Source organism: Panicum virgatum, chromosome 7K (genome assembly GCF_016808335.1).
Source record: "Panicum virgatum strain AP13 chromosome 7K, P.virgatum_v5, whole genome shotgun sequence".
Lineage (NCBI taxonomy): Eukaryota > Viridiplantae > Streptophyta > Magnoliopsida > Poales > Poaceae > Panicum > Panicum virgatum.
The window spans coordinates 39,134,980-39,270,431 of NC_053142.1; the positions used below are offsets into that span (position 1 = coordinate 39,134,980).

The 135,452-nt window shown below is 46.2% G+C and overlaps 17 protein-coding genes, 2 long non-coding RNA genes, 2 other non-coding genes and 2 pseudogenes across 36 annotated transcripts; 6 read left to right on the forward strand and 17 right to left on the reverse strand.

The window, feature by feature from the left end:
• Positions 1-20,024: 20,024 nt before the first annotated feature.
• LOC120642377 (DEAD-box ATP-dependent RNA helicase 13-like) lies at positions 20,025-26,184 on the reverse strand. Of its 2 annotated transcripts, XM_039918872.1 has the most exons (15): positions 25,903-26,184; positions 25,448-25,804; positions 25,105-25,295; positions 24,628-24,819; positions 24,216-24,392; positions 23,403-23,788; positions 23,095-23,275; positions 22,579-22,701; positions 22,359-22,475; positions 21,862-21,966; positions 21,587-21,727; positions 21,388-21,453; positions 21,150-21,308; positions 20,806-20,887; positions 20,025-20,447 (listed from the first exon to the last, which is right to left on the reverse strand). In XM_039918872.1, the coding sequence occupies exons 1-15, from the start codon at positions 26,090-26,092 to the stop codon at positions 20,395-20,397; spliced, it is 2,520 nt and encodes an 839-aa protein (XP_039774806.1). In that variant the 5' UTR covers positions 26,093-26,184; the 3' UTR covers positions 20,025-20,394. The 2 variants fall into 2 exon arrangements, with proteins under 2 accessions (XP_039774806.1, XP_039774807.1); XM_039918873.1 differs by lacking the exon at positions 21,388-21,453.
• A 463-nt stretch (positions 26,185-26,647) lies between these two features.
• LOC120642451 (nuclear transport factor 2-like) lies at positions 26,648-31,377 on the forward strand. Its single transcript, XM_039918975.1, has 9 exons — positions 26,648-26,965; positions 27,080-27,220; positions 27,865-28,171; positions 28,621-28,868; positions 28,940-29,081; positions 29,837-29,958; positions 30,038-30,103; positions 30,606-30,684; positions 30,946-31,377. Exons 1-9 carry the CDS (start codon positions 26,909-26,911, stop codon positions 31,059-31,061), a joined length of 1,278 nt encoding a protein of 425 aa, XP_039774909.1. The 5' UTR covers positions 26,648-26,908; the 3' UTR covers positions 31,062-31,377.
• Positions 31,378-32,149: 772 nt separating this feature from the next.
• LOC120642510 lies at positions 32,150-34,187 on the reverse strand. Its single transcript, XM_039919071.1, has 4 exons — positions 33,520-34,187; positions 33,269-33,441; positions 32,965-33,147; positions 32,150-32,383 (listed from the first exon to the last, which is right to left on the reverse strand). Exons 1-3 carry the CDS (start codon positions 34,111-34,113, stop codon positions 32,982-32,984), a joined length of 933 nt encoding a protein of 310 aa, XP_039775005.1. The 5' UTR covers positions 34,114-34,187; the 3' UTR covers positions 32,150-32,383; positions 32,965-32,981.
• Positions 34,188-34,985: 798 nt separating this feature from the next.
• On the reverse strand, positions 34,986-37,904 carry LOC120642448. The gene is made up of 4 exons (XM_039918972.1): positions 37,645-37,904; positions 36,435-36,663; positions 36,092-36,244; positions 34,986-35,736 (listed from the first exon to the last, which is right to left on the reverse strand). Exons 1-4 carry the CDS (start codon positions 37,894-37,896, stop codon positions 35,066-35,068), a joined length of 1,305 nt encoding a protein of 434 aa, XP_039774906.1. The 5' UTR covers positions 37,897-37,904; the 3' UTR covers positions 34,986-35,065.
• Positions 37,905-40,125: 2,221 nt separating this feature from the next.
• TRNAI-AAU lies at positions 40,126-40,199 on the reverse strand. Its single transcript has one exon. It is a non-coding gene; the product is annotated as a tRNA-Ile (tRNA).
• A 394-nt stretch (positions 40,200-40,593) lies between these two features.
• Positions 40,594-42,292, reverse strand: LOC120642513 (peroxygenase-like). The gene is made up of 4 exons (XM_039919075.1): positions 41,957-42,292; positions 41,458-41,696; positions 41,237-41,331; positions 40,594-41,097 (listed from the first exon to the last, which is right to left on the reverse strand). Exons 1-4 carry the CDS (start codon positions 42,249-42,251, stop codon positions 40,821-40,823), a joined length of 906 nt encoding a protein of 301 aa, XP_039775009.1. The 5' UTR covers positions 42,252-42,292; the 3' UTR covers positions 40,594-40,820.
• A 466-nt stretch (positions 42,293-42,758) lies between these two features.
• LOC120642472 (protein PHOSPHATE STARVATION RESPONSE 3-like) lies at positions 42,759-46,756 on the forward strand. Of its 9 annotated transcripts, XM_039919019.1 has the most exons (10): positions 42,759-42,892; positions 43,120-43,277; positions 43,436-43,504; positions 43,951-44,445; positions 44,626-44,854; positions 44,943-45,019; positions 45,112-45,151; positions 45,327-45,328; positions 45,778-45,867; positions 46,233-46,756. In XM_039919019.1, the coding sequence occupies exons 4-10, from the start codon at positions 43,984-43,986 to the stop codon at positions 46,467-46,469; spliced, it is 1,137 nt and encodes a 378-aa protein (XP_039774953.1). In that variant the 5' UTR covers positions 42,759-42,892; positions 43,120-43,277; positions 43,436-43,504; positions 43,951-43,983; the 3' UTR covers positions 46,470-46,756. The 9 variants fall into 9 exon arrangements, 6 of the variants coding, with proteins under 6 accessions (XP_039774953.1, XP_039774954.1, XP_039774957.1 ...); XR_005662604.1 differs by having other exon boundaries at positions 42,772-43,277; positions 43,951-44,539; positions 45,108-45,151; positions 45,268-45,328; positions 46,233-46,283; XM_039919020.1 differs by having other exon boundaries at positions 42,772-43,277; positions 43,436-43,556.
• Positions 46,757-47,050: 294 nt separating this feature from the next.
• Positions 47,051-50,838, reverse strand: LOC120642407 (probable inositol transporter 2). Its single transcript, XM_039918914.1, has 6 exons — positions 50,540-50,838; positions 49,632-49,822; positions 49,129-49,199; positions 48,663-48,998; positions 48,454-48,561; positions 47,051-48,287 (listed from the first exon to the last, which is right to left on the reverse strand). The coding sequence occupies exons 2-6, from the start codon at positions 49,762-49,764 to the stop codon at positions 47,175-47,177; spliced, it is 1,761 nt and encodes a 586-aa protein (XP_039774848.1). The 5' UTR covers positions 49,765-49,822; positions 50,540-50,838; the 3' UTR covers positions 47,051-47,174.
• Positions 50,839-51,637: 799 nt separating this feature from the next.
• TRNAG-GCC lies at positions 51,638-51,708 on the reverse strand. Its single transcript has one exon. It is a non-coding gene; the product is annotated as a tRNA-Gly (tRNA).
• Positions 51,709-52,400: 692 nt separating this feature from the next.
• Positions 52,401-57,739, reverse strand: LOC120642386 (E3 ubiquitin-protein ligase RLIM-like). Of its 3 annotated transcripts, none has more exons than XM_039918893.1 (9): positions 57,478-57,739; positions 55,503-56,654; positions 54,476-55,025; positions 54,312-54,398; positions 53,958-54,071; positions 53,450-53,526; positions 52,994-53,093; positions 52,812-52,910; positions 52,401-52,727 (listed from the first exon to the last, which is right to left on the reverse strand). In XM_039918893.1, exons 2-9 carry the CDS (start codon positions 56,600-56,602, stop codon positions 52,665-52,667), a joined length of 2,190 nt encoding a protein of 729 aa, XP_039774827.1. In that variant the 5' UTR covers positions 56,603-56,654; positions 57,478-57,739; the 3' UTR covers positions 52,401-52,664. The 3 variants fall into 3 exon arrangements, with proteins under 3 accessions (XP_039774827.1, XP_039774824.1, XP_039774825.1); XM_039918890.1 differs by having other exon boundaries at positions 55,503-56,648; positions 57,478-57,719; XM_039918891.1 differs by having other exon boundaries at positions 55,503-56,399; positions 57,478-57,715.
• A 1,178-nt stretch (positions 57,740-58,917) lies between these two features.
• On the reverse strand, positions 58,918-61,614 carry LOC120642418 (annotated as a pseudogene).
• A 5,176-nt stretch (positions 61,615-66,790) lies between these two features.
• On the reverse strand, positions 66,791-69,869 carry LOC120642454 (actin-related protein 2/3 complex subunit 2B-like). 2 transcript variants are annotated; one of them, XM_039918984.1, is made up of 7 exons: positions 69,642-69,868; positions 69,272-69,338; positions 68,970-69,180; positions 68,735-68,880; positions 68,425-68,629; positions 68,120-68,329; positions 66,791-67,231 (listed from the first exon to the last, which is right to left on the reverse strand). In XM_039918984.1, the coding sequence occupies exons 1-7, from the start codon at positions 69,698-69,700 to the stop codon at positions 66,984-66,986; spliced, it is 1,146 nt and encodes a 381-aa protein (XP_039774918.1). In that variant the 5' UTR covers positions 69,701-69,868; the 3' UTR covers positions 66,791-66,983. The 2 variants fall into 2 exon arrangements, with proteins under 2 accessions (XP_039774918.1, XP_039774917.1); XM_039918983.1 differs by having other exon boundaries at positions 68,425-68,880; positions 69,642-69,869.
• Positions 69,870-70,558: 689 nt separating this feature from the next.
• On the reverse strand, positions 70,559-74,567 carry LOC120642400 (BRCA1-associated RING domain protein 1-like). The gene is given in 15 exon segments (XM_039918907.1): positions 70,559-71,066; positions 71,166-71,284; positions 71,536-71,701; positions 71,792-71,918; positions 72,004-72,034; positions 72,037-72,091; positions 72,206-72,392; positions 72,492-72,592; positions 72,700-72,761; positions 72,843-72,948; positions 73,051-73,346; positions 73,457-73,564; positions 73,649-73,719; positions 73,835-73,888; positions 74,180-74,567. Coding segments are annotated over 15 exon segments (1,869 nt in total). The 5' UTR covers positions 74,260-74,567; the 3' UTR covers positions 70,559-70,760.
• Positions 74,568-81,270: 6,703 nt separating this feature from the next.
• LOC120642583 lies at positions 81,271-82,364 on the reverse strand. Its single transcript, XM_039919173.1, has one exon. The coding sequence runs from the start codon at positions 82,009-82,011 to the stop codon at positions 81,610-81,612; it is 402 nt and encodes a 133-aa protein (XP_039775107.1). The 5' UTR covers positions 82,012-82,364; the 3' UTR covers positions 81,271-81,609.
• A 2,661-nt stretch (positions 82,365-85,025) lies between these two features.
• LOC120640236 (septin and tuftelin-interacting protein 1 homolog 2-like) lies at positions 85,026-86,816 on the forward strand. The gene has a single exon (XM_039916093.1). It carries the CDS (start codon positions 85,026-85,028, stop codon positions 86,814-86,816), a length of 1,791 nt encoding a protein of 596 aa, XP_039772027.1.
• A 303-nt stretch (positions 86,817-87,119) lies between these two features.
• On the reverse strand, positions 87,120-92,746 carry LOC120642367 (putative disease resistance RPP13-like protein 1). The gene is made up of 4 exons (XM_039918851.1): positions 91,073-92,746; positions 87,995-89,528; positions 87,798-87,906; positions 87,120-87,620 (listed from the first exon to the last, which is right to left on the reverse strand). Exons 1-4 carry the CDS (start codon positions 92,581-92,583, stop codon positions 87,496-87,498), a joined length of 3,279 nt encoding a protein of 1,092 aa, XP_039774785.1. The 5' UTR covers positions 92,584-92,746; the 3' UTR covers positions 87,120-87,495.
• Positions 92,747-94,793: 2,047 nt separating this feature from the next.
• Positions 94,794-98,093, reverse strand: LOC120642593. Of its 2 annotated transcripts, XR_005662626.1 has the most exons (5): positions 97,778-98,093; positions 96,971-97,142; positions 96,762-96,852; positions 96,431-96,520; positions 94,794-96,082 (listed from the first exon to the last, which is right to left on the reverse strand). XR_005662626.1 is itself a non-coding variant. In XM_039919187.1 (4 exons), exons 1-4 carry the CDS (start codon positions 97,799-97,801, stop codon positions 96,499-96,501), a joined length of 309 nt encoding a protein of 102 aa, XP_039775121.1. In that variant the 5' UTR covers positions 97,802-98,093; the 3' UTR covers positions 96,089-96,498. The 2 variants fall into 2 exon arrangements, 1 of the variants encoding a protein (XP_039775121.1); XM_039919187.1 differs by lacking the exon at positions 94,794-96,082 and having other exon boundaries at positions 96,089-96,520.
• Positions 98,094-102,720: 4,627 nt separating this feature from the next.
• On the forward strand, positions 102,721-103,060 carry LOC120642635. The gene is made up of 2 exons (XR_005662671.1): positions 102,721-102,909; positions 102,984-103,060. It is a non-coding gene; the product is annotated as an uncharacterized LOC120642635 (long non-coding RNA).
• Positions 103,061-106,379: 3,319 nt separating this feature from the next.
• On the forward strand, positions 106,380-108,393 carry LOC120642567 (uncharacterized protein At4g13200, chloroplastic-like). 2 transcript variants are annotated; one of them, XR_005662614.1, is made up of 4 exons: positions 106,380-106,736; positions 106,840-106,994; positions 107,476-107,704; positions 108,258-108,393. XR_005662614.1 is itself a non-coding variant. In XM_039919146.1 (3 exons), exons 1-3 carry the CDS (start codon positions 106,574-106,576, stop codon positions 107,629-107,631), a joined length of 474 nt encoding a protein of 157 aa, XP_039775080.1. In that variant the 5' UTR covers positions 106,380-106,573; the 3' UTR covers positions 107,632-108,033. The 2 variants fall into 2 exon arrangements, 1 of the variants encoding a protein (XP_039775080.1); XM_039919146.1 differs by lacking the exon at positions 108,258-108,393 and having other exon boundaries at positions 107,476-108,033.
• Positions 108,394-108,479: 86 nt separating this feature from the next.
• On the reverse strand, positions 108,480-113,231 carry LOC120642430 (annotated as a pseudogene).
• On the forward strand, positions 110,236-111,352 carry LOC120642611. Its single transcript, XR_005662644.1, has 3 exons — positions 110,236-110,396; positions 110,502-110,878; positions 111,004-111,352. It is a non-coding gene; the product is annotated as an uncharacterized LOC120642611 (long non-coding RNA).
• A 1,329-nt stretch (positions 113,232-114,560) lies between the features above and the next one.
• On the reverse strand, positions 114,561-120,658 carry LOC120642542 (probable inactive beta-glucosidase 14). 2 transcript variants are annotated; one of them, XM_039919116.1, is made up of 7 exons: positions 120,226-120,658; positions 116,836-116,879; positions 116,668-116,726; positions 116,418-116,493; positions 116,240-116,314; positions 116,078-116,165; positions 114,561-115,978 (listed from the first exon to the last, which is right to left on the reverse strand). In XM_039919116.1, the coding sequence occupies exons 1-7, from the start codon at positions 120,456-120,458 to the stop codon at positions 115,855-115,857; spliced, it is 699 nt and encodes a 232-aa protein (XP_039775050.1). In that variant the 5' UTR covers positions 120,459-120,658; the 3' UTR covers positions 114,561-115,854. The 2 variants fall into 2 exon arrangements, with proteins under 2 accessions (XP_039775050.1, XP_039775051.1); XM_039919117.1 differs by having other exon boundaries at positions 114,561-116,001.
• Positions 120,659-120,749: 91 nt separating this feature from the next.
• LOC120642426 (beta-glucosidase 16-like) lies at positions 120,750-125,499 on the reverse strand. The gene is made up of 12 exons (XM_039918937.1): positions 125,193-125,499; positions 124,963-125,029; positions 123,556-123,617; positions 123,367-123,442; positions 123,211-123,285; positions 123,010-123,097; positions 122,638-122,890; positions 122,342-122,457; positions 121,831-122,080; positions 121,620-121,722; positions 121,411-121,513; positions 120,750-121,260 (listed from the first exon to the last, which is right to left on the reverse strand). Exons 1-12 carry the CDS (start codon positions 125,325-125,327, stop codon positions 121,029-121,031), a joined length of 1,560 nt encoding a protein of 519 aa, XP_039774871.1. The 5' UTR covers positions 125,328-125,499; the 3' UTR covers positions 120,750-121,028.
• Positions 125,500-135,452: the final 9,953 nt, after the last annotated feature.

Here is a 135,452-nt window from a genome sequence, read left to right on the forward strand (position 1 = left end):
AAGTAGGTACCGGAGATCAGTTTGACGGTTACTGCTGGTTCCGTCACGGCTCGTAGCTCTCTCCGTCCGACGACTCTCCCATCCCTGACTGCGAATCAGTCCTGCTGCGAATTGTATCGTATCTCTTGTGTTCTGAAAAGAAAAAAAAGGTTCGGACCTCTGGTTAGTCTCAGCAGGCACGTCAAGTCTTGATTAGATAAAAAAAATTTAGATGTAAAATATTGTGGCACTTTTTGATAATTATTATTTTATTATGAATTAATTAGGTTCAAAAGATTTTTCTCGCAAATTACAAATAAATTATGTAATTAGTTATTTTATTTAGTTACATTTAATACTTCAGGCATGTATTGAAAAATTCGATGCGGCGAAGAATCTCGTAAAATTTTGAAAATTGCAAGAAGACCCAAATGTAAAAGGGCACGAACGAGCACGCGGGCATCCACGAAACCTGGTACCCATCATTGGCTACAGCTCGATCTCCTGTGTAAGACACTGCTTGCTCCTACTCGGAAGTTTCCGATAACAATAAGTTAATGACAGTATTTTATTTTTCTAATACATATCCGCAGGGAAACAGAAATTTCTGTCCTTTTCCGGCTGTGCACTGTAAGTACGTAAAATTGAGGTATGGTTTGGTTTTTTCAGTTTAAGTTATAAGTTAGGTCACATCACATATTTACATATCAATTATGAGTATTAAATATAGATTTATTATAAAACTAATTTTATAAATCTTGATTTAATTACAGGACAATCTATTAAACATAATTAGTCTATAATTTGACTACTAATTGCTACAATAATTATGCGTTAATTATATATTAATTATATTTAATAGATATATTTAGAGTCTTACGCTCTATTCGCTGTGCTGTGGCTTGTGGCTGGTGCTGATTTGTTGTGAGAGAAAAATACTACTGGCTGGCTAGTGGCTGTTGGCTGGTGTTGGTTTGGTGCGAGAGAAAAATAATGAATACAACGAATATAGTGTTGATTGTAATATATATAATTAATTTTGTATATATTTGAATATTCGAATTGACATTTAAATATTTAACTTGGCAGCAACTTAAAAAAAGCAAACTAGGGCTGAACACCGCTACTGACCTACTACTCTGGACCGTGACAACCTGAGCGTGAGCAGTGAGCTAAGAGCTAGCTACAGAGCTAGTATCGATGAGAGTTGAGACGATGGCAGTTCCTATGTAGTCCTAGGCTACGACTCGAGCTAGTATCGATGAGAGTTGAGACGATGGCAGTTCCTATGTAGTCCTAGGCTACGACTCGGGACCAGAGTCTCGTTTAGATGTATAAAGTTTGAGTGTAATATATTATAGTAATTTTATTTGTTTTTTATGATTATTATTCCGCCATAAGTTAATTAGGCTCAAAAAATTTATCTCGCAAATTATAGACAAATTATATAATTAGTTATTTTATTTAGCTATATTTAATATTTCATGTTTATGTTAAAAAATTCGATGTGATGAGAAATCTTGTAAAGGCACTGTTTAAATCTTTATCCGTAAACTCCGTAAACGCAAAAAAAACATCACATCGAATGTTGGGATCAATGCATGGAGTATTAAATGAAGTCCATTTACAAATTTTTTTGCATGGATGTGCTGTAAATCGCGAGACGAATCTAATGAGCCTACTTAATCTATGATTTGTAACAATTATACTATAGTAATCTTCCGCTAATTATGGATTAATCATAGATTAATTAGCATCATTAGATTCGTCTCGCGATTTACAACCCATTTATGTAAAAAATTTGTAAATAGACTTCATTTAGTACTTCAAATTAGTAAAATTCCAACACAAAATTTTTACATGTAAAAAACTAAACACGGCCAAAGTTTTGGAATTTTGAAGAGAAGCCCATAGAGTACGGCGTGTGACTGTCGCCTACCCGATGTACTCCCTCCGTCCTAAAATATAAGTATTTATCAAATTCTGTGATTCACGTTTGACCATTTGTCTTATTCGAATTTTTTTAAATATTATTTATTTTATTATGACATGTTTTATCATTATATATATTTTAAGTATATCATAATTGTTTTTATATTTTTATAAATTTTTTAAATAAAATGAATGGTCAAACGTGATCAATAAAAGTCAACAAATATTTATATTTAGGGATGGAGGGAGTAGGATGGCAGCTCCGTCTCAGCTCGCCGCGACCAAAAGTCTACGCCCTGCACGGAACGTACTCCTCGGTACTACCGGCCGCTCTCGCCAACGCTCGGTGGTGGTCCTGCCATGTGCGGGCGCAGCAATGTTTGAACATCCCAACCCCCCCAGCTGATGAGCTGAACGGGTAAGCAGGTTGTTGGCCGTCCGCGACGACTTGGGGTCTTCGCCGCAGGGGCGCGGAGACCTTCGAGACTTGCTGTCCGCTCGTGCGCCCTGCAGGTCCATTGCTCGCGAAAAAGCTCGACGCTGACAGCTCGCTCGTGGACGGGCACGAACTAGCAGCGATGGCTAAGGCTCGTGCACGTCGACAAAAACCCGACGCCGACTACTGCTGGTTTGAATTCTTCGGCCGGGCGAGTCGAGTCGAGTCGACACGGCTACACGCGTTCCACAGACCCCGCTCCTTGTGCATGCACAGGCTCCAGCCGACGCCGCAGCGGAGGGACCGGCATGTGGACCACGCGAAGGGCAAGCGCCTGTCAGCAGCTGGTGGAGCGGCTTGCTAGAACTGGAAGGTGCTGTGCAAGTGCGTTTGCAATCGCAACCCCTGGGGTTCTGGTTCTCGCGCAGCGTCGCCGTCCGTCCGGCCGGCGGCGACCACACGACCACATGTACACGCCGGACGCCGCGTCAATGCCTCACGTGCGGTTTGGAATCCCCGCCGAGGTCCTATACATTTTGTGGAAGGTAGATAAGTCTTTCATCTTTAAAGCCCATTTAGCCCAATTAGTTACTGCAAATAAGTTCAACATTTCAACAAAATCACCTCAACATTTTTCATAAACATGTTCAACATTTAACTTCAAATTGTTGAAACTATAGATACGGAATGTTGAAACTGGAGTCACGGAATGTTGAAAAATACTAAAATTGAAAGTTGAACAGGCACCTCTTCTCCGGCGATCAGAGCGCCATCTTCTCCGGCGCCGGCGCGGGCGGTGCGCGGAGCAGGGCAGCGCGCAGCGTGCGGCGGCGGGACAGCTCCCGGGGGCGCGGGCGACGGCGGCGGGATAGCTCCCGGGGGCGCGGGCGACGGCGGCGGGGCAGCTCCCGGGGGCGCGGGCGACGGCGGCGCGTGGCGGCGAGGCAGCGCGCTGGGGCGCGAGCGGCGGTGGCGCACGGGGTGCGGGCGGCGGCCGTGCGGCGTGAGGAGAGGGCGCGACGCGAGGCACGGGCGGGCGCAGTGCAGCACGAGCAGATGGCGGCGGGTGGGGGAGAGAGAAGGTTAGGAGAGAGAGGAGTTAGGGTTTGAGATTGATCCAAGGGTTTGAGATTGATCCAAGGGTTATGATTGTTTGCACGAATCTTAAATAGTAGAAGATGAGGAAGAAAAAATCTTCCGAAAGATACATAGGATTCACGCTCTCTTCCTCTCATTTCTGAGTTTTTTTCCCTCGACGGGAAAAGAGCCGGCCGCACAAGGTAGGGGCGTGCGGACAAGGGCCGTGGCCCTGGCGGCCCGGCCCGGCCCGGCCCGGCCCCGCGGTCGGCCGGGGAACAGACGATGGAGAACCGGCGAGCGGACTCCCGGGAAGGCGGGAACCACGCCGGTCGCCTCTCGCCTCTCGCCTCCGATAGCCTATCTGCTTTGCTGTCCGCGCTGGAGTTATCACTCAGTCGGATCCCTGGTTGGACGGATGCCATCCAAAGTCAAGAAGCTACCTAACCTAACCTCCCAGATACCATCATCGCTTTACTTTTACTTGTGTGGTGTGGCGCGAGATCGTTACCGGCTTTTTAATAGGCCTAGCGCGCCACGGTCTTATCTCTCCAAAATGTCAGTCGGGATATCTGGTTAAATACTCTCACTAGTCAGATCCCATTATCCCGGAGAAAAGGCACGGATGCAGAGGCTATTGTTTGCTCTTCTTTTTCTACGTTCTGCTAATGCTGTTCTTTCAATCAACAGTTGAGAGAGACACTATCTGAACCCCGAAGGAACTCCATGTATATGCTGTCATTTTAGTTTTTATTACTACCCGCATGCGTGCAGTATACAAGCTCCATCTTTCTTTCTTTCTTTTATGCTTTTTTTGAAATTAATTTTTTTAATGATTTCGAGATGTTGAAGCCATTGGTTGACTTCTTCTTCTTTTTTTCCGGGTAAGCCATTGGTTGACTACACTTGCAATTTTTGGACAGGGGAATGACACTTGTAGAACAGTTAGGTCTTGTTTGGTTACCGGGACTTTTTTTTAAGTCCCTGTCACATAAAAAAGAATCTTATCATTTTATAGTATCAAATAAAATATGTTTATAAATGTTTTTTGACAGCTGAGTGCTAATTCGCGAGACGAATCTAATGAACCTAATTAATCCATAATTTGCTACAGTGATGCAGGCATCATGGATTTGAACAAGCCTCCCCCAGAATTTGATTATGATTTTCTAGATGGAGTTGATGAGGATCCTTCCTATTGCACCCAGGCAACCCCAGCTGTTGCAAGTTTATAGGTCCAAGACCATCAAATAAACCATGATGTTATGGGCGCTCTGATTGCTGGTGGTGAACACCAAAATGCTCACAGTTTTGCTGTCGATACCGAAGAAGCTATTGGTGGTGCTGTTCTGGAGGAAATTGTAAAATAAATTTTGGAAGGTGCAGTAGAAGAGGTTGTGGAAGACGTTTGGCTAACGCCTCCAGTGCCATACACAGGTCAGACATTTAGCTCTAAGCAGGAGGTAAGAGAGTTCTACAACTCATATGCTAAAAGGATTGACTTTTCTATCCAAACAAGCACTACACGCCTTTCGTGCTCGACAAGGGAGCAAAACAAGGTTCAATTTGTGTGTAACAAAGAAGGAAGGGGCAGGAAGGCAAAAGAAGATCAAGGAGCTGTTGATTCTGAGGAGAGCAATTATGATGAAGAAGATTCAGCACCCAATGATGATAATGATGGTTCAGTTAAGAGAAAAAAGATCGACGGTGGCAGAAAGAGAAAAAGGGAGAAGATGCAGCATACAGATTGCAAGGCAAGGATGGTTGTCAAGTTAATTGCTGATAGGTGGCATGTAATATATTTTGCACCAGACCACAACCATGATCTTGTTGTGAAGCCGTCATTGAAAAAATTCCTAAGGTCTCACAAAGGGATACCTAAAGAAGAAAGGGAATTCATTGCATTGCTGCATGGGTGCAACTTGAGCACTGGTAGGATAATGCAATTGATGAACGAGTTTTATGGTTCTGCGCAGCTAGTTCCATATGAGGGAAAAGATGTTGGCAACTTCCGGTCCACTATTAGAAGAACTGAAAAGTACAAGGATGTGCAGGAAACCTTGGACTACTTTAGAGAGCTGGAACAAGAAGATCCAGAATTCTTCTACAAAATTAAGCTTGATGCTGACCACAGGGTAGAGTGCCTATTTTGGGTTGATAGTGCTGCAAGGCATGTCTATATTAAATCTTACATTGATTTGGTGTCTATTGATGCTACCTACATGACAAACATGTATGATATGCCATTTACTCCATTTATTGGTATCAATAAGCATGGCCAGTCATTCATGTTGGGGTGTGCCTTCATACGGAATGAGAAAACACCTAGCTACATCTGGTTGTTTGAGACATTCCTAGAGGCAATGAAAGGTAAATCGCCTGTGAACATTATCACTGATCAAGATGCGGCTATAAGGGCTGCAATCGCGCAAGTTTTTCCAAACACAAACCATAGAAATTGCCGATGGCACATAATGGATAAGTTTTCTGGAACGATAGGGCCTGTCCTAGATAAGGATGAAGAACTAAGAGATGACTTCAAAGAATGCATGAAATACACCATTACTCCGGCTGAGTTTGAAACAAAATGGGTGGAAATGATAAACAAGTATCATTTGCAGGATGATGTGCATTTTCAGCACCTCTATGCATTCCGAAGCAGTTTTGTCCTAGCATACTATATGCACTGTTTTTACCCCTTCTTGCAATCAACACAGAGGAGCGAAGGGTTCAATGCAGTTCTGAAAAAGTATGTGAATCCCAATATGTCTGTTCTGCACTTTGTTAAACAATATCAAAAGATTCTGGATAAGTGCCTTGTTACTCAGGATGGTCAGGACTTTAGGACAGATGACAGGGCAAGAAGGAGGTGGTCGAAATATCCTATAGAGGCGTGCAGCAAGTGTGTATACTAAAAATCTTTTCTACAGGTTCTCAAAGGAGTTTGAGAAAACTGCAGAGTATGATGTGAAACCTGAATGTCAATTTCAATATTGGCTAGTGCTGAACAATAATTTTGTCTATGGCTATGGCAAAAGTAACTACCTTGTGACAGCACTTGAGGAAGAGGAAAGTTACTACTGTGAGTGCAGCAAAGTTAATAGAGATGGAATGCTTTGTTGCCATATATTGAAAGTGATGACAAGATTGGGTGTGAAGGCTATTCCTCAGCGGTACATATTAAAAAGATGGACACAAGAAGCAGTCCTTGATAATGAGGGTGATGCGCCTAATGCCCATGTGCAAGCAGATTTCATAGCACGTGGTATGCCATTGAACAACAAAAAGACTATGTGGTTTACCAATCTCTCTACATCATTTGCAAATTTGGCGAAAATCTTTGCTGCATCAGCGAGCGGTGCGAAAAAAAAGAAACCAAAAAAATGCATGTAAGACTGAGGCGAAAATTCTCCTGTGTGAAGGAAAGGAATGGGAAACAGTGCCACTGACTTACTTGTTTGTCTGCTTCGGGACTGCAATATCAACAATTTCATAATTGTCAATTTGGTGCTTCGAAGTGTTGTAGTGGTCCTTCCACAAACTTTTTACTGCAGCAAGAAATTGATTGCAACAAGTAGCCAATTTTGCATCTCCCAAAGATCTCATAGAGTCGAGAAGCTCAAACCTTTTGTTGCGCAAGTTTAGCACAATCAAAAAGTAGTGTCCCGAGTGTTTGTCACCTTCCACTAGCTTCTGTAGGACTGGGAAGAATATCTGAAATTTTTTTGTTCAACAACAGTTTAGGCGGACATATTTGCTGATATGTGTTAAAAAAAGGATTGGTGAGGAAAAATTAAGGATGCTGCTAATGCAAAAAAAAAGCATGTGTGCCTCGGAGAGAGAAAGGTGAATACCATATGCCGGTGGTCTAGGTAGTTTTCAGTTCTTCTGAACGCTCGTTGGACCGCTGCCATTCCCGTTTGGTGATGTAGAATAAGCGTCTGCAGTTGGGGGGGGGGTAAAAAAACATAAGTGCCTAGACGGATGCACTAAAATGCATGTTAAAGTGTATTCAATGTGTGGTTATAATAGCACAAAATTTTTTATAAAAAGTTACCTAGTCTAATACATGAATTTGCCTAAAATTTTATAAAAGGTTGCTTGGTCTAATAAACAATTTTGCCTAGCAGCATGCACAGAAAATTCCTTAAGTTCTGTACTAATTCGTTCTTATAATGAAAAGTAATATGAGAGATGAAACTTACTGAAACATGGAGTGCCATTACGCATTTGATAGCTCCCCTTGTCTTCTTGCCATTGATAACATAAATGCCTATCTCGGCAATGGTATTCTTCATCTTCCCTCCTGGTTTTACTGGATCCACTAGATCTCCTAAAGTTGCATGATTGAACTCATAATTGATTATGATTTCGCTGCAGGAAAAAAAGATACAAATTTCTGAGATGTAACAGAAAGGCAATGTGAATGGAGAAAAAGATGAAAAAAAGAAAGCAATGAGATTAGACACACGTACTCCCTATTATTGGATCTGGTGCGCCTTTCTGGACACGAGCAAACAGCTTCGTACACCCTTGCCACATCCCTACTACATTTGAATGATACCTTCCGAACAACTTCCACATATGGGGACTGCAGCGCTGCAGGCATTTTGTGCATCCGCCTTGGAGCTGGTGAGTAATTGGGTGTGATAGATGCTGCTACTGATGACTCACCCTCTGTTTTCATTGCTGATTCCTTTGTCAACACTTGAGAGGGCAATGGTGCTGCATTTGATGTGGTGGATGCCGCTGCTGCATTTACTGTGCTAGAGGGTGTTGTTGCTGCATTTGGTGTGATAGAGGCGGCTGCTGCTGCCTTTGGTGTGCTAGAGGCTGCTGCTGCAACATTTGGTGTGCTAAATGCTGCTGCTGCTGCTGCATTTGGTGTATCTGAAGCAGTCCTATTAAGTTTTGCCTGGGCTAGTTTATGCATGTGAATAGCCTGTTCTTCGAACATTTCAAGCTCCTCATGTGATGCACCATCCAATGTCCATTGGGATACATCTGTTGGGGCGGGGGGGGGGCAAAAAAAATGTAGAAGTTAACCTTGACTGATTGAAAAGGCAATTTTGGTTGGTAAAAATGCCAGCTGGGATTAACTATTTTGCTTAACTGATGTAAACATAAATGCATAGCATGGAAAAAGAACACAAAAAAACAGATGATGAAAAAAAGAAGATAATGAGGGGGGATATGTACCAAGTTCGATGTTGTTTTTGTTGAGCATTGCAGGGGGTGTGTGACGACCTTGGTTTTGGTGTGAACTGCTTGTTCCTTCCCCTAGTGGCGTCGGCTCTTCAAGTGACCCCATGATATCAAATGGTGGGGGGGGGGGGGAATCCCAAGAATTGCTCTTGCCAACACTTGCTGAGGGAGCTGCTCTTTTCCCACTGGAATTTGAGCGTTCATCCATGCTTGCTTTCATGGTTGGTTTGGGAGGCAGCATGAGCCTTGCCCTTCTCATGTGCAGGCTCCCTAAATTCTTCCCCTCTTGGTCATTTTGTGCTGCTGGCAGTGGCGGATCTAGAATCTCAATCTAGGGGGGCTAATTTTCTATTCTTCTTCTTCCCTCCTCACTTTTTCTTCTTCCTCCTCCTTTTCTTCTTCCTCCTCTTCATTCATGGTTGAAAATTCTTGGGGGGGGCTTGGGGGGGCTCCATTGGATCCATGGGGATAGGGGGGCTTTAGCCCCCCCTGTCCCCACATTGGATCCACCCTTGGCTGCTGGTGCAGGTGCATCACATCTTGGTTGGGCTTGAAATGTGCAATCACCTTCGCTGTTTGTCCCGCTGGCTATTCCATGGATGCTGGCGGCTTCCCTTGGGACTGATTTTATCTTATTTAGTCTCGTACTTAATGGCACAAGATTTTCATCTTCTTCCATGCCTGGTACATTCTCAGGATCGCCTGGATGGCCAGCTTCATCTTCAGACTCCAGTCCCAAACTTCCATCGTCGCTGCTGCTAAACTCTTCTTCCTCAGCTTCGTAATCTGGATCATCATCATCTATCCCTTCTTCCTACACTCCTCCTTGGTGTTCAGCTGTCCTCCGCCTCTGTGATCTTCTGACACTTGATTCGGCTGCATCCCCATCTCCTACAACTGCTAGATCTTGAATAAATGTGCCTAACACTTCTGTGACGCCACAAAGAGCTTTCTTTACAGCTTCACCTATTTTTCTCTTCTTCTAAAAAAATAAATAGAAAAAAGGCGAGTTGAGCATCAGAAAAAAGCGAAACAGTTTTGAAAAAAAATGTCTGCTGAAATAAACTAAGTTGCTGGTACAAGAAGTTAGAAAATGCCTGTTGAAAATGAAGTAAGTTGCTGTTACAAAATAGTAAAAATGCCTACTGAAATATAGAAAGTTGCTGGATCACATTTATTGGAGGATAATAAATAAAAAAACTTGGTTGTGAGGTTGAAAAAAAAGGAAAGGGACAAAGATTTGTACATACATCTGGTGCCAAATCTCTAGGTGCTTTTGATGATACAAAGCTGTATATATCGTCCATTTGGAAAGGAGAGTCTTCCACCATTGAATTTGCCGATGATTTGAGCTGGGAAAAAAGATTGGTTATGGTTTGAGTAATGATAAAAAAATGGTGGTTTGACTAGTGTTTTCAGGCTTGAAAAAAAGGGGTTTGACTAATACCTTGAGCATGCCAAATGAACCATCACGATTCGTGTCCAGCTTGATAACCTCATCCAATAAATTTCTTGTCCATGCAGCGATCCTTGGCATGGTGGTGGGAATTTCGACATTTGGAACAGCTAAAGAATCAGCATAGATAATCTGGAAAAAAAAGCACAGAAGCATTAGATTTGAAGAAACTGAAAAAAAGAAACTGGATGAACATTGGATGGGCTAAAGACTTAAGACAAACAGTAGAACGCAACCCTTGAAGGAATTATTCTTGTTAAGCTTTTTGGCAGCAACCTTGAGTTGGTTGACAACAAACTCGCACCAGTTCAACTTCTTCACTCTTGAGAGGTCCACTAATGGGGGGTAGCATCTGGGGCTTATCCCCAAGCTAGTGGGAGGGCATAGAAAAGTCGACACTGCGATCATTAGCCAAGACCTCAGGAAATCTTCATTTGCTTCTTTGTCACTCTTAATCTTGTTCAATATTTCTTCGATCTTTGGTGCAGACTCTCGAACAATGTCATACTTGCTCTGTATAAAATTGATGGCATCCACGTCAAGCTCATATTTGACTTCGTCGCCCTTGTTTGGTAGCCGAAATATATCGAAAACTGACTGTGCCGTGACTGAAATCCTTCCCCTGCCGGGTAGAACAAGCTCAGATGTCTCTGCATCGAAGCACTCAACCGTGAGCCAATTCGCAAACGCTGCTGGAATGGTGGGGCACTCAATCTTAAGAAGCCCTCCAAAATCCACATCTCGAATCATATTCTTTTGGGGTTCAGTCATTTCTGCATAAAGTTTGGTAAGCCTGAAAGGAGAGGCCCTGTTCCTTTTACACTGCAAAGTAGAATCAAAAGAGGGCCGGAAAAAAAGAAAAATCAGAAACCTGAGTTTACATTGTCTAACCAGGTACACTGAAATGCCTTATGCTAAGTGTAATAGTGCATAGTTAAAAATAGCGCTTAAAATTCGGGCATGGCAAAATATTAAAATGTAGAGTTGCCTAGTCAGATACATGAATTTGCATAGACGGGAGCACTGAAATTTCTTAGGTCATATATTAATTTTGATGCATCAAATATTAGATATAATTTGCCTAGTCTGATACATAAATTTGCCTAGCCGGGTGCGTTGAAATGCATTGGGTTATATATTATTTTGCCTAGACTGATACATGAATTTGGATATTTTAAAAGAAAAGTATTATAGCCTAAAATAAATTTGCATGACCATGTCGGTGCAGGATAAAAATACAAAAGATACCTCATCAGATGATTTCGCCCGGCCTTGTCGCTCCTTCTGAATTTTAGACATTGTAAAACTTGCATATTACCAGAAGATAAAAAAAGGATAGTGATGATGAGGCTGAGAGGCTGAAATCGAAGACAACTAATAAGCCATGGAAAAAATTAGAGGAACTATTGCTGCACTGATTGTGCATTTCCGGGAACCTGAAAAACCACATGAATGTAACCCACCACCGCCACTAAAAAAAGGTGCTGAGTAGAAGCATATCGGTACAAAAATTCCCCTCCCCCTCCCCTCCCTCCATCATCAGTACAAACCTGAACTAAAAAACTGAATCTATCAACTACGTGTGATGTAGCATGAACTGATCTGACAGGAAAATTGGAACTAGCAAAATATTCTACGTTCTCAAGCAACTAGACTAAGCACTGGTGTGTTCCACGCAACAGAAAATCCCCCCCCCCCCAAATGGAAAAACTACATCGATGAGCATCCTCTCCTCCAGATGCAGGAGGAAACGTTCTCCCCTCAAAGCGATTCAGAGTGTTTTATTGTCGCAAAAATCTGAAAAAAGCCCTCTCCCCTTTGAACCCCGAAAATCTCAGGCCCCCTCATGTAACGCATAGCAAATACCACAACCGCCTCCCCGTCCCGTCCCCGCCCCATCCCCCATCAACCGGAATCGCCACATCCCCATTCCGATATGGAGCATTTTGGGGTGCGTGGCATGAACTAACCTGTCTGGATCTGCGATTCCTGCTCCCTCTCGAACCACTGCGAGGTGTCCCCGTCGGATTGCTTGCCATTGACCTCCACCAAAGCGAGAAACAACAGTCAAATGCAGGAGCATGGGGAGGGGGGCGCGCGCGGGGGTTAATCCGCGGCACATGAATGACGCGCGTGACTCACCTGTTGCTGGCCTGCGCCTCACACCCCTCTCGCACCGCGGCGCAGGAGGGCGCCGGGGCCAGCGATGCTCGTCGCTGGGCCGGCGGTGCTCGTCGCGGATGCGGGGGATGCGGCCCGTCGCCTCTGTATCTGAGATGAGAGAGAGGAACCCTAGAGAGACAAGAAGGGGAAGAAATGAACGGCGCGAGAACCGATGTTTTGAATAATATTTGGGTGCTACATCTGGAAAGTGGGCCCGCTTACTCAGCGATACGGCGCGGGGCGCGCACGTTGTTCATTGGATCTGGACCGGACGGTGGATGTGGGCGGCCGTAAAACCGTGCAAGAATACGGCCCGCTGGAATAGAGTCATTACGAAATAAAATTGAACTCGGCCCTCCTCAATTCACAAAACAGAACAGAAGGTGAGGTAGAAAAGCCCAAGGCTCACGGCCCACTGGTAACTCGGTTGTAGGCTGAACAAGGGACAAGGGGAGCATTGTAGCCTTGTAGTAGGTTTGAACGTTCTAGGTATTTTTTTTTCATCATTCAAATTCAGACGTAAAAAGTCAGTTAAAAGGTTGTAGATTTCATAAGACTCGAAAGTTTCAGTTACAAATTGTCTCCGTCATCTGGGATGCCTAATTTTGTCCTTTTAAAATTAATATATATTTTTTAAAAATGCTCAGCTGCAGAGCCTGGAAGACACCGAAGGCAGCCCAATAAGCTATGATCTAACACGTTTGTGGTTGTGGCCTGGCCGGTGTCGTGCGCTGCCGGTTCTCTGAATCTCTGATCGCGAACACTGCCTAGCACAGATACACATTGACCGTATGGCAAACTCTTTCGCTGGTCATCGTTTGATTGTCATGCGAGCCAACGATTGCTCATCAAACCTGACTCAAAAAAAAAAAAACGAGCACGTAACTAATCAAGAAAACAGCTGATCACGAAGGCAGGGTCGCTGCCGTCGATCGGGAACCCGCCGCCACCGTCTGCCACCTGCTGCTACTTCTTCCGGACGTCCGCTTCTTCGTCGTCAGCACGCAAAGTGCCGCTCGTTTGTACGGAACGCGACGTTCCATTCGGCACCAGCGGCGGCCTCCTCCTCCAAGAACCGGTGGTCCGTGTCCCGGACGAGGCCGTCGCTCTGTCTAGCCGCGACGGCGTCCTCGCCCAAGTGCAAATCGTCCAGGAGCTCCTCGGCCGAGCGGAGGTGGTCGCCGTTCGGTCTAGCCGTACGGGCGGCGACCTCGACGTCGGCCTCCTCCAAGAGCTCCTCGATCGAGCGGACGCGGTCGTCCCACCCGGCCTCGAGCGCCGCCTCCGCGCCGGCCTCCTGCCGCCGCTCGCGCTCGACCTCGTCGGCCGTGCCGACCAGGACGTACTCGACCTCATCCGACTCCTCCTCCACCGTGAAGTACCCTGCTGCTGCTGGCTGCTGGTCCTGGACCGACCCCGCAATGGAACTGGAACCGGAACGACCTCCGCTGTCGCCGACGCTCTCAAGGCCGAACAAGCGCGCGACGGCCCTGCTGTCCATGTCGCGGCGGAGCTCGCGGTGGACGAGGCCGGGGCAGCGGGCGTGCTCGCGGGCGAGCGCGAGGAGATCACCCGGCGGGAAGCGTTTCCTGGGGTCGTAGAGGAGGGCCGAGTCACCGAACGCCCAGTCGACGCCGTCCACCGTCACCTCCGGGGCGGCGGTCATCGTGTCTCGGCTCGTGGCGCACCTGTCGCTCGACGACGATTTGCCAGTTAGCCGCGCATGCGAGATTATTGGAAGGTAGTTACGTAGGTAACGGGCGTGCTAACAATATAGAACGGTGGTGATCTACTATTATTCAAAATACAATTAGCAACGGATCCGGATTTGAACTCGAACTACGATACAGTACCGCCGCGTTCGCAATTTGATTTGTGGGGATTTCCAAACTCGATTGAAAGTTGAAAATTGCACCGAAACTCAACTACGAGTTCTAGGCTATGCATCAATTCAAATCCCAGATAATAATAGCACAGTTTCAGAGCTTTGGGAATTTGTTCCATAATTCCTCTGCCAACTCTATGACGGGACTTGATGCTTAATAGTCAATACGCCTCTTCTGACAAGACATCGCGGAACGTTCCGTCCGCCATCGCAGACCACCCCACACCCAAACAACAAAAAGGATCGGAGACGAGGGTGATGGCAGCCAATGGAGACCATTTTTTGGTAAATTTCCTATATGACATTGAATTCGCAAACGCGAAACAAAACTAGGGCACATCACACATGGCAGACAAGAGATGCCCACAGCGATGAGCCAAAAACCATTGTCTGATCCCAAGAATAAGCGAGCTACTTATTTGGAGACAAGTTACCCAACGAAGCATAAGAAAAGGAAAGCACAAGTCATAAATCTATGTATTGTCAAACAATGATTCAAAAACTTACCCATTACGCACAAAATAGTCAGGGACTCTAGACTAGATTAAACTTTAAACGCAGGCACAGTTTATTATAAGGATCATAGGAGAAGAAAGGAACATGAATAGATCATTTTTAGTGAAACAACACTAATGTTCTACTACTCAATTGAAACTAAACACTAAAAAACAAACAATATTGGATAGAGCACAGGAGATAAACAGAGCAGTAGATTAATGCAGTTAAATTACTATCTTTATATGCCACAAAGTGTTTGGAAGAGAAATTGCGAGAGGGATGCATGATGATTTAGACAACCAGAATTTTCCACACGAAACACAATTTTAATTCTCATAGCACCAACGTCTTCGTCGATAGTACTATGCCATAAATAGCACAAACATAGAATAGTCAGAAATTAACCGCCCATAGTTAGCATCTAATTCTCAGATCCACCATGTAACCCTACTGATTAAACTATGGAGAGACTAACACCTATGTTACACGGATACTGGTACGGGTATCAGATACGATACGTATCGGATACGCGGATACGCACTTTCCCAAAAAACACTGATACGGGGATACTGCTAGGATAATTAATAATTATATATAAATATCACATAGATATTCAGCAAGTGAGATTTTACTCTTGAGTAACTTCCTCTATACTCAAATGTGCAATATTTGCATATCCATATAACATTACCTCTATAACTATCATTCTTTAAAAGCACAACTGATTCTACAAGGGGTTCTTCAGTTGCTGCTCATCTAATTCTACAGTTCTATTGCAGCAAGTTCATCATTTTGTATCATCTCTTACTACCAAAACAGCATTTGGGTGGGCTGATTACTGCTTTGGGCTGTATCCCATCTGACCCAAAAATATCGGATACGCGTATCCAAGCAAATACGTATCCATTTTTTTCAAAATACGGCTAGAAACATATCCGAGGCGTATCCGTATCTGATACGTATCGGATACGGATACGTCACCTCCTAAGAGTATCCGCGTAACAGAGACTAACACTACATGATAAACAACTCGCAAGGCCACAATTAGATATTGGATCAACTGTCAGATCAGGGACTCAACGGCGGCGCATGTTGCGGCCAGGGGTGGAACTGCGCTCGCCACATTCGGCAATCTTAACTACATTCGAGGTGGTCCCACCGCGGGATCCCACCCTCTTGATGGCTTTAAGGACATGAAAGCCAGGAGCCTCCCTCGAAGCAGATGAAGAACTCCAATCCTCAGGTGTAAGCGTACGGGCAGGGCTGCCCTTTTGTATGCTTCTCTGGAACCTCGGGGATCGCATGGGCCGTTGTGAGGACCCACACGTCGTGTGGTGGACCGCTCAACGTTGGGGACATGTACGCCGTAGATGGAACTGCCGCTAGTCATTGACGCGGTAGATTATGGAACCCTTGAAGGGGCCAATTTTTTTTCAGCATCTCCCTCCCTTCTTCTTCCTCCTCCTTTCTCTTTAAAAATGGAAGAGGGGGGGTGCAAGGCTCCTTAACCTACCGCTAGATCCGCCCCTGTTTGAAGCAGAGAAGCTTCCCCTTCGTCCCTATGCCCTTCTCGCCGGTGCAGAGGGCGCGAAAGTTTTCCAATGCCAAGGGTGCCAGGTTCATGGAACAGCACCATCTCTATGCTACGCACGTTCGCTTGATGACGATTTGAAAGCCAACCACGCGCGCGAGATTATCGGAAAGTAGTTATGTAGATAACGAGATGTGCTAACAATAAAGAACCGTGGTGATCTACGATTGTTCTAAACACGATTCAGAATTGGTCCGGATTTAAACTCGAACTACGAGCCGCTGCTCGGAACGGATAAGTTTGGTACCGACGCATTCATAATTTGATTTATGGGGGTTCCCAAACTCGACTGGAAAGTTGAAATTGCACCAAAACTCAATTACGATTTTTAGGCTATGCATCAACTCAAATCCCAGGCAATAGTAGCACAGTTTCACAGCTTTGAGAATTTGTTCCATGGTTCCTCAGCCAACTCTACATGTTCATGTCGAGACTTGATGCTCAATAGTCAATACGCCTCCTCTGGCCGGACATCACAGAACGCTCCGTTTGCCATCACAGACCAACCGACACCCAAACAACAAAAAGGGATGGAGACGAGGGTGATGGCCGCCGATGGGAGCCATTTTTGGATAAATTATCTATATGCCATTGAATTTACAAACGCGAAACAAAACTGGAACACATAACACATGACAGACAAGAGTTGCCCGCAGCGATGAGCCAAAAACCAGCAAACTTCTGTCTGATTCCAAAAATAAGCTAGCTACTTATTTGTAGACAAGTTACCCGAGAAAGCATAGAAAAAGAATGTACAAGTCATAAATCTATGCACCGTCAAACAACGATTCAAAAACTTATTCATCACAGATAAAACAATCAGGGACTCGAGACTAGAATGAACTTTAGACGCAGGCACGGTTTATTAGAAGGATCAGAGGAGAAGAAAGGAACATGAATAGGCCACTATTAGTGAAACAACATGAAAAAACAAATAATATTATGATATGGATAGAGAAGAGGAGATAAACGGAGCAGTACATTAATACAGTTAAATTCCCATCTTTATATGTCATAAAGGGTTTGTTAGAAAAATTGCTAGAGGGATGCATAATGATTTAGACAACCAAATTTTCCAAACATGAAACACGATTTCAGTTCTCATATCACCAATGTCGTCATCATCGATAGTATCGTGCCATAAATAGCACAAACGCAGAATAGTCAGAAATCAACCGCCTATAGTTACCATTTAATTCTCAGATCCACCATTTAACCCTACTGATTAAACTACAGAAAGAATAACACTACATGATAAACCTCTTACGTAAGGCCACGATTTGATATTGGATCAACTCTCAGATTAGGGACTCAGCGGCCGCGGATGCTGCGCTCAGGGTGTAACTGTGCTCGCCGCAGTCGACGATCTTGACTACCTTCGAGGTGGTTCCACCATGGGATCCCACACTCTCGATGGCTTTAAAGACATGAAAGCCAGGGGTCCCACTCGAGGCAGATGAAGAACTCCGATCCGCAGGTGTATGGGTCGGGGTAGGGCTGCCCTTCTGTATAGTTCTCTGGAAGTTCGGAGATCACATGGGTCTTTGTGAGGACCCACGCGTCATGCGGTAGATTCGAACGCTCCACGTTGGGGAATATGTATGCCATAGATGGAACTGCCGCCGGTGCCATTGACGCGCTAGATTATGGAACCCTTGAAGTTCCTCCTCCTTTCTCCTTAAAAATGGGGGAGGGACGCTAGCCCCCAGACCCACTGCTATCCGTCCTGCTTGAAGCAAAGAAGCTCCCCTTCATCCCTATGCCCTTCTCGCCGGAGCAGAGGGCGCAAAAGTTTTCCCATGGTCCGTAGGTTTGCCATCGATGGTGATGTCGAAAAACACACGACGGCCGGCCACCACCATGTCAAGAGATCGAAACTGAAGGAGTAAGGATTCCTAGAACGGGTCATGTCGACATCTCATGTTGCATAGAATATTCAAATCTCTCATTGAAGATGCAACATTGATAAATTATCTAAATCTATTTTAGCAACATCCACATGTTCTTTTGAAACATCTGAAACACTTGAAACATACGATTTCAACATGCACCGTCAAACTACTCCGCCTCATCTTCTACCTCTGCACTCCATCACCACTCCGTCCAAATTTAGTGCATGTGGTGCGTCCACATTGCATCAGACGGCTGCAATCCGATCTAGGAACAACACGTGAATAGTTCTCTCGCATCACATGCTCTTGGCTGCCTCCATCTTTGTTTTGGAACTGCCCCGCTCTCAAATTCTAATACCAAACACGTCCAGCTCTACGAACTCCGAGTCCAAAAAAATAGGATCCATGGATTAGCTCTATATTTTTTTAGCTCCTCCATAGATGCTTCAAGAATCTTATTTTCGTACCTTCTCATGAAGTTGTAATGAAATTAACTACCAATATACGACTCACTATGAATACCGTTTGACAACGAAAAAAACATCCTAACCCTTTATCCTGTCACTCCCTATCAGTATGGAGGGAACGGGGGTGATATGCGATCCTGCACTAGGATTTGGAATGAGATCCGGGTCGATCTATGAGCCACCTGCTCGGGCGGAACGGAAACGAGACGGTGTCACGGCGTGTTCGCAATTTAATCTTTGGGGGGTGGGGGTTGAAAAAACACTCGAGTGGAAACTCGGAATTCCATTCGAACTCGAACTGCCAAGTAGCTTGGAAACTCGGAATTCCATTCAACTACCAGACACCAATAGCCGCACACTTTCAGAGCTTTGGAAACTTGAAAGCTGATGTGCCTGATTGAAAATTCTCAGTTTTAGTTGAATGGTAGGAGAGAGAGAGAGAGAGAGAGAGAGAGAGAGAGAGAGAGAGGTCGCTGCCGCAACATCACAATCTTCTGCCAGTTCCATGAATCCCGGCAGCACGCAGCAGGCCGGGCAGCGCGAAAGTGGGACGCACACATTGCCTATACCCACCTCCCTACACTACAAGTCCTATAGGCAGCTAGCTGCTGCTGCTAACCTACCCTCATAGCCAGTGGCGGATCCAGGATTCATGGACAGGGGGGGCTGACATCCTTCTTCCTCCTCCAGCCCCCCCTCTCCTTCTTTCTTCTCTTCTTCTTCCCCTCATTCCTCCCCTATTTTCCCTTGATGTGCAAGCATGTAGGGGGGGCTGGCGCACCCCCAGCCCCCACGCTACATCCGCCCCTGCTCATAGCTGAAGTCGGCAAGACGCACACTAACACGACTCATCAGTTCAAATACAGCGCTAGCTATACGGTACAGACTACAGATATCCTATCCGATCTGACCACAGACCACGACGCGGCTACGGTACAGAGAGAGAGAGAGAGAGAGAGAGAGAGAGAGAGAGAGAGAGAGAGAGAGAGAGAGAGAGAGAGAGAGAGAGAGGCAAATAGCTCCTTGGTTTCCATGCCTTACAAATCTAGCATCTGCATTTGTATATAACCTCAGTTGGAAATAGAAATTTCTAACAGCGTAACATTTGCCGGCTAAAACGTTTGTTTCCACCAGTCAGTTTCGAATGGTCCAGAACTACAGATGTTGCCCTGCCAAAACTTCTGTGGCCATCATCTTTGTTATCTTTCTAATTGATCTGCGTTGTTCCTTTTGTTGCACTTGCTCGTTATATTTGCTTCCCTCTACCGAGAGAGTGATAGACGTTACGTTAGGCCGCAGTATTGCGCGTGCTGTGCTCGGCTAGCAATCGGGGGGCTCCTGTCCACTTGGAGATTCTGATTCATCGAGAGGTAAGTCAAGCTCCGCAAATGAGTTCGGTGTTGTTCACGCCAAACTATGCTTGAATCAGTTGCTACCGAACAGTAGAGCAGTGAAACTAGGCTGCTGTTTTTTCTTGATGAACTTACATCCACCAGGCACCAGAATTAATATCACCCGGGGAAAAAAATATGGCAATGGATGAAAAGATGTACACACTTGTAGCAGATTTGAACATGGAGTATGACAAAACGTGCCCATGTTGCACAAATCATGTCGCGGTGCCCGCGCTAACCTAATCATCTTGAGCCACAAAACATCAACCATCCACCTCGCGATCTTGTTGAAGGGCTGGTAGGCACACCCAATGTATCAGTGTGAAGACATGACGAGTGCATTCCTCAAATGAATCCACGCAAGCGTCGAAGGTAATTCCACAATAGGTCCTTTTCCGCAAACAGACCCATCTCACCTGTTACTCCGTCCCTTTTGCTTTTCTCTTCTCCTTTCTCTTCTGCTCTCGTGTGCCTGAAAAAAAGAAGTCAGTGTGTTGCTATTTATACTAGTAGTACATTACAGACAGCTTCTCCAGAACAAGGTAGTATGTCCTATCCACTACCATCCAAAACTAGCATGAGATGCAGCTTACAAGTAACCCAAACAAAATGTGCTACCCGACATAATATGAATAGATGCGGGCCCAAGTCTAAACCCCAATTTTTTGGGATATGTCCGTCCTTGTACAGTGTTAACAGTTGGTTTGTCCCTATAATAGAATTGCAAGGGTAGCTATCCATCTCTTTTAGAAAATTTTGAAAATCAGCAACAAACAATGCCCACACCAGACTGCAAGTGAAGCAAATGAAAGGCAGGATAAGAGGCTGACGTTTCTTTTCTTCATGCTTCTTCCGCTTCCAGTTCTGAGCAAGTCTTTGCTTTTCTTTTTGTTTGTCTAAGTTCACACAGACCTGAAAGTGAGGAATGTCTATCATATAAGAACAGAAGCAGTAAAAGATGCAAAAAGAGCAACTAATAAAAGAATTACATCCACAAAACTCAAACCTTTTTTTGCCACTAATAACATAAAATAATCAATAGACAGAGTCTTCTTTTCAAGCATCCATATGCAAATATGTTGGACAACTTATGCATCTATGTTCCTTTGCTTTTAGGAATAAATCTCTACAAAGAAGGAACATGCATCCCTGGAGAAATCTCTGTTGAGCATACCTCTTGCCCAGAATTCTGAAGTGCTTGTAAGGGTTCGACACGATCCTGACCAATAACAACAAGGCGAGGCCCTTTATTCTCAGACTTGCTGCTTTTGTTGCTTACATTTCTCTTGGTCAACTCTTCTAGTTGCTTCTGAAGTAATGGTGAAATACCAGCCTGAGCAAGTGAATAGAAGATTGTCAGTTCAAGTTACCATTATTGTTTGCATAATTGTGCTTTGTGTCAGAGAACTAACCCCAGCCAAATAGCATCGTGAGAAAGTCTTTGGCTGCAAGGGGCGTTTCAAAAGATCACTCAATTCCTGCAAGTCGAAGCAAAATGTGCTGAAACACAGGCTAGATAGACACAGAAGCATTTTAAAACCGTGAACATTCATAAATAGCTTACTTTCACTAAAATTATAATCCTACTAAAATCTTCTGAAGTACTCAAACCTGTTGAAGCTTTTGGAGATGTGCAGAAGTTGCCTTTCGTTGCATGTGGCCTTTTACACGTTCTTCTTCACTGTCACTTGTCTCCAATAGCAATCCCATGGATTCAGCATTCCTCTGAAGCCAGGATTTGTTAGCATTTTCCTAAAAAGGACAGAGCAAAGTTAGAGCATACAAACAAATACAGTTCAAGATTAATCTGACATCAGCGATAATTTCATACATATTAGAAATGATTAAAGAAAAAATATTGAAAGATTGGAAACAGGAGGGCTTGCCTGTGAACTTTTACGCGCAATCTTGTCAATCTGCCGAGCAAGCGAGAGCCTATTCATTACCTCAGGCATGTAAGCATGATCTACAGGAAATTGCTGGAGGTTCTCCTGTGATGTTCAATATGGTTAGGAAATAGCTGAGTTATTAGCGAAAACAAAAAAGATATACTGACATGACCTAAGGATGAGCCATGCTTGAAAAAGTGTAAAGTGCACTAGTATGCAACCACCAGTAAAAGAGATGTAGCTGGTATCAAACCAAAACAACGGAAACAGCGTCCACAAAAAGCCATCATGATAAGCATTGAACACCAGGTAAACACAGGTAGCCTTCACAGAGCGTGAAATATGAACAGTTGAATACAAAGGAAAATTAATTCGGGCCAAGCAGTAGTTGATCGCTGCTTGATGACAACAGAACCAAAAAATAAACAGCATGATGCATAGTGAGTTAAGGAAAGCTACTGCAATAGAAAGTAGCAGTATGAAAGAAAACTTACCTTTGACAATGACTTGCAAAGAGAGTAAAACTTCGACTTGTCAGCAGAAGAAATTAATGCAATGCTGCAGCCAGCCAATGATCTGCGTGCTGTCCTTCCACTTCTATGGATATAAACCTAGAGGAAGGAAAAGGGGAATTTGAAAACTCTAATAAGTTCTTGGTCCCTCATAACACATATATCACAGAAGTGTAGCTTCAAGAAATAAAACAACACCTACATCAGTTGAATGTGGCAACTGATAGTGGATAACTGTTCGCACATCATCAAAATCCATACCCCTTGCAAAACCATCAGTTGCGACCAAAATGGAATTCTCACTTCCACGGAAACGATCCACAGCCTAATTGAAGACAACAAATTAATCAATGTTTCTCTTTCATGAAAAGCAAAGCAAGAAGAAAATGGCAGGGCAAGTAGTCAAGTGTGCATCAGGAACAAGACACAGATAATGGTCAACATACAGTTCATGTTAGACAAAAACTAGTATGACATCAACAAAATAGTGAGATCCAAAAATGACAGAATGCATCTCCTACAATTAAAGAAGGTATAATTTTCATGAAAGTAAAGATCAGTTACATGAATGTACTCCAATAAGATCAAGTTTGAAAAGACGAATTGTGCAAATAAGCAACCAGACTAATCATGAGACATTCAGATTCTGTGGGAGCTAGATGACAATTTCCACTGCTTAGCAAATATCAAACATGAATATAATAGAAAAGTAAATCACCTTCATGCGAGCCCTTTGTTGCATTTGAGCATGGTTTGTCAAGACATTAATTCCAAGAATTCGCAATATGGAGGAAATGTGGCGTAATGCAGCAATCGATGTACAAAATATTATCGTGCGACCTTGCCCATGAACACTCAGTATATAATACAGATAGGCATCCTTATCCTCTTCACTGCACCTGTAAATCACAAACAAAATAATTTGTCAATACGTAAAACGGTCAACTATAGCTTTTGCATGGAAAGCAAAAGATAAAAGATGCCAATTATAAAGGACTAAAGGAGTTTGTATGACAGAAGGCATACTCGATAAAAGATTCTTCAAGCTTCTCAGGCAAGATTGAAGCCTTTGTCAGATCAACTATTTCTGCATTTGGTTTCATTCCAGCCTGCTTTGACAGTGCTTCAATAGAGCTCACATCATCAGTTGATGCCTTTGAAATAGATAGGCCACGCTTCAGCTTCTTCCGGAAATTAGATGAAAGTGCAAGTGTGGCTGAGAACACAAAGGTTTGCCTCTTTTTTATTTGCAAGATCGGCACAGTCTCACAGTTTGGCATTGTTCTTGCAGCATGTTCATCAGAACCAGTAGTCAGCGGGAGCATCTCAATGATAGATTGTAATTCATGGAAATGGCCTCGTTCGATCATTCTATCAGCCTCATCCAACACAAAGAATGACAACGAATGCAGCTGGGTCCAAAGAAAAGCAACTGTGAGAAAAACATGTCAACATAGATAACCACAGAATGACAATTAAATCAGTACAAGATTAAACAAAATTGAATAATGTGCTCTGCTTTATTCTTTTTCAAAATATGGGACTTCGCTGCTATGTTAAATGCTCGATACAAGCAGCAAGGAAATGTTCATGTTCGATCAGAGACCACAGACCACACGAGGAAGTTGGTTCTATACTGAAAAAACATGTGGGTATTAGTCTGTTGTTTGTGCAAAAAGAAAATAAAAAACTGAAGCAATGCATATCCAAAAGAGGAGATCAATCACCATGAATAAATACATCATATAGAGCAGAAAAGGAGGAAACACCATTCTATGTCATGTTTGAATTGCTAGCATGCATACTGAGAAGTTAATCCATACATTTAGATGTACTAACCTCAACTAGGTGTTGATTGTTCATTGACATGAGCTCCCACAATCTTCCGGGAGTTCCAACAACAATTTCAGGCTTCTTTTTCAAAAGTCGTTCTTGCTTTTCCATTGATAGACCACCAACAATAGGAACAGCATGGATTCCTAAGAACTTGGCTGCATCCTTTAGATGATCGCATACCTGTATATAAAGAATTGTGAGATGTGCATGGCACATGCTAACTTAGTATCTTATCTTAACATGATAATTGGGTGACAGCTTTTCTCAGATGATGATCTAGGACCAATAATAGCAAATATTTCAATTTGGCGACCAACTGAAGAGCTGGGTTTGATTAAAATAAAGAAATTAAGGGCATCAGAATTGGCAGGCCCAATTGATTTGTAGATTGAACTATGTGAGGTAATTCCTTTACCTGTTTTGCAAGCTCCCTGGTGGGTGTCAAAATAAGAGCACGAAGAGGGCTTCCTCCAGAACTTTCTTTCATTTTTTCATCATCCTGGTGTAATCTTGCAGCCTTTTCTCGCTCTTCAAGGAGACGTTGCAAAATGGGGAGGCCAAAAGCAAGTGTCTTTCCAGAACCTGTCTCTGCTGCACCAATAACATCCTGTTGCAAAGCAGATCTCAACAAAGTTAGAAGACTTTAAGGTCTAGAGCTTATGATTATTAAACTTATGGAACAAAAAATTCGCCAGTCAGTTAACAGAATATATCTTTTATGACACATTGAAACCAAAAACATACAAAAATGTTCAAATTTTGAGTCAGCAAAATAGGCTATCAAGCTGAATAGTAGCAATGAACTCACTAGCTAACATTGCTGAAAATTAGTTATTCCATTGTTCAAAAAAGAAAGTTGGCCAATGTTTTGCCAATGAACAATTTGACAAACCTTGCCTTGATGAGCTGCTGCAGGAAAGCAAGACTTTTGTATAGGAGTTGGCTCTTTGAATCCAAGCCTGCACATTGCCTTGACTAGCAGAGGGTGAAGCCTAAGCTCGTGCCATGCAAAAACATCATCCTCGCCCAAAATAAGCTGATCGTCCTTGTCTTGTTCCATATTCTCATTTTCATCTTGCATGCCTGCAGGGTGAAAACAAATTCTAGTGAACTTGCGCTGCTGATCAGATCAATTTTGCAACACTAGATACTATACATATCAAAACCGAATAAATTGCACAGAGACATTTCACATGTGTCAATGCCTGAAAACAACAATCTGGAAGTATAATCACCTTCTGCATTGTCGTCAGCGACTTCTTCATCGCTCTCTGCACTCTTCTCACTATCCTTCACCTTCCTCTTCTTCCTGTTCCTCTTTCTCTTCGTCTTCGTCTTCGTCTTCTTCTTCTCCTTCTCCTTCTCCCCCTCCTGGACATTCTCAACTACCGAATTGCCATCGCCATTCAAGCCCTCGTCATCATCCGAATTCCTCTTCTCGTCGTCATCCCCACGCTTCCGCTTCTTTTTCTTCTTCTTCTTCTTCTTCCCCCGGTCCCCGCCCGCCTTCCCCTCATCCGCTCCCACGTGCCCCACGTCTGCCCCTACAATCCCGAAGTCCGCCTCGTCAATCTCCTCCAACTCCAGGAACCCTGCGCCAAAACCCCCCAATTCGCCACGTCAGTTTACCAAACAGAGAAACCTAGCAAAAAACGACAGCTCCGAGAAGCTCAGCTCTGCTGTTCATTACCTCCTTCCTTGCCGCCGGCGAGGACGAAGAACGGGTCCTCAGCCATGGTGCTGGAGCCCAACGAGGAGGCGCTGGCTCGCTTCGATTTCTTCGTGCCGCGGCTCTTCTTGCTATTTGTCTTAGCGCTTTGGTTGTCTTCCTGCGGCGGAGTGGTGGGGCCCGATGATGGCTGCTGCGGCGGCTCGGCCATCCGAGGCGGCGGTGGCTGGGTGGCGGGAGGAGGCGGCGGCCGCGGGCTAACGGCAGATGGTGAAGAACCGGACAGAGAACTGGTGAAGAAACGGCGAGGGTTTAGGCTAGGCCTAAGTCTTTGGGGCCTTATGGGCCAATCACTGGTTGGGCTTCATGTTCTTGGGCCATCACGCGGCGGAGCCAGCCTGCCTGCCTCCGCCACATCTACCGATCCAACGGCCACGGAACGGAGCACGTCGCGGCCCCGCCGCTCTCCCCGCAAGTCGACCAAAAAGTGCGCGCCCCGCCCACCCGCCGCGGCCCCCGACTGCGCCGCATTCCCGCGGCGACACATGCGGCAGCCACCGTCGAATCCACCCACCCCCACCGACGTGTGGTCCCTCACCGGACGGACCCCACCAGTCATGCGCTGCTCGCCCCGCTCCTCGTCCGCCCGCTCGGTCTCCACGCGATCGCGACAGCCGGAAGGGGGGCGCCTTCGAATCCCGAAAGGAAAGCGCTGTTTCAAAAAAAAAAAAAGGAAAGCGAAAAGCAGGAACAGAAGGCAGTAAAAGGGGGGCAGCCATTTTGAAACCTCGCCCTCCTTCCCCTTCTCGATCCCCAACCCCCCACAGCTGTCTCCGCTCCACCAATCCATCCGTCCATCCCGCCGCGCCCGCATTCTCCGCCCTCCCCGGCGGCGAGCACCCGCCCCGCCCCTCCCTCCTCGGCTCCGTCGCCTCCGGGAGCATCGTCGCGGCGCGCCCCTCGCGGGAGTCGCGGCGGCGCGTTCCCGATCGGAGCTCTCCCCGTCCTAGGGTTTTTGGGGCGGGCCATGGACCCGATGGAGCAGCCGGAGCCCGAAGTCGCGGGCCACTACTACGCCCACCAGGTGAGCGTGCGCGGCCGGATCTCGAGCGGTGGGGGAATGGTGGGGTTCGGGGGTTTTGGGTGGGGTTTTCGACGCCTGACGAGTGATGGTGGTTTTTCCTTTCCGGTGGGGCAGGTGGGCTCCTACTTCCTGACGGGCTACTACAACGTGCTGACGAACCAGCCGCACCTGGCGAGCCAGTTCTACACGGACAGCAGCAGCGTCGTCAGGCTGGACTGCGAGACGGGGCAGTGGTCGCTTGGAGAGACGATGGAGGTACAATCCCGGTCGCTTGTGATTGTTCTGCATTTTTCCTCTCTGGCGATGTTGGATTTTCCTCGCCTGTGAAATACCAGTTCGACTATTGATATTAGTTCTGTATAATAGAATTTTAGCCGCGATCATGTCTTGGAATATCATAATGACTGGCATGACAGTTTTATCGACTATTGGAAGGTTTCTACGATTCTAGATTCAATGTGCGATAAATTTGGACACAAATAGGCGCCTTGTGTACTTTAAATTTGGACACAAACATCACCTAGACGTGTATCAGTTTGTTTGTTGCAAAATGACTAGTCATGTATCAGTTTGTTTGATGCAAAATGAATAGTGTTGAAGGTCAAATAAAGTGATATATAAATTGATTGCCAGTGATCTATTATTGCAAAGTTCTATAATTTTCTGTTAGTAATGTCTTTAGTATGCATATAAAGTTGAACAAATCGCTTACTATTTATTGGAGAAAATATTTGTCTTTAACTTAAAAAGGAGTGGGGACTTGAAACCATGATCTAGACAGCACAATTTTCTGTTCTTCCATCATCCAGCAACATTGTTTTGGTGTGTGCACTCTGATAAACCATACTTTTTATTGTTGGGTTAAGCCATCTTACTTCTATTGTTATCTACTTTTGCAGGTTATCAATGATATGATGATGTCCATGAATGTAACCAAGGTTGAGGTTAAAACAGCAAATTTCTTGGAGTCATGGGGTGCTGCGATCACGCTGCTGGTCACTGGCCTAGTGCAATTGAAGGACTACCCTGTTCGCAAGCGATTCGTTCAGAATATTGTTCTTGCTCCAAAGAAAGATGGGTATTTTATATTCAGTGACATCTTTAAGCTCATTTGTGATGAGTATGATGATCAGTACCACGTTTCTGATTACAATTGTGCTGACAACCTGCCCCAAGTGGATGCTTCTTATACAATGGCTGAAACAGGTATCTCTTCCCAATGGTGTTCAAATTATTCTACATACAAATAGCTGGTATTCTACTGTTTCATGGACTTTCCAACTGTTTTGTGCCATCTTGTGCATTAGATGCTAATAAGTAAATCCATATTGGAGCTGCTTCTCTTTTGCAAAAAGATTTTGTTATATTGTCTTTTGTTTTATAGAATTCACATCATAACTGACAGGGTAACCAGATACCTTTTATGTTTAATGCCTTTTAATCTAGGTCTTCACTGATCCTTTTCTCATTCCTATTTAAATTTGATGAACATGTTTCTGGACAATAAACTTGAACTCATCGATTCTTATTTCCCATTTTTCTTTTGGTGACAGATAGTTATTGCATACATTCATGCTTAGGTTGAGGGAAAGTATGTCTTAAATCATAGGCATGCTATCATTGCACTGAGATTCTTTTGTTGCATAATTCACCAGGGTCTGATTATTTGGATGGAGAGACTCAGGAGGTTGTAGCTCCTGCTGAAAATCATGTGCAGCAGCAAGATCCTTCGGAGTATAAGGTTGTGAATGTGATCTACGAGGAAACTCATTCAGAAGAGCATGTGCCCTCATTCCCCAGTTCAAAAGATGTTAAACAGGATTCGCCTCTTGCTCCCCACCCTCCTTCCCCGCCTACCCCCGAAGAACCTGTTGAAGAAGCACCTAAAACATATGCTTCAGTGGTAAGCAAACACATCTTATATTTTATAAGCTGTATTCATTGTACCTGTTCTTAATGGATTGTAATGATCAGTTGCGAACAAAAGCGAAGGCCACAATGGGGACTGCTGAGTCACAACAGGCTCAACAGTTGCCTCAGCAGGTGCAAACTGTCCTGGTGCATGAAAAATCTAACTTGGACAACAACCGGGCTGTTAGCGCCCCTGATGATGAAGGTTTCTTTCTTTCATGCACTTTTTGACTGTTGCTTTTGTTGAATTCTATTTTTGACCTATGTTTAAACTATTTTGTCGTTACTACAAAATTTATAGCCACTGAACATGGGTAGAATACATTCTGGCCTTTAGCGCTTGAAATGGCCTTTGAACTTGTTTATTGGTTAGCTGAGAATTCTTGTTAGGATACTGGATACACAAACTCATGTTTGCGCTTTGTTTCGCACTGTTATTTTCTTCTCAACATGTGAGAGTTGCTGCATCATCGCAATCTTGAGATTTGATCTAGTTTTATCTTGTTGCTTGTTTGAAGAATTACTGACCCGCACCCCATCTAATTCTCAAGCATGCTACTAGTATGTAGGATGGACTTGCTGAATTTGCTGTTGATTAACCACTCTTGGGGATGGACTGTATTTTTCTTTCTGGAAGCATTCTTACAGTATTGTTGGGCTGGGCATTAGCTTTTCTTTATTAAAAGTTTCCATTCTCCTCAAGACTTGCAACTCTAAACTCCTTATATCTGTCGAGGACCTTCTGCTTCATGCGACAGAATTTTCTGATCTCTGGACAGTCAAAGGTTTTTTATTTTGTATGTGCACCATATATGCCTAGATAGTATACCTAATTTGATGAGGTGCATGTTTAATTCTGTGGTATCTAGTGATCTAGTCCATTACTTTATTTTGCTATGTCATGTTTTTTTTGTGTGTTTTTTTTATGTAGCCTTAACTGCTGATGTTTCTTTTTTTCAGAAGAGTTTATTTCAGTTTATGTTGGGAATCTTTCGCCATCTACTTCAGTCTTTGATCTTGAGAAGGTGTTTCAGGTTTTTGGCAGAATTAAACCTGATGGAGTTGCTATCCGAAGCCGCAAGGTTTCTTGCCTTTATTAAGTGCTTTTATGTTTGCTTTGCTAAGTTGTATCGCCCTCCTAATTTCATTACTGATACACAGGAGGCTGGAGTCTTCTTTGGCTTTGTTGAGTTTGAGGACATGTCTGGTATTCAGAATGCTTTAAATGTAAGTTTCCCTTAGTATGGCAGGCTTATGTAATATGCCATTATATCATCAATACAGCTAGCTCAGTCAGAAAACCTATCCAACTAATCACCTAGAAAAGGAATAAAATGGAAGTGGAATCACTTCATGAACATCATAACAGTTTTTGCACTATCCCATGAGCATGGTAGGGGGCAAAGAATACGAACTATGTTCTGCCAAAGTGGAAAGTAGAAACATACACCTCAGGTCATTAGAATTTTAAACTATAAAGTGAGGTATAGACTGATATCTCAATGAATTTCTACATCTATAATGAGTCCATGTGTAGGCTTAATTTGCCAGGTGAAGTTCTTTGACTGACTAGTGACTACTGCATTACCAATATCTGTTTGATATGCAGATGTATAACAAAATTAGGCTTTAGTTAGATGTTAATGGAAAAAAAGAAATAGCGATGCTATCCATCTCATGCACATTTCACCAAGATGCTGTCTTATCTGATTAATCTTTTGAACATCAGGCGTCGCCGATAGAATTGAATGGCCGTTTAGTACATGTTGAGGAGAGGAGGCCTAACTGTGGATTCCCAAGTGCCAGAAGTAAGTATTTTCACTCAGGATCGTCTCCATTTGATTAAGCAATTTTTCTTCCACCATTTGTGCCAACATTTCGCATAGAACATTCTGTATTGTGATAGTTTTAGGCAGATGGATGGAATACTGAATACTGATAAGCAATGTGATAACCATTTGCCTCTGTTAGTTGCAAAAGACACAAATTAGAGCTTTGTAGTTTTCTCTTGTTCCTGTGTTTATTCTCTCTTTTATTAGGCTTGTTAATTGTAGTTTCTTGCTGTGCAGGACGGGGGCGAGGAAAGGACCAAGCTGGTGGGCGATATGACGGGGAGTATGCTACTCGATCGAAGGGAACCGGGTACCAGAAAAGGGGTGGACGCCAGTATGATAGCTACTACTAGTTTCGTATCTGCTCTGCTGGTGGATGAGTTTCGTATCTGCTCTGCTGGTGGATGGCCATGTGCCGTAGGTGTTCTCTACCTGGTGCGGTTCTGGCCATAGTTTTGCCGAGAGTCACAATGGTGTGGGGGCTAGCATAGCTTTGTTGACATTAAGCAGAGTCGTTTTGGGATGGGCTTCTGTTACTGTTTTGTTGCGTCATAGTAGTTTTTGCGCCTCAGCTACAGTGACCTGTTAAAATATTGATCATGCTGCCGTCTGGATCGGTGTCTTTTGAGAACACATTAGAAGTTTTGGGATCGGTGTCTTTTGAGAACACGTTAGAAGTTTTTACGAATGTTAGGACCTGTTTAGTTCCCACTCCATAAATCTCGTAAACGCAAAAAAAAATGTCACATCGAATGTTTCGATATATGCATGGAGTATTAAATGAAGTCTATTTATAAAACTTTTTGCATGGATGGGCTGTAAATCGCGAGACGAATTTAATGAGCCTATTTAATTCATGATTTGCAATAGTGAAGCTACAGTAATTATCCGTTAATTATTAATTAATTATAGATTAATTAGCATCATTAGATTCGTCTCGCGATTTACAACTCATCTGTGTAAAAAGTTTTATAAATAGGCTTTATTTAGTACTTCAAATTAGTAAGATTCCATCGCAAATTTTTTTTTCAAAACATCTAAACACGGCTTAGTGAACAGTTTCGGTATTTCTCCTGGGTTGTTTGGCGTGTTGATAGTTGGTCAGCTTAAATTGTCAGTCTGCGCTTGTTATGTTGCCATTTTTTTTTGTCATGCTCGCAATTGTTCGCATTTAGCTCCTGCAGGTTGCCGTTCGAGCTGTTCCTGTAACGCCTGATAGTATGATCGAAAGTTTATATTTGCGGGGCTTAGGGCTTGTACAACCCTGCCCCTAGGCGCATGATCGAAGCTTATATTTGTTGTTACGACGGATTGACGACGAAGAATAGAGTTGTGATGTTTCTGACTTTCCTGTAACACTCTTTTGCACAAAGTCTCACCGAGCCAAGAGATCTTCGCCAGCTGCGTCATCCAACATGGTAGGATCGGCACAGCTTCAGTGTAAGGATCACGATCTCGCAAGGTAGCCTTGTTCAGTGTGCCATATTTTTTTTTAGATTACAAGCGCTGCCTAGACAGGGCCATCTAGAGCAAAATTACACATCCTCTGTTCCCTGTTCATCAGACTATCATAAAGTTTACATGCCGTCCAGCTTCTAACGCTCCAACTGCCACCTTATTTATTCGCCAATTAGCACAAACATTTTGCAGGCTAAATTACATCGCTAGCACGCCCCAAGGTTCACCAAACCGGTGGGAACCGGTCCGGTTTGACCGGTTACCGGTCAAACCGGTCCGGCCCGGTTCCGGTTTGGTCCGGTACCCAACCGGCCAAAATTCAAAATTTAAATTTAAATTTAAATTCAAAAAATGAAAAATTCCTTAAAATTTTTTAAAAATACTTCAAGGTGCAATGAATCTAATAGTGTCAAATTTTCTCAAAAATTCGTTCATTTAGTATAGTTTGCGGGGATTTAAAGTTAAATCAAAAAAGAAAAAAGAAAAAAATGGACCGGCCCATTAAAGCCCACCGGTCAAACCGGTCAAACCGGCCGGTAAACCGGTCAAACCGATCAGTAAACCGGTAAAACCGGCCGGTAAACCGGTTGCACGGGAACTATTGAATTTGAATTTGAATTCAAACCGGTCAAATCGGCCGGTAAACCGGTCGGAACCGGTTGCACAGGATTTTTTCAATTTATTTGAATTTGGATTTGAATTCAACCGGTTTCCACCGGTTCAAACCGGTCCGGTAAACCGCTACCGGAGGACGGCGGTTTGACCGGACCGGTCGGTTCGGTTAACCCTGGCACGCCCACGCTGCCCCTGTGGGATCAGACGGCCGCCGAAGCCAGTTCCCTCACCTGCCCTGCCTGCTGTGCAGGCGCAGCTCGCTGATCCGGGGCTCCAGTCCCGCCCGTGCCTTGCTCGCCTTCCCCGAGGCCGTCGTCGTTGGCGTCCTGCTCCCACAGGAAGCTGGCGTACGCGGCGAGGACATGGCTGCGAGAGCGAAAAATCGAAAATACACAGGCACAAACCGTCAGCTCCTCCTCTCGGGCTCAAGGAATTCGAAAATCAAATTGCCCTCGTTGTAGACTCATTTTCCCGGACGGCTACCTACCTGTTCTCCGGGGCGGCCTGCACGGACTTGCGGAAGTAGCCGAGGCACCTCTCCTGGTCGCGGTGCACCTCCCAGACCAGCTTGGCGTACTGCGACATGATCTCGCCGTCGCCGGGGTCCGCCAGCATGGCGCGCGAGTAGTACTCCTCCGCCCTCCTCGCGTCGCCCTTCACCTGACGACGTTGCTCATGTCGTAAGCTGTACTAGGACACAAGGGGGAGACGCAGGCAGCAACGGGCGTGGCGGCGTACCTCGTGCAGGAACTGCGCGTAGTTGCGCAGGAACAGCGCGTTGCCGGGCTGCTCGTCCACCATCCGCTTGTACTGCGCGTCCAGCGCGGCCGCCTCCTCGTCCTGCTCCCGCAGCGCCGCCTGCTCCTCCGCCCCGCCGCCGCCCCCCATCGTCTCGCCCTTGCCTCCCGCGGCCGTGCTCTTGCCGGCGGTGAAGAAGCCGGAGGCGATGCGGTCGATCCCGAGGCCCCTCGCCAGGAACAGCGGCACCTCCGGGTGGTCCGGCTGCGCCGTGCGCTGCCCCTGCTGCTGATCCTGCAGCAACAGCTCCGGGTCCTCGTGCTGCTCGTCGTGGCCGTGGCGGGTCTCCTCCTGGGACGCCAGCGGTGCGCCGCCGATGGTGTTGTACACGGAGAAGGAGAGCTCCGTGCGGAGGCCACCGCCGGAGGTGGGTCTGCTGCTGATGCCGCCGGCGCCTGCGTCGCTCGGGGTTGAGAGGGCGGGGATGTGGCTGTCGGAGAAGGCTCGCCGGAGCTGCAGGGAGGAGGTGGGCGAGGGAAAGGAGGAGAGGAAGAAGGGGCGCAGGAAGGGCGTGGATGAGCTCCGCAGCAACATCCTCCGAGCCTTCTCAGAAAGGAGAGAAGACAGAAGAGGACGCGGAGGTTCCGCTTCGTCGTCCTCGAGATCTGAACCCTCGTGTCTTCATTTATATCGCCGCAGCTCACAGGCTGGAACCTCCGGCCAACTTGGCTGCAGGGTCGGCAGGTTTTTCCTTTGACCGGCCAACGCGTCCTCTCGAGAGCGGGCGCACGTGACTCGCTGTCGATTTCATAAGCCAGGGTCTCGAGATCGATGACCCTGCTCGATGCAGGTGAAGAGGGCCCCGAACCTTCGATGTTCGATCGCAAGCTCGCTGAACGCAGCATTCCTGCGTGCGAGTCATGCAACGGCCGCTGGTTCGAGAGTGGACTAGAGGCTTTGCTTCTCTTTCCAACAAGAAAGCTGCCGCCATTGTGTCAACCCTACTTCCTGGCTTAGCGCGATCTTATCGGCAACGCGCAAGAACCTCGTGGGCGGCGGGCTGGGCTTGCTAGATGCACGTCGGCGTCCGGTTTAATGCACCTCACGTGCGCGCCTCTGACCTCGCGGCGAGCCAGAAAAGGAGCCGCGAGCCACAAAAGGAGCCATGCCGTGGCAAGACCGGAGCTCTCGGACGCCGGGAACGGTCGTGTCTTGTGAAGAACTACCTTTCCTGCCACCGCCGAAGCCGCGAGGCCGACGCCACCGCTCCAACACCGTCCCCGTAGAGGGGGCGGCTTGGTGTGGGCGTGTGGCCGTGTCATTCGCGGGCGGCGCCGAGGCGGCACGGGCCTGCGCCGGGCCCTTGTGGAGTTGTGGTGGAACTAGATGTGTTCTCGAAACAATCAGCGAGAGTAGATCAAAAAAAAAAAAACAATCAGCGAGAGTGCGAGACCGGCCAAGAGGCGAAAGTAAACCACCAAATAATATCCAAATTGATCGAAGTGTACTACCATTCAAATTCCTCAACACAGAGCATCCCACATTCTCACTCAACCAGCGCGAAACCGTTCTTGACGTACTGCAAACACGGGAACGGCAACCCCAGCGCGCGCTCAACCACGTCGCACTTCGACAGGAGCTTGCCGAGGACGAAGTCCCTGCGGCTGAGCCCCAGGCGCGCGCCGACGCCGGCGCCGCTGGCGACCGCCTCGCCGCGGCAGGCGACGAGGGTGATGTTGCAGAGCCACGGGACGGCGGCCGTGAAGGCCATCCCGAAGTGGTGCTTGTACGCCCCGCAGACCTCGGAGACGCGCCGGCCCATGGGAAGCACGCTCTGGAACTCGGCGTGGCCCGGAAGCTCCGAGTCGGAGTGCAGGTTCACCACCACGGTGCCGTGGACCGGGTGGACCCTCCTCTCCAGGTCCTTCATGAACGCCCCGTCGGCGTCCCAGAGCTTGCGGGGGAACACGTCATCCCCGTCGTAGGCGTCGATGAAGACGAGGTCGTATTGGTTGCTGTCGCTGGCGATGAAGTCCTCGGCATCCGCAATGTGGAGGAAGATGCGGTCGTGTATGCCTCCCCATAGCAGATCGTCGGCGTCGGCGGGCAGCATGGATTCAGATGATAAGCCTTTCACAGGTGATATGGGGAAACCCATGGCTTCGACGGAAGCTGAGACAACCACCGGATCAATCTCCACAATGTGGATGGAAGCACCTGAAAGGGGGTGAACTAAGATCAGGCATTTTAATGATGCAGACGCCTAAGACATTTGTAGGTGTAACTCCACCATCGAATACTATGTTAGGCTCAGGGGTCAGGCCAAATCCCTCAATGAGCTGTTTTGCATAGGAGGTCTTTTGTTTTTAAGTTGTTGTCTATTCATGTGAAAGATAAATTCTTCAGCTAAATTAATTTGGTTTAGAGGTGCCACCAAACAACCTAAACTGGGGCACCATTCACTATCTCACTTTACTACAGTATGCCGAAAACAAAGTATCAGCAAGTCGGAAATCGCAGTACAGATAGTGTATTGTTACTAAGAATTGCTGAAGCTTGTGATAGTGCATACCTCTGAACTTGCTTGCCAAAAACAATGGTAAGCTGCCACCACCATGGCCGATGCACAGAATTTTCATATTGTTCTGTCCAGATACTGCTTCGGGGAGATCATAAGAAGCACAAGGAAGTGCCGTTAATCCCGCTGACACCATACTCTTGACATCTGTAAAACTCTAATCTCAGATGAAAGATACAGCACAAACATTAAAAAAAAAGACTAGGTAGCTTTTGCATCGAACACTCTACAGCTAGGGCAAGTTGTAGATTAACAGACATAAATGAACAGATGATGTTAACAGATCGAGCACAATGGACATATCATGGTCAATGCAGGATGATACAAGTGAACTCACAAGGAACAGCTAAAACATGTGGTTGCTGCATCAAGACTAATGATCTCTGACCCGATGTCCTATAGCATGTCATTACTTTTACAGTGCTTTGCCGTGTATGATCATTAAAACGCATTACTCGCCACTGGTAGCCTAGTATCTTAAATTGGTCGACGCCAGCTGACTCTGGGTATAATCTTGCATTTCTTTCATGAAGCCATGTCTCCACTGCTGGCCAATGCTCAATAGCCTGATATTATATAACAAGCTCTGTTTCAACATAAGTCCAGAATATATTTCTACTAAAAAACTGATTCTCAAAACGCTGCTAAAATTAGTGCAGCAATGATTCTCATAGTAATACAAATTCATATGAAAGCACAAATAGAAAACTAGACGCTAACACTTTTTTACAAGCATTTCTTCCTCAATTTAGTTTTGTCTAAGTCAAACTAATCAAATGAATACACTATCCATACATATATTATGCTGGAATTAATGAGACTAATTTGATATTATATGTATTGGTTCGTTTACCTACAGAATTGGTAAAATCTATAGAAGTTTGACTTAGGAAAAACTAAGGGTATGTTTAGTTTATTTTGCAAAATTGTGTAAAGATGTAAAGAGGGCATTTGAAGTACTAAATGAAGTCTATTTGCAAAACTTTTTGCATAGATGGGTTGTAAATCGCGAGACGAATCTAATGATGCTAATTAATCCATGTTTAATCAGTAATTAGCGGATGGTTACTGTAGCATCACTGTTGCAAATCATGGATTAAATAGGCTCATTAGAATCGTCTCGCGATTTACAGCCCATCCATGCAAAAAGTTTTGTAAATAGACTTCATTTAGTACTTCAAATTAGCAAGATTCCGTTTCACTTTAATGCGTTTACGGCTTTTTTGCAAAAACCTGTAAAGATCTAAACAGGGCCTAAATTTCAAAACGGAGGTAAGTGAGGAAGTAAAAAGGTTGGAGTAGAACCTAAGCCTAGATCACAGCACCATTAATTTTTTTCCTGCTACAAGCAATAATCGCAGACAGACAGTGCCAGTCTATTGAGAGAAAAAATGAAGACCAAGTTTTTATTTTAGGGCGAAAGAAGACCAAGTTGCTAAATTTAGTGAGAACCTCTGTTACCAAATTGAGGAAAACCTTGTCTCTCGCTAACCTCAGCACAAGCTATATGGCCAAGCAGGGCTGCAGGAAAGAGAAGCTATAGCTACCGGGCGGGAGGCTGGGTAGGCGAAGACAGAGACGACGCCGTTGCCGCACTCAGAGTGGCGGCGGAAGACGGTCTGCGCCCCCTCGCCGGGACCGTCCTCCTTGCCCCACCACTCCCTGTGATACGACCAGTCCCCCTCGTCGAGGGAAGGCTGATGCCGTGTGCCCGCAGCGGCTGGAGACGCCTCCGCCGCCGCCGACGACAGCCGCCGGGCGGCGCCGCGGGTGCATCTCGACGCCGCCGCTCGCAGCATTTGTGCGCGACCTTGCTGGCCTTCTGGGAGCCGTGGGGCAAGGAGGACAGTCCCGGCCCAGTCCCGGCCCAGAGGAAAAGCCCACAAGGCCACAGGCCCAGCGTAGGCCTGCACTAGTTCTCTGCTCCATCCGTTCTAAATTATAGATTGTTTGATTTTTTTTCACTTCAAATTTGACTACTCGTCTTATTCAAAAAATTATGCAAAATATCAATTTATTTATTATGGCTTGATTCATCAATATAAGTTCTTAAAATATTATTTAAATCTAACTATATTTGCACAAATTTTTTTAATAAAATGAGTTGTCAAATTTGGTATAAAAAAATCAAATGACCTAATTTGAAACAGAGAGAGTACTAGACTACTACTTTATATCCACTAAAAAAAGACTACTACTTTTACAGGGACCCAATGTTAGAATTCAAAAGAAAAGAAGTAATATTTCAGAAAAATAAACAAAGATGGGGAAATACAAAGAAAGTAAATTGGCAAGTTCATCCCTCAACATTTCAATATAGCCCTTCAACTTTCATTTTTTTATCAAATTTGTTCTTGTGGTGATATTATACTCAATTTGCCAATATAGCCCTTCAACTTTCGTTTTTGATCAAGCTCATTCTTATGATGATATTATACTTCACAGTACATAACATTTACGTAAAAAGTTCTCTTTGCCCTTGGCTCCTCCCTCTCCAAATTCTGGAAATGTTTATTATTACGAAAAACAAGTATTTGACCAATGCAAGCGAATCAGTTTAGTGGCATCTATACATTTACGAGCTGAACGTCACAATGATTTAATTTAAAATATACCCATGGATCGTATTGTATTGCGGGCATATGGAGAGTAAAATTAAATATACTTATTGCATAACTACATAGCACCATATAAGATATTGCGGAATATTAAGAGAGCAGTGACATCAACAATGGAAATTGAGGAGGAGAAGACGAAGCCAAGGGTTAAAAAGACTTTTTGTATCTCATATTGTTATGGAGTGTAATATCAGTATAAGCACGAATTTGATCCTAAAATGAAAGTTGAGGGATTAATTGGCCAATTTAAAAGTTAAGGAACAAACTTAACTCTCAGAATAAAATTGAGAGATCAAAATACCTATTTTGTTTTTATAAATAAATGAATTACTTTATTCCAGTCTCTACAACCATTCTATATTACTCCCTCCATTTCAAATTATAGATCTTTGACTTTTTAACATCAAGTTTGACCAGTCGTTTTATTCAAAAAAAAATTATGCAAGCATAGTGAAATAAGTCATTCTCGAAGAACTTGTATTGATAAAGCAACCCACAACAAAAGAAGTGATACTTTGCATAAATTTTTAAATAAAATGAGTGGTCAAACTTGAGGTTAAATAATCAAACAACCTATAGAAACGGAGGGAGTACAACGTTCAGCTAGCGCTTTTACAATCAGATGGGGTAAAAACCGTGGGACAACAGTTTACTCGAAGAAGATTGTAGAGGCCTAAGCACAACCAATCAACCATCATCAGAAAAGATCTCCAATTCTCCATGATTGTTGTCGCCAAGAGGATCAGCATTGCAAAACTAGACTCACTTTCTTTAACGATCCGACAGGAAAGGGGAGCTATCAATTCTATCAGGAGGACGACTTTGGACAAGAGTATATGAAAACAGTCAGGGGTGTTTGTAAAACCGAACAGCAAGCCTACTCTTACATTACAACGCATGCTATGCGTCTCTTCTTCAGATGCTCCACGCTCGCACCTCCTCTTTGATTTTAGGCAGGTGCAGGTTCCGGGCAGAACTTAATTGGTCCAAAAAGGTCCGCGTGCTTCGCTTTGTCACTTTCCTAGCAACAAGAACAATGATGCTGGAGGCCCCGTTTGGGCGTGCTGTCACTGTGGTGTGGAACAACTTGGCCATGGTAGTCCACCATTGGTGAGCTACACATTTGGCCTTTACTAGAAGAATAGCCTGCGATATGGAACAGCTCTGCAGCCTGGATTAGCATCCTGATTCAGGACAGCCGGGGGCAGCGGGCGCCGCAACAATGGGTACCTGAATTGTGCTACCTTGTGCTCACAACTTGACGTCGTTTCATGTTCCATGTGCCATGGAGAGAGTTGAAGTTGGACAGTGGATTGGAGTGACATTGGCGCACTGGAGACAAAAAATGAATGGCCACCGAGGCACAGTTACAGATCAAAATCGAAAGAGAGGAGAAAAAAAATAAAATCATGGCCCATGCAGGTCTCGAACCTGCGACCTTCGCGTTATTAGCACGACGCTCTAACCAACTGAGCTAATAGGCCAAGTTGTCAATTCAGTTGTTATGGGTTACCCCATTCTTTTATAACAACATGCGGCGGACAAACTAACGCGACCCAACGTGCTCGAAATCCGCACGGGCACCGGCGCATCGCTGCCTCGCCGGCGGTTCCTCGCGTCGCGCATTGACCAGCCGCGCACCAGACACGAATCCGCCACACGGCGCCAAGCCGCCAACGCCCCCAGCAACGCCTTGGAGGAGCCGTGCCCCTGCCTGGCTGCCCCGCCCACACATGGACAGTCGTCGCGGCGCGGAAGCCGGAAGGGACCGGCCGGCCGGCCGGGCGAGACGGCAGGACATCACAGTATCGCACAGCAAATCGGAAAGCGTTCGTCGTAGTACGCAATCCACGCGCGCGAGCGCCAAACACAGAGCAGTCGGCCGGCGAACCCGGAAATCCCCGGCGAACTCCTGCATTATTGAGGTCGAACGACGACGACGACGACGAGTACATGCTCCGACGCCGCCCACGGTTATTCACATCCGGATCTCAGAGAAAGCCGGCCACGGGCGGATCCGGGTCCTAGCTTTAGCTACACCTACACGGGTTCAGATCGCTGCGCTTCCACCTCGCGTCTCGAGCTGGGAGACGGCAGCAGGGAGCCTAGGACATCTTGGCGTGCTGCGCGCGCTGCCTCTCCACGTACTCGAAGAGGCTGCCGTCGTAGACGCGCCGCATGGCCTCCCGCGCCAGGAAGCCCTCCTCGTCCCGCGCCAGCACGTACAGGATCGTCCACTCCAGCTTCGCCGCGAACCAGCCGAACAAGTCGAACACCTCCCTGAAGCCCTCGGTCATGGACCACAGCTCCCGGTAGGTGAGCCGGTCCGGGGACGTGCGCGCGTACTTGCTGAACATGTTCTCAAAGTTCACCGGCATGAACCTGAACCAGCCCATGAGAGGATCCAATTCGTCAATTTTATTTGGAAGAAACCTTCGTTCAGTGCCAATGCAAGCTCACACCAGACTCCGATCTGTTGCGGCACCAAATTGAAAGAGGAGATGAGAGAAGCAGACCGCACCTGCCCTCGTTGTCGTAGGTCCCGGAGTCGCTGCCGTGCTTGCTCTTGTGGATGTTGTGGACGTAGATCGGGAACAGAGGAGACGGCAGCCAGCCCTGCGCCGGTTAATAATTTCAGAGACGGAACAAATAAGTTGCCGTGCCGATGGACACAATTATTCCGGGAGAGACGATGGAGCAGATGGATGGATCGATCTTGCATTGGGCGGTGAAGTGACTCACGGGCAGGGTCGCGTAGCTCATGGTCCCGTTGACGACGAGCGCGATGAGGAGAGACATGAGCAGGTTGAACCCGAGCGCGCGGCATCCCTGGTAGGTCTCCCAGGGGTAGATGATGCCGTCGTCGTTGCGGTCGAAGAAGGCGACGTGCTGCTGCAGCACGCTCATGTGGTGGTGCCCGTGCCCGTCCGTCGTGCCGTCCGGGTGGTAGATGTCCGGCGCCGCCAGGGCTCGCGCCAGATCTGCTCATCGATCACCATCAGTCCGTCGCCATCATGGATACATATCCTCACAAAGTTTTAAATAGCCGTCTATAACTTCCGCTATAGACGGCTATAGCTTCTAGGAAGGCCAAACGCTATGACATTTAGTCCGCTAAAGCCGGCTATAGCCCGCTAAATGCCGGCTATAGCCCGCTAAACGCCGTAGCGGCAACTCTACCGCTAACCATCTTAGCCGGCGATTTAAAACCTTGATAACGAATAAGAAGCTTGATTCTCACATGGCTTGGGGACGTGCTCCTCCAGGTCGCCGCGGACGGGGCGCATCACGGTCACCGGCGACTGCAGCGCCACGATGGTCTGCGAGTCCTTCGCCTCCACGGCCGACATGCCGTGGAACGCGCCCTTGTCTCCGCCGCCGGCCGCGTCGCCCTTCGTGTCCCCGGCCCTGTCGCCGCCGTCGCTCCTCACCATGTCCGCCGCCGCGACCTTGGCGCCGTCGCCCTTGCTCCCCTCCGTCCCCGCCGCGCCGCGGTCGGCCTTCCGTGACTGCTTGGTCGCCGCCGCCCCCTGCATCTGCTCTTCTCCGTGGGGTTTCGTGGGACAAAGCTAAGGTAGTTGTAGCTATAGCTAGCTTCCAGTTCCAGAGAGTATATAGGGAGTGCCCGCTGCGGCCGCGCGCCGGCCGCGTATATGAGACGTGGCGCGGCGAGCGGCGCCGCGGCGGGCGACGTGTGTGCGCGCATGGCGCCCGGCCCTGCGCGGCCGTAACGTGGCGCGGGATGCCGCTCTTCGTGTCCGGAGGATTCCGCTCGTGCCGCGAGCCCCCTTGTGATCTCTTGTTTTGTCTGCACAGAAAAGCTGTGCCGGACGATGTTCTGTAGCTGACGTGTACGCACCGTGTTTAGGCCGTTTGAATTTTTTTCATAGGCAATAGTACATTTTTTTTGAGGGGCATAGGCAATAGTACATGCCACTGCATGCACAGTAGGCACTAGGCAGGAGCAAGCCGCACCGCGGGCTGTGGAAGTGTGGAGCTGGGCTCTGAATTCACCTGCCGTGGCCCATTGCGTACATGGGCCCATGGCGCCCGCCGCCATCGCTGCGGAGCTGCGGCGCAGCATGGACGCCGGCGACGCCGCGTTAGGACGACTTTGACGAGAGTGCAGAGCTGGAGATGAAGCTTGCTGATCAAACCCTGTGCGTCAGCTCAGATGGTATCCATCTCCCAGATCCCCAAGGATACCCTCCTCCATTTCCTCTGACCTGCAGCAGGCCTTTTCTTTTCTTTTTTTTTATCGTCTTGAGTTTGTCTCGCCCTCTTGTCTCTCCGCGTCGTCGCCCGCTAATCCAATTCTGTGATTTCTGTCATAGCGTCATCGATCTCGCTTGATAGACATCACGATCCGATGCGATCCATGTTTGTTTCTTCCGTTTATTTTAGGCGAAACCGATGGGACCGGGTGTATATGATATAGCTCTGCTCCTGCTTTGCGTGTTCCTCCCTAGCTCCGTTCGTCATTGAAGCCTCGCCTGAATCGGTGAATCCAAGGGAACCTGCTGGTTCTCCGACAAAGTCGTCTCGTTTCTGGCTGCGATAAGGTGAGATCATTTTCACAGATTTCACTTGTGGATATATCGAGTTCTTGCCACTTCTCTCTTGCACAGGTTTTTTATCGATCATCAGGTTTAGGGCTGCTACTTTTTTATTGTTTCATCTTAAAAGGAAAACTCGTAATCTCGCATTTTCGTCTTCTCAGGTTCTCAACTTAGTGTAATACGAGCAGAGCTGACTTGCTGGTGTTCATTCTTTACAGCAACTCAGCAAGGTAATCATCACAGCCCCTCCTTGTTCTGCACAGCCTACGCAGTTTTAGCAAGGTACTCTGTAGCTGGTTTTCCCCTATTGGTATTCTGAAACTGAAGTCCATAAACTCTCATCTCAGGAAACTTTGCTATAAATATGACAATTTGTGCATAAACACCATGTCCTTGTACATGCCGGAAACTTACACAGTACTATCTGTTGGTGGAAGCTGCATAAAGACTATTTCAGTTATTTATAACATTCATCACATTTATTGTGCTGACTTCAGTCATCTGCGACCATAAATTTTGATTGAAGGCTTGAGAACTCAATCCAGGCACACGAATTGATGAATTGACGATAATCATCGAAAGCCATATTCACAAAATTACCAATATCAAAGAATTATGTCTACAAGTGTTTTCCTCCTAGAACTTGAAGTTCTGAATATGTGTGTTGTTTTTGCAGATGGAGGGGAACTAACTAGCAGTCACTAGTCGAATGTCATTTCATTACGAGTCCTTGTATCCTCATGATATGACTTTTCTACACTCTTCACCTGCTAGCACCGGAGCGCCTTGTTCAGCATCTATAGCATCATCTTCCAGTACTTTCTCCACAGCTATGGCGCATGGACGTTTTCCTAATTTGTTACCATCGATTGTTCATTCTTTGAATGCTGAAATCCTGTACTCCAACCTGATTTCCCATTCTGGAGTATCAGAACAACCTTTAGGGGGTACTTATCCTGGACTACCTGCTGAAACAACACATTCTGCAGACCATCTTGGTGGTTTACTGAATAACAATGGCATCAATAGTGTTGAGAAACAGCCAGATTCTGGCTCTGTTAGAGACCCTAACCCTAATGAATCTGCCGAAAGAGATGAATGGTTCTGCTTGGAGCATGGAGGTTTGGATTATATTATCCCTGATGACTTGACCTTGAACTATCCGCAAATGGTAATTTAACTCAAAAGCAGCAGTGACTAGTGATGTAATGTTTACTTGATCATGGAAACTGAGACTGGCATTGGAGATGATATTATATTGTTAGGTGGCTGGCCACATATTTCTAGAACATTTCCATGTTATGTCTTTGATATGCTCACGTTAGAGCTGATATGTTTCCTGTTTACACAGGCTGAATCTGCACATGTTTCCTCACCTCTGAATTCTGAGACATCGCAGCATGAGCACATAGTTCATCAATTAGTTTCAGTTCCTACAATTCCTGGGCAGTTGTATCCTGTTTCTCCTCCAGCAACTATAAATGTCCATTCACCCCAGAGGACTAAAGTGCGCAGACGATGGACTACAGAAATGCACGATCGCTTCATAGACGCCGTCAATCAACTCGGTGGCTGTGAAAGTAAAATCTCAGCAGTATGATCAACTTCATCATCATACACAGTACTATTGGTTTCCTATTATCTCTCATTATCTTTGAACAAATGCAGATGCTAAACCTAAAGCCATTCTTGACATCATGAATGTTGAAGGTCTGACTCGCGATCAGGTGAAAAGTCACTTACAGGTATGCTTCTTTTTTCTCGCCATGACATTATTTGTGTAAGAATAGTTTGTACCTTTTAAAAGTTTGCTAATTAAAAGCAATGCTCAAGACAGAAATACAAATTGGCCCAAGTTCGACATCGCTCATCTAAAGGTCAGCTGTCGATGGTTGTTCAAACCAGTACTTTTCACTTGTTTCAATATTTATATTACTGTTTCCCATCATTATCAGCACCCTGTAATTAGAACTTTTATGTACTGCACATTCAGTTGGAGGCACATCAGTAGAGACAACAACATCTAATGAAGCAATACCTTCTGATGTACAGATGTGAGTTATAAGTCTGTTTCCATGTGTAAACCTATTTTACTTTTGCTGGTGCAAGAGTAGCTTCTTAAGCATTAATGACGAAAATTAAACTTTTGCAAGCAATCATTTGGCATGCTTATACTCCTACCAATTCAATTTTTTAAACAAAACTCCTACCAATTAAATGATTCAGGTCCACTCTTCGTCCTTATGGCTGATATTTTCAGTAGCCGCATATTCTTATTGTTTCAGAGTTTCAGTATACATACACTTAGCCTTATGTAGTTATGTTACTCACTTCACCCTGGAAAGTACCGCTGCTCCTTATATGCCATACTTTATAATCAAGGATTGTAGTTGCACAGAAGAAATATGTACACGTGCTTTGTCTCCGTTTTATTCTGAACTCAATATCTCCGTTTCGCCCCTGACATTTGGCTCTGAATGACTATTTGAGTTTTGTTTGGCAGGCGCATTCAAAATTTGCATTACAGGTGCAGATAGAGCTTCAGAAGAAACTTCACGAGATGGTAGAGAGGACACGTCATGATTTACTGGAGGTACACTGTCCTTGTGTTTACTTTGAAATTTGAATGTTAATCTTCTATTCCATTTTGGGTACGGTATCTATACAGTACTTCTGTCTCTCCAGGCTCCAATATAAAGTGCGATCTTTTTTACTCCCCGAAGGCAACATCATCTTACTACTAACTGCTAAATTCTGTCAAACGCGTATTCGAGATGGGTCCTAAAAGTGCATTATTTTGTTATGTCATATTCAAAATTCATATTGTAGACAATACCAATATTGGGATAATAATACACGTTTCACAATATTGGGATAATAGAGACACCCTTCATATTGGCATGTACACGAGACAAGAGATCTTATTGCCCACTCCATTCTGTGCTTCCTGTGCAATAGATTCACAGAAGCATACTCCAGAACCACGTGACGAGTCTCCACGAGCTCGAGGAGCAGCAGAATCTCAACACAGACGGCCGCACAGCGCGTCTTCGTCCCAGTCCACCAGCAGCGGCAGCGGCAGCGGCAGCCCCTCCTCCAGTAGTAGCTCTCTCCAGGATGACTGGCCAGGGAAGCAGAGCCGCGGCGTCGGCTCAAGACGGCCTGGTGTCAGAGGCTGGCTCACTTGGGCAATAATGCAGGGGTCATGACTGCTTGACCATCTCTTGATCGAGTCTTCAACGCCTGTTTCTACACGGCGTTTATTTTTTGCGCGTGTAAATAATAGTAGTAGAATGGGCGAAAAAAAGAGAGGCGTAGCTACGTCCACTACGTGTAGTAGCATCATTTGGTAGCATGAGCTTTTGAACCCTACAATAAGGATCTGTGTATAATGCTCTGCATAATCACTTGTTGTGGCACTGGCATTTCACTTCAGATGCACAGCCTGTACCTTCGATGGTAATAACATTGATGTTTCTATACTTCGATGCTAAATAGTGATACCCTTGTAGGAACTTGTGGTTGTACTAGAAAGTACTAAGATGCATCTCCTTTATTAATTTTCATTTGCAGATGGTTTGTGGTTCAGTGTTTCTTTGCTGGCAGATGATTGACACGAAGTTCTTTCATCTTGATTAATGCAACCAATTGTACTTTCATGTGCAAACAAGGCCATATATGATCGGCGTCAAACACTTCAAGGTAAAAAAAGAAGATGCAGAATGTTATGCTAAACAGAGTGAGAAAACCAATATTAAATGTTCTAGAACAAAGAGTAGCAGCAATCAAGCATATATCACATATTCACATTTCCATAAACTGGAGTTTGATTACTCATCTTTTCCTTCTTGAATTCTAAACTACTACGAATTATTGCTACTTGAATCTAGACGAACGAATTCATGGTGCAGTGAGGCCGACTTCGCTGTTTTTCGCCGGGTCGACGTCGCTGACGCCTTGGTACCTCTTCCATGGCTTGTAGTCCTTGCGCTCCAGCATCCTCTCCACCTCCTCGAACTGCAGGCCCTTGGTCTCCGGCACGGTGAAGAAGACGACGACGAGCGCCAGGAAGGAGACGCCGCAGAAGAGGAAGAAGGTGGCCGACGTGCCGAGCGCCTTGGTCAGCGACAGGAACGTCTGCGTGACGATGAGGTTGGAGACCCAGTTGGCGACGGCCGCGACGCCGCCGCAGACGCCCCTGAACCGCAGCGGGTAGATCTCCGAGTTGACGATCCACGGCACCGTGCCCATGCCGGGGGAGTAGGACACGATGTAGGCGCCCAGACCGATCAGCGCTAGCCACCCGAAGTTGTTCGGGCACCCCTCCGTGTACAACTCCCGCTGCTCCGCGCGGCACGCCCGCCGCGACGCATCGTTCAGCGCCAGGCACGCTCCCGGGAGCAGCTTGTCTCCCTGGTGGGCGCAGAAGCCGCAGGTGGAGGCGGCCTTGAGGCAGTTGACGCAGCTCCAGGTGACGCCGGGGTTGAACTCGGGGCAGGTCCGGGTCTGGTTCGCGAGCAGCCGGGTCTCGCGGTCGCTGACGGGCGGGGCGTGGTGCGCGGCGCCGAGGAACGTGCCGCCGAGCACGGCGAGCCACACGACGATGCCGACCAGGCTGACGAGCATCAGGCGCCTCCGGCCGGCCCTGTCCACGAAGAACATGCTCACCACCGAGCCGGCGGCGTTCAGGCCCGAGGTGATGAGGGAGAGCGCCATGGCCGTGTTGTTGGACGCGAAGCCGGCCAGCTGCACGATCGTGGGGCTGTAGTACATGACGGTGTTGATGCCCACGAACTGCTGCGCGACCTGGACGACGACGCCGGCCAGTAGACCCCGGCGGACCACCTTGCTGCCCAGCGCCTTCCTCAGCTTGCCAATCAGGCCATGCTCGCCGATGGAACCCTCAAGGAGCACCTCTTCCTCGACGGACTGGCGCATGGCGTCAATCTCTTGCTCGACCTCATTCGCAGGGTAAATCTTCCGCAAGATTTCTGAAGCTTCCTCTTTCCTACCCTGGTTGTTTCACCAAGAGAGAAAAAAACTTCTAAGTAGTTTTCCTTTTTCTAAAACTTCTAATAAGTAGTTTTAGGCCGGTCTTTGCTATCCTTTTGGCAAAAAAAAAGAGAAAAAAAACATTGCATATGAACTACAATTTGGTACATAACAGTTAGGCACAGACCTTCCTGTAAAGCCACCTTGGTGATTCTGGCAGCATCAGCATCAGTATGAACTGGACCAAGGCAGGAAGCCCTGCAATGCCAAGCATCCATCTCCAGGTTCCCGGCACCTTAACATATTTCATCGAGATAACGTCAATGCTACCTCTTGCCAAAAAAAAATTTCTCCCAAATTTGTAGAATATGACAACAGTATAATGTCAGTGAGTACCTTAGTAAAGGCTAGATTAATGAGGTACGCCAAGAACTGGCCTCCAGTGATGAGAAGACCATTTGTGCTTACAAGAGCACCTCTGATTCTAGCAGGGGAGGCTTCGGATATGTAGAGAGGAGCTGTCATGGAAGCCATTCCAACTCCAAGACCAACAAAGACCCTCCCAACAATAATAACAGTAGGTGTTGGGGAAAAGGCCATTATCAGAGCACCTGCAAAGAACAGGGCATCCGCAATTATGATGGAAGGTCTCCTTCCAAACTTGTCATTCATCCAGCCACCAAATGCAGCTCCAACTATAGCTCCAGCAACAGCCATACTGACAATTGTCTCCTGTTATTTGGAATAAATCCAGACACCACATGTTATCCTCATTAATTTTCATTCTTTCTGAAGGAAAAAGGTGTCGCAAGAACTGCAGTTTAACTTGAACTAGAGTAAATGAACTGGAGACAGGTCGTACCCTTAATACAGTGCTCTTTTCCACAGCAGCAAAATCATCTCGAATGTACAAAAGTGCTCCAGATATGACACCTAACAGAGCATTGTTAACAGGATGACACACCAATCAGCTAGATTGCACTTTTGAAGTATTTAAACGGGATGGACATAGCTGCAAGAAGTTAGAATGCCTAAACATTTCTGAATGCACCACAATATTAACATCATCATGATGATAGTTGTAAATAAAAAGGAGAATTTTCTGTAATCTTGTTTTCACCAGAAATTCAAGGTGCTCAGTAGAAACAGTTGCTCTTCTGTTTCATGCAGAAGAGAAAAGTTAAAATGTCGTTTAGAGGTATTTGAACAAGTAATGATTGAGAAGTTGAAAGAGAACATTTTCCTTCCAGAATATGTACATTATTTGGCACGTTCACTGTATTTCAATTTCAAAAATACTAAAACTGCGTAGTGAGACTGAGAGAGAAGCCAAAACATGCATCGGCCACTACCGTGTTCAGATACCTGTATCATATCCGAAAAGAAGACCACCGATGCCAGCAGACAAGACAAGCTGGAGGATGTAAGGCTGTGTCCATGTCAACCGCAGGCACTCCTTGAATTCTGCCTTATCTGCAACATTGACGCCGCCCTCCATTGCATCCAGGTGCCTTTACACACCTGACGTAGGTTCAGAGACCTAATCACGCACTTCACTGCATCAGTAAAACAGACATCCACTGGAGTTAGCACAAAGAAGAGCCCGGGCTCTAGGAAACTCTGCTTGTAGAGCAGATTACAAAATTCCTCAGAATCTCCCAATCCTCTAGTCTACATGTTGTCAAATCATTTCGGAAATTCCCATCAGGCTTATCCAAATCAAAAGGCGGGGAATCTTATCCCGATGCCTTTGCATGAAAAAGAGAGAATATGATGTAGCCTGTAGGTTTTATATCCTGAAACATGCATACTCCCAATCTTTTGGATAGCACGCGCACCCAGCATCCAGCATTGCAGAGAACTATAGAGCATCTTGCAGCCATAAATAAACCATAATAATGCTCCAGAACCAAGGTTAAAACCCGCGCGGCGTGATCTTACATTCTTACCCAACCGTGGAGAAATGCCGAAATATGATGAAATTTCAACGACACGATCTTCGTTTAAGACCGACGGAACGAATCTTCTTTCCGAATGGGGTAGGGAGGATCTGCAGAGGAAACCCCCATCCCTCACGCACTCCGACCCCCACAGCAACCTCCCCGTACTTCCCGTGAATCCCTTCCACACTATTGACACGGAGAAACGAGGAAACGGAACCCGCAGAATCCACAACCTCTCCACACGGAGGACGGCGACGAGGAGGAGGAGATGAAGGAGAACGAAATGAAGCAGATGCCGGGGGCCAAGCCAAGGCAAGCCAGAAACCTCACCGAGGGACAAAGCGAGCGGGCAGTCCAAAACCCCGCCGTCGACTTGAGAGCGCCGCCCAGCAGCAGCGACGCCCCCCGCCCACCCAACCCGCACAGGGACGAGGAGTCAGTCGATGACGAAGGAGCAAGCAGGTGGCAGCGGCGCCGCGCCTCGATTTATTGCGGTTGCGGGCGCCTCGTCGCACTCGCGCGCACGCACGCGGGGGGGCTTCAATGCGGCGGGGGTGCGCGCGGGCGCGGCACGGCGACGCAATGCGATGCGATCGTCGCCGTCCGAGCCCCAAGCCGACGGACGCGCGCGAGCGCGGACAAAAGAGGCGGGCAGCGCCGCGTTCTGGCCGGTTTGCCTGCGTCCTCGCACTTCTCCTGCCTCGCGGTGGCGGCTAGAACTGGGCGGCGGGCGAACTGCGCGCGCGGGATCCCTTTGACTCGCACCCGCCTGCCTTGACCGAGCGTCCGTTTCACTTTCACAAGGCCGGCGGCGCGGGCCCGGGGCATGGAGGAACCCAACTGAGCCTGAGACCGGGGTTCGGGCGCCGTGGGCCAGCGCCGCCGGGCTCGGATCGGAAGAGCGCACCAACCAAAACCGTGGCGCGGGCGGTGGGGTGGGTGGCGCGGCGGTTCGTTGTTGCACGGAACTTCCCGGATCGGAACCTCTCGTCTCGTGTCTCGTCTCCGGAACAGGAGTGGGGTTCGGGCGCCCACATGCTAAAGATAGCGTGTGCGGTTGCTTGGAGCCCTGTGGAGTGCGAGAACCGTCTACTCCCTCCGCTCTGTATACCATGCAAAAGTTTCATTAAACCACCAGCTACAAAAAGGTTTAATGAAAGTCGACTATGGTGAATAGGGAACAGCAAGAGCCAGCTAGGCACCACTTGATGGAGAGAATAGGGAATGTAACATCGTTAAATGATTTGTGCCTAAAAGGCTGGAGTGATGAGGTGCCGATGTATTTGTGATCAGCATACAAGATCGAGTCGAACAACACTCGGGAATGGACGCTGGGATCGCTGCCATACAGTAGATTTTTGAATTCCAGGGTCCGTGCTACGTCAATCTCTCAACGACGTCGTCCGCGACTAAGAAAAAAAAAACAATTGCACCAGCCGGGAATCGAACCCGGGTCTGTACCGTGGCAGGGTACTATTCTACCACTAGACCACTGGTGCCGTTGTTTAGTATTTAAATTATACCTCTTTATCACTTCTTTCGCTGATGACAGTAGATTTATGAAACGCTACATGTATTTGATACCATCTGTCAGTCAGTGAGTCGCCTCACAGCACATACGGCTGCAAGTTTGTTATGTTATTTGAGGGTAGTAGATGGTACTCCCTCCTATCCAAATTATAAGACATCTCAGGAATCTTAGAGAGTCAAAACAACCTCAAGTTTGATCAAGATTATGGACATAAATATAAAGATTTATAATAATAAATTAATATACTATGAAAATATAAGTAATAAAAAATCTAATGGTACTTATTTTATATAATAAATGTTATTATCTTATTATATAAATTTGGTCAAATATAAAAAACTTTGACTCTCCAAAATTGTTGAAATGTCTTATAATTTAAAAATAAAGGGAGCATTGTTCTGTTTGAAGGTCGTAGATGATATTGTTCTGTTGTTTGAAAGTCGTAGATGGTATTCCCAGGTGTCATGAAATATGAACGTCGATTAACTTGTTCGTCTCACCTGTTTCCGATTCACCACCGGCAGACACAAGCAAATGTCGGCCTAAACAACAATCGCGCCACACGTCTACAACGGAGACGTGAACACGTACATGCATATGTGTTAACTCGCACCAACCCCCACAAGCAGTAGAGGCACAGAAAAAGGAGCAATTGGCTCATAAAGAAAATCATGCAACAATATCATATCGGGAAAGGGGGTGGTTGACTTCATCCATTATGCCAATCAGTGAGTCAATATAGCAGGAAAAATTGCAAGGGGTACGGCGACAAAACGATGCAATTAAGCCCGCAACTTTAACGATACACCAGAGGCTAAGACGCACTGCAGGAATTGGCACAGAAGCAGCCGGTACAAGAAACTGCAGCCTCTCGTCGCTACCACAACCAACATAAAACTGGAGCTGCAGATTTGGTGGCCCGCTTCATCTGATCCCAGACTTGCAGATTGGGCAGAGTTTCTTTCGTCTCAGCCACTCGTCGATACACTGGAACGTGAAAAATCAAGCCAGCATCAGAAACACGGCAGAGTTCAGTGAAGGTTCATGAAACACAACAATCGGACTGCATACCTCTTTATGGAACTTGTGAAAGCATGGAAGATGGCGAATGGTATCTCCCACAGAGGGATTGTCTAGGCAGACAGCACATGGCTCTTCGATGCTATTCGACTGTCAGAAACAGAGAATCATGGAAAACTAGTTAGGATTTTTAAATAGAGGAAAGAATAGAGAGATGCCAGGTTCGAAGTTACCTGAACTACTGACTGCGGCAAATTGTTGATCTGGCTTTCTGAAGCACCAGTGTGCTGGTGGTTATTTTCATCCAGTGCAAGTAGTGCGTCATAGTCATTTCTGCAACAAGAGCTCCTTTAGGACATGCTCTAAGAGTGGGGGGGTTTTTTTTGTTCAAGTGAGAGCTGTTCCGGTGAGCATGTGAAGAAAAGATATTGGGCAGTAAAGGAGTTCAAACAAATGATAAGTGGAAGATAAATTCATTTCTTGACAGTTTATCTTCAGAAAGATAACCCATGTGCACAAAGAACGAAGTAGTTATGTAAAAGTTTTGGTCAGAGCAATAGCTCAATGAATGCGTATCTATGTATTAAGACAAAAATGTTAAGAGTTAGACTGTTTTGAGTTCTCAAATCAATCAGGTAGCACGAAGGCCAGTGGAACTGTAACAGATAAACAGGAACATGATCACTTACAAATCAATGTTAGGTTGAATGCGCACAGCACCAGGATATCTTCCTGCAGCACCAGGATATCTTCCTAAAACAGCTCTCTGAAAGTTGCAAACCAGAAGCTGTTAATTATGATCGTTTCAGTAAAGCAATAAAAAAAAACTTTTAACTCAATGAAGACTATCGTCAAAGCATAGTTCAGATAGCAGCTGAGAATGCCCCAGTGGTAAAGTTAGAAGTCCAAAGCATATATCAGGAAAGTACAAATAGAAGCCACAGTATGATGGCACACATACAAACCATCAAGTATTATCCAATCATAGTCCAATGTCAATTAATAATCTAGTAATACAGCTGGAAACTAAAAAGAAAGCTGTATAATTTTGTCTTATGATATCTGGACATTCTAAGTGACACTTGAGTTAATAGTATGTTAGTTTGTCTAGACGAAACCAGAAAATCTACTTTACATATGCACTAATATATCAACCACAGGTAATACAGAATGAAAAGGGCAAGGGAAATAAATTACCAATCCTGAAGTTATTGAAGCCCTATTCTGCAAACGGGAAATCATATTCGATGTCGCCAATTCAGCCCTAAGAGCATTTCGATAAGAACTTGAACGGGAAGCCCGGGCACCTCTCTAAGCAAAAAAAGGGATAAAATATGTCAATTTCAATAGATACAACACAGAATAGGGGCTTTTTCATGATATACAATTTTTTCTATAAGATCTGTAAGCATATTTCTTATTTTTATATAGAAAAAGACCCTAACTTCATATTCACCTATTAGGACATCATATAATTGCAAGAAAAGCTCATGGAGACACTGATCACATATGAGATAGATAAAACATCAAAAATGAGTTCAGTGCTCTCACATTATTGTTTGGGAACCGCCTTACAGGACTAGATGTCTGATGTGTATCCTCCTCATGTTGAAGTGACATTGCTACGATTGCATCCATCTGTTTCAAGGAAAATTCACTGTTTTATGATCTTCAAGTTCAATGGAGTACTTAAGAGAGAGCTGATGATAAACTACCTCTTCTGTAGATGCGAAACGAGGAGATTCATTGTAAAGTTGCTCCTGAAGCTGGCGAGCCAGTAACTCATCTGACTCTAATTGTGCTTGTATAGTAGGATCAACAGAGGTTCCATTACTATATCCACTCAAACTAGATCTTGCTTCAGGGGTCATATCATCAATGGTTACTACAGGAATATCATGTCGATGACTGGTATGATTTCTTCCGGCTTTTGGTGGTGAAACAAAAGAAGCTCCAGGTCCATCATGAGCACTAGAGCTTTCACCAGGATGGGAAGAAGTTGAGGCATGTTTTCTCCTTCCTCTACCAATCATTATTGTTTTAGTTCCCATCCTATCAGAAGCAACTATGGTTGCTCCAGATCCGTGATCCTGACTAGATGGTGCAGAAGATTCAGATTCTCGTTGAGAACTACAAGTCAGCTTACCCATCAATGAAATGGGTAATTTACTAGTGTGGTTACGTGTTGTTCTCCAACCTTGCTCTGCATCCATATTAGAACTGTTGTTATTTACAACAGAACTTCCAGCAGCAGTTAGAGAAATCCTGCAACAGGAGAGGTAACAAAAGTTCAAGCCATACAAGTATACAACATGTAGACTCTCCAACAATGCAGTGAAAAGAGTCATTAGACAAACAAAGTATTCATTTCATATCAATACAATATATCTTTCTGAACTAAGTTAAATGGGCAAAAGAATGATTTTTGAAGTAATCACTTGGGCATCAGTGAGTCCATGTCCATCAAGCTAAATGTATTATAGTTCTACCAGCTCAATTCAACTAATATTTTTTCACATATGCCCAGTTGACATGTTTTAGATTAGAAGAACTCAAATGTCTTCGGCTCATATCAGTACCCAAACTATACCATGCACTGAATTCCCATCGGGAGAGGGAGAGGGAGGGGGGGAGGGAAGGAGGGAGAATGATGTGAAGACAGGGAGGGGGAGGGAGAGGGAGCGAGGGAGGGAGGGAGAATGATGTGAAGACAGTTTTATGAGAACAGATATGTGGACATACCTCCTCAAATTAGCCTCTCCAATTGGATCGCTGTCGCTAATTTCTTTTCCTTTGTTGCGGCCTGATAAACCGATTCCAGAACAATTGCTGCTGTTGGCATGATGTGCACACTGTGGAATCAAAGTCTTCCCAGCTCTATCTGTTCTCAACTTTTTTGCTGTCCTTGTGTCCAAATTGCATCCAGAGGTCAATTTGTCCTTCATTGCATATCTCTGCCTTGTCATTATTGGTGAATTATCAGTGAGATCGATCACATTGCTTCTGTCAAATGCATCAAGCTGAGGATGTGGATGGTGCAAATGTTTGCTTGGATAGCACATTTCCTGCTTTTCATCAGCTTTTACACTTCTTTTGGCTATGTTAGATGGAGAAATGCATCCATTACGGACCAGTTTTTTTTGACCCACATGCCTTTGAGGAACACCACATGGAGGGCTTGAAGGTCCTGCGATGGCCTTGTTAGTGACCATTTCACCTTTCACCTCCGCAGAACTTGACCCTTGACAAATATCAGCACCTGCTACACCCTTCAGCCTATTGGTGGTAATAGTACAGGTTCTGTTTCGTGGTTTGCCTACTGGGATGGTAGGAAGACCTGATCCTGCACCAAGAAAGCTCACATTCCGATGATTTGCATCTTGGTCACTAACGTCCCCATCTCTAACTCGGCAGCCAGGGCTCCTTCCTCCAGTCACACTACAACTGATGTGGTCGGAAATGCTGCTGCTTTGATCCAAGCCACGTTTTTCAGCCCTCTTTCCGTTCTCAACAGATATTTCACTCCTGTCAGATTTCTGTAAGGAAATATTTGCCTGAAGATCTTCTGGTAGTGCCAGAATCCGTGCCACGTCAGCTTGTTTGAAAATATGGTCTGTATCCGAAGGTGCAGGCAGTACACTGCAAGCATTATCTTGGATTGAGGAACCATGCAAGGAATTATTACTGGTTTTAAATCTAATTCTGCGACATGGTATTGGATTAGCAGCTGCCATTGTAACATCCCTCCTAACAACAGAGCTGGATACAGGGCATGTTGACTGTTGTATTCGGTCAGGAGTGTCAGGAACCTCAAGAATTTGATCAGAATTCATGTAAGCCATATATCAAACTCTAGTTATTTAAGCTGCAGAAAACTTGCCCCTTCACCTGCAACTGTCAACTTAAGATTCAACAATTTGTCCTATGCAATGCTTACTTTACAAAAATGATCGTTCCTACATATAATGAGAACAATATCTATCTAAACAAGAAAAAATAACAATATACGAACACTTGATTTAAAACAAAAACCTCATCTATCAAGTTTTACCAAATCAGCCACTGAGTTGTACTGCAACCATCTTGAAATGTAATAACTAAATGACTCGGAACAGATTTCACACATCCCAGAACCTAAAGTAGATAACTAAATGATGTTACAACCATTAGAATATCTCACTCAACTCTTATACTCCATTACCAGAGGACTACAACACTCTAACGGTCCACCATGACCTGCAACCAGGTTGCCACCAGCCTACCTGTTGCCACCGCCCAGGCGCCCACAAAGGGTCCAGCTTCAGCCTCACCTGCTTATCCCCCCTCTTCACCAGGCCCGGTGGCACATCGGGCGCCGCCGCCTGTCTCCGGCGGCACGAAGGATAAGATTCGTCACTGCCGCGGGGTCGAAGATCGCCGCAACAGGGTGGAGAAGAACCCCCGACCCCGTGGCGGATGGAAAAGGGGCGCAAAGCCACGGCGGAGGGCGGCGCGCCGCCGGCGCGGAGGGAGAGGACTCGCCGCCGCCGCGGCGGCGGGATTGGGAGGAACGCGAAATGCAGCCACGCAGCCCCGAATTCATCACACTCAAATTACCGATAGAACCCTAAGGAAACTAGCGACGCCCGACGGTCTCGCCGCAGGGAACCCATCGGAATGTCTAGAACCAGCGAAGAACCCTAGAACGCGATCATCCGGCAGCAGCGACGAAGATTACCTCGATTTTCCTCCCGATCTGGTGGCGAGGCCCCCAAGTCGTGCGAATCTGGGGGCGACCCGGGGGTGGGGCTCCGGATCGGGGAGGCGGCGGCCGCGATAGCCGCCTGCTCCCAACGGCCCTCTCCGATTTATCGCTCTCCCGCTTATGCCTCTGCCTCCCCCCGACACCCCCACTTCGGTGCTCGGTTTTGAGTTTGAAATCTTTTCGGAATCTACTATTATGTTATCTCGTCGCGTCTCCTCTGGCTTGCGTTTCCGCTGCCGCCGCTGGGGGATCAGGAAAGACGTCAGGTAACTGGTGGGTGGGCTCCGTTTCGGAACTGGTGGGCTCTCGCGGGGAATCCGGCTGTGAGCCTGTGACACGCGCGACGTTTCTCTGTGACGTGTGAGTACGCGAGAGGAGCGACGTGCTGGCGCGGGGAGATGAGGCCAGGCCATGTTTTGTTGCCATCGGTTTCGGTCCGTGGGCCTGCGGCCCAGGTTCACGCAATTGACTATTTTTTTACCGGATTGCAGAGAATGTATTCGAATTTCTCTCTCTATTACCAATTATACTTTTTATTATTTTTTTAGTAAGAAGGATGTGTGTTTTGGAAATGCGGATGAAATTTGTAATCTATTGGAGCACACCCTATTACCAAAAGGATAGTTTTGGTCTTGAGGAGAGGAATAAGTAATCTGCTGAAAATGTTGAAATTAGTTGCTATGGAATTATCAGGGCAGGTTGGTTGGTACACTGATGTAAGCGGTTTTATAGATCGTCTTGTGTAGTTTCACATAGATTTTTTTTGTAATGTGAAGGAAAGAGAACGAGACGATTGATTTGCGGAACAACCATCTCGTAAGCTAAAATCAAGAACTATAAGACCACTTACTAACCATTGTATTAGTAGTTGTTGTTATGCAACTCAATATTTTTTCTCATTCCACAAATTAAGGAATATAGCATTAATACGAGATAAAAAAAAAGACAAACTATTGTGAAGGTCATCTGCTAAGTTGTCTCAAGATTATGAATTAAAGCACGAGACCATCTATTAGACAGCACCAATATACTTGCCGTTAGCCTTGACAGAAAGGTTTTCCAACTAACCACACTATGCTACGCCCGAGTTGACCCCTGGCAAAAGGGTGTCCTTGAAGCGGCTATCACGACTCAAGATCAAAAAGTTGTCCTTGAAGCGGCTATCACGACTCAAGATCAAAAAGGAGGGGACCCAGTTTTGAAGAGTTCAGATTCGCAACGAAGCACAAATACGAGTAGGCTGAGAATGTGTACACCCAAACATTTAGGATCATCATACAACACAGAAAGGATGATCACTTCAGCGAATCAGCGTCAGTCTCAGTCATATGACAAGCCAAGGGCAACATGGTGCATTGGTGCAACAATGAGCAGCAAAACTGCAGCTTCAGCCTTCAGGACGCTTGGCCGAGATTACCATGAACAGTGAAGAGGCACATAATACATCAAAAGATAGCCAGGGCAAAAATATTATTTTGTTACCACAAACTCAACAGCCATTTGCAAATATACAGACGCAAACAAACCCAAGACTCCAGCACGTACATATCCGGCGGCATGAACAAGAGACGCACCTCTCAACTCCAATGTAGTACAATGCAATTGTATTTGCACATGAAAAATACTAGACAAAACATAGAGGAAGTGTCATGTATGGGCAAGACTGCGCTTAGAGCCTTAGAGCAGGGAAATTCTTGTGACCACTCATTGAACGGAGATTCAATCCCTCCCAAGACTTGAAGAAACAGCTACAGTTCATGCAGAAGTTTTCTTCATAGCTCTATCCAGCCTCACATTGAAGGGAGTTGAGTGCCAGTTCACCCTTTTATCCTGAAACAATCCACCAAAGGACAAGTATATCACAAAAGTGTTCCAGCCTTCCAGGGGAATGTATGACTCAGGGCATGTTTAGCGTACCTCTCTGTACTTGCTTGTTGTATTGGGTATTCCATTAGTTCCTGGGTCAGATCTAGAAGAACAATACTCATTGTCCTGCTCTGTGCAACGCCAGTAACTTCCTACCGTACCCAAGATCGGAGCCTCCTCACGGTTACTTCTTGGAGACCTTTGTGGAGTTGATGCAGATGATGATTGCTTGAGGTCATCAACAGTCAGAGCACCCAGGACAGGTCTTTCCTCTCGGCTTACTGAGGAAATGGAACAAGGAGATTTGCTCTGTGCCTTGTCCACAGTTGAGTTTTCAGAAGAATTCAACCAAGTAGAGAGGCTTGCGTCCACAGAAACTTCTTTTTCGCCAGATATGCTACGGTTCATCCTTTTCAGTCTTGCACCGACATCTGGCGCTAGGTTTACATTCTCCTTGTCCAACTTTTTACCTGATACAGCTTGGGTCTTGAGACTCTTAACTGCCTTCCATTGTGACAGATCCTGAACCGGGTTCAGCAAAGGATGAACACACTGGCTTCTATCACGAAGATTGTTTCTCGAAATTAGAGGGCTTTCTGCCTCTACAGAGGTACCACTGGTCTTGGGTGCAGGACTGATAGCTTCTTGGTCATTCTGCTGATCATTAGACATTGACAGTGAGAATAGAGACTCGTGAGACTCAAGCTTGTGATCTTCAGTTATCATTTCCTCATCATCAACCAAATCAATCTTGCAGTCCACAAAATCCTCCTCTTCATCACTATCATCACCATAGACATCATCTTCAGCATACTCATCTTCAACATCATCGTCGCTGTCAGAGCAATTCCGGTAACGGTGATTCTCTGGGAGCACAACAGCCTTCTGCACATGTTTTTCATCTTCCTCTGGTGGCTCCTCTTGATCAGGTAAGACTGCATTTTTCATAAATTGTGACATTCATGTCGAATGTTACTTTTTTCTTGCCACTGCTCCGACTGCCATGTTCACTCACCTCCCTACACATCACGAAAGATGGCGTGGCTTATTAGGAGCCATCAAAGATGCATCATAAATCATATAAAAAGTACAGTAGTCCATTCATCTACCTGTGGTCTGAATCAGGAGTGGAAACAACTGCTGCCACAACAGGCGAACAATCCACTGATTCCTGTGGGGAAACAATTGCTGCCACAATAGGAGAACATTTCACAGGGGAGAGCGGCGGTGTGGCTTGCTTCTCTGTCAGCAAAGAGCACACAGGTGACTCCTTTTGCTCAATCGACTCCCTGCAAACAAATCAGAGTAAGAAGCACTGCACCACAAGCAAATTACTGCAAAATCTGGAAAGCACAAGCATTAAGACAGTTGCATCTGCGGGCAGGCTGAGTTCCAGGAAATGGAACCCATGGGCAGAAGTGAGAGCCAACAGCATGAGCGTTGCACCTGAGTCAAAGCACGGCTCCAGTTCTAGCATTTTATTAATAAAAAAACTGGAAACACGTGCATAAAGGATTGGCATCCATGAGCAGCAGCGACTGCAGACAGCACAACTCCAGTTCCTCTCTACGGAATTTTAACAAGCACTGGAGCCGCAGCGCTCTTCCTCACCTCAGCTCCTTGCCGGAGCTCGCGTCGGTGACCGCCTCATCCGCGACCACCACAGCCGAAGGCGGCGGTGAAGCCGGCAGCGCCGCCTCCTTCGCCGCCACATCAGCCGCGGGCGGCTCGCCAGCCACCTCGTCCGGGACCTCCATGGCCTCCGCCAGCGTCGAAGGCTTCGCCCCGCGCAACGGCGCCGCCTCCTCCTTCACTACCACATCAGCCGCGGCCGCCGCAAGCGTCGAGGGCTTCGCCCCGCGCAACGGCGGCGATACCTCCTTCACCACCACATCCGCCGCCGCCGAGCGGATCACAGGGACCTGCGCGACAGAAAACCCCAAGCCCAGTCAGAAACCCGCCGCCCCCCGCGTACTGCCAGTGCCACGGCGCGGGGCCCCGGGTGCCCCGGGCCAGTCAGAGCCCTCACATGGATCGACCGCGGCGGGGACCTCGCCGGCGACTGCCTCCGCGACTTCCGGCTGCGGCGGCGCCGGTCGCCGTCGAAGCAGGCGAGGAAGCAGCCCATGGATCCGGACTCGGGGGGGTGCGGGCAGGAGGAGGATTTAATTTTGGGTCTCGAGAATTTGAAGGGGATTTGCCGTCGATGCTTGGCTTTGGATTCGTGGGGAATCTGACCGTTGCCGCGGAGACCTGCCAGGGCGCGGGGGTACTGCCGTACTGGGGCCCTAGCCAAGCGAATGGGGAGTGGTGATTGGTGAAACTACTTTTTATTCAATTCAATTTTTATTCTGGAAACCTTTTATCCGAAATTTCAGCTTGAAAGTTTGGTGTTTGGGCCGCGAGTCCGGCCAAAGGCCCAAACTAACCGCACCGCCAAACTCCGGCCCTGGTAACCGGCTCGCGCGCTCCGGTCGGCTTGATGCCTCCGGCTCACGCCGTCACGCGCTCCCGAGGCTGCGACGCCGTCGCCGTCACGCCTGCCAGGCTGCAACCAATCGACGGACCAGCGCCCCCCTGCGCAGCCGCCACTACTCTCCCCTCCGTTGTACTCCCTCCGTTCCAAATTACCAGACATTCCAACAATTTTAGAGAATCAAAATTTTTATATTTAACTAAATTTATATAATAGAATAATAATATTTATTATATAGACTAAGTACTATTAAATTATTTATTAGTTATATTTTCATAATACATCAATTTGATATCATAAAATTTTATATTTCTCTCTATAATTTTGGTCAAATTTGAGATTGCTTTGACTCTTTAAAATTCTTAGGATGTCTTATAATTTGAAACGGAGGGAGTATCATGTTGACTCGTTTTTTTCAATCAGACTCTTTAGATTTTTTTTAAATCAGACTCTTTAGGCGTTTTTTAATCAGACATTTTAGGTGTTGAGCCAGTTGCATGACGAAACAACGCTGTAAAGTCATCGCTATTGCTTGTTCATGAATCTATACTATAAGGAACAAAAACAATTGAAATAGTCTCCCACCATAAAAATTATCCCTACCCTCTCACAAAGGGTCCACAAATCAAAAAAAAATTGGTTGAACCAGGCTCGAGGAAAACTCTCTATTGGCAAAAACAAGGTTTTCGTGATGTTTCTGCCTCCCTCGACGTTTTTTTCTCACCGCGCTTTGTACCCCCGCCCACGCGCCATCGCGCTTCCGTGATCGCGGTGGCTTCCGTGATCGCCGCGCCTGCTTCGGGGGGAAACGGGATCGCGTCGTCCTGTCCGCCTGCTACGGGGGGCTACCGTGATCGCGGCGTCACGCGGTGATCCCGTGCGATCAGATTGACGAGGAAAGGATGACGCCGTCCCGACTAGCTGCTATACTGGGATTGAGGGCCGCGCACGTCGGGGATTGACGGGTGCTGGTCGGCGGCCATGCCGGCGCTCTCTTAGGGTTTAGGTTTGCTGTCTTCCCTGATCGCTCACCTTCCCTGGACGCTGCTTCGCTTGGCCGGCAAGCGAGGGGCCGCTGCGCGAGGAGGGCCTCCAACGTCCGCTCCCGCCAATGGGTGCCTGTCCTCTGGGCTCGGGATGCCGGTGCAGGCGTTCCTCGACGGCGGCCACATGCGGGTGCTGGCCATCGACGACTCCGTTGCGGGCGCCGAGGACGCTCTCCTGGCCGCCGCAGCGCTCGCGAGGCTCGAGCCGGGACTGCAGGAGCAAGCCAGGACCCCGTCGCGCGCGTCGCCGTCTTCATCGACTTGGCTGCGGCCGCCGGCGCGGGGGGCTTGCTGGCCGTGATGCTATTCTTCAGAGGCCCCGCGGTCGGCCGCGGTATTCGGCCCATGAGGCGCTTGCATTCGTGGCCGCGAGCATCAGGAGGAAGGGCTGGGGTGGCCGGCGCGAGCGGCGAGCGGAGGGTGCTGATGACCTTGGCAGTGAGGTCAGTTTGTTCTTGCCTATCTGCGGAAGGTTGGACCCTTGTTTTTCCCCGCGATGGGACCTCGTTCCGGGTAGCTGATGACCTTGGCAACGGCTGATTTCCTTTCTATCTGCTGGCTTTACGGGCTCGTGGCGGCGGATTACTTCTTCCTCTTCCTTCTCGGGTGATGCGATGGCCGATGATCCTTAAACGAAATTCATGTGCCGCGATTGGTTTGGGTGCTGGCCGATGATCCTTCTCGATGGGCGCCGCAACGAGGATTTGGTATCCTATGGCGGACGTACCCACCCTTGGGGATCGCCGTCAACTTGAGTTCTGAGATTCGTGCAAAGGAAACGCTGTGACCTGCCCTGGAACAAGGTTAAGTTAACCTTGATGCTTAGCCACAATGTCGTCCGGATGAGTTCATTGTTGTAATTTATTAAGATGTTCTAACCTGTTCCTCTTGCTCCCTTTTCAGTGCTCTCGGCGGTTTCAAGGCTCAAGCTGCCAATGGTCGATGAACAACACCAATGTAGGTTGACTTGTTGATCAAATTTATTAAGATGCATCTATGATTTTAATCTAAGTTGTAATCCTCTTGTTTTAATCTGAGTAATCTCAAAGGTTTTTATTGAGATGCATCTATGATTTTGGAGATAAATAAAGATCATGAACATACATAAAAAAATCCAGCAAAATGTATGGCTTTTATTTTGCATATTGGAGGTGGTACCTAATTGCTTAAGGCCAATATTGTTGGTTATCTGTCTTGCTAAACTGATGCAAACATGTTGCCTCTGCTCGGGTCCATTGTTTTTTTTAATGTGTGTCATTTAATACATAAAGCATTTCAAAATAATATCATAGTAAAATAGTGAATTGTCATTAGCAGTTTTGAATATCCACATCAGCACCATGTGGTAAGGGAGGACAGGTAAATTTTTTTCTTTGTCACCAAACAGATATGCTCATTTTTATTTCCAAACAGATTAATCCAAACTTGGATGATATTCAATGCATGTATTAATATATTATATGGAAAAAATAATCTATTCAACAATATGTTGTTTATTCTTTTTTAATAGCACCTTAAATTCAGAAACATTATTAATGTTTCAGATTGTTCAACTAACAGTTCTGTTCCATCGAGATGTTTCCAGTTTGCAAAGTTACTTAGACAAATCATGCTGCAATATAAATGTTGCTAAATTTTTTTTTATAAATTTGGTCAAATTTAAAATTGTTTAACTCCTTGGGAAGCGATATTTGCATTTTTTTTCGAACAAAGGGAGTATATGTTTTGGTTTTTACTTATGAGTCATGACATGTTTTCGAGCGGTTTGTACTCGTAACTTTATTTGTGGTCTTATGTGGTTGAATTGCACTTATGCTTAAATTTTCATCTACTAGAATATTTGAAAATGCATTCTTGACCCATGTACATCTTTAGTTTAAATCAATGTTTTAAATAGCGGGCCATAAATCGGAGAATGTGACCAACCGGATCAGCCAGTGCCTCAAGGAGGGCACCGAGGATGTCCTCCTCAAGACCATTCGCCCCTCCGACGTGTTCACCGAAATGTCCACGCGTGTCTTTACTATATGTGCATTGTGTATGGACGTGATTTTTCTTTGTTTGTTCTTCCATGAAACAATGCACGATACATTTGAGGTACAACTTAGATTTTGTTGCCTGGCAGTATTATGTAGAAAAGAGGCGCTTGTCATCCAGTTCAGCAGAGGACGATGCTGGTGATCCGAGCATAGTGGAGATGCTGGCGCGCCATGGCCTCACCAAGAGGACTCCTATGATGACATGCACATGAATCTTGTGTTTTAGGAATTTTTGTTTGATTTACTTATCACCTTTTTTGCTTAAAATATTTCTATGCAGAGTATAGTAGCATGATAACCAGAAGTGCTATGAGGATGAAAGACTGGTAGGAGTATATATAGCCTTCCGAGCTTGCAAGTGCGGACTGGGAACCATGACGACAATAGTAGTGACCTGGTAAGATAGCTGTATACTTGATTGTTCCTTATTTCTATGTCCGTGATTGCTGATTTTTCTCTCAGGAACATACATTACTTGTTAGTTTGTTCAAAGTGGAAGAGCATGTTCATGAAACCATTCTGTTAATGTTTTTCTTATTTTGAACCAGAATGAATGACCTGAAAGAATAAGCAATGCATTATGCTAACAGCCTCTAACTCCAGTCATCTTGGCTTGCAAATAATCTTGTGTTCTGAACAGATGGTAGAAGCTTATTATAAAAGTCATATACTATTTCTTAACAAATTTAAGCAGACCAGCCACTAAATATGGTATATTGCAACTCTAGAATAGCTGCAATATATGAAATTTTGGCACAATTACACAGGTTGGATGCATTTGGCATGGCATTATGGGAAAAACAGAGAACACCCCGTCGTGGTTTTCGGAGTTTGGTTACCTGGATGAGGATGGTATAGTATTTGAGCTTCGGTTAGTTTATAAATACTTACCGATAGAGCCTTGTTGATAATATATTTATAAGTTGACTTTTTTATAGAGTAGAGTTGGGTTCTCTAGAATACAGTTTTATAGTCTTATTCAGAACATTGCTTTGTTTCCTTGCAGGTTAGGGACCCAGTTGGCTCATACTTTCTATGTCCATACTCAGGTTCATCCCCAGTAAAAAAAAATCAATAGTGCATAGAGCACCAAAGTGTTGAAGTAGCGAATTTAAGGAAAGAAAGAAGTAACAGAGTAGCTTTCTTGTTGCTGGTTGATGAAAATGCAGCTTCCAATCCACATGCATAGGTTGCCTACACTGACGCTGAGGAAAACGATCTGCTGGCCACTTGGGTAGTTGTATAGTACAATTTCATATACGAATAAGCATCCGTGAAAATGATCTCATAAAAATGGAAATGCTACATTTCATAAATTAATTGAATCTCAGTATTTATACTGAATAATATTTCTATATATTTTTAGGGATGTATGACTGTTTGAGCTTACTAAAATTCGTCATTAGATTTCTTTGGTTATTGTGGCATGAGTTAACTTTTATTTGGTTATTAAATAATTTTTAAGGCGTGTGAATCTAAATTGTAGTTGTTTATTTGATTTTTTTCGAACCATGTCCTTGTCATATGTACATATTTGCTACAAATATAAAATTACTCTAATATATATTTCCTAATTTACCTGATTTCTGAAATTACATTAAAGTTTTAATTATTATCATATCAACTTGCAGCACGCGCGTGCCGCACAGGCATTGTTACTAGTTAAAGCTAAGAAGATGCTATTAAAATTTGGAACACTATATGCTGATCCAATGTGCACGGTGAAAAAAGGGCAAGAAAATTTTCATGGGACTATGAGGAAAACGTCCAGGCGTGAGTTACCCAAGTGTAATTGTTTCTTCGCAAAAATCTCAGTCCATGGCGTGGGATAAGAGAAGCATTATTAGGAGACAAGCATGTGAAAAAAAAATCATGGAAACATGCGATTTGTTCCGATCAGATTACATTTTGTGGTATTATTATATCAGTATACGCCTTCTGTTCAAAGAAAAAGAATTTCTATAAGCCAGACCAAGGAGATGGTCAAGTCAAAGTGGAGGAACTTACATCCTTCAAAAAAAAAAGTTGATGTATACGAACTTACATCACGCTTTAGCCTTGCTCACTAGATTTCACTGATGCTAGCTTGTGGTACCTGTGGTCCTTCCGGCGTGGCGGCACCGGGAGCTTGGGCACGGCGAAGCATCGGCACTGCCGCCGGAGCCGGTCCAGGCCCTTCACCCTGATCCTGAGCCGCAGCCGCTTGATCTTGTCCAGGATGGCCCTGAGACCCTTCTTCAGCTTCGTGTTGGCCTTCGCGAAGCTGATCAGCCGTCTCTTGCTCCTCTTCTTCACCACCGCTGCAAAAATGGCCAAACAAAATTGTGGTGAAATGCGCCACTCTTCGGTTGTTTTGGTTTGGGGAGTAAGGTGGTATATTGTCATCTCACTTCTCACATTTCTATTATTTGGTTGAGAATGGGAATGGATTAAGACATCACCACATTATTCCTCATATGCATGTAATTTGTAATAAATAAGTAAATCCATCCCTCCAAAACTCATGGAATGGATTCACGACAAACCACTCCCCCTTAATTTTCTCATATGGGCTAATTCCAACTGAAATGGAAAATAACTATCATACATCCAGAATAGACCTAAAGGAAACAGGGAAGACCTAAAGGAAATAGGGAAGAGTAAATATTCGCCCGTGAAACGTTCGAGAAAAAAAAATATTCGTCCGTGAAATCCTTATTAGATTAGAATACTTTACCATGATTCAGTAAGAATAAAAATAGCGAGGTTAAGAAAAACATCCATCTCTTAGTTTTTTTTAAATCATTGAATTCATTATTCATTAAGAAATAACCCTTTTTTAAAAAAGGAAAATTTATATATGAAAGCAAGAAGGAAACTGGCAAATTTGGCCACCATGGTTCCATGATGCTGTGCCGTTCCATTCGATGCGGCCGGCAACTGCACGTTCGGAAAGGTTGCCGTTGCCTCTGCCATTGGAACCTTGTACGGTTCGAGGAAAGTAGTAGCTTGCATCTGCAAATCTGCCTGCATGGTAGTTTGCAGGCAGCAATCATGCGGCACTTTCTCGTAGGCCATCTGGGACTCGTGCGTACCGGCAACCAACAGGCCAGCTTTTGGGCGTTGCTCGAGAGCTGGTTTTGTTCCAAGATTCTGGTGCCAAGTTGCCTCATTTTCCCAATTACTAGCAAGCGAGAGAGAAATGTTACCCTGTGATCTGGTGGTCTTGGCGTCGTTCCCTCCTCGTAGGCTGGCGTCCTGGATCACCTCCGTCAGGGCCTCCAGCCGCTGCCGCATCCGGCTCTGGATGTGGCTCCGGGTGCACTTGATGTGATACTTGACGAAGGCCTGGAAGTTGAGCAGGATCCAGGCCGTCCTGGCGGCCCGCTTCTTCCCCCTCGCGTGCCGCGACAGAACGCCTGCGTGGGGGGCCAAGAAGCATGAGACGGGAGCCCAACAAGCCCACCACAACTACCTCTTGGGAGGAGGAGGCGCCGGCGCGCCGCCGACGCACCGAAGGACACGAAGCCGCCGTTGGTGGTGAGGCGGTGCACGTGCTCGCCGCGCAGCTCCGGCGGCGGGATCGGCGACCAGCTGCACCTTGGCGCCCCCGCGAACGAGTTCCCGAGGTCCTGCAGCTCCTGGAAGAAGGAGGTCGCGATGGCCAGGTCGGTGTCGTCCCTGAAACGCATCGGGAAGATGGCGTGGATCCTCTCGGCCTGCAGCCGCATGAGGAACGCACGACGCTGAGATCCTTCAATTCTCTGAAGATTAATTTTCTTTGTTGTTTCTGCATGCGTTGCAAGGAAATGGGAAATAAATACCGTCCTGCTGACGAAGAAGGGCTCCCTCTGGCTGCACACGAGCTTCATCGTGCCGGACGGGCCGAGGCTCCCCAGCATGTCCCTGAGCTGCGAGCTCAGCACCAGGGATTGCAGCCGCGACACCTGGTTGATCGCCTTCACGCGGTCTGCGCGGAAGCTCCAAGAGCACGCAAGGCGATGGAATTGGAGTTCCAAAACAATTGGAAGAGGAGTGTTCATCAGCTGTTCTTCGTACCTTTCGGCCGGGCGAGGCCGGAGAAGTTCAGCTTCAGCGTCAGGACGTACCCTTCTCGGGGCGGCTCGACGACCTCCGCGAACTTGTGGTACGCCTTCCTCGCCTCCTGCAGCGTGGCCTCGGGCAAGCCGCTGGAGGAGGGTGAGGCCTCGTGGGAAAGAGGTGGCGTCGATATCGACAGGTACGCGTTCTCAGGATCCGACGCTGAAGCCTGCAACGTTTTTGCAGATAGATGCATGATCGTGTTCTCGTGTGTGTCTTCCATGTGTTTCTTCATCGAAGGTGCCTGGAAACGGTATTACCTCCACATGGTATCGGATCGATCCGAACTCGAAGAAGGTGAGATCAACAGGCATTGGTCTTTCGGCACTGCAACAAAAAAACATGGGACAGTTTGTATAGGAGCGAGGATGATGTCTGGATGTGTGTAGGAGCAGCACATCTCTAGCAGTGATGGGTGATGCTGTACAAAACTCATGGAAGTTTTTCTCAGAACTAGTGTTCCCTTTTGGATTGCGTTAGCAGGGCAGATTTTCGAGGAAAAGGGACTTCAAGATTGTTGTGCAGATCGGTGAAGAACAATCCTGGCTAGAAAGAACTACCCGGCTACCCATCACAATTCACATTGGTTTTTACAGGCAGGTTACAAGAGAGTAGCAAACTGCAACTCACCTCTGGATTCTCGTCAGGATTTCGACCAGCGCCCGTGATCCGCTGCTGAAGAACGCCATGGTGCTGTACCGTCGTCAGTGCTTAGCATCCAGGTGCGGCTCCTTAAAAAGATCAAATAAAGAGGGAAAGGACAAGGGAGAGGTACAAGTGTTGCTTTGATATCAGGATCATGGTCTGGTGGACGGAAAACAAATTCAAGAGACATCAGGGAGAGGACACTGGTGACTGCATGACTGGTGAGACTATGGCCCCGTTTGGCAGGGCTTCGGCTCTTCCAAAAACAGCTCCGGCTCTGGCTCCTCAGATGGAGCGGCTTCTCTGGTGGAGTTAGAGCCGTTTTAGAAAATGTTTGGCAAAACAGCTTCACTTGTTAGATTGATGTGTCAGCCGCGTGAAGCCACGATTTCATGGCTTCACCTTGCCTGTGTAAGCCGCCGACGGCTTCAGAACCGGCTTCACGTGTGAAGCCGGTCCTGAAACAAACGTTTGGGAGGGCTTCACGTGAAGCCGCTCGTGAAGCCCTCCCAAGAGCCGTGCCAAACGGGGCCTATATTGTATGATGGGGACCTCTCCTGGCTGTTGCTGTTGAACTGCTTCTGAAGCAACCTCCTGAGCTCAGCCATCCCGTTTGCTTTGTTTCCAATGCACTCCACAATCATTTCAGGCTTTTCTCCTGTTGCTGAAGCTGTAGATGACGAACTCCGCAGCTGAATATGGAAACTTTTGAACGGTGCCTGAACGTTGGATCTGAAACAGGCAGTAAAGATGATATCCACCTGGTGATTCTTTCCCCCCTAATTCAAGTATTCAACAAGAGATTGGAGTAAACCCTACCTACCAAGTCCATTCCCTTCTGTTTGGAAAGAAAAATCAGATCAACTGCACCTATCAGTAGGTGAAACATGTGAAATGACATCGACAGTAACATGACTGAGGTACACAACTTTATTCGAATTCAATTGCAGTCTCATGTCATGTTACAACATCAAAATCAAAACTCTGAAGATACTTTGGATCAACAAGACAGCATGTGAATCACATTCTAATCTCCTCTTTTTAAAAGGGAAAAAGAAAGCAGAAACTACATTCCTATGTTTGAACCTAAGTAGTGTCACACAGTCAACTGAGGATTGTGCAGGATGCAATAGAATCCAGGAGCCATGTATGAGGAATAGCTTTGCAGCCGACTGTGGCTGCCAATTCTTCAGCCTCAGCTTCTCTTTTCTTGATGATCTCATTAAGGGTGTCTAGATTGTTCCCTTGTGGCGGCTCTACGCTGTAGAGAATCAAGGATGTACTAGAAAGCTCGCTCTTCTCCAAAATCGACCCCCCTGCTGCAGCAATCAAATCTTCAAGGTTAATCTTGTATGCTGGCATGAAGTGGCCGCTGAAATAGAAGGTCAACCCAGCAAACAGATTTGGTGCCTACAGAACAAGAAATGTATGCAGTCAGTATACCAACAAGATTGTCACTATGAAGTAGTCATAATTTAGCTTATTTACTCCCAGAATTTGTTTGCAAACCTGTTGCATCGCTCGAAGCCTTCCTGTGCGAGGGCCATCGAAAGAGCCATGAACATCACACCTGACCTCATAGGGCTCTTCTGGGACTGGTTCTCTAGCCTCAATACAGGCCTTCAGCCCTAATTACCACATGCAAATTTGCATAAGAATAACTTCCTTGAAGAACAGGGCAATCTAAGCATAAGAAAAAAAAATAGATGCAAGCAATTTACTAACTAACAATATACTAAGCTCAAGTTATCAAGTACCACACTACGAGGTGACAGCACTTAGTCAAATAATCATGATGAACATGCAATGGCCCCAAAATCACAATGGACCCCGTTTAGCCACAAGTATATTTACTGAACTTCAGAGAAAATGTACTTACAATTTACATTGAGAACCCATTTCCCAGCTAAAATAGCCATGAGAACTTTGAGTGTCCTAGCACATGCCCCACGTTCATCAGTATTAGCAATCACATGAGTCACATTCGAGCTCCAACTGTTAGTTACTGTGATGCCAGTTCGATGCTCGAATTGATCCAAGATTTCCTGTGAAGTTATGAATATTTCAGGGGATATTACATATTTGAATAGGTTATGAAGTACCTCAGTTATGCAGATCATAGAAATATCAATTACCCTCTCACAGCCATTGAGGGCAGATCCACATATCACCCATTCACTAGTCATAACAGGTGGGGCAGTCCAAAATTCATCACTTTGCATTGGAGAAGGTGAATTCAGATCATCAATATCAGATGATAGTCTGGGGAATCAGAAGAAAAAGGGGTCATCAGAAGACACAATCAGGTATAGCAAAATGCAGAGAATAACAGGCATAATGGACATACTGCTGTAACTGGGCCTTCTTTTTGACTTTGATCTCTCACAAGGTAACTTTTTTGAAGAATGAGTAGGACACAGCATTACAAAGTTTTCCTGGAACAATTCACATTGTTCAGTGAGACAATTGACTGAATATTTTACCAGGGAAGGGCAAACATTTTCACTGAATACATGATGGACAGTGTGGATTTAAATAACGAGACTTACTTCATCCCATCTGCAGCCTTTGATCATGTGGGCACATGGGACATGAAAGCTCTTGCGGCAGCTCTTCACAAGGCAGCCAAGTGCCGCACCTTTCAAGCCACAAACACTGCACTTGATCTTAGAAGCACGGGCCAACTCAGGCTCCAAGTTGTTTGCAATATCACCAGTGAAGAATGCTTGAGGAGCCCTGTATTGGTACCATAAATTAGTACAGCAAATAATTTTGTTTAAGAGCCATGTATGCATTCTTTCAGAAACATTATCATGGAAGTTGCCAAGAACATACCATTCAATGCATTTCTCATGGACATGCTGAACATTTGATTTCCAAGCTTGGTCAGCCTTTAAGGGCTCCCCACGTAGATAGTGTGACAAAGGGCCAGTACACTGTAAGTTACAATTTACATTAGATTTTTCAAGTTTACAGGAAATCAGCAGATCATATACTAATATTGAACAAAGATCAACGCTTCTTTAAGTTCTGCAAGACCAACCTCTGCGACTTGGGAAGAATGACAAAATTCACATTTCCAAGCACTGGCCATGGTTGTTTGTCCTGTATTTATGTTCAAAATCACATTAGTATTTTTCATTTCCAAATATTCAGAAAGGAGATCAGATAGGAAACGTCTCTTACTTTGAACCTGATCATTTGATTTTTGCTTCTTCAATTCTCTGGTATGGTCATCCATTACATTTGCCTCTCTTTTCAGTGCAGTTTGAAGAGGTGACCTGCTTGTTATCTGACAGAATAGCTAACATTTAGTAGTGGAGCTACAGAGAATATGTTTCTAAACAACTTTTCGAAAGGAAAAATAGATTGCCAAGATAGAATAGAACTTTACCAGTTCTCCTTCAAGATCATTGCTATCACAATCCAAATCCCCAGGGCCATCAGAAGATTGTGACCCAGAATGCCCCTTTTGTACAAGGACTGTTGGTGCAACAGCTGCATCAGCAGTTTTGTTCTCAAATGCAGGATCTCTTGTTTGAACACCATCCATGTTCCCAAACGCAGGTCCAGCTGATTGGTTATATATTAACTTTGAAGCGACAGGGTTGTACGATTTCATCTGGTCAGATTTCTCGACCCCACTTCTATTTCCTGATTCTGGTGTTCCATGGGACGCTGTCTTTGCAACTGAACAAAGAGAAGATTTTGCCCCACCAATCAGCCTTTCCTCTGACATCCCACTGGTAACAATGTCTAGAATTCATATTCTACAAACATGGAATGGAAAAAGAATGTACCAGGAATGTGAACTTGAGCATCCTGTTCCTGAATCATGGTGCTGACTGTAGAGCAGAGGCTCTTGTGAATCCCCACTATCGCCTCAAGGTGAGAAGCTGGCCTTAAATCTGCAAAAAAAAATACTGAGATAAAAAAAAAAGAATAGAGGCCTCAATCAGAACTCAGAAACAATTCAGCGAGCCATAATGTACCTTGACAATGATATGCCGATTTGCAAATGGCACAGCTATAACCGTTCGAAGTCCGTGTGGCAGCACAGTTGCTGAAAGAATCCGACAAAATCGTCAGTCGCCACTCGCCACAGCTCACAACTCGCAAGGCAAGATGAGTAGAGGGTACCGAACATCAGTTGGATGAGGAGTCTGAAAAAAAATTACCTGCAGGATGTGTGGTAGCACGGTAGCATTGTAGGCGCGCTGAGCAACTTCAGACTGCCAAACAAATGTTTTTTTTGTATCAGACCACCGAGAAGTTCAGTATACGAATCCAGAAAGGATTGGAGCGCATCATTGTGCTCCCGGATCTAGAGCTAGCAAATCTTAGGCCTAGCGAGATCTTGAACGATAAAAATGACACCTTTAACATTCAGCGCAGACAAAAATAAAAAGAAGACAAATCATCCTACATTCCTACTGCTATCTTTCGTTCGCTTGTGATGAAGCCGCATCTTCTAGACCAAAAGCCAAAGCAAAAGAGGAGGAGCGCGGGACGGATCGACCCACCAGACGGGGCAGGTGAGCTCCAGCTCCATCTTCTGCAGGTTGAGCACCAGCGGGTTCAGGAACCGCCTCAGGCCCTCCATCCTCTCCGGCCACGAGAGACGAGATCACCGAGCCTCTCCCTCCGGAACCACCCTCGGGAAGGGCTGCTACGGCCGTAGAGGGACAGGGGGGGAGCCGGCGGAGGGCGAGAGGCAGATGCGGCGCCGAGAGACTTGAAAGCTTGAGCACTTGGGGCGCGGGGCTCTGGCGCCAGGTAAATACGCGGGTCTCGGAACTGGAGGGAAGGGGCGCGCAGGCGGGAGGCGGCCGGTGGAAATGTTTTGGGAGCGCGTGGAGGCGGCGGCGGAAAATGTTTGGGCGGGGAGGGGCGCGTCGCCGCGGTCTGAACTGAACCGGACGCCATCCGCGCGGGAGGCGGGAGATTTTCAGGCGGCGGGGGTGGTGGGGCTGACTGCTTCGAGCGCCCCGCAGGCGTCCCGCGTCCCGGCGGCTCGGCCCGGCCGCTTTCTCGGGAGACGAGGCGGGGCGGGCTGGGCTGGTCTGGGCTGGGTTGCGTAGGGGTGCCGGGTTGTTGGACTGGACCGTTTGCGCGCGGGGCTCGTTGACGGCCTGCTAAGAAGATGAGATCTCCGAGCCCACTTTTGACCCAGAGATCCTATACATTTTCTAGAAAAAATTTTCTTCCACATCTTCCACTGTTTGAGATTCGTGCAAACTGATTCTATCCGTCCGATCCCGCACTGTAGTCACCCGTCTCCACCACCGTGCGCCGGTCTCCTCCACCACCGTGTGCCCGCCGCCTCCACCATGGCTGCCCGTCGCGGCCTCCGTCGCCTCCGCGGCTGCCCGCTGCGGCGGCTCCCACCGCCCGAGCTCCCTTCGCCGCCCGCTGCCCCTGCGGCTGCCCGTCGTAGACGCCGCCGCCTCCCCCGCGACAGCCCGTCGCGGCTGCCACAGCCCCAGCTCCCAGCGCGGCCCGCGCCGCTCCTGTGGATGCCCGTTGCGGTCGACGGCCCTCCCTGCGGCTGCTCGTCCCGTCCCTATGCGCCGCTGCCTGCTCCTATGCGCCACTGCCTGGGCCGCGCGCCCCCAGCTGCCTCGGCTTGCGCAGGCCGCTGCCCGCGCCGGAGAAGAAGCCACTTGGTCACCGTTCAACATTTCTAGTTCAACATTTTGTTCTCCCAATTTCAACATTTTGTCTGCACAATTTCAACATTTAATCGTCAAATGTTGAACCTATTTAATAAAAATGTTGAATTAATCGTACCAAAATATTGAATATAGTTACAGAAATTTACACAGAATAATTGGGCCAAATGAGCTTTAAAGATGAATTGCTTATCTATTTTCCATAAGATAGATAGGAAGCCCCCTCTTGACCCCGCCGCGTTCGTGGAAATCAGATCGGGAAAACGAGAAAAATCCCGAATCGATTTGACAAGAGGTATTCAAATGAAGTAGGAAAAAGTTTCGAGATCGGGAAATAGTCGAGATGAGAGTAATAGCGTTTCCATTCAGAAATTTTAAGTAAGTGAAGGAGTTTCATGAAAAAATGGTAAACATAACATGAAAATAAGCGAAAGAAACAGACCTAGCAGGGTTTGTACGTGTGGGCGCCAGCATGCAGTGGCATGGCCCCCGAGCCCTAGCTCCTTGTGTTTCGTGGGATGTGTGCCGTGTGCGTGTGGGTGGAGGATGGGGCATGGAGCCAACCAAACCGAAGAAATGAAGAGTGGGAAACATTTTTGAGTTGTGGGATTCCGGATGAATAGAGAAAAAGGTTCAGTAAGAAAATGTGTAATCAAGCGTGGGCAAACTAAATAAAACACTTTACATATAAAGGAAAAAGGAAAGGGAAATAAGAGAAAACCAAGGTTGGGGATTTGTGCTCATAGGCATGGTCTCCTTCAATTAATATGCAAGGATGGGTTGTAATTTGTATCGCGGTAAAAGAATCCCAGAGCCCTGCGTCCGCGTCGCCCCCGTGCGGGCGACTCGGGCGATTCGGGAACTCCGCCCCCCCCCCCCCCCCCGACGCCTCCGCCCGTGCGGCTCGCGAGGAGGGCGGCGGCGGGGCCCTTTTCCTCTCCTTCCGGCGGATTCGGGCGGGCGCGACCGTCAATTCCGTCCGGGGCAGCTCGCCGGCTCGAGCAGCGCTCCATGGCGGCGGAGCTCGAGGGGCCACGGATCTGGCATGGCCCCAGCCGGATCTGGTGGTGGTGCAGCATGGGCGTGCGCGTGGTCATGGGGGCGTCGGCCGACGACGCTGGTGGCCATGGGCGGTCCAGTACGGCGTCAGCGCGGCAGCGGAGGCTGTGTGCCGGCCGGTCCGGGGGCGTGGCGACGGCGGCGCTCGCAGGTCTGCGTCAGTTGGGCTGCGGGCCGGCGCTCCGGGCCCTTGCGGCTCCAGCCGTGTTCCGTCCGTGGTGGGGCGTCGGCTGTGACACCCCGACCCAGGGCTTAATAGGATTAATAGGATACTCATACCAATAAGTTACAACTTTTTTCCGGAAGCCGGTCTCCAAAGAACTCCGAGGTTAAGCGTGCTTGGCCCGGAGCAATTTGGGGATGGGTGACCGACCGGGAAATTCTTTCCGGGTGCACACGAGTGAGGACAAAGTGTGCAGAAAAGATTTGTGTTGGTCTGTGAGGGCAGTCTATATCCTAGAAAGCAGTCAGATGTAAGTGGGCCTGGCCTCGGAGAGGCGGGACATTACAGAATGGTATCAGAGCCGACTCTCGTAGTTTCATGGGCACGTACGGGCGTAAGTGCGCGGGCATGAGCATGGTCGCGTGGGGGCGCAGATGCCGCCGGCATGTGGACGGCCGTGTGGCGGGTCACGACGCGAGCATCTGGGATGCGCCGTTGGCACTGGACACACGGACATGACACATGGGCCGTTAGCACTGGACGTACGGGACATGGCCAAGAGAGGACGTTCCTGGCTTGGGATTGACCAACGGGGACGTCGGTCTCTTAAGGGGGTAAGTATGGGACACCCCGACTCAGGACTTAATATGATTAATAGGATACTCATACCAACAAGTTGCAATTTTTTTTTCCGGAAACCGGTCTCCAAAAAACTCCGAGGTTAAGCGTGCTTGGCCCGGAGCAATTTGGGGATGGGTGACCGATCGGGAAGTTATTCCCGAGTGCGAACGAGTGAGGACAAAGTGTGCAGAAAAGACATGTGTTGGTCTGTGAGGATAGTCTGTGTTCTAGAAAGCTGCTAGATGTAAGCAGACCCGACCTCGGGGAGGCGGGACGTTACATCGGCCGACGACGCTGGTGGCCATGGGCGGTCCGGTGGCGGCGGCGGCGGCCTGACGCCGGGGGCCAGGCCGATTGCCCTAGCGGCCGGGGCAGGCGCCCTCAAGTAGGGGGCGGGGCCCTTGGTAGTGTGGCGCGCGCCCGTGGCTGCTGGCTCGAGGGCAGCGGCGGCGGCGGGTGCTTGTGCCAGCGGCGGTGGTCGTCGACAGCCTCGACGTGCGGCGGTGTCACGCGAGCGGTGGAGGCAGGTCCGGCCCCATGTGTTGCCTGGTCGGAGGGCATGGCGGTCAACGCTGCTGTGCGGCTGCCGCGTGCAGCCGGCGCGTCGTTGCCCTCGGATGAGGCCTCCATGGGGCGGCGGGACAGCGGCGTTTGAAGGTGTGGGACGGCGAGGGGTCCGGCTTCTTGGCTCGACATTGGCGCTAGTGGGGTCTTGGGCGAAAGCCTTGGCGACAGCGACGCCATTGGCGCCGCTTCCCCTGTTGGGGGCGTCGTGTATTCCCCCTAGTGTCGACGTCCATGGGTGAAAACTCGGTCCATTGTGGATGTACGACGGCAGCGGCATTGTTGTCGCTCCCTTGTTGAAGGCGTCGTATTTGGATGTTGTCGTGGCTTTGAAGTCTCCTGGGTGGATGCTCTTGATTCTTAGCGCCCGGTCAACGCGTGGAGATGGGTTTTGCAACGTGAAGTCGGAGCTGCTACGTAGGGACGTGGTTCGGCAACGATGACGCACGACGACCTCTGCCCTCCACCGAAGTCTGGGGTCTCTGCTGGGGGTCTTCATCCACTGGGGTGAGGCGTGGGTTATGACCGGAAGTCGAAGCTGCTCTTCTTTGAGCTTGGCAACGATAACCGATTGTGGCCGTTTGCTTCGGAACCACCGGTGCGTGGTTCGTGGGTGGCTTGACACGGAAAGTCGGAGCTGCTGGCGGCTTCGCTTCCATGCTCGGCAACGATGACTTTTGGCAGTGTGTCGTGTTTGTGCTCAACCGCGTCGCTTGGATAGATTAGCCTTTGGAAGTCCTTTTGTCATCCTGATGTGTTAATGTTTCTTGTAAATAATTTTTCTATCGTCTTAATTGAGCGGCAGAGCTCCAGCCTTTTGGTTCAAAAAAATTGTATCGTGATAACTGAAACTAAACGTGTAGGCGTAGGAAGCAGAAATAGGAGATGGGTGGTTCCAGATCGGCAAGAGGATTTGGAACCCAATTCATGGCTTCCTTTTTAGCAAAGATTGGTGTCCCTCTTCAATTCTTTAGCGACAATTAGCACCGCGAGAAGGTGAGGACACAACACTAATGGGAAGTGGTAAAGGGGGAGATGGGCTTCGGCGGGCGGTAGGGAGACAGACACAGCCACGCAGGCAACATGTGGGAAAGAATAAGATAGTTAAATGAATGGGATGAGATGGAGAGGGGCGGGAGGCAATTATGGTATATTAATCTTGAATATATGTGAAAAATAAGTCAGGTCTTGTGAAGCGAGAGCAAATAAATCTTACAAGCATGCGCAAAAATAATAACTCGCGACTCGGTGTGGGATAGCTTGAAGGAGTCCTTACATTTTTGTTTGCATTGCCTTTGCCTTGCAGGGTGTGGTTGGTGTATTTTGGGTGTGTATTGCTAATCAATCCGTTCACTTAAACTGGATATCTATATTTATTTTTAAAGCGAGTAAAATTTGTACCTAAATTTTTGATTTAGTCCATTTGATTTGGTCCGTCACCTATTAGTAATAAGTGAGTCTTAGTTCATTCCGTATGCGAGTCAGACCAACTCAATGTACAAAATAGCCCACTATTAGCATTTTAAGAGATCTACCGCTATGGTACACAATATTTATCTGCTATGTCCGCTAAAGATGTAGTCAAAAGAAATAAAAAAAATCAATATAACTAGTGTGGACCATATAGACAAAGCAGCACAGGCACAGTTGGGCAATCAAGAGACGTGTTGAGTGTATTTTAGAGTGTTAGACCAATGATGCTTCTAATTTTGTATGTAATTATTGATTATTTTATCATTCTGCTAAATGATAAGTTATAGCTCTTCTAGCTTTTTGATAGGTTTCCACTAAATATCTTAGCCCGCTATTTTTTATATTGGATCAATCTCTCTGTCCATAACTCAATCACATAGATCCCTACAATTTAATGCGCGGGCACCAATAAATATCCGATACTCGAACTAACTTTATCCATAACAACCACGGGCATAATTGCCTAGTTATAGCATAGTTTAATGACAGCCTGATATATATCCATCTCATAACGCTCATCAGTTTACTTTTATACTTTCCCCGTCCTCGTCTCCTACACAATGCTCTGAGCTCTGTAACCCCCAAATGGAGAACAACACAGACATCGCTTGCCACCATGCTACTCGATTGCATGCCAGACGAATCGGTATTTGGGATGAGCACGTAAACTCAAGGTGACAACCTTTTCCACCTCCCAGCTCCAGCCACTTCTCCCCTTTGCCTCTGTTATCATTTCTTTCTCTCTCTGACTCCATCCATAGTTGTCCCTCCATAAGCCATTGACCAAGGCCCTGTTTAGTTCCCACCCCGTAAATACAAAAAAAACTGTAAATGCAAAATTTTACGAAGGAATCTTACTAATTTGAAGTACTAAATTAAGTCTATTTACAATTTTTTTTGCAAGGATGGGCTGTAAATCACGAGACGAATCTAATGAACCTACTTAATCCATGATTTGCAACAGCGATGCTACAGTAACCATTCGCTAATTATTGCTTAATCATGGATTAATTAGCATCATTAGATTCGTCTCGCGATTTACAACCCATCTGTGCAAAAAAATTTGTAAATAGACTTCATTTAGTACTTCAAATTGGCAAGATTTCTTCGAAATTTTTTTTGCGTTTACCTGTAAAGGGAAAGGGCCCAACACTAATGAGCGATGGTGAATGAAAAGAGGAGTAGATCAGCACTGGCCCCATCCAGTTATGACAGCTTGAAATGGACCAGGTCGGTACAGGAATCAAATCACTTGGGGGGCATTATACTACCACCAATCAAACAATGGCAACCACAACGTCCAACTAATAAGCTCCCCCATGGGAGGAAGATGGGAGCTGACCTACCCCTCTTATTGCTCCCAATAAAGAAATTGGAAAAGGCCTCAACCAGGATGTCCCACAAGTCGGCAATGAAATTCCAGGTCCACCTGTATCAGCAACCATCTTATATTTCTCTCTTAATAAAAAACATGCTTACTCACCTTCTCAGAAATTTTTTTCTCTCAAACAGTTTTCTTTGGGAAAAAAGAAGAAGCTGAAGGTGTGCAGTGTGCTTAGCAAATGCATAATCCCATAAACCATATCGAGCTATTCTACGGGTTACATCAGCTATAAACCTTGCCTTCCTGGTAACGGAGAGGGCAGCTAGCTGTTCTTTCCTTTCTCCCGAATTCGGATCCTTCCTCGAAAATGAAAATAAAAATAAAAATAAAAAACCGGTCCCCTGCACGCAAGAGGCATCTAAACAACGGTGTTCCAAGCTAGTGTTCTTCCATATAAAGGAACCCACAGGCCACGGCCCCACGCCCGAGCCTTTGCCACCTTCACCGATGCGACGAGCCGACGACACGCACGCCATGCTTGTCGCACCGCCTGCCGCCATACCGCCGCAGCACCATTTTCGCCATGCGAATATGCATGTGAGCTGATCAGCTCCTGGCTGTAGCTGTGCTCATCAGTCATCAGTAGAGAGAGGAACAGGGCTAGCGAGCAAGCATACACGAGATGAGAGCCCGTCCAGTCACACACACACACACGACTTCATGCAGAGAGACAGAGGATGGATACACGATACTAGTACGAGAAAACTTAGAACAGTATGTAATGTAATGTAACGATGCGTCAAATAAAATCTAGTACATGGCGGAGGTTTCCATCGATCTCGCTAGATCTAGAGAGAATCTAATATATGTGAAAAAAAGGGGAGGAGAGCACATAGCAGAGAAGGCGGAAATGGCTAAACCGCTTGAATACTTGGTGATGTTTCCAGCAGGCAGGAATCAGGTCCGGTTCTCTTGCAGCTGCAGCAGGTCAGAACAAAAGCCTCGCTGGTCGCCGTCGATCGGCGGCGCTCCCGGCCAATGGCGCCGGCGCGCCGCGGCACCTGTCCCGCCGGCAGGTCAGTCCTTAATCTGCAGCCAGCGGCCGAGCTGCGTCGGGTTGACGACGCCGGGGATGTGGGCCCCGCTGGTCCTCAGCAGCCAGGACACCTCGGCGTACCTCCTCTTCGGGTCCGGCTCGGCTCGCGCCGCGGGAGCCGGAGCCGGAGCCGGCCCAGCGCGGCCCGGCTCGATCCGTCGCCCCAGGAGCGTGCCGTGGGCGAGGAACTCGTGCGCCAGGTGGCCGGCCAGCAGCTTGTTGTTGCCGCCGGCGGGGCCAGCCGGAGCCGGCTTATTGCCCGGCTCGGCTTTAGCCGGCGCGGGGGCCTGTGCCTGCGCCTGCGCGGCCTGCAGCTCGCGCTCGCGCTCCTTGCGCTTGCCGAGAGCGGCACGCGCCGCCTCCAGCTTCTCGCTGAGCGACATATCGACGGCTCCGCTTCGTCCCTCGCCACGTCAGCGGGGGCCGAGCCGTCGGAAAGAAGAAAAAAAGGACGGAGAAAAAGAGAGTTTTATTTTCTCCCTCACTCTCTCTTGTGGCTGCGGACGAAGAAAAAATAAAGGCAAACCAAAACAAGGGGGGAGGCAGATGGTCTCGGGAGAAAAAAAATAAAAACAGATAAAGAGAAAGGCCGGCTGTGGGGCCCACCCGGGGGCAGGACCGTAAATTCACAGGGCAAAAACCAAGAACAGAAGACGAAACGGTGGGCGAGAAGGGAGAGCGAGAGGATAGACAGGGAGAGGGGGTGGAGGCAGAAAAAATTTCAGGTTAAAAGAGGAGGAGGGCGTGCGAGGGGGGCAGGCTCTTATTTATACCGGAGGTCCTTCGAGAGATCCCTGGGATTTCCGCACTAATCACGAAACTGCCACCGCGGTTCCGCGTGGTGGTGGCCCCGCATGAGGGCAGACTCGTGGTTATTGGCAAACTAGTGAGGGCAGTATTGTCATATGTTCAGGCGAGAGGGATGGCGCGCTATGGGAACTCAGAGGGCGGTGTACGCGCGGGGTCATGGGCGTGAGCCCCGCCCGGGACCACCGCTCAGTGGAATGCAGGTGGGGAGTTTTGGTGCGGGTGCCTGAGCTCCAGGTGTCTGGTGCTTTGGACCCAGACAGGCATAGCGCTACCCTGTTTCCCTTTTCTCCTTTTCGATCGATGATAAATGCATTCCTTTTTCTGTTTTCAAAAAAAAAAATCCGAGAAGATATGTACTCCCTCCTTCCCCGTTTATAAGGCATGGTGGAACATGACACGGTCTTCTAAACAACACTTTGACCATTTATTTATCATATATTATATCACTTTTGATTATAAACTTATAATCATTGTAAAATATATTTGATTATGAATCCAATTATATGAAATTTGCATTATAAAAATAAAATTTTAATAGTCAAATTATTGGTCAAAGATGACAAGGTTTGAATCTTGATATACGTGTATGCCTTATAAACAGGGAAGGAGGGAGTACAAATTAAGTGTCACGCAGCTGCCGGTAGTGTCAAGCCTATGTCCAAAACGAACTCTGGTTTGTAACAGCTTTCCGTTCACGCTAGATTAGTGGCTTCGTTGCAGCTCCAATATGGTTTAGGCTCTATTTGGAGGAACTAAAGTTAAGTATGAAACTTTAGCATATACTTCCACTATTTTTGTTTAAATATCGTATTATATTTGTACTAGTTAAATTTTATAAAGTTAATAGCGCATATTTAATTCGCCATTAAACATATGTTAATAGTGCATATGTTTGGTAGTAATTTATTGTAATATTTTTTCATAGATTTGATCAAAGTTGGCTAACTTTGACTTGTTATAACTTAACATGACATGTAAATAAAAACAGAGAGAGTATTAACACTCATATATATGCAAAAGTTTTAAAGTGTTGGCTAAAGTTTAGTCCACTCTATTAGCACTCTCCGTTTGGTGAATTAATGCTAAAGTTTAGCACTTTCAGCTATTTGCATGAACCTTACACAGCTTATAAGGGGGAGATCCCAATTTTTTTTTACACAGCTAACAGGGGGAAATGGTTTACCACCTCATCTCTTTTTCCCCCCCAAAAAAACTGAGTCTGCCTCGTCTTCAAATTGCATCTGCTTCCCACCAGTTGTTGGCAAACGGCAAGAGAGCCCCAAGCGAATTGTTTAGTTTCATTGATCAGAGTTGGTTAGGGTTAGACCTAGCTTTTTCTAGCAAATACAATCAACCAAGAGAGTGAAGTGCGCAGTTTGGATAACATGTAAGAGAGAATACGAAAGAGTTGCTTATTTTTATATGTTTTTTAATTCTTATTTTATACGAGTATGTGTTGGAGCATTGGTATTTTGTTTGGACGAATCCAGGACTAAATTCATGATTGGGCCAAATCGATTTGGGCCTTTGTACAGCTACAGATGTTCTCGGGCTTAGAAAGAATATTAGTGGCCCAGTCTAACATTGTCTCTTTTTTTATTGAAAACCAAAAACAATAAAAACGTATAATAAAACGTAACCCAAGGAAGCTCAGGCCTGGGCGTTGAAACGTCCAATGTACAAAAGATGTGAAAAAAGCAAATCAATGGTAGTAACTGGGTACGCGCGCGAGGGAACATCTTAGGCCCTGTTTGGAGGAGCTAATTTCAAGTGCTGAAGTTAGCACTATCCTCGTTGGAGCTACGTGCTATTCACATGCTAATGTTTTTTTTTTTGCGAAGACATGCTAATGGAATCTATTAGCACCTTCTCCCCATCTAATAGTTTGCCTATGTTTTTGAAGTTTGCTAAACTTTGGCACTCTCATTAGCACTCATGTTTAGAGGTGCTACTGCTAGTTTAGCATTTTTGTGCATTTGCACTAGCTAGTCTCCAAACAAGCCCTCACACGAACAACTTGCGCGAGAGCGAGATGCAAGCTTGTCTTGTGCGTGAGGCTGTGCCTTCAATTCTCATCATTCAATTGAACTACCCCTTTTAATTGGTGTGTATAGAATTGATTATGTTTGGGCAGATAAGCAAATGGTTATAACATTAATTGCAGCATTACTACATAGGATCGACCTGGGCATTATTGGCCTAGTACGAGCTTGTCGGGCTTTGGCGCACCACGTCTGCAGTACTAGGATCGAGCCGAGCAGACGATGGGCGAGCAGGACAAGTTCCCAATGCGAACACACAAGTCCGATTCAGATCAGCAACGCCATTACTCACTGACCGATATCCGAAGCCCACAGCTGGGCTGTCGCGAAAGGTTTCCATATTCGTCCCGACTCGGACTTGGGTTCTTGGGCACGCGTATCACGCCCACCATATTAAGGGCCGCAGCATCGACGTTCGATGCGAGAAAACGCGCTACGTGTGGACTGTGGTAGCCGCCGCCGCCGCCGGCTGCCCGGGCAACCCTGAACTCGCTCCGCAACTCCCGTCAGATCCATCCCCTGAGACCACCGCGTGGGTGTACGTCATGGACGCCGACGAGCGGCGCGACGCCAGCTACGTCGACGAGAACCGCAGCCGAGCTAGCGCACGGTGGGGAACGGGCGGGAACTCCGCGCCTGCCCCTCGCTCCGGCGCAGACTACAGCCGTCCGCCGCAGAAGCGACCGCGCGGCTCCGGCGATCTCCCCAAGCTCGTCCATTTCGTCTCCGCGGGCGTTCCGTCCGGTAACCATGGGGATTCTCGTAGTCCCGCCGCAGCGTCGTCTGGGAATCCGGTTCCGAAGGCCACGTCGCCGCCGGCGCCCGGCAGCCTGGCGTCCAACACGGTGGTGGCGAAGATGATGAAGCGCATGAACTACAGGGAAGGCACGGGGCTCGGCAGGCACGGCCAGGGGATCGTCGCTCCCCTCGAAGTCATCCTGCGGCCCAAGAACGCCGGCCTCGGCTCCGCCGAGGGATTCGCCGGCGGAGATTTCGAGCCGCCTCCCAGCGCGGAGGACTGGCCCGCGTGGGATGAAGCCGGAGGAGCAAAGAAACGGAAGCGCCATCGGGAGTTTGACGAGAAGATCATCCTAGCGAGACCACTGGAGGAAGGCGCCGCCGAGGCCGTCGCGAGGGTGCACAAGGCACTCGCCCGGGCGTCTCGATGGTCGAGCGGCCAAGGGGAACTGTGCTACGGGGAGGCGACTGCGGAGATCGCCAAGGCCATGGAGCGGGTGCGGGAGCAGAGCTCGTCGGGGACGCTCACGACGGCCGAGCTGACCCGCGAGTTCACGGCCTTGAAGGAGCGGTGCCCCCGGGAGTACACGACGTACCGCCTCGAGGACGCGGCGCGCGCGATCGCGGCGCCGCTGCTGCGCGCGGCGGTGTTCCAGCAGTGGGAGCCGCTCGAGGACCCGTCGCGCGGGCTGGAGGCGGTGACCGGGCTCAAGGGCGCGCTGCTGGACGATGGGTCGGCCGCGTCGCCGTACGCCGCGCTGGTCGACGACGTCGTGGTGGGGTCCGTGCTGGCGTCGGCCGCCGAGACGTGGGAGGCCAGGGACCCGGCGCCGATGGTCCGGTTCCTGGAGACGTGGCGGGACGCGCTGCCGCTCCCGGCGACCCAGCGCCTCCTGGAGCAGGCGGTCATGCCGAAGCTGTCCGCCGCCGTCGAGTCGTGGGAGCCGCGGTGGGAGCCCGTGCCGTGCCACGCCTGGGTGCGCCCGTGGATCCCGCTCCTCAGGCGCCGGCGGCTCGAGCCGCTGCTGGCGACGGTGCGGCGCAAGCTCGGGGAGGCGCTGCCGGGATGGCACGCGGCCCGCGCCGCGGCCGACTACGACATGGTGCTGCCGTGGAAGGACGCGTTCGGGCCGGCGGCGTGGGAGGAGTTCGTCGGCCGGCATGTCGTGCCGTACCTGAGGCGGGGCCTGCGGGCGGTGCGCGTCACGCCGCCGAAGCAGGAGGACGGCGGGTTCGGCGGCGTGATGAGGTGGCTGTCCGTGGTGCCGGCGCGGGACATGGCGCGGCTCCTGGAGGAGGGTTTCCTCGGCAAGTGGCAGGACGCGCTGTGCCGGTGGCTGTGGACCGCGAGACCCACGGTGGCGGAGGCCACGGCGTGGCACCAAGGGTGGAAGCGGCTGCTGACGCCGGAGTTGCTCGCCGACGAGCGCGTGCGTGTTCCCATCGAGGCCGGCCTCCAGAAGATCAGCCGCGCGGCGCAAGGTCTGGAGATTTACCGGCCGCCTGGATGGGAGCAGCACGCCGGCCAGGCCAACTCCTGGCGGTACAGATCACGGCGGCGCGCGGTGTTTAGTCGTGGAGGCAATAGGCACTGGTAATGATCGGCATGAACAAGACTGGGAGATGTGAAATCTCTCCTGTGCGTTCAGGAATCAGGATTCAGGAAGATTATTCGAGATGTATGTATATATGCAGTGATAGCACTTTGGATTTAGGCGGGGTCTGTTTAGTTGGTGCTGGTTTGATATGTTTGTTGTATATAGGCATGTAGCCATGTGATGTAAAATCTGGGGCAGCTATCTATGCGCTGAATTGGATGGTTGTCACTCAAGGTCTGACTTAGAAGAAACTCGACATTGCTCTTGATAAATCACCTTGCCATTTACTTTTTGAGCTGTGCGTGGTCAATTTTGAATACAGATTCTTTGAATGTAAATCCCTGTTCATTACAAGAATATTTGTGTATGCTGAAATATCAGAATGCACATACAGTATTAACAGGAACGTACCAGGTATACATACGTATGTGTATTGCTGAAATACCAGAATCAGAAGGAAAATACAGAATGTTACCTCGACAGCAGCTGAGTTTCGTTGGTGTTACTCACCATACAACATCGGCTAACCAGAATTCCAATCCAAAACTGAAAAACTTGAGCATTGATTACTGATTGCATTAGCTTCTAAATACCCTCATTTGAGCTGCACTATCCAGGTATCACCCCCTGAGGATCCTGGTTCTTCCATCAAGCTGATTTCATTATCATTAGTCTGTTCTTAGTCTATGTAAACAGGCTCAATATCTTCTGGTTGACCCACTTGAAGCCAAACTGGTTTACAGGATACAAGCTCAACATCTTCAGAATGTCCAGCATGGAATGATACATCTTTGCAGATCTCCACTGAAATTAATAAACATAAATGAAAGGTATATCTGTTAAATGTATTGATTTGATATAAGACACTACTAGATGCCAGATAGGTTCTTCCTATTAAAGAATATAAGCCTAATTTGCAAATGTGTGCCAAAAATGAAAAAGAATGGTCCAACAAAGGAATAGTACATGCAAAGGAGCTACCTTTCGAAGGATGGACATTGGTCTGTCCAAAGGTAAGATCGGTAAATGCAATAAAATTGCAGCCACATTCATGTATTCGTCTCGCACACCTTAAAAATGTCCAAGTTGTCTGAAATATATAGCAAGCATGTACATTTCAGAAGCTGTAACATTAGATAACAATTGTCTTTGGTATGCAATTTAGTGATCATACGTACCTGACTATCTTGAACAAACAGATTATGGAAAGGCAATACTTGACACCCTGAAACCTTATGTAACGGTCCTTTCTGCTTCAAACTCAAACTGTGAAGGACAGGATTCTGGATCTTTTTCACTGATACAAGTTTCTTGTGACAACAGAGTTCTAATGTCTCAACATGAGAAAATATTGGGAGCTGCAGTATTTGATTAACACTCCAGAAACCCTGAATTTTAATACATTGGAGGGATGGGAAATTTGGCAACTCGAGTAGCTTGTCACAATTTTTTATACGAAGATTTTGCAGTGCCTGGAGATTGGGCAACCCACTCAGTTTGCTACATCTCATAATGGTGAGATGCCGAAGACAAGGGAAATCTGGGACCTCAAGCTCATCCCATAGCTCCCAGGAGTCCATGTTGGAAAACTTCAATGTCTCCAATTTTGGAAAGGCTGTGTTGATGCTGGATCTGTAATCACCGCAGTTAATTTCATCATGGACAAAAACCATTCGGCTTACGTGCTTTATGCTGGTGAGCGAATTGATTGAAAGATGTTTGAGACAAGGTAACCGACCAAGAGATGGCAGTTCTTTGCAGTTCCGGCAATCTTTTAGCTCTAAAATGGACAAGCTAAACATATACTGATTTCCCAGCCATAAAGGAAATTTGACACCAGAGAATCCCCTGACAGTCAGCTCCTCCAGATCAGGGTGAGGTTGAAGACTATCCAACACAGATGATGCATCATAAGAAAACATGGAGTCGATGGAAGACCAGTGGAGTATCAATTTACGCAATTCACCTTTGTTCTTGATGCTAGCTTCAGAAGTAATTTCTGCACTTGGCACATTCTCTATTCCTGAGATGCACAGCTCTCCCCTGAGCTTATTCAAGTTAGCTAAGTCAGCAATCCCACAGCTGCCTGAATCACTTCCGACCTTGATCACGTGTATTGTCTGTAGGTTTGTTAATTCGCCAATTCCACATGGCATGTACATATTCCAATCATCCATGGATGGCAGTTCCAGATGCCTCAGATTAGTGAGGAATTTGATTCCCTTAGGTAATTCACTAAGGTTATTGCAACATTTGAGATTCATTGAATGCAACTTGAAGAGGGCACTTATTGACTCTGGCAGGCACTTGATTTTGGTATTCTCAAGACTTAGGTACCTAAGGTGTATCAATTCACCAACAGAGTGGGGCAGGTGCTCCATGTTAGTATTACTTAAGTCCAGAGCCCTCAAAGACCCGAGAATCATGAACATGCCCCTTGGGAAATTTATGTGCAAAGTATTTCTTTTGTCCTTGAGTTCATCCTTTTGAACAACCAACAATGTTCGCAAGCCAGGAATATGAGATTCTTTCATATATTCGTTTTGGAGTGCATAGAATTGTATGATTTCATTGGAGTGGTCCTCATCTGGAGCAAAAGATAAGTGCCGAGCATTTTCTTCTACATTGTTAAATGTAGATTTCTCTATTCTGGAATACTCTTTGGCTGATACATATTCAGCAAGCTCATGATAGAGATCATGCATGACATACCTGTTGCAAGAAGAGTTAGTATAGTTTATAAAACATAAATGCACAGGAAATACCGTTACAACAGATTCCCACCACCAAACATGAAAGCCAAAAAAAATGTTTAACTAGAGAGGAAAATCCGTACAGATGGGATAGGTATTACTCTGATGACATTCATTTCGTTAAAACAATGGGAGCCACAAGTCCAGTAACAATAACATGATTTAACATATAACCTAAAATGTTTACTGGGTTCCTGGGTTGGAGACAACCGAAATCTGGAAGAATGTCAATAGCAGCTGAAATGTTCCGTAACAGCCACTGAAGAAATAATGGTCAAGACTACTTGAGGCACAGCATGACATGATAGTAGCATACGCTTCTACTTGCATAACAGTCAGTGGAAGTAATCAAGAACCAAGATGCATTCACTAAGGAAACCTCAAAAAGTTATGCTATAGTATAAATTTGCTAATTGATAAAAAATGTGAAACTTATGCAAAAAACAGAAATGTACAGATTGAATGGTGGACAAAAAAGAGGTAATGGTCATGGCTGCATAATTATGGCCATTCTTGGAATTTGGATCACCTAAAACTGAAGTTTAGTCTGGACTAAACTTTAGGTGTCTAAAAGTTAGGTGACTAAATTAGTTCATACCCTGTTTGGATCACAGGACTAAAAGGTAGACGGGAGACATAGAAAGTCTGTTTTGCCTTACCTTTTTTGCATATGCGTGAAGGGATAAGGTGGAAGGGTACTCTGGTCATTTTTTCCGAATGGTTGGTTCATTTTCGCTGCTTTTAGTCCGAATTAGGTGGGTTTGGAAGACTAATGGACTAATGATTAGTTGGGGTGTGACTAAAGTTTAGTCCGCCTGTTTGGATCACCTAATGGACTAAAGTTATTTAATAGTTTAGTCCTGGGATCCAAACAGGACCTATATTATAGATGTCAAATGCCAATTGTACATTCATTTATAATATTTGGTTTTACACATTTAATTTGTATTGCATTATTTCCTTATCCATCTCTTGTATAAAAGCATTAGCTAGATTGCACTATGAACATTTCTTGTAAACAATTTTTTTTCTCGAACACGCAGGAGAGCTGCGTATCTTTGTATTAAGAGAGAAAGAATAGTCCAATTACATAGTAAACAATACAACTAGACATGTCAAAATTTGCTATCAAAGTCCCCAATATGACGTTTTAACTTTTCAATCAAAAAATAAAAATATTGTAACACTCTTTCAGACAACTGCATTTTGTTCATGGACTGCAGTCTATCACTATCCAACATAGTGGCATGCAATGCATTTGTAAATGGCTCTACCACCTCTATTCTTCAACATGCGATAATCATCGCAGACTAACATGCAATTTAGATACCATGTAGATACACTGAGGCAATTTAGATAGACATGTTTGGGTATTTGAATGCTGCATAACAGAGTATGCACCATCCAAGATTCTGAATCATATGCACTAGAACTTTGCATCATATGTAAAGAAGAAAAGGCATAATTGATTCATTAAAGGAAAATCAAACTTAGCAATTTTACCTCTCTTCATTACATGGTAGCCTTTGAAGGAAAAACTTCTCCACTAGGTCATCGAAATATTTGCAGGCAATATCCTCATCATGATGTTTTCTGTCTACTTCAACAAAGCCTTGTGCCAACCATAGACGCACCATTTTGTCTTTTCTAAACAAATAATCTTTTGGAAATAATGAGCAATAAGAGAAGCAGGGCTTCAAGTGCTTCTGCAAGCTGTTGTAGCTCACCAGAAGAGCAGGAAGGGCCTGCCCAACCACTTCACTGTTCCAGAAATCGCTCTGCTCAACAGCCTCCCAATGGTTCCTATCAATTGCACTGGATAAAACATGGCCAACGGCATTTGCAGCCAATGGCAAACCTTTGCATCTTGCTGCGACCGATTTACCAATAGAAATAAGACTCTGGCTGATAATACTGGGATCACGACCTCGCAAGGCAGCATCTTGGCACACAGACCAGCAGTTAGTATCAGACAGGTACCCCAATTGGTGCATCTTCAAAGCCACCATTTTGGCAACTTTAGTACTTCTCGTGGTCACTACAATTTTGCTCCCACTTGCAGCGCATTCCAGAGGCACCTGCAAGCTCGCCCAGCGGTCTCGGCTTTCATCCCATACATCGTCAAGAACAAGCAAGAACCGCTTCCCCTTCAGCTGATCAGCGATGACACGATGCATCTGGTTAATGTCAGCAAAGTCACAAGGGGACTCCGTGGCCTCCTCAGCAAGTTTCCGTGAAAGCTTGAAGACATCAAACTCTTGGCACACCCATACCCACATCTTAATGTCAAACTTTGAGCTGATGGCCTCATCATTGTAGATGTGTTGAGCTAGACTGGTCTTCCCAACACCAGCCGGCCCAACAATAGGAACCACAGAATAGACATCAGAGCAGCAAGCCTCGTCAGATAATAGCATCTCAGTGACCCGCCTGATGTCCCGCTCCCTGCCATGGAGCCGGCATTTCATCAAGCAGCTGGTGGCCGTCATGGGGCTGACCTCCTGCCGCCTCTCCCCATCGCCGCTCCTCAGCCGGAGCGCGTCCCTGTCCCGCGCGATCTCGTTGTACCGCTCCATGATCTTGGCAATCTTGCCGCTGAGGCGGTCGGGGGTGGAGGAATACATCAGGCTGATCTCGCGCTTCCGCTTCCCGCCGCCGGCGCAGGACCGGAGGAGCTGGGCCTTGAACCCCTCGAGGCGCGCCGCGCGGAGCGCCTCGAACTCGAGCTCCTCGAGCACGTCCTCCGCCGCATACTCCAGGTCCCGGAGCTCCCGCAGCCACAGCGCGACGAAGTCGTCGGCCACCACCCGGTCCTCGGCGGCCCGGAGCGTGGCGCGGATGCGCCTGAGCTTGGCCCTCAGCTTGTCGAGATCGGCGTCGTCGACGGCGCCCGGCTCGGCCGAGGGCCCGAACGGCCGCAGCAGCGGCGCGGCCAGGCGCCTGGCCCGGAACGCGAAGTCGTCGAGGAAGCCCCGCAGGTCCTCGACGAGCCGCGCCTCGCCGGGCGGCGCCATGGGGTGAGATCAGAGCTGGAGCTGCGAGCCCGCGGCTAGTTCGGTTGGTTGGGGTTCCGGATCAAACGGTGTGATTGGAGCTAGCAGCCTAGCGGCAGCACAGGCATCCCCGGTGAAGACTGAGGCTCCGAGCTGAGGTTGACGAAGACCTCGAATGCAACCACACATCCCGTGCGCGGGCATGGATAGCATACGTGATGGCCATCCAATTGCCAGTTGACACGACACACGAGCCTCCACTCCAGCTACAGCAACGCAGCTCACGGGAACCAGCCAACCAGGGGCCAGCAGGATAGAATAGAATAGAGAAAATTGGCACCCAGCTCTGGTCTTTCAGGGGCGCTCAACGTACAAATTACAATGCACGAGTACTTGGCGCGCCCAAGGCGCCCCCGTCCTTTCCATGATAGTTAAAAATGACATACAGGAAAAAAATTACATTGAAAATTAAAAATTACATTAAGATAAGATGAAAATGGGGCATATGTACATGAGTATATTGAAAATATGGATACCAGCTGGACAGAATACTTCGTTTGCACTTTAGTTGAAGATAAGATGGAGAAAAGTTGCATTTATATATATATATATATATATATATATATATATATATATATATATATATATATATATATATATATATATATATATATATGTACATGTACATACACGTACACACACATAGAAAACATATATATGGGTATTTGCATATGAGTAGTACATGATGGAATGATATGGACGTACATTGACGCATACTGAAAACCACAAAAAATCTGTAGGATTGAGACTGTTTGGAGACCTGCTTGTTCATAAGTGGTACTTATCTGGCAAAAACAGCTGCCAAAGAAAATTGTTGATGGTTCTTTTCCTGGGAACATTTTTTTTGTCGGGAGAACTGATCATAGGATAATTTCTGAAACACTAGCAGAAATAAAGTTGCTTCCTACCGTAAGGAGTAGATGCAAATTTTTGTACATTGATAACAATCATATTGTGCTGGGAGAAGAATATATATACCTCAGGATGGGGAGAAAAATACAGAGCGCACAACCGTTAAAGAGTTGCCCTAAGAAAGCTTTTGAAAGTAGTAAAAATAAATTTAAAAAGTTAATTATAACAATATGACCTCCACCTGCCCAAATGCAGTATCCACCAGCTTATCCTAGTAAAACAAATCCATGAGCCTCAGTGATCAGTGAGAAACTGAATCGCAACTGTATTGTAAGAAAAATTACAACACAGGACAATAGTACCAGTCATCCTGAAATTCCTAGAAACTCAATGAAATCCAGCCCATGAGTAATGAGCGGTTTCAGTCATCTGAAAATATGGTGGCTGTACAAAGCAAAGTCTTACACGGCCAAGAAATGGTCAGCTCCGAACAAACTTCTCATGGAGGTAAACATTGGTGGATTCCTACCCATGTAAAGCTCCTGAACACTTGCTTTGCTCTGTTGAATAACCAGATCAAGTGAGCTATCTGGTATTGACAGATGGTAATGCCTAGTTGCGAAAGTTAAATGGAACTGACTTAAAATAAGTATTGTTAAAGTGGCAGCACCATGTAAAATATCACAATATGCAGCACATGAATTATAAAATCAAAATACAAAAAGGAAATTGTATAACTGTCCAAGGTTTGAACTTAGCAATACTATTTATCTGTAATAGGCTACGTAATCTGTTTGGATATTTATGTCTTCTAATATGTAATAATAAGAAAAAAAACCAAGCTATTAAGGATCTTTTTGTTGTCTGCTCCAGTAAAAATTAAGTAGGAGCACATATAGTTATGAGGTAAGAGCATGCACATATTTTTTTGGTAGTTGTGATGTACTTACAGATTAGATAGACATATAATACCTTGGCGTGTCCTATTTTTTTAGCGAGTTTGCCAAGTAGCAATAGCATCTATTTGTAATAGGCTGCTTAATCTGCTTGTGTATGTTGTTTTAATTCTCCCCTGCAATAGTAGCCTTACTATGGAGGTACAGATATGTAGATAATTATGTGCTAGTTAGCAGTGGCGAATCCAGAAATTCTTAAAGGGGGGGGGGGGGGGGGGGGGGGCTGATTTCTTCTTTCCTCTCTTCTTCCTCTCCTTCTTCTTCATCTTTTCTTCTCCGAAATGAAGGGGGGCTCCATGGTGTTTTTGGGTCTAGGGGGGGCTGGAGCCCCCCTAGACCCACTGCTGCTTCCGCCACTGCTAGTTAGCATCATTTTGTTCTCCCCTCCATCAAATTTAAGTTAGGAGCACATACACTTACGAAGCAGGTGCATGTACATAATTTATTGGTTAATGGTTGGCAGTGAGGGAAAAAGGTGAATTATTGATAACTTCGTAGTTTTAGGTTTGCTGATCGATATAATTAAGGGTTGCTGACGTACATGGCATATAATATTTAGAACAGTAAAAGTTTGTTGATACATTGAAAAAAGATATCTTATTACATATTTGAGCAGTGAATTGCGTCTCGAATGTTTGTTGTTCTATGTGGAAATATTGTCAATAGTTGATAGATGACCTCAAAGCTGTGGCTAGGAAAAACATAGCAGTGTAAGACTGAAACTATATGAATGTAGACATATTTAATCTATTAATTATTCACATTTCAGAACATATCCATTGTGTTCCAGTAGTTACCTAGCATTTGTACTTCCATTGTCTGGGTTCATGATTAGAACATGCAGATTAACAAATCTATAAATTTAGCTTGAATAGGCGGAATAGATTATATATGAACTGGGTTACTGCAAGGAAAAAATATATGATGAGTCATTCAATCTATGTGTATCTATAGTGTAATAGTCATCTCTAGTTCACCGAAGTTGTACTCAAAATGATCAGTACAATTATTTGAAGGAGGATTTAGTGAAGGTTGAAGCTCCTTTTTTCGCTGGAATTAGTGAAAAGGGAAGAAATTATCAGTATATAGTTGACACCGTAGACCAATTAGACTTAAATATTGATTGATTATAAAATACTCTGGACTTAGTTTCACACTTGTATTCTGCTCGAAAGCATGCGCAACCATAGTTAGATCTCCAAAGGGCTATGTTTTTCGCTATTGTTAATAACTATGGTTAATTAGCTTTTTGATAAGATTCGATAAACAGTGAGTATCAATTCTGGAGGCAATTTAATTTACCTGGGTCTTGAATAGTTAAAGAATCATGTGGATCAATATCTATCAATGGCAACACACATCACGCCATATATTATGCAGTTCGTTGTTTTGAATACCCTAAAACCGATTGTCAAGGGTGATAGTTTAGCATGGACATGCATATATGTTTTTATAATGTGATAATTAAGAGAGCCTACAGTTGTTCGTGGCCTAATGGGGAAAGGAATAATTATCCTAGAAGGTAGTGCACATCAGGAATGCATGGTCTGTAGCTTTTTTTAATTGCACATCAAAATGAGAAAGAAAGAAAATACTTAACTGGTTCAGTTCATTGTCACTCGAAAGTCCTCTACCCTCCTCTTCTGAACAGCCTACATAAATGATGAAGATAGCAGATGAGATCATCAAATGTAATTTTTTTTATTTTCATTATTGCTGAAACTGCGTGTACAATAGGTACTGACAAAGCAGAATCTCTGTAAATGGAAAAGTATAGTACAACTACAGAAATCAGAAGCATACTCCATTTGGTTTAATTTTTTTATTAAGTATGTAACAAATTTGGTGCCTTACATGATGGCCCTAGAATATAAACACGCATGGTGAATCAATGGCACCTGTAATCTTGGTAGAAGACAATGCACATCAGGACTGCATGGTCCGTAGATATATTTTTTAAAATTTTACATCAAAATGAGAAAGAAAAAATAATACTTAACTCGTTCAGTTCGTTGTCATTCCATAGCACCCAAGTAGCAGCTGAAGTTGAACAACACTCCAATCTCCTCTACCCTCCTCTTCTGAACAACCTACATAAATGATGAAGATAGCAAATTAGATCATCAAATGCACTTTTTCATTTTCATCATTGCTGAACTGCATGAACAGTAGGTATTCAAAAAACAGTATCTTTGTAAATGAAAAAGTATAGTATAGTTATGGAAATCAGAAGCATACTCCATTTGGTTTAATTTTTATTAAGTCTGTTACAAATTTGGTGTCTTACATGATGGCTCTAGAATATAAACACACATGGTGAATCAATGGCACCTGTAATATTGGACTTCAGTCGGGCGTGCTATTTCGAAATTATTCTTGCATTGGTGAGCGTGCTCGGCACTCTGCTTGGATGATGACCAGTCTGCAGACCCACAAGGAACAACATGCAAGCATAATCATTTAACATGGCAGAAGAAAAGGAGCGGATGCAGAACAAAGATTGAAAGTAGCTTAACATAGTGGAACTGAAGAACAGCTACCAGCTGTGATGGGGAACGAAAGATGTATCTCTGGTGTGCCGGGAACAGAGAGAAGGGTGTGGTCCAGATGGTTCATTGCACCACATACCAACTCTGCTTTTCTTGGCCATGTTTGCACTTGCTTCGCCCACGGAGTAGCTGGGCCTCCATGATCCACCACCTCTATCCCTTCCTAGAATGGATCAAGCGGGCAGTTGAGCACAAAAGAACCCAAGGAATCAAATAAAAAGCAAAAGGTGCTTGCTTTGCTAGTGATCTTTGATGAAATCTCTATCCAACTCAGCTAGAAAGTTGACACATACACAGTAAAAGAATGGGATAGATATGAGGAACACACAGTAGTAGATGAGTCACTGCAGCCAACATCAGCTAAATATTTCGGCAGGATTTGTGGTAAAAAGGCTGTTGGTTGGTTGGTTGGGGTTTCTAGAGGGCTTGTGCATAACTAGATCAAAACTGGAACCTGGAATGCACTAGCGGATGTGTTTGACAGGGACATCCCACTTGGTTGCTCATCTACCCTTGAATCAACACTGGGAATCTAATGTGGATAACTGTAAACACATCGAGGTGTTAGGATAACCCCAACCTCAAGCAATGGACTTCCTTGGGTCAGGCAATTTATTTCCCCGAACAGAAGACCCAGCGGCAAAGGTAAATCATGCATGCCATTTTGGGGACTGAGATGGGGCTCTCATAATCCAAAAAAGAAATGCAGAAACATAAACAAATCGATCGTAAGTTCCTAACAAGGAATGTGCAGCAATTACTCATGTTCGAACAGCCAAAACAACGCATTAGTCATACCCTGTCCAGCGTCAGAATCAGCATGGAAATCTCATGCCTTGAGCCGGATGCTGAACCACTTCTTCAAGAGAGTCTTGGACCATGAGAGCTACACACATGAAAAAAGAAGAGGGAAAATTGAGCAGAAGATCACGAAATGGAAAAATCACCTACAATCTGAGAAAAATACAGCTCCAATGGAGCACAACAAGACAGAAAGCGATCTATCCGATCAAGAAAAAAAAAACCCATTGAACTACTATGCTCTTCTTGGCGCTCTCCTGTGTCATTGTCTCATAGCTCCTGTTCTGCAGGCCGCAGGCAGCCAGAGGAGTCTTGTCACTGTGACGAAACTGTCAAATTAAAACTCTAATTAAGCGTAATGGCCGTCATTTGAACACATCGGGCTCATTAGCTTAACGGTTTAATTTGGCGATCCTTTCTCAACCCACATCCCGATCGAAACATCACCGATAGTCCCACGTGAAGGTGGGCGCAGATGGCACAAGCACGACAAAATTTTAAAAATACAACAAATATACATAAGACTTCACCTTAAATTTTACAAACCAGGTTTGAATAAATACATAATTTACAAATTTTGCATTACTGAAATCCAGGTCCAACTAGAGGAAAGGGGCCTACAACTACCAAAAGTGTGCCCTAGGGAGATCCCTAACTAATCGTCTGGCTCCACCACCTCCCATCCCTCTGCATCCCGGCGGATGAACTTGACGCAGCAGGGACAAAAGTCTACGTCTGCAAGGCTTACCCGACTAGTGGGTATAACTTAGCCCATATATCTAGACATGCAAGGCTTTTGGCTAGTGGTTAGCTTGCAGAAAACAGCGACTAAAGTAATTCTTCACTTTCCTTATTTTATCCCAAGTTCTATATAAATTAACATAGTCTAATATTTGCATAACCAAATCTAGAGCAAACAAGGGGAGCAGTAAATAATAATTCATATGTTCATCAACCTAGGTACAACCATCATTCCTTCACAACACTACGCTGTGACGCAGTGACCAAGGTGCTCATATCCGAGAGCGACTGACGGCGAATCGATTCGATTTAACCTTGCAAGGTGGACCTAACCAACACGGCACACATTAGCCCCGTCGGACCACGCGCACCAACTTTTCCCCTCCCTGTCTCGAACTACAGAACCGCCCCACCTGCATATAGTCAGTCGAGCCCTACGAGAGACCACCAAAAGTAAACTCATGCATCCCGATTCTCCGCGGCCATTCGACTCGCCCTAAGGGGTGGGTAGAAGTTATGTACTTCCGAAGCAAGGCAGTACTCGGCTTGCCGGTTTCGACTACCTCCTACTCCCGACATGCGGTTAGTACAGTTCAAACATGATCAGCAGGGCCAACAACGGCTCGGTCCTTAACCGACACAGGCAGAACTACACTTCTCCCGCCCGGTCTCAGATTCTATTCTTTCTTTCATTCCAAGACTTTCATCAATAATTAGTAACTCATATATAGAACACATAAAACTATCCTATATCTCGCGAGTAACCAAGAATTACTCGACTTCTACCGAACCCTATCTAGCATAGCATTTCTATCGTCCTATACATACTAGTACAACTCAAGGACACCTAGGGTTCATGCAATTAGGGTTTCAAACAACTCCTAAACGTAATGTATAAGTAATAAATACATATATAGGTGTCATAAGTTAAATTAATAGGATGTGCACCGGGGCTTGCCTTCGGGCTGCTGCACAGAACTGGGGTCAGATGGGCCTTGGGCCGGGTGCTCACACCTCTCCTCCTGGGCTTGCGTCGGCTACTGGGCTTGCGTCGGCTACTCCTGCGGTGCCGCAATCACATCAAATACGGCGCCCTCAGCTGCGGATGCTACACGTATGCATATGAAATAAATAAGTGCATCTCAATGATGTAATTATTTTACTTCAACTGGAATACCCTGCGGACTGTCCGCGCCCAAGTGGCGGACCGTCCGCCGTTCCATTCTACCAACCCACCAGAACCCAATACCTCTCTGGACTAGACCTGGGCATGGGCTGCCCGACCCGACGGACCCGACCAGACCTGCCCGAAAATAGCCCGACCCGACCAGACCCGAAGAGTTTGATGGGCGGGCTCGGGTCAAAATTTTTGACCCGGTATGACTGACGGGCCGGGCACGGGCTAAAATTTTTGACCCGAAACCCGAAAACCCGAAGGAACCCGACATTTTACATAGGCCCGGCCCGGCCCGACCCGACTGGCTGTCGGGTCGGGTGCGGGCTCAATTTTACGGCCCGGCCACCGGGTCGGGTCGGGCACGGGCCGCTAGAAAAAACACCGGGCTTTTTTTGGCCCGACCCGAACCCGACCCGGCCCGGAGGATGCCCAGGTCTACTCTGGACAAACTACAATCTATACGGCGGACTGTCTGCACACCCCTGGCGGACCGTCCGCGGTTCACGTATCCAATCCACCAGAGACGGCAACGTCTCTGGACAAAATCCTAGACTCTACTGCGGACTGTCCGCTCTCCAATAGCGGACTGTCCGCAGTTCAATCCTGCGAACCCCACCAGAGACACCATCTCTAGACAAACTTCAAGTTTCACGGCGGACCATCCGCTCTCCTATATCGGACTGTCCGCAATACACCTATGCTAAACCACCAGAGACAACATCGTCTCTGGACGAAATCTAGTCTGACCGACGGACTGTCCGCACCTCCCAGGTAGGCCGTCCGGGATACATAACTTCTGACCCGCGCCACAAGCGGCAGCAAGTGCGGCGGCAACGGCGGCGACTGTTCACCGGCGCTGGCGACACACCACGGAAGGGGAAAAAGACCGGGGAGCACGGGGAACTCACCACGAATCCATTCCCGTGGTCGGTTCGAACGGAGGACGACCGGAGAGGCGGATCGACGGTGGAGCAAAGCTTCAAGCACCTCCAATGGTGACCGGTGGTGGCGGGGGTGATTCCGGCCGTAAGAAGCCAGTCTAGGGGTTTGGGAAGGTGGAGGAGGTGCCGAGGAAGGTTCCCTCGCGAGGAATCGAGGTTTGGTGGCCGGAGGAGGGAGATCGACGGAAGGGGGCGACGACGGCGCGAGCGCTCGAGCTCCGCTCGGCTCTGGACGAAGTGAGGAGGAACAGAGGAATGACAGGTGGGTCCCACGACCATCCAGATAAATATCTGGGTGTTGCCTGGCGGACTGTCCGCCGGTCCCAAGCGGACTGTCCGCGAGGCAGGTGTTACAGTCACCCCGTCGCCGCCGCCTCCTCCTCCTCCTACAAGACGTGATCCTTGCAGCAGGACTGCAGGAGACCTAAAATCCAGGTTCCAATCCTCAGCAGAGGCGGGGCTTCCACCCAGGATCCTTGGATATCTGACCAAATTAGCTACGTACAGCAGGGTTTACAAAACCGGTGGGAACCGGTCCGGTTTGACAGGTTACCGGTCAAACCGGTCCGGCCCGGTTTTGGTTTGGGCCGGTATCAAACCGGCCCAGAATTCAAAATTCAAATTTGAATTCAAAAAAATAAAAAATTCTCAAAAAAATTCCTAAAAATACTTCAAGGTGCAATGAATGTAATGGTGTCAAATTTTCTCAAAAATTCGTTCATTTAGTATAGTTTGCGGAATTTTGAAGTTAAATCAAAAAAGAAAAAGAAAAAAACCGACTGCCCATTAAGGCCCACAGCGCTCTGGCGAGGTAGATAGGGTTCTGGACAGAGGTGGGAGGGGTCGCGCGACCCCAGAACCCTTCCGCCCCCCACCCGCTCCCTGTCCGCTACTCGCAGGAGGCGACCGGCGCCCGCCCGCCGAGCCCGGCTAGCCGGCCGGTTAGTTCGGTAAGCCGGCCCGGCCTCGGATCTGCTCTCCGACCGGCGCGCAGGGGCGGTTAGCCGGCCGGTATCGCCGGTAAGCCGGTGCGACCGGGAGAGAAGGTAAGAAATGAAATTTTTTAATAGAATGATTGGTTAGGTGTATGATTTAGAATATTAGATGATTTGGTTTAGGATTTAGGTTAGAGTTAGGTGTATGGCTGGTATGTTTTAGGTTTTAGGTAAGATTTAGGTGTAGGAATTAGGATTTAGGTAAGATTTAGGTGTAGGATTTAGGATTTTATTTATGTGATTGATATGTTTTTGTTGTCCATGTATGCAGATAGACAATGGCAGGCAGAGATGTTGTATGGGAACACAGTGAAAATCTTTATTCCGGATGGCGATGCAACTATTGTCGTACACAGAAAGGAGGAGGTGGTGCGACTAGATTGAAACAATATTTGGCTAGGCGCGGGGCAGAGGTGGTCCATTGTGGGAATGTGCCACCTGATGTGCGGGACTTCTTTCAGCGTGAGATTGATAGGGCAAAGAAGGCAACTGTTGACCGGTCCTGAGAGAGGTTGAGATGGGAGAAGTCTGCAGCGGAGGGAAACTATCACGGTGATGAAGAAGATGAGGAGACTCAGGTGCAGCGTGCCATGGATCTATCTAGAGCGGAAGCAGAGTTCCGACGGGGGGTGGAACAGAGAGGAGGTGCATATGAGCGTGGAGGGGGTAGTGGTTTGACGAGGGAGAATGTTATGCAGAAGATGTTTCGAATGGCCACTTCGCAGAGGGAGAGTCCTGTGGTGGAGGACTATAACTTGGCAGCTGGTGGGAGAAGAGGAATGACGCAACCAAGGATTGATACAGGCTCCTGGACGCAGAAGGGTAAGAATACAAAGGAAGCTATTGGTAAAGCTTGGTCAAAGTTTTTCCATATTGCAGGAGTACCTGGAACACAGGCTGACAGTCCATACTTTGTCAGCGCGGTCAGGGAGACACAGAAGTGGGGTAAGTTTCCTTTCATTGGAATGACACCTATGAGCTTACATTCTTGTATCTCATGATTTTCATATGGTTGCAGGTGAAGGTATCGCATCACCCACTGGACGGGATGTTGATGGCAAGTACCTTAATCAGAACGAGCAAAACTTGAAGACGAGGTACGTAAAGTTTCAGAAAGACTGGCCCTTATTTGGTGTCACGTTGATGTGTGATTCATGGACTGGCCCGACGAGGATGAGTGTCATCAACTTTTTGATATATTACAATGGGGCCATGTGGTTCCATAAGTCTATTGATGCGAGTGGAAGAACTCAAGATGCTGCATATTTGTTCAAGGTAGCCCCTAAACATGTTCCATTCACATTGACTATGTTTTGATATGTTACTAAACAATATGTCTTTGTTTTCAGGAGATTCGAAAGGTGGTGGAAGAGATTGGACCGGAGAATGCCGTGCACGTAGTCACCGACAACAGCTCAAACTACAAGAAAGCATGCAAGGAACTACTAAGTGAGGTGTATGAACACATAGCTTGGACACCTTGTCTAGCACACACCGTCAATTTGATGTTGAAGGATATAGCTCGAAGGCCTGAACATGGTGTTATGATCAAGCAGTGCAAGCGAATTTCAAATTGATTACACAATCATGGTCAATTGAATACAATGATGAGGGACGCAATCGGTGGTGGGTTGGTCAAGTGGAATGCCACTCGATTTGGAACCAACTACATGTTCCTAGAGAGCATCTATCGGAAACGTGATCGTTTCATGCAGTGAATGGCATCTACTGAGTTCCAACACAGCAAATGGGCGAATACCGAAGATGGTAGATTTACTCATGCAAGTTTTGCAAGTATGGAGTAGTGGGATGCATTGAAATATATCATCGACACGGTTCAACCAATATACAAGTTCCTCCGCTTCGCTGATCAGGACAAGAAGCCGAACATTTGCGAAGTCGTGATGGCCTACCAGACTATGAAATAGGAGCTGCGGTCTTTCTTTGGAACAAATATTTCCACACTGAAGGAGTATATTCATGTGGTGGACAAGAGGTTAGGTGACGTGTTCGTAGACACGTATGTGGGTCCAGGTAAGCACACACGAGTCATCAATTTTTAAGCTCTATTGACCTGATGCTTATTTGAAGTGATTTATATTTTGCAGCTGCTGTCCTAAATCCGAGGTATGCATATACGATGGATCCAACTCAACAAATATTTCGTGGACTCAAGGATACATTTCAGCGCATGATGGATCTCCAGAGCGCCGTGCAGGCATTATAGGAGTTTGACGTGTTTCGGCAGAAGGTTGGCGAGTATGGCAGTGAAATGGCAATGCAAATGGCGATGGACCCAAAGACATCTCCATGTAAGAGTTACTCCGTACGACATTGTTGTTTTCTCTATTCGAATATATTGCTTACATATTCGATTGCACATGCAGCGTCCTGGTGGATGGTGTTCGGATCAAGCACATCAAAGCTGCAGTACCTTGCCCCGAGGCTTGTTTCACAATGTTGTTTGTCCAGTGGATGCGAGAGGAACTGGAGTACTTTTGCCTTGCTGCATACAAAGATTCACAATCGGTTGTCGCACAAGAAACTTAACAAGCTTGTCTATGTCAACTACAACCTTCGTCTCCGACTTGAGGAGGTCTCCAGCCAACCAATGTGTGAAGAAGGTGATTTCATTGACCAGCTGGCCCGTCTTTCTTTCTATGATGAGAATAATCCAGTGCGGGAATGGATGGAATATGATAGATCAAATCGGGCTCCAGTTCTGGACGAGGATGATGATGACGGCGACATTCTCTCCCATCCCATCTTGTCAGAGATCAAATAAATATGTCAGATCTATGTGAGGCTACGTGGGATGATTCCATCAGCGATTGGGCACGTAAAAATGTGGGTGACACTCACCTAGGGAAGAGGAAGTTGCAGAAGGGGCCTACGAAGGGTGACACGAAGCGTCGAAAAGGCAAAGGAACAGCAAAACCAGTAAGCAGCGACACCGAGACTGATGATGGCGAAGGTGAGCGTAGTCCTCCGTATCAGGAGTCCAAGGATAGCACCTCGCCCGATGATAGTGATGATAGTGACGGTGCTGATGCTGATGGTGGTGCTGGTGGTGGTGGTGCTCGTGGTGTTCGTTTCACAGGTATACATTGCACATAAAAATGCACACATATTTCTGACTATGAGTATTGACTACTAATTATGATATATGGTTGATTGCAGGGGAGACTCAGTTCACACATACTACTCAGGACACCGACTATGGAGCACCGCAATCGCAGAGGAGAATAGGTGGACCGACGGACTATGACACTCCACAGTACTTTCTTCCTCCTACAGCGATTCCAGGCACTCTTTTCACTACTCCATTCCTGACATCAGCATGCAGCCACTGACGAGATGGGTGTACGAATGGGAAGACCCCCATTTTTACACCATGTTAGTTTAGGAATGGCAGACAACATCGGCGTGGACGGGCCAAACTTGGCAACACTACAAGGCTGAGCTGCTTAGAGTGCGAGGTATCGCTTTGATGTCCACCGCCGAATACCAAACCACGTCCCAAATGGGGGTCTTCCCATTCATGCGTTGAACTCTTATTTGATGTGTATAAGTGTATGACTCAGTATTTGTATGCACGCTTATTACTATTATATTTGTATGCATGATTATAAATTCTTGCTTTGGTGTGATCGTTTACATTAATATGTGCATAGCTCATGCCAAAATTTCCTTTTATTTCACACCGGGATCCATTTTTTAACCGCCAGAAAATTACTTTAAACCACCGGTATACCGGCCGGTAAACCGGTCCAAACCGGTTGCACGGCGGCTTTTGAATTCAACCGGTTCCGACCGGTTTCCAGCCAAACCGGACCGGTATACCGGAACCGGACCCCGCTGGTTTGGCCGGACCGGTCGGTAACGTAAACCCTGCGTATAGGGCCCAACCAACCAGCCGGCACGGCCGCCACGAGCTCGCGGATCTGGAGGGCGGCGCTTAGGCGTTGGTGGGCGCGCTGGTAGAGGCGGCGGCAGAGGAAGAGGCGTAAAGGTCGGGCCCAGGGTCAGGCGGTCCCCTGGCAGGGTCAAGGCGCGGCCACGGCTCGGACGTGTCGGGCCAGCGGCGGTGAGAGGCGGGATGGCGAGGCAGGCAAGCGGCCTGACCGAGAAGGACGATGGCGGGCAGAGGTGTTTGCCGAGAGCCCTATGCGGCGGAGAAATCGAGCGGGTGAGGGAACAAAGGATCCGAGGAGGAAATCGGGGAAGAAGGTAGCGGCGGCGCCAATGGAGGTAGCGGCGGCCGGCGTCGGCGGAAGGAGGTGCCGTGGCGGCTTTTGCGAGCCCGCGGGAGCATGGGACGGGTGGTCCCACGGCAGGCCGGCCGGCGGGAATCGCTGGCAGCACCACGGCAGTCGTCCGCCTCGATTCGCCATCTAGCAGGTCTCGCCAGATGCTTCGGCAACGGATATTTTCAGAAGTAAGGCGGGCGGCGGTAGGGCAGAGAAGGTTCCGGCCAAACACGTATGTTGGGGTAAAGTGGGGGGGGGGGGGGGGTGAGCAGCACTCGGAATCGTTGGATCAACATCACGCGAACTCTAATATTTTTGCTATCGTGGATAGCCTAGGATTGCACGGAGCGGTGCGCAAATGACATATAGAAATATGATAAAATTTTTGACAAGTGAATTTGATCAGTCTATTTCACCTCGACTGCTATCTTCCGTAAAGTAAAAAAAAAATGCAAGAATGTATTGTTATACAGTATAACTTATACTCGTAGTCGCAGCAGACAAGTTGAGAATCACAGAGATCCCCACCCCAACCGGTGACCGCCGCCAATCCTCGGCCTCGCATCCGCCGGTGGCCGCCGGGGGCGTCGAGCACCCAACCCCCCACCAACCCGCGCTGCTAGAGAACTCCATCGCCTCCACGAAAGCGCACACGCACACGCGCACACCGGAAGACGGAGGCGAGAACCATGGCGCCACCTGCCGCGTCCCTCTCCCCCGTCTGCTGCGTCCCCTTCCCGGCCTCGGCCCCCCGCCGCGCCTCCCCCTCCTCCACCAGAAGGCTCCCCAGACTCGCGGCCCGGAGCGGCGGCGGCGGCGGCGGCGGCGGTTCACGCCCCGAGCCCAAGCCAGGTATGAGGTACCCTCTGAGTCCACGTGGGGAGCAAGGCAGGAGGGCAATAATCCGACCCGAGCTGGGGCTTCACTGTGTCCTCTTGCTGGTGGTGTCGCGCAGGTGACAACGAGAGCAAGGCCGTCCTCGACGCCTTCTTCCTCGGGAAGGCCTTCGCGGAGGCGCTCACGGAGCGGGTCGAGTCGGTGGTGGGCGAGGTGTTCAGCGTCGTCGGGCAGTGGCAGGCCGAGCAGCAGAAGCAGGTGCAGGAGTTCCAGGTACTGCGCGATGCGCACCCCCCCCCCCCCTCGCTCGTGATGGGTAGTGCTCTAGTGATTGTTCCTGCACATTTTGCCCGTAGTGACGTGTAATTGACATCTCTGTGATGCATTATCCGTGTGCGACATATGCGTTTTGGAATACCAGAATATGTATGCATGTGAATGTACAGAATGTATTAAGCAATTTTGATACATTCACATGCAGTTGACTAGTTAAGCATCCAAATCTCAAATTGGCTGCAGAGGGAAGGGATTGTTCTAGTACACTCATTGTTTAGAGAAAACTTTGTGATTTGCATGCTGGATGCCCAAGGTAAAGGATGCTGGATTGTTTTCAGATATCAGTATATCACATAATCGAACTGGCCTCTGCAGGACATGCAGTTGAAACTACCATATTGAATAATTCATTTTTTTCTCTAAACCTTATTTTGATGGCACATGCTGCTATATTCTCTTATGGATATGATACATTCAGGAGGAGGTAGTTCAAAGAGCCCAAAAAGCTAAGGAGAGAGCTGCAACAGAAGTTCCTGATGATAAGGGGCCAAAGACTCTAAGGGAACCTTCAGCTACAATTGAGACGCCTGCACCTACGACGCCTTCCCCCGCTACTCCCACACAGGCAGAATAGTCCTAGCCTTCTTGGTGGTGATGAAGAGTTGCTGCTGTATGTAGATGGAGTTCCATGAGGAAACAAAAAGTTTGTACGGACTCTCACCTGATATGTATCAGTCTAAATAGCCTTTGCAATTTAGCATTTCAGTTAAGAATCAAAGCGACAACTTTTCATACGAATGGAATGGTAGACATTAGTTCACTTTCATATCTGAGAGAGAGCTTTTGCTTCTATAACCAATATGCATGTTTGAGTATGTGCAATATCATTCTTAAGAAACACAACTTCAAAAGCCTTGAAAACAGGATATGGTGGTTGTCTTGATGTATGCTATTTATAACTTTGAATGAGGATTCTGCTGCAAAAGCTTCAGAGGAGATATGTAAGAGTGATTGATCAACAAAATAACTTGAATCATGGGAGTGTGCAAACCCACGTCCTTCTAAATGAATTTATATCTTCGCTCTATCAAATGTCAGACACTGAGGTAGTGTTTCACAGACTTCCATTTAGTTACTATGCACATGGACGAGATTATGCAAGCAATTGATTACTTTGATGTGTGCATTCAATGGATTCGTGTCATTCATGAATACAGTCTCCTAGAATGAATCCTATCTTAATGGAGGTTTTCAATGCAGATAGCCACAAATTATGTGTGCAAGTTGTTGCAGATGAACTGGCAATATGTTCTCACTTCTCAGTCTTTGATGACTCGAGTTTCACGTTTCACCAAAACCAGGACATAGACAAACTGCAGGTAACTGTGTCACAGAAATGCAATTATCTTTTATTGTCCTCAAATAATTGCTATTTCAGCAGTCATACATCGTGGGCCTTCTGAACTAGGAAGGAGGACTGGAGGATAGTCAAAATGTGTATTCTGCTTCTTATTAGTAAACTCCTTTCAGAGGCATATTTGATCAAAAAAATAGCTGAGTTCTGGGCAAGGGCATACACGGGAGTGAGGAAATTTATCAAAAATTTCCTATGTAACTACTGTACAAGCATGGACATTGGGAATTTGGGAATTCTGTGTTTCCGTGCTAGGAAGCTACATGCTTAGGGGATTCTTCAGAGGCCATTTCTATCTGTTCAGATCCCTTGATAAACTTGCTGTACCATCTAGCAGGCAATCTTGGTGTTCGTTTTAGTGACCTGAAGTCCACATGACAAAGACCATACTTTATGGTGTAACCAGAGAGCCATTCGAAGTTGTCCATCAAAGACCACACAAAATAACCTTTAACATTTGCTCCTTTCCAGCAGAGAGGTAACAAACATGTTATTGTCTGGCTGCAGAGCAGTTTACATGAAAAAATAATTGAGAAATGCAACTACCTTATTGCAAAGCTCAAGTAAGTGAGGTAGTCACGAATGTAACTTAATCTTTCGGTGTCATTAAATAATTCTTCCACTGTGGTGCTGCTATGTCCTATTTGGGCGTAACCTGAAAGACCAAAGAGAGATCAAGAGGTCCATACAGATATTATCATGGTACTGGAGTCCTGCAAGTATACTAAATAAAGCTTCATAGAAGTGAATCATTGTTGAAAAAAAGACATATTTTGTATGTAATTTGTAGCTCTTTTTTTTTTGCCAAACCCACCATTCTCTGTGATGTACAAAGGTATGTTTTGATATCTCTGATTTAAATACATGACCAACTTCTCCATAGAGCTTGGAACCACACAATTGTTTGCAACCGGTGTCTGCAATATTGATTTAGCAGTATTAATTTATGCAAGATCAATTCGAAAGTGGGGTTCTTGCTGCATAGAAGAATGCAATGTACAGTGTCCAATTTTACCGGTTTTCCAATGGGTATCCCATTTCGTTCTGCTGATGCAGAAACTAAAGCATCACCAGTGTAGGTGTCCAAATCACATGGAGAAAATATGCAATCCTTGACATATAGTGTTTTATAGTGATTTATTCCGACAAAGTCAATTTGATTTTTCAGTAGCTGCTTCTCTCCTTCTGTGAATTTTGGTAAGTTTGTCCCTAAGATTTGGTGCATGTCACGAGGATAATCACCAAAGAACAAGGGGTCGAGGAACCTATGTTAGGATACAACATCATATTAGCATTCAATCGTGAAGAACTCAAAAGTTAGTTCTGATAGTATTATAGTAATATACCATGTACAATTGCAACGGATACCATGGAGCTTCAAATGACTGAGCTCGGCTTACTGCTATGTGGTCCTCTGTGATACCTTAGAGGTTCATACCATCTCATATCTATTGCTATTCCAACAGAGCCACCTTGCTTGGCCTGAGAAGGATCGAAAACAGTGAAAACAACTTACATCAAAATTTAAGTGGTTAGTCCCCCCCTCCCTTTTAATCCATGTGTATTTTGTACCTGGTAATTCTTTCTGTAGATATTGACCGTCTTTGCATGTGCTAATATGATGTTATGTGCTGCAATGTAGGGCTCAGTTGATGAATTCCCAGAAGCGCATTTCCCAAACGGCTTGGAACAGTGATTGGGTGGGTATTTGCCACTGAAGTATCCGAGCTTCACCATAAGATTTGGCTCATTGAACGTAGTCCAGTGCTTTACTCGGTCACCAAACATCTTGAAGCAAAGGTCGGCGAAGTAGGTGAAGTCCTCCCTGAAGAGAAATGCAGAAACAGCCATATATATGCTTACTGCATCTCCGGGCAGCGACAGATCTATACAAAATTCTTGTGGAAACTTCAAAGGAGAAGCTATATGTGCTTACTGCATTTCAGGGCTCAGCCAGGAGCCATATCTTTCTTCGAGTTCCCTGGGTACGTCGAAATGGTTGATGGTCACAAATGGCAGTATTCCTGCTCTAAGTGTAATACCAGGCTCCAGATTAGTGAGACTGAACTGAAGGTTTGCTTGTTTTGCAGGGTGGCATATTTGTGGTGGCAGCTGATCACATTACATCAAAAGAAGGCCCCACCTTTTTGTAGCAGACTGTTGATCAGGTTATTGTAGAACTTGATGCCTGCCAGATTAACACCTCCAAAGCGACCCTCTGTTCAGGGCCATTCAAAGGTAAACACAAGTTAAAATGGTAGTACAAAGAATAGTTCTGTGCAAGATCACCCTTGTGTTCTTGACCTGGGAGGTCGGTCCAAAGGCGTTGACAGTTGGTCAGTATAACTCATGAGGTTCTGGAAGCAAAGCTTACTTGGAAGTATTCTCGACCAGGACAATGAGAATCTATAGGAGTCGAGGCCCAGTGAATGCATCATCTCTGTGTCCTCCTGTCAATGCCGACTTAGTGAGATTTTGTTTTTCTTAATTCTTAGAGAGAACTGCTGACACCTGCACCTCATGCTTATTTATGCATGGCTGCAAAATACATTACTACTGATGAAGATCTTTGATCTTTCTGATGCTTACCAGGTAGCGATGGTAATGGTCAACAGCCACATCGCCATTGCTTCCATCGACAATCTTTCCTGGTTTTGGAGCAGCAGCAGCAAGATAAGATAGCCAACAAAATCAAGTGGGTCTGTGATCGTCACAGCGCACGTCTGTAGCTACACTTGCTGCCATCAGTCATCTACAAGTATTAAAACAGCTAGCTACCTCCTGAATTGAGTCTACCAACAATGATACGATCCATTGTTTTCAATACAGAATTGTCCTAGCTAGGTACTAGGAGAAAATTCCTTATTTGCCATCAAAATTTAGAGTACTTCCCTATTTGCCATCATGAAAGTTTTCTTTCCTTATTTGCCATTGAGCCAAACTTTATTTCTCTTCTTGCCATTCCAGTCCATCTGTTATGGTAATGGTGTTAAAGACCACATGGAAGGACCATTGTACCCTCAGTGGAAACTCTGTTGTAAAATTTGGGCTAGACTCCGGTACTCCGCTGGGAGCTCGGCCGCATCCTCGTAGTCGCTCGCAGATGGGATACACCTGTCGCCCACCGCTCTGCTTGTTGGGGCTCCCTGCTCCTGAGCGCATGGTGTTGGGTGGGTGGGTGTGGGGGGGGGGGGGGCAGCTGTCGCATCTCACAGATGGGCTAGGCCATGTGCCCGCCTCTCTGCTGATGGCGGACGCCCGCCCCTCCTCCTGCAGGGACGAGCGCATGGCGCCACTGGCCCGGCACCTGAGACGGCGCCTGGGCCTGCTCCCGCGGAGGCGCGACATCTCTCCCTCAATCTAGAGTTTTGTGATTGGAGAAGGTGGGGAGGAGAGAGAGAGAGCTGCGAGATAAAGAGCGATTTGGAGAGAGACCCGCGGGCCCATGATGCAGGGGCCATAGATCAGTGGGAGAGTCTCCCTATAGTTCTGTAGAGGAGACTCATCCACGAGAGAATTAGGGGAGGAGAAGATAGGATAAAGACAGTTTAGGCAATATGAAAAAATCAGGTTAACAAACCATGACGGAATGAACGGTGACGGCGAGAATATGGGGAGGAGAAGATAGGATAAGGGCAGTTTAGGCAATATGAAAAAAAATCAAGTTAACAAACCATGACGGAATGAATGGCGATGGCAAGAAGGGAAACAAAGTTTAGCTCTATAACAAATTAGCAAAGAAAACTTCCACGATGGCAAATAGCGAAGCACTCTAAATTTTGATGGCAAATAAAGAATTTTCTTAGGTACGTGCCGTGTGAGCTCCAGTGTTGGCTTGAAGTCATTATTACCACAGATCCTCTATGAGCGAGTGGCCTGGTATAGTGGCACTACTATTCTATTCTAATGGAACGAGACATGAGACACGAAAAGAATTGGAGGCTATGCCCAGTGCAGTTTTCATATGAGCTGAAGACATGGTTCAGAGGAAAGTATATGAGCAATAGGCAATCAGCGCTTCTCAAAGAAATCGCAACTAAGGTGCTTAGAATCATGTGTTCAACGAAGACTACCTACTTTTCTCCAAGAATCACTTGTTCTAAATGACACTTAACTAAGCATCAGCTACTTTTTTTTGAACCGAAGCATCAGCTGCTACTATTCAAGGTCATCGCTTGGTTCTACTGAACTTTGAGGTGTTTTGGGTGGTACACCTTGAATATGAGTGAAGACATCCCAGTTGCTCAGGCCCTTCTTGTCTTCTAGATAGGCGCCTTCGATCTGAAATAAGGATATACATAAGTCTTCGCAATAGAGAAATAAAATGAACTAAAGTAGAGGAGAAAGTACACATATCCAAAGGTCAGCAGGCAGTGCATGGCCAAATCAGCAAAATCGAATCTTTTTTTTTCAAGGTCAACTGAAGAGCTACAGCTACAATTCCATTTAGCAGAAGGGGAAAGGCTAAACAATTGGCCATCGCCGGTCAGGCAATCGATGCAATAAACTCTGACGACGACATGCATACGCGCGCGTATCCAGCTGATGATGAGCTCGCCGGAGCCAGCGCCGTACCTGGTAAGACGAGGTGCTGGCGCCGAAGAGGAAGGACGGCGGGAACTCGCTCCGCCTGAGCCCGGCGACGGAGGAGACGAAGAGAGCGAGGAGGAGGAGGAGGAGGAAGCAGCTGAGACGCGCCATGGCTGCGGGCAGCCAAAAGCCTAGCTCTCGCACCCGCGGTCACTCCCGTGCGGCCGGGCCGTCTTCCGTTGTCTCAGAAAGTGATGAATATATAGCATCATCGTCACCAGCCAGCAGAAAAGCGTACGTACAGTTTCTTGGAACTTTTGGTAAAGAAATAAGATATTTAGGCCCTGTTTAGTTCTTTACAGGTAAACACAAAAAACACTGTAAACGCATTATTTTACAACGGAATCTTACTAATTTGAAGTACTAAATGAAGTCTATTTACAAAATTTTTTGCATGAATGGGTTGTAAAATCTCGAGACGAATCTAATGAGTCTACTTAATCCATGATTTGCAACAGTGATGCTACAGTACCATCCGTTAATTATTGATTAAACATGGATTAATTAGCATCATTAGATTCGTCTCGCGATTTACAACTCATCTATGCAAAAAGATTTACAAATAGACTTCATTTAGTACTTCAAATGACCAAGATTCCTTTACAAATTTTTTTTGCAAAATGAAATAAACAGACCCTTAGCCGATAATGAGCCACTCACTCAGCCTATAGCCCTATAGAGATATGGAGTGTGAGAACGATGCGACGATTTAAGGCTAGGTGTGTACTGCGCTGGGGCTGCAACTGCGACTGCGATTCCGTACGACAGAAGGCCGAAAGGGATGCACAGCTAGCAGACAGCACGTTGCACAAGCAAACAAATGTAGGAGAGGGATCCGCGTCACGCTTAAAGGTTCAGCGACAAAAAGAAAATCTGCACACAAGTCACACTTGTCGTGTCACGATTATACGAATATTTGTAAACAACAATGCACGCGTTGTAACTTCGTCAATCTTTCAAATATGCTCGTAATAGTTTTTAATCTAAAAAAACTCATAATAGTAGGGTTGCGTGCGTATATCAACAGAGGTAGATGTGGCTACGCATATGTGGATACGTGAGGATGTTCGTCCGTACCATGTTGTGCAAGGTAAAAAAAACAAGTGTTAGAGCATCTCCAAGATAATCTTTATATATTTCCATAGTTTACAAAAATAGAGTTTTTGATAAAAAAATACCCTCCAACAATCTCTTCAATCAGTGTCGGATCCAGGATTTCAACTATGGGGTACAACAGTCTGCTAAAATTTAAAGAATACTGATTGTGCGAGTGAATCGATATCAAATTGTATATTGTAAAAATATATTTTTTTCTTGATACTGTAGTATATGATATAACATCTTCGTTGATAACACATCGATAAAGTAGCTTTAGTGATCAATCTTTGCATGATTGATTGTAAAAAAAAATACCCCTGCCCCTTGACGCAGCTACCAGCTAGTAGCAACAAGAAGGATATATAGTGGTTTTAGCAACAAATTAAATAAAAAAGCCAAAATGATTGTGCATGTTGGTCTAATTAAGTTTGGAAGTAGCTACATAGCTTTCTCCTTCTTAATAGAATGGGACCTGAATGAATAGATTGAAAACAACTAAGATTTAAATTACCTTTGTCAAGATGGTCGCATTCGCATAACAAAATCAATACTCAATATTATATGAACATTGTGTTCGCCCTAGAGGATAGCACAGTGGGATGCTTATGACTGTTATGCTCTCGTTTAGCACTTAGACTTTATATTTACAAGGATTTGTGTATGTACAATATACAGAGAGGTATATATGTTAAGTGTTTTTGCAAAAAGAATTTGGGGGGGGGGGGGTACAACTTTAACCCCATGCACCCATTGTAGATCCGCCCCTGTCCTTCAATTGGATATCTGAATATAGATATCATCCATTCTGGATTTCTCGCTAGCCAAAGATGGAGAGGAAGAATGACTCTCTACACTGCGTACTAGATATAGAAAAATTGTTGGAAAGTACAAAGATATAGAAAACATTTTTTTAAATGACTCTTTAAATTATGATTTAAAGTAGATTTTAGAAAAACTCTTGGAGATGCGGTAGGCTATAAAATACGCTTGACTTTTCCTTGCCTAATAATATAGTACCATCCTAAATCATAAATCTTGGCACAATGTAAGACATGAAAATTGAGTCTAAAGCCATCTAAAAGACTAAAGCATATGTGGGATTTCGCTTTTCTCGTTTTTATGTCCTTTTCTTTTTGTTTGTTTGAATTCTGTCCTCTTCTGATCATAACATCTCCCCTCCAATATTCAACCATCTGCCGTCCTTTGGAGCGGGACTTCATTGGACGCGAGGCACGCCGAAAGAACGACGTGCGTGTGACACGACCACGACCTAGGGATCGATCGACCATGTGTTGATGTGTGTACAGCTTGTGGTTGTGCTATAGCATTGCTGATGGACACTTGTAGATTCCAGTCGGACATGTCTGGCAATGACACAACACCTAAATATCTGCAGCTTGTACAGGAACTTTCAATGCGACGCTACATCAGGAGACTTTATTTTCACCAATAATCTCATCTAACCGATCGTCTAAATCGTGCTGGGATCATGGACAGGCTGCAGATATTGCGTCTCTGTAAGCAATGCCAACTTCAATTAATTTGGCCGCAACTAACTCCCAGTCGATGTTCGTCAAAGAACCAACCTGCACATGGATCGGATGCTGCCATCTAGTCGTGGTCTTGTGAGGCAAGACGTTGGCCAATGAGACAATGATCACTACGCGCAAACATGCGCAACTGACGAAATCGACGGGTGAAGTTGTTCAAGCATGTGGTCGTGGTGCGCGTAGTCGGTTTGGGTGCAGTTGTATTTTAAACTCTTTTTTCTTCTAATAAAAATTCGGCAAGAGCTTTGCCGTCCTTTCGGAAAAAAAAGTTGTTCAAGCCTGTGCGTTCTGTGCCTCTGACAATGCTCGAAGTCTGAATGACAATGCTTCTGCAAAGTAGCCAAAGTCCTTCCTGTAAGGTACTTAGAAGTCAAATATAAACTAATGAAGGAATATAAGGCACCTTTATGCCACATCAATAGACATACCGAATTTCTGGGCTCAACCATCCACCATATCGTGCTTCTAGTTCTTGTGGGATGTCGTAATGAGATATTGTTACAAATGGTTGTATGCCTATTAATGGATGTCGTTAGTAACTCTGTAACTTCAAAATTGTGTCCCCAATGCCCAAATTTTTTTAACCCTACCTTTCTGCAGTAGTGCATCAATAAGTTGATTATAGAATGCTACACCATCTGGATTAAGATGTCCAAATCGACCTCCTGCAGGAAGAAGTTAATTACGAAGGTAGCATTTGTTTAATAACCAACTTTCCAAGGTAATAGTAAATTCCTTACAAAAGCAAGTCATGTATTTTAAACTCACTTGGTAGAATTCTTGTCCACGCAATGGAGAATCGGTATGAGTTGACACCCAAGGAATGCATCAATTCAATGTCTTCCTGGAGCATAAAAAGTAGAAACACACTTAAAAATGTCAAAGTAGTTGAATAGATAGGAAGCTCCATCTGAATAATGTAATTGGTATATATTTTCAGTCTTAACATCAATCATCCAATAGATTCTCCTTTATCTGATACTATATGCATTTTGAAAAAGAAGCAGAAGCTTATTACCATGTAATGATGATAGTGATCATCAGCGGTATCACCATTACTTCCATCCTCAATTGTGCCTGAAACCATTATAAGGATTTGAGGAAACAAAAATGTTAACACAACCAACTTGACAAGAAAGGATACATCCCGATCCGGGATTGAAAGTTTATAATTATGATGCTTCACCTGGCTTATGAGCCTCTGTTATCCTCCAAATATGCGCCTTCAATCTGAAGAATTACAAGAAAAAAAAGTATCAACACTAATTACACTGTTACAGAACAGCAAGACAATGAGAGCTAGCTAGAGTAAACGCCAACGGCACTAATTCCAGCAGTTGCTTCCACTGATCTGCACTGCAGCCACACCAACAGCTAGGAGCCCTAGCGGCAGCGCCGCTTGCCGGTTCGCTCAACTTGCCCGACAGCTCCCAAACCTAAGCGAGCGACGGCGGCGGCGGGCGTCCGACAAGCGAGGCCGCTACGAGCGAGGGGCGCGACCGCGCCAGGGGCGAGGCGGCCGACCGCTCGGCGTCCAGGCGGCCAGCGGCAGGCGCCAGGGCCACCAGCACGGCAGCTGACGGCCGGACGGTCGGCCGCAAAAGCAGCGAGCCAGCAACAGCAAGCCAGGTTAATGACTCAATTTGATTCTAACTTCCCTGATCCAAATTGAACACATTGACTTAGGAGATTATTTATGCCCCATTACATTTACATAGACTAAACTAGAAGGTGGCCCGCGCTAATAGCGCGGGTAGTTAGTTTTTTATTTAATTCTTTTAAAAAAATTTACATTGATAGAAGAGATGTATTTGGTAATTTATTTACCTCTCGTTTGGTCTTGTTGAATACTACCCGCAACTTTCTATGCATAGGAATTCATATCAATCATCAAATTTTATCTCACTGACATGTGGAGCTCACATGAGTCAAAGACATGTGGGTCACGATGGTATATATCTAATTTTGGGATCTTTTAGTGGAACAGATTCTATTTTTAAGTTGCTTTGTTATATATTATAGTTGCATATTTTAGTATTTTAACCTGTAAAATCTTAATTTGAGGACTGAATTTAATTTTGGGTCACCTTGAATACGGATGCATACTATACATATCTGTATTTATACGCCCACATAATCGTGAATCTTTGTTGATCACCATCAGATTAAGTTTGTATAACTGAAGGTGTTCGGCAATATGCAACATTTATGCCTGCCTGCCTTTTCTATTCTCCTTTTTTCTAGTTTTCTTACCCATTCAACCTTGCTGCTTCTTTATCTTTTTCTATTCTCTTTCTCTATACTTTTTTAGAGGTATAAATCACATTTGTGTTCTGTGCCTAGTATTTTTTCATGTACTTATAGAGGATTAGACGGGGATAATAAAGTTAAGAATTATTTATGCTATTTGATTCCTCACACGACTAAGTCCCTAATTTTTCCCAATGTTTTACTCTTTATCCCAGCGATTATTACTTGTATGGAACTATTTGTATGCCCACAGAATCATGAATCTTTGTTGACCACCATCAGATTAGTTTGTATAACTAAACTTCTTCAGGAATATGCAACATTTATGATGATAATCCTTGTTTGGAGAAAGCATTGATTCTTCGGTGGATATTTCTCTCACATTGATTAGCATGCGTATTCATTGGCCCACACTGACAATCATAAAGGTGCCGATGGTCTTGCAATAGATTGCAATATCTGAAACTCTGTGCATTGTCATTATTGGATTGATTGAGTTCGACAATGATTTTGAGTAGAATCCAATGTGCTTCATGCATCTGTATGTACTGCAGGACGTTCTTGAGACTCGAAAAGTTGTGATTTGGAATCTAGGGCTCAGACTATGGTGGCGCCGTAGTGCAGGGCGTTCCGAAGATTTTTGAAAGCAATTATCTCTTTCTATAGTACAGACACAATACAACTATGGTCGCGCTGTCACGCTTATGCTGCTGTCATTTTTTTTTTGCATCTTTAAAGAGGGTTAATGCGAGACATAGATGGTAACATGAGTTTTTATGTCATGCGACCTCTATATTTAACTTTAGTTGGATACAAACATTTTTGAATAGTTTAGAATATTGCATCTTCACTAAATTAGACATGGACTCTGCCAATTTAGACGGCTAGATCTTCATTAAATCGAATGGTGTAAATTCTATAAACAAATACTATGTAGATCTTCATTAAATTGGAGTATTTGTTAACTTTATTTGGCATGAAACTCAAATTTGGGTATTTATTATTGCATTTCACCTATACTATTTATTTAGCTATTTTCCTTCTTAATATGCTTCTTAATAACTATACACATCAACAATAATTTTTTTATTCTAGTTCTTGCATTTGTCTATTTATTAGTCATACTCGATGCCAATTTTTTATATTTTAAATATTTAATTTAGCTATTCGGCTAATATCATTTTTTATCGAGTGCTAATGCTAATTTTTATAATTTTATAATTTCAATTTTGTATATTTAGTATCTTTGGTTAAGTCCTAATTTCCTTATTTTTAAATTCCGAATTAAGCTATTTACTAATCAAATTCAGCAAGGACTCTTTGTCGTGTCCTAATTTTCCTTAATATTTTAAATCCGAAATTAGCTATTTATTAATCGTATTTAATATGGACTCTTGAGTTATATTGAACCGTTAGATTTTCATAAAATCTAACGGTGTAAATCCTTCTCCTTTTTAAATTAATGTGGGAATTTCTAGACCCTTTCGGCGAACGTGGTGACTTTTTTTAACACTCCTTTAATAATATAATAGATTACTAAATGAAGAGATCAGGACAATAAGATCTTTTTTCCCCTCATGCTCGGATGCTCCTACCTCAGTAAGGGCTTGTTTAGTTCGTGAATTTTTTTGGATTTTGGTACCGTAGCACTTTTGTTGTTATTTGACAATTAATGTCTAATTATAGATTAACTAGACTTAAAAGATTTGTTTCGTTATTTACAGTTAAACTGTTTAATGAGTTATTTTTTAATTACTTTTAATACTTCATGCATATGTTCAAAAATTCGATGTGATGGATATTGTAGAAATTTTTTTGAGAACTAAACATGGCCTAACTGCACCTGAACAACCTTTTTGTTAAGCCACTAAGCCAACCTCTTGATGAAGTTGAGCAACAAGCAGAGCCAGAGAGCATATAATACGGTCTAAAATGATAGCATCGAGAGCTAGCAATGTGGATGCTGGTAATTTAGAAACAGAAGGTACTAGCATGTATTAGGTATTTCTTTACGGTCCTTCAATTTCTTATTAAGTTTGTCGTACAATTAGACTTAACTGTTAGAGATATAATCTAAATCATGCAACTTTAAAAACTTTTCGGCCATTGGTATTGTAACTATTAGTATGTGGATTAGTTTGAATACTTTAAAACAAGTGGCTGCTCTAGGTGTGAAAAACTGCCAGCTCCGCGGCCCGCCAGTGCTCCTACCGATTTGTTGCCATGTTTCTGCTCAGCGAGAAAGCTCCATGCATGTGCAGGACCGCAAGCACACAGGTCGAGAAGAAATTAAAACTGCTCGGCAGCACGCCGTACGCGCCCGTACCTGGTACGCGGAGGTGGAGGTCCCGAACAGGAAGTCGTCAGGGAACTGGCCGCGGCCGACGGCCGCCGCCGCGCCAGGGCACGGCAGGAGCTCGTGGGCGAGCAGGAGCGCGACCCAGACGACCAGCTCGCCCGCCATGCCCTCTCTCGAGCGAGCTTCTCCCTCCCCGGCTCTCTCCCAGCTCCCCTTTTCTCATACGAGCAACTGGCCGACCCGCGGATCAGATGGCTCATCGTGTGGATGTGGTGGTGCCACGTGACGGCCCCGCCCTGACAAGCGACGATGCAACTGCGTTTGCCAGGGACCTCTCACCAGTCGCGGACCTGGGACCTGTCCCCCTCGCTCCCGATGGCCAATCTCTCCCCGTGCTTGGTGTCACGGCATGGAGAGTGTGCTCAACGCCAACGCCCAACGCGCGGGTTGGGTCGTCACGACGACAGTGGGGCAGAGACTGATGAACTGAACACGCGTGTCCCCCTCGCGCCTGAAATAGCTATGATCGTCTGAACATGACCCATCACAAGTAATTCGAAAGCCTTTCTTTCATCATTCAGGCGCAGCACAGCACGATCCGTGTACAATTCCTAGCTACTAGTTTCATAAAAAAAAACAATTCCTAGCTACTAATACCAGTAGGCAATATTTCCACCTACACTACACTACAGTCTACAGACACCAGTACGTACTCCACGGCCGCCACAGGCATTCTGACGAGGAGCAAGCAATCGAGTTCAGACTCTACCAAAAGCAATCTGAACTGCGATCTGTCAAAAGCATCCTGCAAGCTCCGATGGCTGGACACGTCATGAATCTGCTCTCCGTTCCTGCTGCGCTGCCGCTGCTTCGTCCGCCGTCAGGGCGGCGGAAGCGGATCCCGTGAGGAAGCTCCTGTACCACCTCGCGGACATCCGAGGCGTCCTCTCCTGCGTGTCGAAATCCACGTGGTACAGCCCGAACCTGACCCTGTACCCGAACGTCCACTCGAAGTTGTCCAGGAGCGTCCACACGAAGTAGCCCCGCACGTTCGCCCCGTTCCTGCGCCCAGGACAACCAGAGAGAATTGGAAACTTTCTCTTGTTAGCAAGAGGGAATCCGGCCGATTCATCATAGCTTGTGGATTTCCAGAGCATCCGTGGTAAATGCTACTACTGAACAGCATCATAGATGTAGATCAGTCAGGGTCACCTGATGGCTTTTGATAGATGTGTGACGTAGCCCCGCAGGTAGTTCAACCTCTCGACGTCATTGATCAGCTCCTCCCTGCTGATATCACTCCACTGCGAGTAACCTGAGAACACAGGACCATTCAGCATGGAAACAAATGCAGAGAGGCACTCAGTCTTCAGGGAGCCTGGAGTAGGTCTGGACCAAGATATCCTCCTCAGGCAACTCACCGTTCTCAGTGATGTAAACAGGCGTGTCCTTGTATCTCTGGTTGACATACATGATGGCTGGCTCCACGGCTTCCGGGACGACATAGTAACCGGCGAGCGCAGTCTTTAACGTTCAAAAATCAGAAATTTTCGTGAGCTTTTTTCTTTCATATGAACACAACCAGGTAAATGTGTATGAGAAGGTTAATGCCTAATGGTAAGTAGTTCTTACATCTCCCCCGATCTTCACCCCATCCCTTTCGCCGGTAGCAGAGACAAGTGCATTCCCTTCGTAGGTACGAAGATCGCACGGGGAATGGATGCAGTCCTTGGTGTAAATCGCTGTATAATGATTTAGCCCGATGAAATCAGACTTGTATTGGAGTAACTTCTTCTCTTCCGAGGTGAATGTTGGTAGGTTCGATTTTAGGATCTCTCGCATCTGTGTAGGATAATCACCAAAGAATATCGGGTCCAAAAACCTGAAAATAATTCGTACAAATATTATTAGTGGTGATTGGTGAAACTTTTGTAGCTTTGGATGTAGCCCTAGAACAAACAGATATTGTTAATCCTCATTGCTATGGTATGTGCTTTCCCTCTTTTTTTTTAGCAATTAATTAAGGTCATATATATGTACAAGGATGTGAGATAATGTGACGAGAAGGAAAGATTCTGCCGATTTAGCAAATGATAATAGTAGGTACTACATGATACATGATACCCAAAAAAAAAAGACATACCACTCTAGCTCAAAAGACTGTGCTCGTCGCGCCGCCAGAATGTCCTCCGTGGTGTTCGTCAGCGGCTCATACCACTTCATCGCGATCACAATTCCGATCGAGCCACCTTGCTTTGCCTTCATAACACACACATGCATCAAAAAATGTTTTAAGGCAAATGTATCAGCATTTCCCCCCCAGCCACTGAAAGTCGTCTGAAACAGCAGGTCACAGACACAGAAGCAGTAGCAACTAGCAAAGCTCCTGCTGATGAACAGCGACTGACAGAGTACTAGGTTGCCGGGTCGCACACTCACCTGGTATTTCTCCTTGTAGGTGCGGACGGCGGCGGCGTGGGACATTATGATGTTGTGCGCCGCGGCGTAGGGCTCCCGGTTCGAATTGCCGCTGTTGCAGCTGCCGAACGGCGGGGAGCAGTGGTTGGGCGGGTACATCCCCAGCATGTACATGAACTTGGTGAACAGGTTGGGCTCGTTGAACGTCGTCCAGAACCTCACCCGGTCGCCGAACGCCCTGAAGCACACGTCCGCGTAGTGCTCGAACTCCTCCCTGAATTTCAGTTGTCACCAAGGCCGTTAGTTCTGACGACTGAAACTGCCGGTTCTCTGCTGAAACTATCGCAAGAACTGGATCGATTCGAGGCAGCAGAGGTCAGAGCTGAACCGTACCGGATTCCGGCGCCCAGCCAGCCAACGTATCGGACCTCCAGTTCGTGCGGCATGTCGAAATGGTGCAGTGTGACGAACGGCTGTATCCCTGATCGTTACAGGAAAAAAAATTGAAACCGTTGAGCTTGCTCTTCGTTGGAGAATCAGAGCACAGGAGTGTTCAAGTGGAATGCGAGCAGTGGGAGGATGGGGACTGGCTACCTTTCTGCAGGAGGGCATCGATCAGGCGGTTGTAGAACGCTATCCCATCTGGATTGACGCCGCCAAGCCTGCCTCCTGCGAGAACGCATTGGCCACACCAAAATCAGGAGCTGTACGATCGAACGCATTTTATGTACAGTTTTAACCCTGGCGTACTTGGTAGAATCCTTGCCCATGAGATGGAGAACCTGTACGCGTTGACGCCCAGCGACTGCATGATCTCCACGTCTCCCTGCTCACAAGTTCAGAATCAGAACGCATCACATTGAAAATGGCCAATCGGCCATCGTCGGTGGTCAGTTTATTTGCTTTGGTGATTCTGTGTCATCTGGAGGCTCTCCGTACCATGTAGCGATGGTAGTGGTCGTCAGCCGCGTCCCCGTTCCGTCCGTCCATGATCACTCCAGCTGCGGAAGGGTAAGAGAATCTTATGAGAGAAAAGCAGGGGGGCAATACCGAACAAATTGTCACTATTTTCTTTCGCAAGGGATGAATGAATTATCGCCACCCATCCCTGCGAGCAGCTCCAAAAACTTTAGGTAGGCAGTGCCAATCTGACCGATACAGTTGCACGGATGAGATGAGCAAGATAGGTTTGCCCAAGACAGATTGAGATGATCAGGGCGCGAACAAATAAATGAAATAAAGATAAGGACACCAGCAATGTGCAAAAAACCAATCTTTATAGACTATGTGGCACTGCTACATGTAATTTTCTCTAACCAGTTCATACAGAAAGATTCTTAAAGTAAGCAACAAACAAATATTTTCTCTGTCTTCTTCCACTTCACTATACAAACGGGAGGATAGAAGAGTCCACACGGGGCAGGAAGATGGACGTACCTAGTGCAAAGAGCTCCCGCTCTTTGCGGGATTACTGCAGAGGGACTCGGTCACTAATACGTGGGGTCGGATCTACACGTCAGTGACTGAGATCACCTCTGTAGCTACTACCGAGGATCTCATTTCAGATTCTACCAAGGTTCTGAGCTCCCACACGGGCAGGAAGATGCCTGAGCTTTAATTGTTTTTTTTATTTAAAAGTTAGCCCACTTATGAAGGCTACGTAGACCATACCATTGTGTGGGTATACAAATAACTAAGGAGACATGTACATAACTGATGTTAAGGCTTTCCTCAAAAAGAAATAAAGATAAGGCCCAGTGCGCCGTAAGCGTGGCGCTGGCCACATCAGCAGTGAGTAGATAGAGATCCTATCCGTACAGTGATTCATATATATATATATATATATATAGAGAGAGAGAGAGAGTAGGTATAAATTTCTAAACTGCTGAAAAGGGGCTTGATATTTTGTAGGCGAAGGCGCAAGCAAACTAATGCGTTTGCCGGCCTCGGAAAATGTCAGCGGCATCTAAAAATAATATTGTGCACGTGTCCCTGTCATGCGAAGAATCCTACATTCAGCAAGTAAGGGTAGGTAAATCATTGACATGATTGGAGCACAAGGACGAATCTGGCCAGTAGCTTCTGCTTCAGAAATGGGTGGGTGAATGTTTTTTTTCCTTTTTTTTAAAAAAAGGGGGAGATAATATCTGAATGAAGGTTGTTGGTACAGCTCTGATGAAACTGGGTGGTGTTATGGGCATTTGCCAGTCACCGAGCACGAGCAGGGACGGAAGCTCTGGTTTTCAGTTCTCTTGAAAGTTGTAATGGCCATGCTCATGTCATTCTGGACGAGAAAGAGAAGCAAAACGAGTAGGTTTGGGTGGAGGAATGGTTAAGACGACTCACAGTGCGTGTGGGTGAAGACGTCCCAGTTGTTGAGGCCCTTGCCGTCCTCCAGGTACGCGCCCTCGATCTGGCAGCAGCGGCGGAAGAAGGCCAACACTTGTCAGGCAAGCAGGACCAGACGCCACCGCTTCCCTCGCCTTCAGCCAAGGCGAGGCGCGTGGCGAGAGAGAGAGAGAGAGAGAGAGAGAGAGAGAGACGCCTGCTGCCGAGGCAAGCGGCCGCTGGCTCACCTGGTACGCCGACGTCGCGGCGCCGAAGAGGAACTCCGGAGGGAACTCGCTCCGGTCCACCCCGCGCGCGGCCGGCAGCGCAAGCGCTAGCGCCGCCGCCACCACCAACACGGCCAGCGCCGTCGCCACGGCCATATCGATATCGCGCGCGCGCTCACGGCAGCGGCAACTTCCTCAGCTATCTCCCCTCCCCGGCGCCGCCGCGTCCTCGCCTCGGCTTCAGATGCTCGCGCGCCGCCGCGTCCTCGCTTCCTCGGCTTCAGATGCTCGTCGCGCGCCGCCGCGTCCTCGCTCGCTTCCTCGGCTTCAGATGCTCGTCGCGCGCCGCTTATATAGAAGCTCCCGATCGGGCGAGACCCCCGCGCCGTGGGGCCCCGGCACGTTCTCGCGCGCAGGCGCGCGCGACGACCCATTTGTGCGCGTGAGGGCGACGAGCCGACGACCAAGTGTGTTGTGCGAGAGGCGCGAGCGGGTCCCCCGGCCGGGCCAGGCCGGCTCCCGATGATCCACCCGACCCGACAGAGGCCGGCGGGCCGGCACGCGTGTCGACGTCCGCCCCCGGCGCTCGCGAGGCGCACGTGACAACGACATGATCCCGGCTCGAAGTAACCTGCCGTGACCGGGGAAGCGCAGCGGCGGGCGGGCGGCCGGCGCGCACGTGGAGAATCGGTAGCCTTCCGTGCAGCGCGCGCCGTCGGCGCAAGCAACCGTGGATGGTGGACAGCAACATTGGTGGGTGCTGGGTGGGTGACTTTGGGCAGAGGTTTCACCGTCGCGCGCCACCAACCAAATCAACCGGCGGCTTGCTCGGTCCACGTCCGGGCCGCCGGCGGCGAGTCGCGCGGGCAGCTGATCAGCGGCGACGTGTGCGTGACGTGCGTGCAGGGGGGCTCCGGCGGCACGTGCGAGCCGAGAGGCGCCCGTCTCGGCGGCCGGCACCACCAACCCCAACCACGCCAATGAATGGCAATGGCGTCGCGGTCTCAGATGGGGGGCGCGGCCAACCCCGCGATGGTCACGGCGATCCGTTTATTTGGAGGACGCGGCGGCGGTTCTCCGCTCAGGGGTGGGGGAGAGTTGGAGTGGGAGTTTCGTTGCGGCTTCGGACCAGTGGCCGTGCCCCCTCTCCGATGGGATTGGGGGGGATAAATCTGGAGCTGGGCTGGAGCACATGGACGGTGGATGGGTCGTTCGCTCATTAGATTACACGGCTGATGGATTCGTTAATTGGTCCATGCTCGCAAGAAATGGCGGCGGCAAGGTCGCCCTTTTGTTTGTTAATTATACGCGTGCCAGGTCCAAACTTTAATCATGCTCGAGGAAAACCACATGCTTTGCACATGGGTAGAGTTCTGCAGGGTTTGGCACTTGCAAATAAATAATTCATTATCTGGCCATGATATGGGATATCAACAAGAGTAAGTTGATAATCTAAAAAAAATCAAGGTTACGTTAATTCTGTTGTGTCCCAAATTAAGGAGAGCATCTCTAGCAGATTACTCCTCATACCCTATATATTTTGTCTCTCCGTCACCAATAATTTTTTTTATATTTTTTTAGCTAGTGGTTCAGCAAATTACTCAAAGGATCTAGTAAAGAAAAAATTGCCCTACATTTGGGGTAAGAGGGAGGTGTGTTTTGGTAATCACCGAAAATATTTTAGTATTGGGGATGAAATTGATAATCTGCTAGTACACCTCCGATTACTAATGGATAATTCTTTTAATAAAAAAGGATAGCTTTTTTTTATTGGTAATCAGCTTGCAGCAAAGTTGTAACGTATAAAATGTGTGTTCAGAGATTCGTTAGAACATCTCCAAGAGCTTTTATATTTATGAATAGCTAAAATCTTGATATAGCTATTATGTAAAACGAAATAGCTAGCGAAAAAGGATGAAATCCAACAGCTTCTTCAAAATCCAAAAAGGAATGGCTAGCACTCAGCATTAGGTAAAGACGCCCAGCGGTACCCCCTAGATAGAAAATAAGGATAGAAGACGAGGTAGATAGAGTCTCTGTTGGATGATGATTTTTTTTATCTTTTTTTAGAAAACTCACTCAAGATACAAAGAGCTCTTGGAGATGCTCTAAAGCATAACCATGCTAAGGCCTTGATGCATGCTTCTCTGTCTATATTAGGTAAGCCGTAAAAGAAAACTAATGCATTTGCCAAATTTGCCAGCGTTAAAAAAATACATAATTCTGCAGCGTCCCTTTCCTATAAATAATTTTTGGGTTGGCAAATGATTTGGATGGTAGGAATACATGGTCGAATCTAGCCACTAGCTTCTGTTTCCTTGGTGAAGGTTTTCCTTTTTAAAAAGAGAGGTTTTCCGAGTGAAAATGTGTTTGAATTCTCGAATTCAACAAATAACCTACTCATGCTGTCCAGTCCAAGCTCAGCACGTGCGTCGTCCTTCGGTCAGCTTTGTGTACTTGGAAAGCGAACAATGGCCTGCCCCAAACGAGGAACAGTCAAATAGCAGTCAAAATGTTGCTGTCGGAATAAAAATGCGGCAAACTACTCCCACCTAAGGATGGATCTAGACATCCGAATTTTTAGAACAAATTTGATATTTTAAAATAGATATGTTTAAAATTTATGCTAATCTTTTTTTATATTATCAAGCATATTATTACACATAAGAATAAAATTTTGTATATATTTTTTTATGTATTATTTGCTCCCTACAATTAAAAAGGTGAAAAAAGATTCGAATTTGTATCCGATCCGTATTCGAATTTTTATATCTATTATTTGAGAATATATATGATAAATTTGAGGTTTAGTTTTTATGAATCTTTACAAGATCAATGTTAAATACAAGGCTATGAATTTATATAGTAAATTTTATATCTTATTTGTCCATAATCAAAGAAAAATGACAAAAAATCTGGCATTCGAATAAACATATGAATCCATCCTTGCTCCCACCGGCCCACCCATACCCAGCTGAATTAAAAATAGTATTTCTGTACATGACCGGTGTACTTTCCGCCGATAAAAAGAGGAGACAGAGCGTGTTGTATTTGCTGCCGGGGTCCAGTCACGATTCGATGTTGACGATGCAGACGGAGACAGCGAACCAAATCTTTGTTCCCTTCGGACCCGCATGCACCGAATGGTGCGAAGTTTTATATATTTTTTTTGAAAAGCTATGGTGCAAAATGAGAATAGTGGTTGCTGCGATGCTTGAAATATTTTTCTGTACGTACACTTGCATAAAAAGATATTCTCTTGCATAAACAACATGTGACAATAATGCCATAATGGTAAAGCCGAAATACTAATACCCTGACGTGCATAGTCGTCTGGGCTCGCAGGCGGAACACGCGTACGGCACCGGCACACTGAATGGTGGTGGGTGACCCGCCCCGGTTCGGTTGTGGCTTGGCGCCGGAGAAGGCAGCTGCCGAAACCGACGCGACGCTCCATTGGCAGCTAGCCGAGCGGCGACGACGTGTGCGATACTCAGCAGGGATCCCGCTGGCTGACTTGTTTGTGGTCATCATGCATCACGGACCCCGTCGCCGAGGCGCCATCTGGCATATTTTTCGTTCCGAATTATTATATTACCTCTTCTCCTTCATTATTATCTTTTAACTCTAGAGCCGGTGCATTCCGGCTCGTTTGGTTAAGCCACGTCGTCAAAAAAAATTTTGTCCGTTTGATTTTCATCGTAAGGTGTGAGCTGAACGCACAAAGTTTTATGGCTTGCAACCGTGTGTCTACACGAATCCTATTTTGATCTGTCTAGATGTATCATGCGACCTCCAGACTTTGTTCCAAACAATCAAAAAAGATAGCGTAAACATTCATGTGGTGCAGACTTATATAATATAAAATTATCCTAGCGTCTGCTCAGCCAAGAAAACTCCAGACACCATGATGGTGCAGACTTGAATAGGCACTGGACTAAAACCAGAGAAATCCAGAAATACAAAAAAGAGACAAAATAGTGTTAACAACTGCAGTGATGCAATACTATAAAAGACTGCTACCGAATATACAAAGAACTGTTTCTTCCAGCTATCTATCAAAGCAACTTGAGCACCTCACAAAATCACAAAAACACTTGGAAGTGAACTGTTCCAGCTATCTATCAAAGCAACCTGAGCACCTCACAAAATCACAAAAACAATTGGAAGTGAACTGCTTATCTGATTGGTAAGTTTTCATTATATTGTCCTCCTAAATATCTAAATCCTCCTGCATCTATTTCTTTCTTGTTGATATGTGAGTTCTGGCTTCTTATACCAGTCTCCACATAAACCATGCATTAATCTGAACAGTAAACAATACAAAAGAGTTATAGGAAAAAAATATCTTCCAGAATCAAGTAAATGCAAAACTGATTCAGTATGAAGGTACTAGAAAGCATATTGTGTTCAGACCTATACATTGTCAGACACCTTGTGTTTCCTTACATTTCAGAGGAGTGATCAACGAATCCTACCTCAAAATAATTAAGGAGTTGGCCTACCTTCTATTTTGAAACAATACAATCAACTATGTGAAATGAATCTGCGTTCTTGCTTCTTATACCAGTTTCCACGTAAACCATGCATTAATCTGAACAGTAAACAATACAAGAGAGTTATAGCAAAAAAATAATCTTCCAGAGTAAAGTAAATGCAAAAATGATTGACCTACTTTCTGTTTTGAAACAGTACAATCAACTATGTGAAATATATATTTTTGGACTATGCATAATGCTTGAGTATTTCCTATCTAACTATTCATTTTTAGATATGTGTTCTTTATCATTTTAGCTAATACCCCTATCTGTTATTTCAAGCATACTAACATTTACATTCATCTCTTATTAGCGAAAAGTATGGCAAGGACTAAAAAGCGTAAAATAGTTGATGTTGATTAAAACTGTACAATACAAGAAAGTAGAATTAATCGAATGAAGAGACGTAGTCTAAACATACAAAAAAACAGCATACTTATCAATCCCAACTGATAACATATATTTCTCTCCCGAACATATACAACACTTGAAAGAATCATACCATGAAAGATCATATTATGGAGCAGCTAATCATGAATGTCAATATTGTGGAGCAATATTTTGGCATGAAAGAATTAAATCTAATCATGGAACTATAACTTATAGCCTATGTTGTAAAGAAGGAAAAATTTGCATTCCCCCATTTAATTAGCCCGGGGAGGAAACTTCGGAAAGAAAGCCTACTGGTTGGTCTGGTTGTCCCCCCGGCGGTGCCCGGGCGGGCCTCGGTTCAATCTTGAAATTCTATTGCTGTTAGAATATTGATTAACAGACGGCCGGCACCAACCAACGACACTGATGAACGGTCTCGTCGCGGTCTAGAGTCCGTGGCTCGCTCGGGCGCGTGGCAAGCACGTGTTGGTTCTCATGGGGGAGATGCTTCGATCTTACGGTTACGGCTGGGGTTGATCCGGCTGCTGTTTTTACAAAATCATTTTGTAAAAATTCATATGAAAATAACAAATTCCATATGCAAGTACACTACAAGATTGAGTTTGTCATTTTTGTTTGGATTTTGTCTAGATTGAGTTTGCTTCTCAACTTTTGGAACAAATTACATGTAATGATGCACGATGGATGTGTACCGTTTTAAAAATTTTAGTTTCTTGCAACTATAATTTCTGAAGGGATTTTCATGTTTCCACGGAGAAGATGGTTTGCACCGAAATTTTTCTTGTTTTAATATATTGCTTCCGATGTGGGGCCCCATACATAAATTAACATACTGGTCTACACAGAGTAACCGACAGTCATTATGAGGCATCTCCAACAAATTTCACTCAGATTTGCTAAAATTTTAAGTTGTGAACGCGAGCTGTTAATTCTAGCGTTCGACTTTTGACATGGGCCGCGTATCGATCTCGCCACACCAATTTGCATAAAGAAGCTAATCGTTATTTTGAGATATCTTCAACAAAGTTATGTCAAATTCGCCAAATTTTTATAGTGTGAACGCAAACATTTAGTTGTAGGGTCTGATTTTTGACATGGGGTCCACATGTTAATTTCGTTGCACCGATTTGCACAAAGTTGATGACTGTTATTTTGATACATCAACATAAATTTTGGTAAAATCTGTTTAAATTTTAAGGTATGAACACGAGTTTTTAAATTTAGGGTCCGGCTTTTAACTTAGTCACACATATAGCCATAAATTATTTTTTTATTAAATCTTTTGAATTAGCCAAACCAATCTCAACCAATCCAAACGATACCAAACCATTATAATTTAAATCCAAACCAAACCAAACCAAACCAAACCAAACCAAACCATTATATATCCCACCTCTATTACCCACCAAACCAACATAAACCAACTAACCTAAATCATATAAATCAGGTTCACACCAAACCATTAGCAGGCTGGCACGGATGGGTGGCTCGTTGGCTGATTAGATTAGATTAGATTACACGGCTGGGTGGTTGGTAGTGTTAGTTTTGCATGCTTTGACACTTGCGCATGAATAATCATCTGCGGTGATGTGAGATCTCAACAAGTCGTCTAAACTAATTGCATTGTGCCCAAGAATGAGTAGCGAAGGTTGCAGCAAGTGGATCTAGCTAGGTCAAGCAACGTGAAACTCGTTCGCCTCGGTAGTGCTGTTCAAGTGTGGCAATCCAAACGAAGCTTCGTATTCTGATAATAAAACTTGATACAATTTGCCCAATAGACCATCCTCTAGGATCAGTAGGCTGACAACCCCAGGTCTTCCAAAAAACAGAATGCGTCTTGACTAGTATGATCCAACCAGTTGGGTTACTTCTTCGTGTCAAATTTTGGTTCTACTACAGCGATGGATAAGTGAGCCAGATCACCAGTCAAAGAAAGATATGAGGTTGTGAATGATACTCTGTTTTCACTTGCTCAAGATGCAGACTGTCTTAATACTCAATACTCCCATCCTGCTATCGTCGTTTCTCGTTAGCTGTAAACGTCCCTTAAGCTGGTTAGTCTACAGGATGTTAAGTTGCTGTCAAGCGTCATAACTTTAGAGAACTTGTTGCTCCGTTTGACTTCTGTCTGCTGTATGTTCAGATGTTAGTCTACAGGATAACAACGCTACTAAAGGTTTTGATTCTTCATTCTTCTCTGTCTCTATTATGCATGCCGCCCTTTCCTACAGGATCTCTGACTTTGAAAGACGAATCTAGCCACTAGCTTCGATCTGTTTCCTCGGTCAAGGTTTTCTTTTATTTTTTTAAACGAGAGATTTTATGAATGAAGCGACAGTGACAACCTGATGAAACCGAGTGAGTTTCTTGGGCATTTGCCTGGCATCCAGCTGGGGATGAAGGCTCCAAATTTCTGTGCTCTTTTCGAAGTTTTATTAATAATGATCATATAAGTGTGAACGGCAAAGAAGTAGTGGTGAAAATAGGATGAATATTTTCTGACCCTTCTGTCTATCCGAAAAAGGTTTAAATACTACTATACTAGCTAGGTGCCGTGCGCAAATAAATGCAAATACCTAGTTACCCTCCGAATATTTGGATATTTTTTACTCTAGAGAAAATAAATGCAAATAGTTTCGTTTAGTTGTATCTTTATAATTATTTTGTCCAATGTCACACCCGGTTTAGGAAGGCAAACCGAATGCATCTCATATGTGCGCCAGGATCAGTTTACACACATATGATTAAACATAAAGTGAATATCACAACTAGTGCAAACGTAAAGAGAGTATTAAAGATTTTATTACAAAACCGAATGTCGAAAACGAATAAATAAACGTCTAAAGAGTAGCAGCAGAATCTTCTTCAGCACAGGCAGATGACTGGGAGACATACGCCTAGAAATCCTCGAAGTCTTCTGGAAACTCCGGGCAGTTGTTATTACGGTCTGAGCAGCAAGTATGCAAGGGTGAGTACACTTATGGTTGGTACTCAACAAGTGGTAGGAAAACAACTATAATATATGCAAGGCTAATTCAAGGAATAGCTGACACGGTTTAACTGCACTCAGCAATTTTAGTTGATCACATTTTATTAGCAAGCATTAACTAGATATAAGTATATACCATTAAACCCATAAGATAAGTATATACGAAGATATACAACATAACCATAAGTAAAGCATCGATTTAGATCAACTTCAAGTTCAATTATCATGTGAGGGTCCAAGCCGCTCTTGACCGTGAGCACGGCTAACCGGTTAGTTTTAACTCTGCAGAGGTTGTACACTTTCACCACAATCCGCGTAAAAGCTCCGAAGAACTTTAAACCCAACCATGCAAGTGCGGGCCAAGCACCATATCACACTTCCTTAGGTATGACTGCATAGGGACGCTACGAGGCCTTTACAAAGATTCCCTAACCTATGACAACCCGCTAAGGTTTCAAGCCAAAGTGGTCATAACACTGTCCTAATGAGGTGATACCTTACCAAAGGATCATAAAACAATACCAATTGCCCCAAGAGGACTGAGCTATATCCCATCAATGCATCCCCTCTTGCCCTTTCGGTAAGATTGTCACAAGCTAAAGTTTCTAATTAATCAGCCAAGACCAGAGCCATATAGTAATTGTGGTTGTACTGTTTTCTTGGGTGGTTCTCCATGTTCCAATTAACACATATGATCTTGATTAACAATATTAAACCATCATGAACGTAAAGTAACAAGTATAGCATTGGTATTATTATCCACCCATATCCAAGGTAAAGCAACTAGCAATAGCTACCCAACATGAAATTAAACCCAAGTTGATCAAGGAGTATGGTAAGCAATACTAGGTATGTCCTTAACTCGGTTCCCATCATATTATAGACACATGCACGTACATAAAAGTAAATGTGATAGATTTGGTGATTTAATGGGTCAAAACATGATCAAGGGTCCACTTGCCTTCCTCAAACTGCTGCTGGTCCGGTCCTCCGAAGTCTTGATCTTGCTGCTGCTCTTCGAACTGCGGACCGTCTATCGCACCAAACACGCACATGCAAGCAAACAAGTACAAACAATAAGAAACAGTACACCAGACAATAAAAAACAGTACAAAAAGAGGTTACTAAACTATTCTACTCGTTGCAACGATCGCGTGAGCGCAAAGATCATCGAAAACGGATCTAAAACGAGAAAGTTATGGCTAAAACAAGATCTAAGGGCTAAATCGTAATTAAACCTTATACTCAGGGGCTAACTCATAAAAACAGGGGCTGATTTGTAAATATTTTTCAACAGAAGAGGACGGCGGGTTAATTTTGGAAAAACAGAGGGGCTTTAGTGCAAAAAGACCATGGTTGACCGTTTTCCGGCTAGGTTGACTTCGATCCGATCTAATCTGAGCCGTGCGTTTTAGATCTGACGGTTAGAGTTCTTTGGGGCGGGCTGGCGGCGGCGGGAGCGGCCGGCGGTGAGCTAGGCGGCGGCGCGCGGCGGCGGGACGGCCGGAGTAGGCCAAAACGGCCATCTGGGCTCCTATTGGCTCGGTTCTTGGACTGGGAGCACGCGCGCGAGCACGCGAACTCGATTAGGGGGTTTGTGCGGGACATAAGCGAGTGGAGCGGCCGTGTGGCGGCGCATGGCGGAGCGGCGGCGCCGGCGAGCTAAAGCGAACGAAACGGAGCAAGAAGGAGAAGAAAAACAGGCTGATGAGCCTCACTACCTCGGTGCGAATCTCCTGGAGGGCTTGAAGTTGACGGGGACGCGTTGGAACGGCGGCGTCGCGAAGAACCCCGAGCTCCAACAATGGCGGCGGTTTTGGGAGCTAGGGTTAGCGAGGGCTTGGGCGGCGGCTGCGGGTTTGGCGAGGGCTAGGAGGGTGTCTCGGGTTCCTTTTATAGGGCGGGCGCTGGCCTTGGCGTGCGGGCCACGCCGAGTCGGGGCGGCGCGCGCAGCGGCGCTCGGACTCGGGAAGGAGTCCCGACCCGTCCCGAGCTCGGGGATGACGGGCGGGTCCCCCGCGTCAGAGAGAGAGAAGGGAGGGAAAGGCCGGAGCGGACTGGGCCGCGAGCTGGGCCGGTGCAAGGGAAACGGGCCGCGGGAAAGAAAAGGAAGATGGGCCGGTTTGGGCTGGAAAAGGGAATGGGGAAAAGAAAAGCCTTCTCATTTTCTGAAACGGTTCAAACTCTTTCAATTTAAATTCAAACCCAAGGATTTGAATTTAAATTGAACAACAAGCAAATAAAGATGAAAACCAGCATGAAATGCACACACCTATTTTCCTTATATTTATTTTATGGCTAAATATTTTATTTGATTCCCGACATATGCTCTAAATTCAAGATAAATTAGATGAAACCTTA

Coding starts and splice junctions, on each gene's coding strand:
- LOC120642377 (XM_039918872.1), bottom strand. CDS start 26,092: ATGGCCGAGCCGCCGCAGCAGCCATCATCGGGCCCCACCACTCCGCCG. Junction 24,393..24,627: donor CCAGGGAGCTTGCAAAACAG/GTAAAGGAATTA, acceptor CTTTATATACAG/GTATGCGATCATCTAAAGGA. Junction 21,454..21,586: donor ATCTCCAAAAGCTTCAACAG/GTTTGAGTACTT, acceptor TTCGACTTGCAG/GAATTGAGTGATCTTTTGAA.
- LOC120642451 (XM_039918975.1), top strand. CDS start 26,909: ATGGACCCGATGGAGCAGCCGGAGCCCGAAGTCGCGGGCCACTACTAC. Junction 26,966..27,079: donor GCCACTACTACGCCCACCAG/GTGAGCGTGCGC, acceptor CCGGTGGGGCAG/GTGGGCTCCTACTTCCTGAC. Junction 28,172..28,620: donor TTATACAATGGCTGAAACAG/GTATCTCTTCCC, acceptor ATAATTCACCAG/GGTCTGATTATTTGGATGGA.
- LOC120642510 (XM_039919071.1), bottom strand. CDS start 34,113: ATGTTGCTGCGGAGCTCATCCACGCCCTTCCTGCGCCCCTTCTTCCTC. Junction 33,442..33,519: donor ACGCGCAGTTCCTGCACGAG/GTACGCCGCCAC, acceptor CAACGTCGTCAG/GTGAAGGGCGACGCGAGGAG. Junction 33,148..33,268: donor CAGGCCGCCCCGGAGAACAG/GTAGGTAGCCGT, acceptor TCGCTCTCGCAG/CCATGTCCTCGCCGCGTACG.
- LOC120642448 (XM_039918972.1), bottom strand. CDS start 37,896: ATGCTGCGAGCGGCGGCGTCGAGATGCACCCGCGGCGCCGCCCGGCGG. Junction 36,664..37,644: donor CCTACCCAGCCTCCCGCCCG/GTAGCTATAGCT, acceptor ATATAATATCAG/GCTATTGAGCATTGGCCAGC. Junction 36,245..36,434: donor ACATGTTTTAGCTGTTCCTT/GTGAGTTCACTT, acceptor AGAGTTTTACAG/ATGTCAAGAGTATGGTGTCA.
- LOC120642513 (XM_039919075.1), bottom strand. CDS start 42,251: ATGCAGGGGGCGGCGGCGACCAAGCAGTCACGGAAGGCCGACCGCGGC. Junction 41,697..41,956: donor GGAGCACGTCCCCAAGCCAT/GTGAGAATCAAG, acceptor ATCGATGAGCAG/ATCTGGCGCGAGCCCTGGCG. Junction 41,098..41,236: donor ACCTACGACAACGAGGGCAG/GTGCGGTCTGCT, acceptor GGGCTGGTTCAG/GTTCATGCCGGTGAACTTTG.
- LOC120642472 (XM_039919019.1), top strand. CDS start 43,984: ATGTCATTTCATTACGAGTCCTTGTATCCTCATGATATGACTTTTCTA. Junction 44,855..44,942: donor TCAACTCGGTGGCTGTGAAA/GTAAAATCTCAG, acceptor GAACAAATGCAG/ATGCTAAACCTAAAGCCATT. Junction 45,020..45,111: donor AGGTGAAAAGTCACTTACAG/GTATGCTTCTTT, acceptor TGCTCAAGACAG/AAATACAAATTGGCCCAAGT.
- LOC120642407 (XM_039918914.1), bottom strand. CDS start 49,764: ATGGAGGGCGGCGTCAATGTTGCAGATAAGGCAGAATTCAAGGAGTGC. Junction 48,999..49,128: donor AAAAGAGCACTGTATTAAGG/GTACGACCTGTC, acceptor TCCAAATAACAG/GAGACAATTGTCAGTATGGC. Junction 48,288..48,453: donor CAAGGTGGCTTTACAGGAAG/GTCTGTGCCTAA, acceptor TGAAACAACCAG/GGTAGGAAAGAGGAAGCTTC.
- LOC120642386 (XM_039918893.1), bottom strand. CDS start 56,602: ATGGCTTACATGAATTCTGATCAAATTCTTGAGGTTCCTGACACTCCT. Junction 54,399..54,475: donor GTTTCGCATCTACAGAAGAG/GTAGTTTATCAT, acceptor TCCTTGAAACAG/ATGGATGCAATCGTAGCAAT. Junction 53,094..53,449: donor ATTCAACCTAACATTGATTT/GTAAGTGATCAT, acceptor CTCTTGTTGCAG/AAATGACTATGACGCACTAC.
- LOC120642454 (XM_039918983.1), bottom strand. CDS start 69,700: ATGGCGTTCTTCAGCAGCGGATCACGGGCGCTGGTCGAAATCCTGACG. Junction 69,181..69,271: donor CGATCCGATACCATGTGGAG/GTAATACCGTTT, acceptor AAAACGTTGCAG/GCTTCAGCGTCGGATCCTGA. Junction 68,330..68,424: donor CGGCGGCTTCGTGTCCTTCG/GTGCGTCGGCGG, acceptor CCCCCCACGCAG/GCGTTCTGTCGCGGCACGCG.
- LOC120642583 (XM_039919173.1), bottom strand. CDS start 82,011: ATGTCGCTCAGCGAGAAGCTGGAGGCGGCGCGTGCCGCTCTCGGCAAG.
- LOC120640236 (XM_039916093.1), top strand. CDS start 85,026: ATGGACGCCGACGAGCGGCGCGACGCCAGCTACGTCGACGAGAACCGC.
- LOC120642367 (XM_039918851.1), bottom strand. CDS start 92,583: ATGGCGCCGCCCGGCGAGGCGCGGCTCGTCGAGGACCTGCGGGGCTTC. Junction 87,907..87,994: donor TGTTTGTTCAAGATAGTCAG/GTACGTATGATC, acceptor TATATATTTCAG/ACAACTTGGACATTTTTAAG. Junction 87,621..87,797: donor CAATGTCCATCCTTCGAAAG/GTAGCTCCTTTG, acceptor TATTAATTTCAG/TGGAGATCTGCAAAGATGTA.
- LOC120642593 (XM_039919187.1), bottom strand. CDS start 97,801: ATGCTGATTCTGACGCTGGACAGG. Junction 97,143..97,777: donor TGATTCTGACGCTGGACAGG/GTATGACTAATG, acceptor GATCCATTCTAG/GAAGGGATAGAGGTGGTGGA. Junction 96,521..96,761: donor ACTGAAGTCCAATATTACAG/GTGCCATTGATT, acceptor TCATTTATGTAG/GTTGTTCAGAAGAGGAGGGT.
- LOC120642567 (XM_039919146.1), top strand. CDS start 106,574: ATGGCGCCACCTGCCGCGTCCCTCTCCCCCGTCTGCTGCGTCCCCTTC. Junction 106,737..106,839: donor ACGCCCCGAGCCCAAGCCAG/GTATGAGGTACC, acceptor GGTGTCGCGCAG/GTGACAACGAGAGCAAGGCC. Junction 106,995..107,475: donor AGCAGGTGCAGGAGTTCCAG/GTACTGCGCGAT, acceptor TGATACATTCAG/GAGGAGGTAGTTCAAAGAGC.
- LOC120642542 (XM_039919116.1), bottom strand. CDS start 120,458: ATGAGCCATCTGATCCGCGGGTCGGCCAGTTGCTCGTATGAGAAAAGG. Junction 116,494..116,667: donor ATCACTATCATCATTACATG/GTAATAAGCTTC, acceptor TTTATGCTCCAG/GAAGACATTGAATTGATGCA. Junction 116,166..116,239: donor TGATGCACTACTGCAGAAAG/GTAGGGTTAAAA, acceptor ATCCATTAATAG/GCATACAACCATTTGTAACA.
- LOC120642426 (XM_039918937.1), bottom strand. CDS start 125,327: ATGGCCGTGGCGACGGCGCTGGCCGTGTTGGTGGTGGCGGCGGCGCTA. Junction 123,286..123,366: donor ATGGGCAAGGATTCTACCAA/GTACGCCAGGGT, acceptor GCGTTCTCGCAG/GAGGCAGGCTTGGCGGCGTC. Junction 123,098..123,210: donor CGATGCCCTCCTGCAGAAAG/GTAGCCAGTCCC, acceptor TGTAACGATCAG/GGATACAGCCGTTCGTCACA.